Source organism: Hemitrygon akajei, chromosome 4, assembly GCF_048418815.1.
Source record: "Hemitrygon akajei chromosome 4, sHemAka1.3, whole genome shotgun sequence".
NCBI classification, from domain to species: domain Eukaryota; kingdom Metazoa; phylum Chordata; class Chondrichthyes; order Myliobatiformes; family Dasyatidae; genus Hemitrygon; species Hemitrygon akajei.
In genome coordinates, this window is record NC_133127.1 from 66,090,420 (window position 1) to 66,234,122 (window position 143,703).

Sequence of the window (143,703 nt, forward strand, 5' to 3'; positions counted from 1 at the left end):
CAATATTGTGTCATATCTTTGGTTGTGGAAATCCTAGGTGAACAATACGTACATCAAGATTAATGACGGTCTCTCAAACTTCCTTTACCTAACCCATGTTTTCAATCTCCAGATGTATGACAAGATCCCAGAAAAACACTCTGGAAGTTCCAGGAATAATAGTTTTAAGAAACAGAACAGCAAGTATTGATTTCAATCCCACCCAAATTCATCCCTCCAAGTCAATGTAAGCTGATGTGGAAGTGAGACTTAAGCTGATGTTCTTCGTATTAGATCAAGATCTTACTTCCCCTCCTGACAGTGATTCATGTTGAGTATGCTTCCCTCTCTACAACACCCAATTACTCACAACTTGGAAATGCAACTTTGAAGAACCAAAAAGGCACTCACCAATTATCAGAAGAATTTAGTTATTGATAAAATTGGTTTTAGGTGAATGTGCCAATCCACCATTTTATGGTCTTAAATACCACCGAGGTAACAGCAGGAGGGAACACATAAACAGGCTGGTCACATGCACCTAGACCTCTTCAGGAAATTTAATCCCCGATGTCTGTCAGGGCCTTTGTTAGCACGGAAACTCTGTCAAATAATATTAACAATAACGCAATGTTAGAGCTTAAGAAATTGAAGCCAAGGTTGGTCATTTGGCAGCTCAGCTTTCGCCACCATTCAACAAAATCATGTCTATTTCTCTATCTCAACACCATTTACCTTCCTTATCCCAAATATCCTCCAATTCATTCAATATCTAAACATTAATCAATCTCAGCTTTGAATGACATCAATAACTGAGTAAACTTGCTAAAGTTTTATTACCATTTAAATGGTTGTGAATGATGTTCCCTTATTTTGACAATATCTGATTGCTGTCTCAGTATAAGTTTCTAGCTAACTAAACAATGGTTCTTGTTTATATACAGAACACCTCGGTTTCTGAATGTACTACTACTGAATTTATAAATGTACTACTTAAAAGATCACTGTTCAATTTGCCTTTTTTTCTAAGGTCACCCAATATTCTGCAGCTTAACAACCTTTTCTGTACATGACTCGCACTCAGGAACTTCACCAGTGGCTGGTGGTGTGGATCCTGAGGCTCCTGTACCACTTTCAGCAGTGAGAAGAGAGTGTGGTGTGGGTGGGTGGAGCTCCTTGATGATGGATGCTGCTTCTTGTGACAATGCTTTATGTCGATGAGCTAACAGACTGGGCCATATCCACTACTTTTTGTAGGACTTTATGTTCTAGGGCATTGGTGTTTCCAAACCAGGCTGTGATGCAATCAGCTAACATACTCTCCACTACACATGCATAAAAGTTTATCTAAGTTCTAGATGTCATGCCAAATTCTCACAAACTTCAAAGGAAGTAGAGGCACTGCTGTGCTTTATTCATAATTGCACTTAAATGCTTGGACCAGGGCAGATCCTCTGGAATGATAACACCAAGGAATTTAAAGTTGCTGACCCTCTCCACCTCTGATTCCCCAGTGAGGACTGGCTCATGGACCTCCAGTTTCCTGCTCCTGAAGTCCATAATCAGTTCCTTGGTCTTCCTGACATTGAGTGAGATGTTGTTGTTGTGGCATCATCAGCCAAAGTTTCATTCTCCCTCCTATATGCTGATTTGTCACCATGTTTGATTTGGTCGTATTGTCAGCAAACTGGCATATAGCTTTGGAAAAATGCTTAGCCTCATAGTTGCAATTATAAAGCGAGTAGAGCAGGGGACAAAACACACAGTCTTGTGGTGCACTTGTGCTGGCGGGGACTGTGGAGGAGATGAGCTTGCCAATCTGAACTGACTGGAGTCTGCAAGTGAGGAAATCAAGGATCCAATTCCACAAAGAGGTATTGAGGCCAAAGTCTTGAGGCTTATTGATTAGTTTTGAGGGGATGATGACACTGAATGCCAAGCTGTAGTGGATAAAGAGCATCCTGATGTTTGCATCTTTGCTGTCCAGATGTTCCAGGGTTGAGTGAAGAGCCAATGAAGTAGTATGTGCTGAGCACCTATTGTGTCAGTGGGCAAATTGGAGTGGATCCAAGTTGGTTCTCAGGCAGGAGTTGGTATGTTTCATCATCAACCTCTCAAAGCACTTCATCACTGTGGATGTGAGTGCTACTGGATGATAGTCATTGAGGCAGGTGACCACATTCTTCTTGGACACCGGTATAATTGAAATTCGCTTGAAGTGGGTGGGTACCTCGGAATGCTAAAGTGAGAGGTTAAGGATATCAGTGAACTCTCCAGCCAGTTAATCAGCTCAGGTCTTCAGTACTAGACTAGGTACCCCATCTGGGCTGGATGCTTTCCTTGGGTTCATCCTCCTGAAGTATGCTCTCTTATTGGATGTGGAAGATCGTGAAGCTTCCTCCATGTTTTGACAATCAAAGTGAGCATAGAAGGTATTGAGATCATCTGAGAGCAAAGCCTTGTTGTCACCTATGTCGTTTGGTTTCACTTTGTAAGAGGTGATAACACTCAAGCCCTGCCACAGCTGTCGAGCGTCCTTCAGTGATTGAAGTTTGGTGCAGAATTGCCATTTTGCACTTGAGATGGCTTTCTGGAGATTGTACCTGGACCTCTTGTATCTTACTTGGATACCAGACCTGGGTGTTGTCAGCTTATCAGATACTATTTCAGTAAAGTTACAAGAATTCTTCTTTTAGTCGCAGAGACAGAAAATGACAGTGTGTTTTGGTCAGAATTTAAGGAAATGCCTGTTCACTTGGGAAATAAAACTTCCGCATTTTTTCCCAACACTACTTTCTTTATGAATGGTGACACATTATCTGAGCTAACATATGTTAAGTATTTTTCTTCCTTTAGATTCTGGTTGTATTTAAAAAGACACGTATCCAAGAAAAGTAACTCATTGGCACTAAATCACATGGAAAAGGCATTCACACCCATTAAAAAGCTGCCTGAAGGATTTGTCTTGTCCCCTCTAGTTGTCTGAATTTGTAATAGATATTGTTATATCAGAGCACCTCAGTAGATCTTTATTCCTTTGCGAATAGAGAGTAAGATAAATTTAAGTGGCTTTCTGGCAATAATTTTGAAGATATCCTCAAACATGGTAAGGAGGCACGGCTACAAATTTTTCACAAGTGTTTCTCGAGCTGGTCATTAGAAATAGCTAAGTGTATTACATATTAAATTTTGATATAGACTTCTCTTTCCAAACATTTAGTCAAAGGAGACAATTCGATATATCTCATCTGAACGGTCCACTGAATAGTGCAGAACCAGGACACCAATGATGATGCCATTTGTGATTTCCCTCAGCCCACAAGCTTTAGGTGCTGCTTCATGTACATGGTCTCAGATGCAAATGGAAAAGTCATGTGATTATCTGGAGCGAAGATTTTTTTAAAATTTCAAAATAAGCTTTATTTATAATAAAAAATTATAAGAATTAATGTGCAATGTCTTCATTCTTACACACATAGACACATTCCTACACACCAATAGCACTGCTGCCATACATGTGGCTGCTTGGGTGGTATACAACTACAATAATTGAGGGGCTGCCTCACTCATCCTAGTCCCTCCCTCTCCAGTAGCAGATCGCCACCGAATCCACGTGGTGACTGCGCTAAGCTTCAGAGCATCCCTCAGCACAAACTCCTGCAGCCTGAACGTGCCCGTTGGCACATCTCGATGTGCTGGCAGCTTCAGGAGCAAAGTTATGTTCTCTGGGAGTAGGGAGCATGGCTGGTTCACAGGGCGCAGTTCAGGGCCAATATTGTGGCCATGGTGATGGGTGAAGGAGAAGTCATTATTTCTTTTTTATTCTGGAAGATAATCCATTTTCAATTCCACATACTGAACATCTTTTAGGCCCCTGCATCGGGTCAATGTGGACCACAGTTGTTACATTTCTGACCAATCCATTCCGATTTGGAAAAGCAGGTTTAATTCAGAGTGAGATCCTTTGCATTAAAGGGTTTCAGTGAAGAGCAAACTGTGGAGATTTTTCTTCTGAATTACATAAAGTCCATAATTTTCTGACTGGGTCCTCCAAGACAATGCAGAAGGGTGCCCAGACACACAGTAGCATATATTCTACATGTCTGCAGGCCATTTTTGGAGTTTCTAACTTGAGAGATCCACTGGATACTTATGACAGGGCAAGCTTACATGTCACTGGAACTAAGGTGGTCCCAGGCTGCCAATGGGGAACTGCCTCAGGTATATTGTCTTTAATCTGTCTACTTCGTCTAGTCTTTTGATGCCTCCTCATCGCCACCCCCAGCTATGGCTCCTTACCCCTGCCTGCAATTCCACCTCCCAACTTTCAGTCCCAATGCACCACCATCCCCATCATTGACATTAGTCCTAATCTTTCCACAAATTGATTCTTATCACCTTTCTCCACCCTCACGGACAGCTGATGTTTTGGACCTGCTGCACTACCAAGTTTCTCAGTGAACAAGTCTTCGGACAGCATTCTTCTCACCTCCTCACAAGCCAGCTACAGGTATTAACAGGTGCTTTCAGTTCATCCTGCTGTGACTGAGGTTCTCACAAGGGAAAACCACCATGCTTTTCCATGTTATTGCTTACTGTACAAATAGCTGGAAGCCAGGGCCAGGACTTTCTCTCTGGAAACAGATATGGACCATACATGAATCTCACTCTCTGAGCCCTTAATGTCAGGAGGAAATTGTAGTGACACAGAGTTTCACCACACAGTGCTGTAGAATTAACTGCTAAGGTATGATAATATGGAGCAGGCACGGAGGGCAAGCAGTATGGTGGAATAGGAAATATGAGAGGTGATTTATTGAGGATATAATTCATTCTTTGTCATTTTTAACTTACTCTTAAAATCAATCTAACCATTCCCTCCTGCATAGCCCTCCATCATTCATGTTCCTGATTTTTACTGAGATTACTAAAAATCTCAGTAATTTTTATACTGGCCTAGAGTGTGGTAGTTTCAAGCTCCAGCTAGAAATAATCTCACATAATTTGGTTACTGTTATAAGAATTATCAAAAGAAATATAACATCTGCACTGCTTGTTAAATGTTCTGGTGAGGAGTTGAGAAGGAGCAAACAATTAATTCTTTCCTAAACTGACAATGGATAAAAAAGGCAAACTGATATTCTGAGACATAAGCTATTCTGCAGGAGCTGGAGATTCAGAGTAACACACAGAAATGCTGGAGGAACTCAGCAGGGAAATAAATATTTGATGTTTGGAGCTGAGATCTTTCATAAGTACAGCAAAGGAAGGGGGAAGCCTATTCATACATAATTTTAATAATATATATATCAAATGGGTATGTTTATATTGTCTGATTGCAATTGACTGCATGCAGTAGTATTGGCTCAGTGACATTACAGGTTGCACAATACTAACAAACTTTTTAAAAGTCTTATTTCACCATTTCCAGTGAATCCATAAATCATCTTCATTGCTGGGAATGTTCGTCATAGTGAGACACTTGGCATGTGAAATGGCTGATTACACAACTGCCCAGGCATGTCGAGGAGAACAACAGGTAGCAGAAGTCATCAGTGAGTGGGACAGCTGAGTTTTAATGGTTGATTGGCAGAGTCCATGAGGGATTTTGCAGAGGTGAATGATGTAGAGGCAGGTCACCACCGACTTGCCTGTCTGTTGATACAGGATCCTACGTTGTTACTGGTGAAGTGATGCACCAAGAGAAATCTACACTAGCACATATATTTTAGAATCATGTTAGTTTTATGCTACTGTTTGGAAAAAAAAAAATTTTTGTTTCTGCTCAGGCAGGTAGGTAGAGGGGGTAGGATGGCTCTGTTTGATGAAAACGGAAATTAAATCCTTCAAAAGAAATAACATGGGCTGTAGAATCCTTGTGAGTAGAATCCAGAAATTGCAAGGATAAAAAGACACTGATGGAATTATCTATAGGGCTCTGAACAGTGGCCAAGATATGGGGTACAAATTAGAAAGGGAGAAGGAAGAGGCATGAAAAAAGGAAAATGTTATAATAGCCAGGTAATTTCAATATGCAGGTAGAATGGAAAATCAGGATCCCGAGAGAGCGAATTTGTAGAATGCCTATAAGATGGCATTTCAGAGCAGTTTGTGGATGTGCCCACGAGGGAAAAGGCAATTCTTGATTGGTTGTTGTATAATCAACAAGATTTGATTAGGGAGCTCAAGATAAAGGAACCCTTAGAGGACAGTGATCATAATATGACAGGATTCACCTTACAATTTGAGAGGGAGAAGCTCAAATTAGGTGCATTAGTATTAGTCTGGAGTAAAGGGAAATACAGAGGCATGAGAAAGGGGTTGGTAAAAGTTGATCGGAAGAAACACTAGAGGGGTTGATGGCAGAACAGCAATGGTTGGAGTTTCTGGGAGCAATCTGGAAGGTGCAGGATAGATACTTCCCGAAGAAGTAGCATTCTAAAAGGATGATGACAAGTGAAGTCAAAGGCAGCATAAAAGCAAAAGAGAGAGCACACCATGTAGCAAAAACTAGTTGGGAGTACGAGGACAGTGAAGCCTTTAAAAACCAACAGAAGACAACTTAAAAGCTATAAAAAGAGCAAATATTAAATATAAAGACAAGAAAATCTGCAGATGCTGGAAATCCAAGCAATGCACACAAAATGCTGGAGGAACTCAGTAGGTCAAGCAGCATCTATGGAAAATAGTAAAAAGTTGACATTTTGGGCTGAGACCTTTTATCAAGACATCAATAAATATGAAGGATAGCTAGCCAATAATATAAAAGAGGATACCAAAGCAGTATACCAGAAATTTGAGTGTTAGAGAGCAGAAGTGTATGAGTTACTATTACTAAGGAGAAGGTGCTTGGAATGCTGAAGATTTAAAAGTAGATAAATCAACTGGACCACATGGACTACACACTAAGGTTCCAAAAGAGGTAGCTGAAGAGATTGTGGAGACATTAGTAATGATCTTTCAGGAATCACTAGATTCTGGAATGGTTCTAGAGGAACTAGAAAATTGCAAATATCACTCCACTCTTTAGGAAGGAGCGAGGCAGATGAAAAGAAATTATAGACTATTTAGCCTGACTTCATTGGTTTGCAAGAGGTTGGAGACTATTATTGAGGATGAGGTTTTGGGGTATTTGGAGGCATGATTAGAAAGGCCAAAGTCCACCTTCGGCCAGGGTCCAGAGGAGGTTCACGAGAATACTTCCAGGAACGAAAGGGTTAATGTAAGAGGCACATTTGATGGCCCTAGGCTTCTACTTACTGGAGTTTATAAGAATGAAGGGGGGAATTTATTGAATCCTTTTGGATAGTGAAAGGGATAGATAGAGTGGATGTGAAGAAGATGTTTTCTAGAGTGGGGGAAGTCAAGCACTAGAGGGTACAGCCTCAGAATAGAGGGATGTTCCTTTAGAACAGTGATGAGAAATTTCTTTAGCCAGAGGGTGAATCTGTGGAATTTATTGCCGCATAGGGCTGTCATTGGGTACATTTAAAACAGAGGTTGATAGGTTCTTGATTAGTAAGGCAGATTAGTTATGGAGAGAAGGCAGGAGAATGGGATTGAGAGGATTGATAAATCATGCATGATGGAATGGCAAAGACTCAATAGGCTGAATGGTCTAGGTCTGCTAAGTCTTGTTGTCTTATATTATGTGTGTCAATTTACCATCAAATTCCCTGTTAAAGGTCCATTTTACTTATGCTTTTCAAGAATGTTGTATTGCTATATTTCAGAGTGGGAAATTAATGTTGGCCCTTGATATAGTTCTGGAGCTTCGCAGCTTCAGGCCCTGCAACAACAATCAGAAATGAACTCTAACTTTTAGTATATCACACACAAAATGCAGGAGAAACTCAACAGTTCAGGCAGCATCTACGGAGAGGAATAGAGAGCTGACATTTAGGGCCGAGATCCTTCATCAGGAGTAAAATTTAATGTCAGCTTCAATGCTGCATTTAATTCTGTCCACTTAACTGCAAACCTGAAACATAATTGGCAAAAATGAAGGTAGGGGACTTTTCTTTTATCATACTTTCCTATTGAGCCCCATGGCTGTCTGATGTTGTCCAATAAAAATCTTAAAATATAGTAAATAATGGAATCCACTTTCAAATAATTTTGCTCTATCAAGTATTCCTTGAAAGGTAAAACATTAAAAGGTGGAAGTCACTTAGCTGATTTTCAGATGTATTTAGTCACCTTTAGATGGAGATTCAAATGCTCTACAAGTTATAAATCCCAAGTAACATCAGCTGCAATGTTCTTATCCCCGTGTGTATACCTACAGGTGCAAACAGGAAAGTTTCCCTAGTCCAATGGGAGATTTTAAACTGCCAATCACTCACTTCTTGCCAGAGAAATAGACAACAGCAGTAGGAAGTTACATGGACACTTTCAAGAAGTTCAAGGCCCACCTGTCTTGCAGCTGGGCCAATGAAATGTTCCCAACATGCCTGCCACAATAGGCAATTGACTGCCAACTTATGTAAATTTTGATTCAACTCTGTTTACTGGTATAAATTTCGGGTACAAATGAATGTGCCTCATCTTAAGTCTTTAAATGGATTCTTCATTGTCACTTTCAACAAAGTCCTCGAAGAAAGATTAATTGAGTGAGTTATCTGAGGACTGATGGTATGATTCAAACCATGGGCTTTTCGGAAAATAAGCAAAACACTGCAAATCACTTAAAGGGGTATCTTTTATGTGTTTTTTTCTGATGATCGGATGTAGAATATTTATTGGAATGTAATGTTAAGAGGTTTCATTGCGGTGAATATCTACATAATGGAGGATGTCAGGAAGGACAGGCAGAGCCAGCTTAATGAATGGAGAGGCTAGATCAGATATTCAGGTAACTGAAAACTACTGCATCAGGAAGTCAAGTTGGTAAGGTTGTGTAAGCTCCTGCCACATCAATTAATATAGTATAATTAACTTAGTTTTCATGATATTTTCACACTGCCTACAGTTCAGGAGAAAACTAAACTTATTCCCTTGATACATGACACAGGCATGACTTGTGATTAGGCCTGCCTGATATCCTTGCTATAAAAATCAAATGAGCTTAGGTGACTATCCATTTTATGAAAACGTAACTCCTAGATAACTGTGGTTTTCTGTTAATTAAGAACATTCATTTAAATCATGTTTTTTTTTAAAACAAGACTATACACAGTGGCCACATCTGTGCACCTGCTCAGTAATACAAATATCTAATCAGGCAATCATGTGGCAGCAACTCAATGCATTAATGCATGAAGACATGGCTAAGAAGATCAGTTGTTGTTCAGGCTAAACATCAGAATGGGGAGGAAATTTGATCTCAGTGACTTTGACCATGGGATGATTGTTGGTGCTAGATGGGGTGGCACACATATTCTTGAAAAGTGCCAGTGTTGATTGTCAGCAGGGAGATGTTATTTCTGATCTGCACTGACTGTGGTCTCCTGGTGAGGAAGCCAGTTGTAGAGCCCCAGGTTCTGAAGCTTGTTGACTAGAACGGAAGGTATGATTGTGTTGAACGCTGAACTGCAATCAAACAACAACCTGAAAAGGGTATTACTATTGTCCAGGTAGAATGGAAAGCCAGTGAAATTGTATTCACTCTAGACCTATTGTGGCAATAGGCAAATTGCAGCAGGCCCAGGTCCTTGCCTAGACTGGAGTTGATTCTAGTCATAATCAACCTCTCAAAGCACTTTGTCACAGCAGATGTGAGTTCCACCTGATGATAGTCATTGAGGCAGCTCACTCTGCTCTTCTTGGGCACTGGTATGAATGTTGCCCTTTTGAAGCAGGTGGGAACCTTCAGTTTCAGCCAGTGAGAGATTGAAGATGACCTTAAGCACTCCCACCAATTGGTTGGCACAGGTTTTCAGAGCCCCAACATGTACACCATCATGACCTGTTGCCTTGTGAGGGCTCACAGATGTTCTGACATCGGCTTCCGAGACAGAAACCGCAGGATCACCAGATTCTGCGGGGGTTTGCACAGGTGTGGTTTTACTCTCACTTTCAAACTGTAACTGATAATATGCCAGGTTTGTTTGCTTTATCAGAGTGAATGTTCTTCAAATGGTTAAGGAGCCTGGATTGTGTCATTTGAAAAATATTTTACAAACAGACACAGTGGCAGCTGTTGGTTGCTTGGCGCTGGTATAAATCCTGTTTCAGATACTCCACAATACTGTGTACACTTTCTTTTCATTTGGCCTGCTTCTATTTTCATTATGGATTAATGAACATGGTTAATTGCCTATTATTCAGTACAACCTCAAGCACGGTGATCAATAAAGGGGAAAGTTATGATGTAATCATAGCTCAGGCAGAACCTGACTGTCTGCCTGAAGGCACATAAAGTGGGTCAATCATATCATGGTCGAGCGGCGGGCTGGAGAAATGTCATCAAGACTATTCAAGAGGGCAATTACCCAATTGAATGCCCAAACTCTACAGGAATTGCACCACTGCATGATTAAAGTATGGGAATTGTGCTAGCTAAAAATGTACTACAGTAGTGAACGACAATAATGCATGGGCCAGATCTGAATTCTTGACTTCCTCACCGGGAGACACAGTGTGGATAGGAAATAACATCTACTCCTCACTGATGATCAACACTGGCGCACTTCAAGGATATGTGCTTAGCCAAGCACTCTAATGACTCTATGGCTTGGCACAGTTGAAACACCATCTATAAATTTGCCAATTGCACAACTATTGTTGACAGAATTTCAGATGGTGACAAAGAGGAATACATAAGTGAGATTGATCAGCTGGTTGTGTGGGTGCTATAACAACAACCTTGCACACAACACCAGTAAAACGAAGGAACTGATTATGGATTTCAGTAAGGGGAAATGGAGGGAACACACACTAGTCCTCATCGCAGTGGAAAGGGTGAGCAGTTTCAAGTTCCTGGATGTCAACATCTCTGAAGATTTCTCCTGGGCCCAACATATTGATGCAAGACAAAGAGGCTCTGCAGTGGCTGTATTTTATTAGAAGTTGGAGGTGAATTGGTATGTCATCAAAGACACTCACAAATTTCTACAGATACACCACAGAAAGCTTTCTAACTGTTTGCACCACCATCTGGGGTATGGAGGAGCCACTGCACAGGATTGGAAATAAACTGCAGAAAATGGGTACTAGCTTCCCCAGCATCGATAATACCTTTAAAAGGTGATGCCTCAATAAGGCAGCATCCATCATTAAGGACTCCCCATCACCAGGACATGCCCTGTTCTCATTGCTACCAACAAGGTAGTGGTACAGTAACCTGAAGACACAGACTCAACATTTCAAGAACAGCTTCTTCTCCTCCGTCATCAAATTTCTGAATTAACAATGAACCCCATGTACACTAACTCACCATTACTTTCTTCTATTTTGCACTATTTAGTTAATTATATATTTATAATTAAATACCACAAAACAACAACTTTTATAACATATGCCAGAGATAATAAACCTGATCCTGCAAACATTCTGAAACAGAAAACACTTCAAAACGTGTTTGCTAGCACTTCACAACAAAACAGTGATATCTTGTGTGCTTCATACAATATTTCATAGGTCTTTGCTAAATCTGGAAAGCCCCATACAATTGGAGAAGAACTGATTCTGCCAGCACTGAGGGAGGTTCTGAGTAGAATTTTGCATAAGTCACCAGACCAATTAATTAAAGTGATTCCACTCAACAACAATTCTGTTCAAAGATGAATAGATGAAATGTCTGAGAATTTGGAAGACATATTGTGCAACATAGTTGGGACAACAGAATTTGCTCTGCATTTTGGATGTGTCAACTTTGCCAGGCAACAAATCTTTGCTTCTCGGTTATGTTCATTGCATATAAGATGAAAGCATGGTTCAGAAGTTATTATTTGTAAGGGGACTAGAAACAGATATGGAGGAGGAGTCAATGTTTCAGGTTGTTGAGCAACTTTTCAGAAGAGGATATTCTGCACACCAACATTTTTGCTTGTGCAACAGATGGGATACCATCAATAAGAGAGTGCCACAATGGGGTTAACTTTATGGATAGAAACTAATGTGGGATTTATATCAAAAGTAATTCTTCCTTAAACTATTCTCCAGAAATGCAATTTCAGAGTTGGATCCAAGGTATTGGTTTTAACATAGCCAGATCTGCACTGCCCACCGATGCAGCTGGGAGAGTTCTCTACAGACTAATGGCGTCCATTTTGACAAATTGGTTAGCAAATAGGCTGGCACTTGAGTAGTTCATTCAACCAAAATGCAGATGGAATGAATAATTTACATTACCCACTCCCCTCCTACAATGACATTTGTATTAGATGGTACACATTTGATTCAATTTCAAGTTACCATTAATTCATCTATGTAATTATACAAAAGCAGACTTTATAGGTCTTGACTTTTTTTCTTGCTGGAATTACTTTTAGCTATGGTCAGAGAACAGATCAGAATAATGGTGTAGCGAGGGGATGTGGAACCTCTTTCAGTTCACCACTTAGCACTTACAATCTTCTGCTTTGAAATAATCTATCATTGCTCTGTATTGAATTTTGCCTCTTCCTTCTACTCATTCAGAGCCATTAAGTAGCATCAATTAAGTGCTAATGTAACCAATCAATAGTGTAATGTTACAGTATGTTGCTTGATGTTCACCTCTGTACTTGAAATACAATGGCAGATTGATTACATGTAAATCTATTATATATGCTTCATGTACAATACTATCAAAGTATATAAAAGATGGCTTTACATTAGATTGTGAGACTTCAAAATTACTTGGCCTTGAAATGTCTCAATGATCTATATGCTGGCAGATATACCTACATATAAAATAATTAATGCATTTCCTTAAAAGTACCAGAGTTAAATTTTAAATCTGTTTTCCAGAGAAAATGTCAGATTTACTTCAAAGCAGCTGTGCAGAGCATATTATTTCCTCAGCATTGATTTACAGACTTCATCCACAGAAAACAAAATTACTGGTTAAGGGAATCAAATGGAAACATGCTGTTTGAACTTAAATATCTAACCAGGTTGCTGTAGTATTTCTCTTTGAAAGGTTATTAGATTTATCTTGAGATGCTCTATCCAGAGCACATTAAATATTACAATGAAACAAGTTATATAAATTTGTCCTGTCCAACTAACAGAATAGCCATTGTAAAATTGTTTGAAGTCTGGCAACTTTTGGGTTCCAGGTAGCTAACAGCACCTGAAGTGGCCAGGCTTACTAGCATACAGAATCCTATCAGCAGTAAATTTCAGTTCCATGGCATTCAAAACCAGGGGCAAACAGGCATCAAAGCTAAATTTAGAATGATCCTTGTGCACCATCATAATTGCCATCGAATAACCCATGAATGTATTTGGCTCAGGTGTGATTTTGATGTGAAGGGAGGCCACACATTTACCTTTGATAAAAATTTAGTTTCCTTTACAGTTTTTAGGGTTCCCATAGGAGTAACAAACAAGATGCTGAGGGAATTCAGCAAGTCAGGCGGCACTTGGGGAGGAAAATGAAAAGTCTCAGCTTCTCATCGAGTCCAAATGAATGGTCTCGACCCAGAACACTGACATTCCATTTCCCCCAACACAGGCTGCTTAACCATTTGAGTTCCGCCAGAACCGTGCTTATCGCTCCACACGCCAGTAACTGCAGTCCTCATTTTCATAAGAACGGGTGGTTGTTTAAAGACTAGAAAGGTTCCAAATACTGTTGCCAGTTTTGAAAACAGAGCCGGAATAGGCACAGGAGCCAGAGTTCAATGAGATGAACTCCAAAGTGATATCAGAGAGCAGACACCAAAAAAAACATTGCATGATAATATGATAACACTGACTCTCAGCTCAGCTCGTCCCAGAACCTCCCTCTTTCTCTCTGCTTACTTCTATGTCTATGTTGCAGCAATTCTCTCTACCCTCAAGCTTAAACTTATCCTATATTTCAGTGTTTCCTCATTTCAAAGGACACTCTCCCTCTCTGCATTTGTTTCTTCTTCACTTTGCCCTGCCTTTTCAAATTATTGCTCCAGGATACAACTTGATGACGGCCAGGGGCAAGGGTCAAGGGTCTATCTACATTTAGAATTTTTATCTCCATTTTGTTTCCTCACCGATTTTCATACTTTCAAATTTTCAGTGATTAAACAATAAATTAGTTGTTTTTGCTATATGCCCAGGATCAATTTACCAACAATTAATCAGTCTACCTGAGTGCTTTAAACTGGCGTTTTGATTTTATTCTGTATATTGTTCCTATCATGTTAAAGGTCGAGCCAACATCCAAGAATTGTTTTAAAAACATGGGAAAGAAATCAATTTAAAATAGCAATTTCAGTTTGAAAAAAAAACAAGTCATATTAGAACAGGTCTCTAGTATAAAAATGAAAATTTCCAGGAATGGTTTCAGAAACATTAAAAGACACAGGTCAACATACAGTATAAAGTTACAAGGAATCACTGGTCACAAATGATTAATTAACAAAAACAATTCCTCTGGTTTAAAAAGCAGCATGAAGGAAAAGTGCAGGTGCTCCAATTTTCTATATATTATAAATTAAAGTTTTATGCCCAATGGCAACAAAACATGGGTTTAGGAGGGGAAAAATTCATCTTATAATTTACAATACAAGATACAGTACATGAGACAATTTTCTGAAACTACTGTACACATCAGTCTACATGGTTATAGAACATTACTTGATGTAATATGTTGAAGTAGCAGAAACCACCTTATCCTGAGATTGGAGCAATCTCAAAGTCATTTACTGACGTGATCTGCTTTCCCATCATTCTGACATTCTTAGCATTTGTAATCCTGGGCATCACCAGCCCAGCCCTCTCGAAGTATCTCACCAAAGCGGTCTCCGTCAGAAGGGAAGCCAGGAACTGCTCAAAGGTGATAGCCCAGTCTTTGTCTATGTTATTACTCCTGGCAAGAGGGTTATCATTGTTATTACGCACAAGTACTGTGTCCTCCGTGATGTCCTCACATTGTAGCTTCTCATCGTCATTAGAGCCAGCGCTTAGTACAGAGTACGAGGACATGGAAGTATCGTCTTTAGTTTCATCATCTGAAATTAACATTGCTGAAGAAATACCATTTTCTTTTGGTGAATTATCATCCAGTTTAATTTCTTGCATTTCACTGGAAGACACCTTTTCATCATCCATCCTCTCGAGGACAGCACAGAAAGAATCACCTTGTCCATAATGTTGGTTTTCCCTCCTCGGGTGTATTCTGCTTTTACTGTCTTGACTGCTGCCAGGTTCTGGAAGTGTCTGACCGATGAACTGCTTTCCTACTTCACCAATCTCCAGAAGTAAACTGGTTACAGCCGCAGTAGAATGGTATAACTCTTGCTCGTTCGCATCCTCACTGAACATGTTGTACAAAGTTCTACATAGCTCAATAAATTGCTCCTAAAAAGGATTAAAAATAAGGGTACTTAAAAGTTCAGTGTGTTACAAAGTTGCTAGTTACTAATTAGAGTATAGAAGGATTTAACCTACCTGATTCAGTTTAGGTAATTCTTTGATATTTTGCAACTTCGGCTCTCTTTCCTGCGCCCACATTCTGATATAATGTCGATAATCTCGTGGATTTTGTTGCTTCTCCACTATAAGAGAGCAAAAAAACAAGTTAACCAAACATCAACCGATTAGATTAAGTTTATGATACTAAATGCTATTGGAAAAGTTTAAGATAAAATTTTAAAATAGTACAATATTTCTTTAAAAATTATAGTAATTTAAAACTCTATGGAGAATTAGCTGCTGTACTTCATTCTTTACCTTTCTCATTCTTTAGGTTTACAGTGACAAAGCCATCTTCTGTTTCACTTTTTGTTCTTGACTGAATTTCTGTAACTGAGAAAAGAAAACGTTATTTATTATCAGTGTAAGATATTCACACAAATATGGGCAAAACTGCCATGTTATTTTTAAAGCAATACACACAAAATGCTGGAAGAATTCAGCTAGTAAGGCAGCATCGATGGAAGGGGATAAATAGCCAACAATTCAGGCTGAGACCCTTCATCAGATTGTTGATTCTTCTCCACCATTCCTGATTTGCCAAGTCCCTCCAGCATTTCGTATGTGTTGCTCATGATTTCCAGGACTTGCAGAATCTTGTGTTTATGGTATTTTAAAAAGTTTTGGGTTGAATTTAGCCGGAAAAATACTTATGATATGACAATCAAAGGTTATACCTTTATCTTTTCTAATATTTATTTTCTATTATTTATCTTTCTATCCCCCATTTTGCAAATTACTAACAAATTCATTTTCCTCCTGGCTGTTCCATTTCCTTCTCAATCTTAAAACATCATTGGTTAAGCTAATACATTGTTGGCCCTGTTATTAAGATCCCAAATACATCTCCCTCCCTCCCAAAAGCAAGTTACAGCACATTATTTTTGACCATCTGGTAAAAGGATTTTATGGACTGACATTATTTCACCTAACACATTGTAAAGCCTAAAGCTCAAGGAGTACTGTACTAAATAAAACAATTGTAATTTTTTTTTCAAACAAATGTGGAGAAGAGATTGAAAGCATAAACTGAGAACAGCTGAATATATTCAGCTGGGATTGTGCTGAGCAATTGAAGGGTGCCTTCTGGCTTGAAGGATAAACATGAAGCTGTGCTCCAAGCGCCTGACTAACATCCAATCAGCTTCACCACCTGTCACCAAACTTGCTGCATATCCTCAGAGCTCAGTACCTTGAGCAGCTGACACCTGTTCAAGCATGCTAGCACTGAATGGGGCCAGAGATGCACATCTTATGAAACTAGATACTTTATGGTTGCAAATACCATGGCAGAGCTTGAGTGAGAACAACAACCCTGATTTTCAGACGTAGCTCTGGAAGTCTTGGCTGGTGGAGTAGAGAACAAGCAGGAAACCTTACTAAATCCAAATTGTTGTGAATTAACAAAAGAGTTTGCAAACAAAGTAAATACCAGGAATAAAGCCCCAAGTACTTTGATGCCATTTTTCACTTCTACCATTACAGCCAAAATTCATCAGTACGCAAGATCCATTCCACAGCTTAGTCACTAGCCTTACACAATGCTTCATGCAAGAGTTTCCAAACAACCTCTAATAACCAGGAATCCTAACAAATACTCAGAACTTTCATTTACTTACCTTTGCTCCAAATATTACATCTATATCCTAGAACATCCGTGGACAATGCTAGCAAAGGTATCACTCATTCCTATTCTTCTCACATCCCCAAACCTCTGCTGAACCATATGTTACAGGTGATTTAGCCACAATCAACTAAGTTGTTTCAACTCCCACCATAATCCAACACATGCCCCTCTTCTTTCAGATTGCTAAAATACCTCTTCTTTTCAGGCAATGGTGAAAGATCATTGGAAGCCTCCCCCCCCCCCCCCCCCCATGTCACTCAATCCAAACTCCTCAGTCATCAAACCAAACACTTGTACATCATGCATTTCTGCAGCATAGATTACAGGAGGGCTCTGCACATAATCAGTCTTCAGAGATAAGAGAAGGCAGAGCAAAAGGAAGATGAGCTCAAGTGTGAGCTTCCCAGGAGATCAAGATTGCAGGAGTTCTGCTGCAAAAGGTGCAATTGACGACTTTCACTGGTTGATGGTCATGCACAAAAAGCTTGGTGCAATAACACAAATGGCCAAAACAAGCATATAAAAATGTTAAGGAACACAGAGGAGTCCAATCTTAACCTCATACATGGCTTTGTTCAGGGCCTTTTTAGCATGGCAATGGTGGCCAGCTCCGTGTTAACACTTACAACCTAACTGATATTTAGAATCTGAAGGGAAACATGTTTGAGCGGATTATGACATTCCAATGATTTGATCTCCAACACATAATATGTAATGCTTCTTTGAGGGAATGGCAGAGCCTCTATGAAGATCGTGTAAAGGATTATTGTGTTCACGATCTTGTAACCATCACAATGCTAGTGATCTAGCTGTTGACTTTCAGGTGTTAACATCAAATGGTGGCTATAATTCATGCCAAACTGATACAGTCAGAACACTTTCCACTTCTTACCATCACTCTTCCGCCAGTCATACTGCATTCACCGTGGGAGCAATGCAGAAGAACAACAGACAAAAGTGAGGGGAAGACTACTCCTAACTTTACGTACAGGCAAGAAGTGGAAACGTGGTTCAGAAAAATTTAATGTGACATTACTTTTATCAATTTTGGTCAAGATATTTTGATCATTCTAAAGGTTCAGTGGGAGCTGTGGTGGGCAATCAGTGCATTCAGAAAACTACTGATTTATTGGGCAACAACCTGTTATCACTTAAGGGGATCATCTCTTGGTTTCGGACATTATCAGTGTCAGAAATAAAGGCATTTCTTTCAGAACAAATGAAAAGATTCACATGTAAAGCAGTGTTGCATAGCTTGTTTGAAAAAATAATGTCTGTAGAAATCACCTCATTTCTTAATTATATAATTTTACTCAATAAATTGGATGCTTTGTGGTTTGTAATGATGATAATTACATTATCTGCAAAAAATACTGCTAAAGTACAGCTGTTTTCAAGGTAGCAAATCTTTACAAAAGTTTAGTTGTTGTGAAATTTCACAAAATTGACATGAAAAAGGTTCTCCTGCCTAAAACAAACTATTCTGTTTCATTCTCAGCAAAAGTGAAAACTGTCAAGGTGTATTGTTTTCTATAGTTCAGTTTATCAAATATAGGATTTAGTTATGTTTTCTATGTCTACTAATGCCTCTAACTTTGAATATTAATTCGGTTATAGAGCTGAAGCAGCTTCATACTGTACATTCATTAAAATATCTGAAAAATTCCAAAAACACCTGTGTTCATTTCCTTCTCCCCTTATGATCTCATTGCTCTGTGTGAGTCATTTTGCAATTCTAATTTAATAGCACGATGTAAAACAGAGCTTTTACATCCACTTCTAAGAATATAAAAAACTTAAAGTTCTTATGGGACATCTATCAATTATAGATACATATGAAGGACAAAATCTGAAATAGGACACTTTAGTTTGTGGAATTAATTCCACAAGTTTAATTTTCATGCACCCTATCCAATCTGAAGGGAAATAACCACTTCCTTAATGTCAACAAGACAAAGGAGATGGTTATCACTTCTGGAAAATTCTCACTACTCACACTCTCTCCCCCCCCACCACTTTGCATTGGCAGCACAGCAATGGAAACTGCAAGCAATTTCAAACTCCTGGGAGTGCATATCACACACAACCTCACATGGTGCCAGAAGACACACAATTGGGAGAGCTCACCAATGCCTCTACTTTCTGAGGAGGCTGAAGACAGCTGGACTATGCACATCAATACTTGTATCACTCTACAGATGCACAGTAGAAAGCATCACTGCATGGGACGGAAACTGCACCGTGGACAGGATGGTTTTACAACAGGTAGTCAAAACGCAGCACTGGCCTACCTGCCATCAAGGACATGTATACAGAAAGGTACCAGTAACATCATGAAGGATCCCACCCACGCAGCTCATGGGTGTTTGTCCCACTCCCATTAGGGAGGAGATGACGTAGCATTCACACCAGGACTACCAGTTTGAAAAACAGTTACTTTCCCCAAGCAACAAGACTGAAAAACATCTCCACCCACTAACTCCACCACCGCTTTATTACTTCCAGTCAGTCACCTATTGTACAACTTAGTGTCACTTCATAGTCATACAATTCATGTATACAAGCTATCTTATATATTTAAATTTATGGTGTTTTTTAATTATTATTGAGTTCCTTATCTTTTGTGTTTTTTTTGAGGGTTGCATCAGATCAGGAGTAACAATTACTTTTTTTCTCTTTTACACTTGTGTACTAGAAATCACATTAAACAATCTTGAATCTTGAAAATTTTCCAAACGCCCAACTAAGATACTGTTTGCATCCAGTAAAAATATTGTTTGCTCCCACATGATCAACTTGTATCTAATCTTTGCCCTTTTAGCAATGTTTTTATTGCACCGATGCTGTCATTTGCTCGTGCCTCAGTCAATGAAACCTATAACAATGCGAAGCCTCATCTTGCATTATGAATATCACTGTTAAAAATACAGACACTACCTTGTTCATAAAGCCTACCATGAACAGTTTCAGGCGTTACATCTTCAAAGAAATATTGTGTAGCTTCAAATGCTGAATCCGGATCCTCTTGTTCATTGAAAGATGGTTCTAAATACAATGAGAAGGAACAGCTTTATTCAGTTCCTAGGAAACCCTTCGGAACATGAATATTTTCTATGAAATAATTAAAGCGATGGTCTGATTTATGGGTTAACTCAATTTGAAAGATTTTCTCACTTAATGTAATGTGCAATGAAATGCTGACATCGGCCCCATATGCTGTACTAAAAACCACCAGTTCTGCAGGAAACTGCAGACATGTAGCCTTTAAATGAGCACAAGTTCCTGACTCATACACAAGCTTGTCCCAAGCAGAAGTTCCAAACATGAGCATTGCATTCCTCTCAGAGTCCAGCAGTAGTGAAGTGTGAATTTCTGCAGTTAGCTAGCCAAGAAATAATGGAAATCTGTCTGCTAGTCTTCTCTAATGATTCACTTACTAAAGGAACAACAAGCTCATGGTAAATGGAGAGATCAGTTATAAGATACATACATAAAGACATTTACTTTTATCCCACTATCTGTGTTAATTATTGTTATGTTTTGTAACTCTAAAACATAAATCCAATTGAAAGCAAAAACACAGAGCCAGGAATGCATGCCTTAGATTCGTTTCTACTTTAGTGAGATGCACAAGTATGACGTGGTGACATGACGACGAACGCTATTCATGTATTCGCACATACAACCTGTAATGAATTATTTAAATTGTTTAATTTAATTGCTTAAATTAAACCATTCTGTAAATTTATAGTATTACTCAAATATAACTGAAATATTAAATACACAACACTCCTCCCTGTTTAGCTATAAACTCCAACCCAAAATAGAATATAGAATGCATCCAAACTCACGTACACATGCATAATATATCTTGTGGCTGTGAAGCAATCTTAGCTCCCGGGGCCTCCTCTGTGATGGCTGTAGTTGACTGAGACTGCAGGCAGTGGTTCTGACAGCTCTGACCACCTTTCTTCTCAACAACTGACTTGGCTCTCCTCAACTGATCGATGTGTCATCTCCAGAAAATATTAGATGCAACCTCCTCTGTGTAGGAGGAGGGTGGTTCAGTTCTGTCCTTTATCTCTGTAGTCCCTCACCAGGACACCAGGATTGAAACATTGAACCTCCTTGTTTGAAGGGCCTTCAGTTTGTCTCAAATTGTCTCCTGCATACGCCTTCTGAGATCCAAGTGTAAACACAAGAGACAACTCAGGAACAGCATAGCTGGAGACTTGGTGGTTGTGGAGTGTGCTGCAATGTGAGGAGATTGGCGAGCTTCTGATTCAGTGTCAGTGTAGTGTTCTGCATTTTTAGACTCTGGACAAACCTTTACGCCAAGCCATTTGTAGCTGGGTGGTGCAGATGTAATATGCCTTGCTCTATTCATTTTCAGGATTGACTGAAACTGTTCCGCAAGAAACTGTAGCCCATCATCACTGACTAAGTGTTCTGGAACACCAGTCCTTGAAAAGAGGCTTTTCAGTACAGTTAGCAGTGTGAGAGGCTGTAGTGGGGGCTATTGGGAACACTTCTGGCTATTCTGTAGCTGCATCCACTGCTACCAAGAAATACGTGCCCATGAACGGTCTGGTAAAATCCCCATTTACCTCTGCCAGGGCAATGCAGTCCATTCTCAGGGATGGGGAGACACTGCTCTTGGCATCTTCTGGATGTGTTGGCACCCAAACAGTGCATGGCAAGCTGCTCGATCTGCTGATCTATCCCAGGCCACCAGACAAAACTTCAAGCCAAAGCTTTAATTTTGACCATGCCTAGATGACTAGCATGCACAGTAGTTCCTCCAGCACTTTAGCTCCCAGCCTGGATTGGACAACAACTCTCAGTCCCCACATAAGGCAACCCCCGTCAAGGGCAAGTTCATCCTGGTGCTGGTAAAAATGGGGGAACTGGAGTTTCTGCTGCACACTCCAGCCATTTTGGGTGCCCATGCAGATCTGAGAGAGTCCGGGGTCTTTTCTGGTTTCCCTTGAATCTCACTGTCATCTCTGTCGTGATAAGGAGAGTTCCAATTTCCATTAGGGAGAATATGTCAAGAGGAGTGTCCTCTTCTGTAAATTGTTCAGGCCAAGGGTAAACATGACAATCCAACAGCATTTCCATGACTTCAGTATTCCCCTTGAATTTGATTGGTTGGGCTCTGTTTCTTTGAGGACCCAAGTACAAGATCGAATTCAAGAGGACAACTAATCATGGAAATACTGATGGTTTGCCCCATTTACCCTTGGAAAAGGAGATACCTGAAACATTTACAAAAGAGGATATCCTCTCTTGATGTATTCTCCCTAATGCAAATTGAAAATCTCACTGTTACAGCAGTGATGATCCAAAGAGAAACCAGAAAAGAGCCTACACTGTTTTATATCCACATGGCCCCCAAAATGGCTGGAATGTGCAGTACAAGTTTCATTTCCCCCATTTTTATCAGTGCCAAGATGAACTGCCCCTTGACATGCTTGCCTTCTGTGGGAATTGACAGCTGTTGTACCTTCCAAGCTAAAAGCTACAATTTTGAAGGACCTACATGCCGATCATCTAGATTGTGGTCAAAACGGTAGCGTTGGCTCGAAGAGTTGCCTGGTGGCCATGGACAGATCAGCAGATTGAGCAGCTGCCACGCATTGTTCAGAATGCCAACATGTCCAGAAGAAAGATGTCCGGAGCTGTCAGAACCATTTCCTGCAATCCCAGAGTCAACTCCTACAACCACCACACAGGGAGCCCCAGAACCAGAGATTGCTTCACAGCCGCAAGTCTCATCTGCCAGGCAGAGTGATACCCACACCACCCCCCAGCCCCTTGTCAGGAAAGATGTTATCCCACAAAAGAAAGAAATCCTCCACAGTGATTAAATCTTTAGGCCTGAATGAGGCAATATAAAATTTATTATGCTCTGGATATCGATATAGTAGTTGTATTATACAGTATACTGTGTATATAAGATGGCTAGACAGCAATACATTACATATTTGAGTTGAGATCCATTATCTACTGAGTTGCAATTTATAACGAGGAGTGCAGTGTATTTCATATTTTAGTAATACTTGAGTAACATTGTAAATAATTTGCTCGATTAAGCATTGTTTGTTTTCATAATTCATTACGGGTTATAGGTAAAAAGTATGTGAATGGCAAATGTTATTAAGCCAACACGTCATATTTGAATGACTCACTGAAGTAAAACTAAGTAGCCACTTAACTCCCAGCTCCCATGTTTTTCTATTGATTAGTTTCTGGAATTACAAAACAAAACATTGTGGTTCACTGATAATAGCAAAATCTATTTAATCACAACTTACAATTTCATGGGTGGGAAAATGCCTCACTCTACCACTACAAATGAGCCAGGAAGTAACCTTGGTTCAATAAGCAACCCAGAGTGACAATCTCAGCTAAAAATGAGCTGCCAAACCAGCAATGTTACAGTGAATTGATCTTGAGTTAAAAAGCAAATGTGTCATACATTTTTAGCGATAAGAAATCAATTACCAAAGGATTTGACCAAAGCTATGTAGTCTTAACACATATAGACATTATTGGTAGTGGACACAAAGAAATAACAGAATTAGCAAGAGTATTCTGATTCAGTGCACAACTGCCAAGGATATGATAAAAGCACCTTTAACCTGAAGTGTCTACTGTATGGTCGACCTTAGTCGCCTCCTGTGGTTCCCAGCATTACTCTAGCCAGTCTTCATCCAATTCAATTCAGTCTTCTTGATATCAAAGAAATAGCTTAGAGCAGTGCATACTCCAAAGGTTCCTACACCAGATAATAAGGCTCTAGTATTGAAGACATAGTACAGAAGTAGCCATATCTCTAGCTGAATCATCCCAGTACTATTACAACTCTTACATCAACCAGACACTATAAAAAACTGCCCATGTATTCATAAATATGAGGACAATTGCCATCTGATCAATCTGTTCTCTGGTCATCAGCAATATGATGAAAGGTGTTATTTAAGGTAGTATCGTGCAGCACTAATCAATAAACTGCTCAACTAATGCAGAGTTTGGGTTTACCAAGACTACTCCAAACATTAGAGACTCAATTTGAAAAGATTATGGAAACTAGGAAATATGGTAAAACCTAGAAAGTGCTGGGAAAGAGTGTAACATCCACAGAGATGCAGGATCAAGCCCAGTTTTTAAAGCTGTGCTGATGTTTTTCAGGGCAAGACTCCAAGCCTAATCATCTTCAATGACCTTCCTTCAACTATGTGGGCAAAAAAGGAAATGTTCATGAAATCTATTTGAATGCACAGCACTTTCATTCAAATTCCCCAGTCACAGTCCTTTTGTGTTTCCCCATCCCATTAAAATTAATTTACACACAATTTCTCTTCTCTACCAGTGATGTCATCACTGCTGAGATGTGAATACTTATATAAAGAGTGCAGACTTGACAATTAAGTGCCATTTCTACTGCGGTAAAGGTAAATATCAATATTCTTACCAGGAAGCACATGTACTTTATACAGCAGTTTCAATTTTTCTACAAGATCTGCATGACACATTGTACCTATGAAAACAAATAATGGATACAATTATATTTAAAAACTCAGAAAAGACTATTTACTCATTTTATAGTCATTTTATAGATCATATAATCATAGTTGAGCTTTAATTTAAGTTTCTCTCCCTTTACCCCAGCTGCCATTTTCAAGTGAACCTTAGCTTTAATTCTTAATTAAACAATACTATGAAAAAAAATCACATAATAAATAGAACAGTATACAGTGGATTCTGGTTAATTAGGCTACATCAGGGTGAGTATATTTTGGCCCAATAAAGCGATTACCCCAAATAGCCTAAGTTACATTGAAATAGCTAAAAAGGTATGAAAAAATGAACTACTGTTTAACTAAGTAACAAATTATGTACTTAAATGAAAAGCAGAACAAATTAGAATACTATTCTAATCAATACTATTACAGTACTATAAAACTGAGTATTGATTCCGAATAGTTAGTGAAGGAGGAATTAATCCAGTGTATGCTACCATGTTCTTTTGACTGACTCTACATGAACAAAATCAGACCAGTGTAGATAATAGACTGCCTTCATACAATTGCATTTTCCAAATCCGCATTTTCATTGTAACATTCAAGATCATCGTCGATACCTTAAAAACTTTTCATCTTCACTCCCGCCCATTTCTGTCATCTCTAAGCTTGAATGCTTGAAACTACAGTGAGCAAAACAGTTCTGAATTGTCTTATTGCTAATTTCTCACCAACTATCATTGACAAAAATCACTGCTTTCGGAACACAAATACACACAACTGACGCTATTTTAAAACTGTTTGCTCTAAGCCCAATGTAGTGTCTAATTGTCACACAAGTGCATGTGAGTGACACAAGTTAGAAACTGTTCAACAGTCCCGTGTCCCAATTAAGTGGCATAGTGTCCCACTATAAAGGAATTCCATTTATTTCCTCAATTAGTTTTTGTTCTTTAAGAGTTGGCCCAAATAAACAGCTGCCCCAATTAACCAGTGAGTCAATTAATCAGAATCCACCGTAGTTACACTACTTTTGATGAATGAAATTACTTTCAAATTAAGTATAATTGTAGCAGGGGATTTGAGGAGTTCTCAGTTATTTGATCTAATCTGCAATATTAGCTTCATGCTAGAAAGACTACTAGTAAGCCCGCTCGATGAATATTCAGACTTATTCACCATCACAAGTGAATGACCATCCAGCAGTATCTGAATACAGACTTCGTTCTCTGTGAAGAGTCCAACATCAAATTATCACGCCATTTTACTGCATGTGCAACTATTCAACATTGTGCCTTTCTGCTTAAATTACTATAGAAATGTTAAAATTTCAAATTCTTATTTCTTCTGGACATTGCTTAATCTGTTTAAGTATCTTCATGTAAATACTCTATATAAACTTTTCAGTTTGCTTGTACTGACTAAGGCATGCACAATGGTGAATGGAAAATATTACTTACTTAATCCTGTGACAAATTCTTTGAAGTTTATTAAAGAGTCTCCATTCTCATCTAGAAGTCGAAATAAGCGCCTAGCTAATATATCAGAATGTGCACCAGATGACCAGGGGAAAAGTAGTACAAACAATCCTTTGAACTGTTCAAAGTCTATACGGTACTGTTCAAGATAAGGCAGACTAGGGTCATGGCGATCTGTGGCATTACTGTTTCCACCCCAATAACAACTTGTCAGATGCTCAGCCTAAATGTGAAAGTGATTAAAAAAGACCTTTAGGATAGTCAGAATTTAAGTGCAGAGCACAAATAATTCATTTTACCAAATGCTTTTATAGTACACATCACTCAATTTTGGAATTTAATGGACATGTTTAAAAGTTACATTAGTTTTCAGAAAAATGATCAGCTCTAATATTCAGAGATTGTTCCTTAAGCACATGAAGGGCAGAAAATGGAAGAAGCTCCTGAAGAACAAATGGAAAGGAGGCTTTACCAATCTATTCTATCACATTCGCTCCATTCACAGACATACCAAAGATTCTGTGAACAGAACCTTAAATAAACAGCCTTTACCCATCATCATTTAGCTTTTGAAAATAACATACAATCTTTCCTTTACTACTTGGCAAATCTCTGTCAAATGTTTAGAATTAACCTCAAACTGCTGAGTTCTCCCAAGTTGTTAAAAGAATACGTTTCCCAATTTCAATTGAATGCAGTACAGTAGTCAACTATCTCTGGAATATTGCAATAAATATTTTAAGTGAGAATGATATTCAAAAGGTAAATAGGTGGAAACTCCAATTCAAATCGTCATGATTCTCTATTATTTTAATGGAGCACAAATCCATTTCAAATAAAGAATCATGTACAATTAGTTTTGCCTCCATTGTTGCTCAAAGTTGCAGCAAATTGTTTTAAAGAAGAAATGATTTTTTTTGAACACTTTAAGTCATATGCAATTTATACAATTAATCTCAGTTAAATACGATTTTCAATAGCATTATATCTTTCATATTCCATATTACATATTTGAAAACAAATTTGCTTCCACAGAATAGGCAGTCAATAAGCAGTTAGCACTCAATAATAAGTGTAGCATTTTGGATACTGTTGTGGGGGTTTTGGATTCCCAGGTGACTGGCACTGAACATGGATCTGGGGTTCAGTAGGGAAAGAGGGAGAAGAGGGGAGCAGTACTGACAGGGGGCTCAGCAGTCAGGGGAACAGACAGGAGATTTTGTAGACGTGAATGGGACACCTGAATGGTCTGTTGCTCCCAGGTGCCAGGGTCAGGGACATTTTGAATCATGTCCTCAGCATTTTGGAGGGGGATGGAGAGCAGCTAGATGTGTTGGTACATATTGGTACCAATGACATAGGAAGGAAAAGCAAAGAGGTGCAGAAAAGAGAATTTGGAGAGCGAGGCAGAAAGCTGAGAAACAGGACCTCTAGGGTAGTAATTTCTGGCTGAGCTCAAAAAAACAGCAATGGTAAAAGTACCTTGATGGCAGTTATATACAGGCCTCCCAACAGTAGCCGTTTTCTTAATTAAACAATACTATGAAAAAAAATGCTGGAACCGCTTCTTTTCATATTGTAAATCAATGTTTTAGTTGATGGAATAGATGGCTTTGTTGCCAAGTTTGTAGATGAAACAAAAATTGGTGGAGGGGCAGGTAGTGTTGAGGAAACGGATAGGCTGCCGGAGGACTTAAGACAGATGAGGAGAGTGGGCAAGAACGTGGCAAATGAAATCCAATGTTGGAAAATCTATGGTCATACACTTTGGTAGTAGAAATAAATGTGCAGACCATTTTCTAAACAGGAAGAAAAATTTAAAAATCTGCAGTGCAAAGGGACTTGGAAGTTCTTGTACAGAATACCCTACACTAAATGTTAACTTGCAGGTAGAGTTGGTGGTGAGAAAGGCAAATGCAATGTTAGCATTCATTTCAAGAGGTCTAGAATACAAGATCAGGGATGTGATGCTGAGGCCTCACGTTGAGTATTGTGAACAGTTTTGGGCTCCTCATCTAATAAAAGATGTGCTGGCATTGGAGAGGGTTCAAAGGAAGTTCACAAGGATGATTCCAGAAACGAATTGGTTATCATACGAGAAACATTTGAAAGCTCTGGTCTGTACTCGCTGGAATTTAGAAGGATGTGGGGATTCTCATTGAAATCTTTCAACTGTTGGAAGGCCTAGACAGAGTAGACGCGGAAAGGATGTTTCCCATGGTGGGGGAGTCTAGGAAGAGAGGGTACAGCTGCAAGACAGAGGGGCATCCATTTAAAATAGAGATGCGGAGAAATTTCTTTAGCCAAAGAGTGATGAATTTGTGGAATTTGTTACCACAAGCAGCTGTGGAGGCCAGGTTGTTGGGCGTATTTAAGGCAGAGCTTGATAGGTTCTTCATTGGATATGGCATCAAAGGTTATGGGGAGAAGGCTGAGGAGTGGGGCTGAAGAGAGGGAAAAGGATCAGTCATGATTGAATGGTGGAGCAAACTCAATGAACCAAATGGCCTAATTCTGCTCCAATGTTTTATGGTCTTATGGAATAAAATGTGATACTAACCATCTTTCACCTTATACAATATAAAACAATATCAAGTCAAGTCACAGAATCTAGCATAGGCCTTTCAGGTTATGTCTGTGCCGACCATGATGACAGCCCAAGGTTTGTCTCCTTCATTCTCTGCCTAAATGCCTTAAATATTACTACTGTATGTGTTACCATTTTTTCATCCGGTAATGTGCACCAGGCACTTACTACTGAAATGTACAGAAATGTTGCCTCATGAATCTCCTTTAAACTTTCTCCCTCTTACCTTAAAGCTATGACTTTCATCGGTCACCCTTTAGCCTCTGATGCTCTATGACAATCCAAGTTTGTCCGTTCTGTAGGAGCCATGTATCTATTTTCCCTCTGTCTGTATTGCATTTTGTGTTTATTATGGCTAATTTGTCACGTGGTTTATTGCCGTGCTAGAAGCAAATCAGTATATTCCTGCTTTGTCTTTGCTAGTTCAGTTTAGTCCAGTTCAGAGGCAGTGAGCCATGGAGTAATTTTCTTTTGTTGATCGCTCTGTTATGTTTATGTCGCTTATTTCTAAAATTGCTGTAAGATTATTTGTCTTTGCTAGTTTTGTAATAAAGAATCAAATGCACTTTTTTCAACTTGGAACTCAGTTATTTTGAAGCATGTCATACAGTGTCAACTCCCGTACTCAGTCTCTCAGCGGATTTGGTTTGTTTCCAAGTAACCACTACACAGACTGGCCTCATAGCTAATACCCTCTAATTCATGCAACATTCTAGTTAACCTTTTCTGCACCCTCTCCAAAGCCTCCACACCTCTCCTGAAGTGTGCTAAGCAGAAATGCACACTATATTGCAAATGTGGCCTAGATAAATTTATACATGGCTGCAACATGACTTTCTGACCTTTATACTCAACACCCTAAGTAATGAAGGCTTACTTTACTACTCTCTCCACTTGTCTGGCTACTTTCAGGGAGCTTTTGACTTGTACCTCAATTTTTCTCCAATGCTCCCAAGGGTCCTGCCATTTACTGTATACTTTCTGTTTTTCATTTTACCTTCCAAACTGCAAAGCCTCATACTTGTCCAGATTAGCTCCATCTCCATGGGCACCATGGTAGCGTAGTGGTCAGCATGACACTGTAACAGCTCAGGGCTTTTTGGAGTTCAATTCCAGCACCATTCTGTAAGGAGTCTCTGTATGCCCTCCTCGTGGAATGCATGGGTTCTGTTCTCCACTCTGGTTCCCCTCTTACTTCTTTTCTTCTTACCTGTCTATCAACTCCCCCGGTGCCCCTCCTGCTTGTCTTTCTCATATGGTCCACTCTCCTCTCCTATCATTCTTTCTTCTCTAGCCCTTTATCTTTTCCACCCATCACCTTCCAGCTTCTAACTTCATCACCTCTCCCCCACCAGGCCACCTGGCTTCACCTCTCACCTTCTAACTTGTACTCCTTCCCCTCTCCCCACCTTCTTATTCTGACTTCATCTCCTTCCTTTTAAATCCTATTGAATGGTCTTGGCCTGAAATATCGAACATTCATTTTGATCTCCTCTTCTTCGGTTGTCCATCGGAATGTGATGACAACATCCACTCCTTTAATGGTGAGATCTTTGATGACTATACAGTCCTTTCCTGGACCCACAAGCTCTATTGCAGGTGGGACATGTATATGTGGTAGTAGTGGCAACCATGGCTGCATTTTTCTTGGCTCTCTTCTACTGTCTTCTAGTTGTTCTTTTCATCTCCAGAATACGAACCCCGTCCCTGCACAGCTGTCGCCAAGTGTTATTGTCAGCAGCAACATCCTCCAGGTCCTCGGGCTGATCTTGCACTTCCTTAAAGCATCCTTCATCTGATCCTTATAGCAAATCTTCGGCCCTCCAGCTGAGCGTCAACCATGATGTAGTTGGCCGTATAACACTCTGCGGGGTAGCCAACATGGGGGCATCCTTATCACATGCCCCAGCCACTGAAACTGAGGCTGGGTGATCATGGCCTCAATACTTCTGCAGTTGGTCTTTACAAGTATTTCAGTGTGAGGCACCCGCTCATGCCGGGTAATTCCCAGGATGCACTGAAGGCAGCTCATGTGGAAGCGCTCCAAGGACTTGATGTGACGGCTGTAGGTTACCCAAGCTTCACAGCTATAAAGGAGGGTGGTGACACAGACCGCTTGGTATACGGCGATCTTTGTGGAGGGATGAAGGCTCCTGTTCTGAAAGACTCTACGCTGGAGTCTCCCAAAGGCAGCTGATGCCTGTTTAATGCAGCTCTGGATGTCGTTGTCAATGCCGCTATCCTCAGAGAATGCTCCCCAGATATTTGAAAGATGGCACTACTGACAGCTTTTCATCACCAACAGTGAAGGCAGGTAGAGTGGGTGGGACACTGGTACTCCATTGGCAAACCACTTCTGTCTTGGTGGCTTTGACGGTCAGCCCCATCCTGCTGTACGCTCTCACCGCCACAGTAAGGACAGTCTGAAGATCCTCCGGAGTATGGGCCACAAGAGCACAGTCACCTGCATACTGCAGCTCCAGGTCCCGTTCTCTATGGAGTTTGGTGGTTATGCGGAGCCTCCTGATGTCAAAGAGGTTGCATCTAATCTGACATCCACAGCAACACCACTGCTATCCTCAGTCTTGTTGTGGAGAAGCTTGGTAACACACAGGAGGAAGATGTTAAAGAGCACTGGCGCTAGCACACACCCCTGCCATGGAATACCATGGAACAACAGTGGACCTATATCAGCTCTGCGCTCTATGAGGCAGCAGCCCAATCCATCGGCCATAAGAGCAGAAACCACCAAGATTGGTTTGACGATAACTCAGACATCATCCACAACTTGCTTAAGAACATGCACAAAGCACACTAGGCAACTTTAGATAACCCATCATCCATTAGCATCAGACAGCACTGGCAGGCAGCTCGGAGGAAAGCGCAAAAGGCAATACGGGCCATACAAAATGAGTGGTGGACTGAAAAGGCACATGAAATTCAGTCCTTTGCCGATAGGGATGTTTCAGGCAGAGACCCTTCTCCAGGACTGGAAAGGAAGGGGGAAGACGTCAGAGTAAAAAGGTGAGTTGGGGAAGGAGGACGATAGGTGAGACCAGCTGGGTAGGAAAGATAAAGGGCTGGAGAGCAAGGAGTCTGATGAGAGAGGAGAGTTGACCATAGGAGAAGAGGAAGGAGGAGGGGAACCAGGGGAGGTGATAGACAGGTGAGAAGAGGTAAGAGGCCTGATCAGGTAACAGAAGAGGGGAGGGAAAGGGATTTTTTTTTTAAACCAGAAGGAGCAATTGATGTTCATGCCATTAGATCCAAGGCCACCCAGATGGAATAGAAGGTGTTGCTCCTCCATGCTAAGGGTGGCCTCATCTTGGCACAAGAGGAAGCCATGGAACAATATGTCTGAACGGGGATGGGAATTGGAATTAAAATGTCTGGCCACCAGGAAGCTCTGCTTTTGGCAGATGGAACAGAGGTGCTCAACAAAGCGGTCCCTCAGTTTGTGATGGGTCTCACCGATGTAGAGGAGGCTGCTCTGGGAGCACTGGACACAATAGCCAACCCCAGTAGATTTGCAGGTGAGCTGTTGCCTCCCCTGGAAAGATTGTTTGGGCCCTGAATGGAGGTGAAGGAGGAGTTGAATGGGCTAGTGCAGCACTTGGTCTGTTTGCAGGAATAAGTGCTGGGATGAACGGACAAAGGAATCGCAGAGGCAGCGATCCCTGTAGAAAGCTGGGGGGGGGGGGGGGGTGAGGTAAAGATTTATTTTCTGGTAGGATCTTTTGGAGATGGCAGAAGTTGCGCAGGATGATGCGTTGGGTGGGGAAGCTCATGGGGTGGTGGGTAAGGACAAGAAGTACTCTATCACTGTTAAGGCAGCGGGAAGATGGGGTGAATGTGAATGCTCGGGATATGGGAAACATGGGTGAGGGCAACATCAATGGTGGAGGAAAGGAAACTATTTTACTTGGAGGAGGAGGATATCTGTGATGTCCTGGAAAGGAAAGTCACATCCTGGGTTCCATAGATATTTCCACAGATGCTGCCTGATCTGCTGAGTTCCTCCAGCATTTTGTGTGTGTGTTACTTTGGATTTCCAGCATCTGCAGAATGTTTTGTGTGTTGGAGATATCAGTGTCTAATTCCCTGTATGGAAAAGTCCTGAACTTACTGGCCTTTATGAAAATAACCAATAGCAATTTACTATGGAACTACTGGCATTTACCTGCTAAGTTTGGCCTATTCCATAAAGATAACATGATGAAATTAGAGTAAGACCGACAGGAGAACGTAGAAAGTTGAAGTTTTAAAGATTCTTCTTGTAAAGTGTTTTCAGATAGTTATCTGAACAGCATGCTACATTATTTCTGAAACATTGAACTATTAATTAGAACAATTAGTGCACAAGAAAATGGTTTAAAATTTGATTGACAAATTTTATTGATTGATAAAATTTGATTGATGCAGATTTAGCAGCAAGATGTATTAATGGCACAAACACATCAAATTTTTGCATACTTGACTGCACAAAGTGTTCAGAGTATTGTTCCATAAAATAAAATAATCGCTGCAAATTTCACCATCAATGTTGGCATAATGCAGCACGATTGGACTAGACACTTAGCACTTCCCTTTTAATTTGCAGCAGTTGATTACAATATGTATTCATATTACACCCTGGCCAAAGTTGACGATTCTACCCAAATACATTGCCTCAGTGTTAAACTATGAGGAAAACGTAGTTTTCCTATGCTTCCATGCTGTGAAATGAATAAGATTAATCAAGCTTATTAGTGAAATGTTACTTGTTGTTAGTAAAAGAAACAGATATTTTAAGTCATTACACCAATTTATATAAAGTATGTTAATTAAATCAGGCTAAATGTTGGGGCAAGGAATAAAAATTAAACAGCATAATTATATATGCACAACATGCTCTGTAACACAGGCTTTCTGATATGCACTAAAAAATTACAGACAATGTCAGATAGACAGTAACCACTAACTGACCTAAAAGGTAACAGCTTAGCATGTATTAATTTTAGTTTTGATGGAACTAAATAGAATCTTCTTAACAAATGGTATGCAGCATCTCTGTCAGTTTTATACTTCCGTATTTATAGCACAATAGTAGCTTTAACAATGCAATTTTGGAAAGGCATTTTGTTTACTTGGGAGTACGTTTCCATTTTAACTATGTTTTAATGACAAGTACACATTATTGGGAATGATGGACACTTACTACTGAAGTATTTCACATGCCAACCAGGCAAAAAATTACTTTCCCAGATAAACTGGCTTACCTTAAAAAGTACGTAGAGTTCCTCCAGTTCATCTATAGTGAATGCAGTGTCTGTCACAATGGCTCGAACCTGAACATTAAAATAAATTGAAACTACCTTTAGTTTAAAATGTAAATGGAGAGTAGGGTTTGCAAATACAAGCAAAACTAGTAAAATATGAATTACCGCACTCACTACGTTACGCTTTGTTGTATCTTCAAGTGTCTGAATGACTCTCAGTCTCTGCTTAAACCGCATTTGTTCGATCACATCTGCTCTAATACTGCCAAATTTCTGAAAAAAGTAAACATGCCTTAAATATATTTTCAATATACTGAATCTCATTAATACAATATCCTTATCCAAGCAGTTGAATCGAGCATTGTCCCATAAATTTTTCAAAACTTGTTTTACCAACTGAATAAAATCATTGACAATGTATTTGCTGCCCATCCCCATAACCTCCAGAGACTGGTGACAAACATACTTCCAGAACAATTATAACCTTCCTGGGGAGTAAGAAGTTCCCAAACTTAGACCCAGACAGAATGTTTCCAAGTATAGGACAGTGCACAGACTCTCAGGTGGTTATCTTTCCCATGCCCCCATTGTTCAGGTCTTTCACGATGGTAGCGATTAAAGGCTGTGAGCTCCTGTCCAAGTGGCCTTGGAGACCACTGCAGTGCATTGATAGATGAATATTGTAGATACAGTATGCTAGTGGCAGAAGGATTTAGTGGTTAGAATGCTGGAATCTGTAAAGTCAAGCGTGCTCCTATACTTTGGATAATGTCAAGCTTCGAATGTTTTTGAAGCTGTACTCACTTATAGTGACTGAAGTCTTTCATAACATCAAGTACCAATATGCTGATGGAAAGATTTGGGGGGGGGGGGGGGGGGAGTAGAAATCTGGATATTCAGCAGAAAATAATTGGGCTCTGACCACAACTGTGGAATAGTAGGTCCAGTTAAATTTCTGTTAGGTGGTAATCCCAAAGTAAAATGATAGTAATATATCAATGGACACTGCTTAGACAAGATCTTATAAATAATCAGAGGCTGCTACACAATCTGCCATGGTCAAGTTAATATTGTACACATCTTTATGCAAATGCAATCTGCAAATCACAAGAACACATGAAAGTAGGAGCAGGAACAGATCATTTGGGCATGTAATCATGCTAATCTGTCTGGGTTTCAATTCCTCTTCGTTGACAATTCACTGTTGCTCTCAAATGCACAAGTCAAATCACTTTTATTGTCATTTTGACCATAACTGCTGGTACAGTATATAGTAAAAATGAGACGTTTCTTCAGGACCATGATGACACAGTATAAAAACTAGACTGAACTACGTAAAAACACATAAAAACTACACAAGACTACAGACCTACCCAGGATTGCATAAAGTGCACAAAACAGTGCAGGCATTACAATAAATAATAAACAAGACAATAGGGCAGTAAGGTGTCAGTCCAGGCTCTGGGTATTGAGGAGTCTGATAGCTTGGGGGAAGAAACTATTACATAGTCTGGTCAAAACAATCATTCAAAACTGTACCTTTCTCTTCCTAAGTACTCCTTAGGTCTCCACAACCCTCCAGGATTGCTAAGTCCAGGTACTTACCAACATATACAAAAAGAAATTCTCATGGACTTCGTTTAAGTGAGGACATTCTTTTGCTGCAACTGACTCCCATCATTTGAAATTCTCCCACTAGAGGGAGCAACATTCCCCTTAGAATCCTATGCTTCATTAACATCGCTTAAAAACTCCAAAGAATACAGGCCCAACTTCTTCAGGTGCTCATAATAGAGTCCCAAGAAATTATTCATTGTGTGTATGGACTTCCTTGAATGATAGTATATCCTTGAGCCTCACCGTACCCTGAACATTTCTAACAAATTTCCATTTCTTAACTCTAACCCTACTTGCATGATGAATTGACCTGCAAACTTGTGGTTCAAGGACACCTATTTTCCATTGAGTTTCATTCATTTGCAGTTTCTCTTCATTTAGACAAGTCTTCCTCTAGATTCCTTTTACTGAAATGCACCACCTCACACTTTCCCCATATTAAACTTCATCTGCCAAACTTCTGCCCATTCACTCAACTGTTATTGAATCCAAATATCCTCATGGCAACAAGTATGCTCACCTACTTTGATATCATCAATCATCTTGTATTTTTCTCCCTTCTTCAAATCATTATTAAAACCCGAAAATAATTGAGGGCCATGAATTGATCCTGGAGGTCTACATTATATAAATCCACCATGAAAAAGACCCATTTATTCTGATTTTCTTCTATGTGCTAAGCAGTCTTCCAATTATGCTAAGACAATTGTCCAATTATGATGAACTCTCATCTTATGGAAAAGTAGCAAACGGTATTATAATCAAAAAGCCTGTATATCACATAATCAGAAATAATATAGAATCATTACTGAATTTTATATTTTTATTATTAAGGAAAGAAGATCATTGAAGAAGCTTATGAAGATACTTTCCAAAGTTGCCCTGGTAAAGAATTAATTTTAGCTACCCAACTCTGATTTTAAGTTCTGAAGATAGATTTGCACATACATTCCTATGGTGAGAGGGCAAACAGGATATATCACGCATATCAGTGTAAAGGCTTTGATATCCAGTTTCAGAACTTTTAATCAGATTACAGAGATGGTTTTCCAAAAATAAATCAGCATGGGAAGAATATAATGGAATTTAAATTCCTTTTAAAAGATGATTATCTCAATGGCGCTTCCTCATTAACAAAATGCAATGCTTCTTAACATGGTCCAGTATGAAAGCACAGCAGAAAAAAGTTCAGGGGGCACAGGGAAGATGGGTGGACAGACAACATACTGATCAGCCAGCCAGGCAAATTGGGTTAAAAACATAGTTCAGGTTAATATCCTCCATGACAACATCCTGATAAATTAAGTATGGGCCGCCTAATCAACTTAATATTCATCTAGAATACAACTGATAAAATAAATTCAACTATTTCAGAACATTCTGATGTGGATCATTGATTGGAAATGCAAACTCTTTTCTCTCACTACAGTTACTCTGACTGCTGATAAATTCTAGTTTTATCCAGTATCTACAGTGCTTTGCTTCAAGGAACTGCGATGTTTAAACTACAATCTTATAAGCAGCATTCATAGTGTTATGATACCAGCCCCCTCCTTCCTGAGAATCGCCAGATCGCTATTAATTCGGGCCTTGGACTCAGGAAATGAGAGACAATGCAACGGATTTTGACCATTGTTCTTAGAGACACCTGTGTGGATAGCGACTCTATACTACGTGCCAGCTATCATGGCTACATGTACACCCTCGGGCACTGTGGGGTGGGGATTGTATCACCCTACCTTGATTGACATCTACAACTCTGCAAGTCAAGATAAAAAGGGGACTGCAGGAGGCAGTACCCCAGCGACGCACCAGAAGGAGACACCATCGCTCATCGCTCCCGTGATGACGGGAAGCTATTCGGAAGCCACGTGTGATTCGGTTCCCCTAACCTGGGGAGCGAGTGGCTGATAACCCCGAAAAGGACTTCGAACTGACAACGGGGAACCCACGTTCCCGATTCAACAATTTCAGTCCAAAAGGCTGGCAAGTTTATTTTCTCACCAAAAATTCTCTCTCTCTCCAACACGTGAAACCCCAGCGGTCCGGAAAAGGCTAAAAGCCTGCATGAACTCCAGAGACTTTGATATTTCCATCGGACAATATTTTTACCCCTAGACAAACGATAGAGCTACTTCGTATTGTTGATTATTACTATACCCGCGCTTTAGGTTGAGTATTGATGACGTATATTATCTGAATGTTTGTATTAACCTTAACTTTTGTGCCCCTTTATAAATAAAAACGTTTAAAAATAGTACCATCAGACTTCAGTGGACCTCTCTATCTTTGCTGGTAAGTGACCCAGTTACGGGATTCGTAACAATAGGAAGAGTATCTCTCTTTTTTCTTTCCAGTATTTACAGGAATACCAATTCTGGGCCTGTAAGTCATTCAGCTTTCCACCAGGATGCCTGATGGTTTTTTTGTACTCCTGGTACATGGATGCACAAACCCTTTTCTCCACTTCGACTGGCCGTGCGCTTGAAATTCCCAACAATTTGGTTGGGGGGGGCGGGGTGCAACACTTTTCTCCTCATGGACACTTTGAGCAGGTCCTTGAATCTCTTTCTCTGACTACCTGGTAACCTATAAAAGAGCTCAGAAGTGGTCATTTCTGAAAATTGTCAGATTTGCAAATAACACAGCATGATTGAATGTCACTCCACTCTTCAAGAAGGGAGGGAGGCAGAAGAAAGGAAATTATAGTTAACCAGACCTCAGTGGTTGGGAAGATGTTGGAGTCTATTGTTACGGACAGGGTTTTGGGGGTACTTGGAGGCTCATGGTAAAATAGGCCAAAGTCAGCATGTCCTTATCGGACAAATCTGTTGGAATTCTTTGAGGAAATAACAAGCAGGGCAGACAAAGGAGAACCAGAGGATGTTGTGTACTTGTATTTTCAAAGGGCCCTTAACAAGGTGCCAAACATCAGGTTGCTTAGCTAGATAAAAGCTCACAGTATTACAGGAAAGAATCTAGCATGAATAGAGCATTGGCTGATTGGCAGGAAGCAAAGAGTGGGAATAAATGGAGCTTTTTCCTGATTGACTGCCAATGACTAGTGGTGTTCTGCAGGGGCTGATGGTGGAACTTCTTTTTATGTTGAATGTTGGCAAATGTATTGTCACACACTTTGATAGCAGGAATATAAATCATAGACTACTTTCTTAATGGGGAAAAAATTCAAAAATCCAAGGTCCAAAGGGACTTGGGAGTCTTCATGCAAGATTCTCTGAAGTTTAACTTGCAGGTTGAGGTAAGGGTCAGGGAGGCAAATGAAAGGACGTGCTGACCATTGGAGAGGATTCAAAGGAGGTTTACAAAAATGATTCCAGGATTGAAAGGCTTATCATATGAGGAGTGTTTGATGGTTCTGGGCCTGAACTCACTGGAATTCAGAAGGATGAGGAGAGATCTCATTGAAACCTATCAAATGTTCAAAGGCCTGTAACAGAGTGGATTTGGAGAAGTTGTTTCCCATAGTGGGGAGTCTTGGACCAGAGTGCACAGTTTCAGAATAGAGAATATACATTTAGAACGGAGATGAGGAGGAACTTCTTTAGCCAGAGGGTGGCAAGTCTGTGGAATTCATTGTCACAGGTGGCTATGGAGGCCAGGTCACTGAGCGTAATATTTAAAGTAGAAGTTGATAGAGTCTTGATATGTCAGGGCATGAAAGATTATGGGGAGAAGGCAGGAGAATGGGGTTGAGAAGGAACTGGGTCAGCACTGATGAAATGGTGAAGTGAACTTGATGGACTGAATGGCCCAATTCTGATCCAAGTTCTTATGGCTTCAGTGCTGGAGATGTTCATCTGGAACATGAACTTGAAGACATTTGCAGAGAGAACAGTAGTGGGAATCTTCCAATACCTAGGGGAGCCTGTTGTATGTCGTCCAGGTCTCAGACGCACATGGGAAGGTGGGTCAGGCTTGAGATCGGTGCATGTTAAATATTCTTTCTCTTGACTGATCAAAAGCCACATTGGGGCATTAAAGGCAACAGTGAACTTTATTTTTGATGTCTTCCTTTGTGGAGGAATGACTTGTGATACAAAAATGGTCCTTCTTTCTAGGCATCCTCACCACCTATTACTGGTAGTGTTATAAATAAGGGGCAGAAGAGCCCTTGCCTTGTGGAGGTTAAATGCAAGCCTCATCCTTGTGTATTTCAAAGCAAAAGTCAAAAATGACTTGAAACTTGACTTTTGAGCATGTGTGCACTGAATATTGTAGCCTGACTATTGAGGTTTGGGTGATCTTGGCTCTGGTGTCTAGATCCCTTGAGTTGAATAGTTTTGCATTAGCTCTATTTCTATGAGAAATATGTTGGAGGTGAGGTGCCATGCACAGCAAAAACAATGAAGATTGTTTTTGTTTTGATTTTCTGCAAGAGTGAAGATTCAGGCTTCAGGTGGGGGCAACTGAATCTGACTGAGATGAACAAGGGTTTATTGTGAAATGGAGGTGGATGAGATTGTGAAAAGAGACAAAAAAAAGATGGAGGGAAAAAAAACAAAAAACTCTCCAACCACCTCATGCAAATCAAATGAAAACAAACCGTGGCCACTTCTTAACCTGGATATCAGTGCGGCAAAGAGACCTTCACTTCAACACCTCAAAGCAGGAGGCTGGGAGCAGTGGATGATTGGTTTGATATGGGTGTGAAGTGATATAGCCTGGAGATGGTACTACACTATAAAATTTAATTTTATACAAAATGCTGATTCAAGGCTGTTCCTGTTGGCCCACAAGAGTAATGAATTTACCATTACGTTAACCATATCTAATTGACTCATGTTATTTTAAACATAAGCTTTCCAATTTTTTTCTGACAGATTATTCTTCCTTCGGGTAAACATGGATTATTGTGTAGTTATGGATAAAATCATCATTTACAAAGATCCTCAACCCATAAATTACCCAGCTGGGTATACTGGAATTCACTTGGACACTCACGTCATATGAACTCCTTATAAGCTTGAAGATATCAACCTCTGGGTAAGGGTCTCCATCATCACTGAGAAGAGAGTGAAGGTGAGGGATGGGTGGTAATGTACTGTCCTTGTTTGTCACACTATCCAAATACCTAGTAAACAAAAAAAAAGGAATTCATTTTAGAAATTTATCTCTTTAAACAAACAGAACTAAAGCTGATAGAATGATTAGTGTTCAGAGAAAAAGACCTCTGTATTCACAACAATTGATCATCACAGACCATGAGGGAATGAGAGTCCTTGCAATACCTGACATTTAAATTTCTTATATCTTGTTTTTACTTCCATTCTTCTGATGTTTAAAAATTATTTACATATTTTTTTTTGCTATTTTGCACTTCAATGTTTTTATTACTATAATAAAAGGCATATCCAAAATTCATCAACCCATCAAAGATATATTCTCATTAAAGGGGAAATGGTTATAAACAATGCTTAATGAAGTTTGTCTTTATGACCTTTAAGGATCTTAAATTCTTCTCAGGCTTCCGGCTGGGTATAGGCACTGATTATAACTGATGTTTTGGTGACAAACTCTGTCATCTTTCAAGAAGATGGCAGAGCTTGTCATCAAAATGTCGGTTATAATCGATATCGACACCCGGCTGTAAGCCCAAGAGTTTATTCGTCATACATGCCGTGAAAGCACTAGATGCTTTTCTACTTTAAAAATTTGTTTGGTGTAAATTATCTCTTGTGCCACCTTGAGCTACTTTTATTCACTCATAATTACAACATAATTTTTAAAAGAAACTAGTATGCAAAAAGAGCAACTAAAAAGAACTCACTTTCCAAGTATAGTCATGGCTTCTCCATCATCTTTACAATTCAAAAGCTTTTCAATATTAGCATCCAGCACAGCAAGAGCAAGTTGGAAAATTACTTTGATTCCTTCAAAGAAGAAGCAGTCCACAACTACAACAGCACTTTCAAAAGGCATTACACTGAGGAATAGAGTGAGGAACCAGGAGAGTGAGATCGTGGAGATAACACCCAAGTACTGCATACAGTCATAAAGCTGTGGTACATAATCCCTAGTAAGCTCCTCAAACACACCTTGGTCCACTAATGCACCTACAGAGAAGAACAGAAGGTAATTGTTAAAGCTTCAGAAAACTGTTCTGCATTCATATTACAAAACAGATTCTTTAAAATGCAATACATTCCAAATTTACTTTCCCCGTAAGTAAATCAAGTCTGGCCCATTGCCTCTCCCAAGAAATTTCAGGGCTGTGGGTGGGATAGCATGTGCAGACATTATGATGGGACAAGCTAGGTTACCCTTGCACATGCATCTTTTTTGTATGTAATGCAAAAGCAAACAAGAACCAGAAAACAATTTCTCATTACTCTTGAATATCAAATTTCATTAATGCTTTTGTTGAAATATCTTGGGAGGCCCAGCAGCCGTGTGATAGTCAATCATATGGAATTTGCACAATCAGCACATGGCAAAACATGGCACTATTTTTAAGTAACTTTATAAATATTAAGACAGAAATACATACACATGCTTGATGAAGCATCATATAACAATTAAAAATAATTTTGAAATATTTATGCAAAGACACATACAGAATGTTTGTAAAACTGGTTTTTATCTGGGTTACATTCTTTGCTCAGCAGTAATTATGGCTTACTATGCAATTAGAAGTCACTTAGACTAATGATATTTTTAGGATATATTACCATGAGAAGAACTTGGCAGTTGCTAAATTCATATCAATTCTAATGCAGCAGAAAAGCTTCAAATGGCATAGACTTTTGAGGCACACAGAATCATTGATAATAACTCTGGGATTGCTACTGTAATGACAAGGAGTGCAAACAGTTTTTGTGCCTCTATAATTGTAACATATGGGCCATTCTAAACACTGTTGCTGATCTTTGTAAGTGAAGTCAACCAGAATAATCATTTGCATGTTGTATTTACAGGGTTTAGAGAAATTAGATGATAACAAAATGAATTGGCACTAGTGATATTGCTACAAATGTTTCTCAACTGTTTTATAAATAAATAAATAAATAAAACGGCCTTCAGAGAGATTATTTGTTGTTCTAAGAGCCCACATCCAAGAATAAAAAGACCTCCAACATTGCCTGATACATTACATGAAACTTCTTTTGAAGGAGACCTGATAAATAATGCTGTTATGCAAAAATGGGACATATGCTTGGAATTACATATTTGATATGTAACACAAGGATTTTGTGTTACTGGTGGTGCTTGACTGTCTGTGACCCTCCCTAGCAGGATTACTGCAACTGACTGCAGTAACCTCATCATCATTTTGGGCTGAGATTAATTAATGCAGAGATAAACAAACTTGGATCATACTTGTTAGGTCTGGGTCAGTTCTACTAAGGGGATTTACGAGTTATGAATAAAGACCTGGTAAATAACTTGACAAAATAACTTATTACTAATTTTGTAAGAGTCCTTGTTAAGTCAGAGCCATAGGCATCAATTCAAACACAGTAACTATTGTAGATATGCCTTTGATTAAAGATGGCAATATACATGTTCAGTTCCAGCACCTGAAGAGGTTTTAAACAGTCACCTCCATCAGAGTTTTTCAGACAAATAAAAAAGAAATGTCAGAAACAAATATACTGGGGAAAATTATTTAACCTATATACAATTTCCTCAAGAGTAAACACAATATAAAATGTACTGATCACATCTTTTGCCGCTTAACAAGATCAGGGAAAAACTGGATATTCAGAAGTGTCCTTGAAATTGTCCTAATATTCCAAGTGACTACAAATCTATAATGTTGAATAATTAATTTTGACATTTTCACTAGTATTCATTAAGCTCCTTTCAAGCACTTAGGTGAAGATAATGCCATTGAACTTCAAGGACCTTTTCCCATGTTAAACTTAGTTTTATTTTTCAAGTTTAGTCATTCAACTGTATAGATGTATATTGTAAAACTAAATAATGTTGGGACTATTGACATCTATTTAGTATTGGGACTACATTTATTCCTGAAGTAAAATATAAAATTATGAGGTTGTAGTGATTACCGTAATCGGCCCGAATGTATTCAATGTCTCCTTATTTTCACAATTTGTGAAAGTTTAACATGAAAAATTGCATGCTTTACTATCAAGATTTAGCATGGGCTCTTTAGGCAAGTGCACAATACTTACCAACCACTCTGGTGTTATAGTAGTCAGGCAACATCCGTTCACAGAGTGCTACCAACAGCCAGAAGGCTTCCTCCTCTTTTGCATATAGTAGCAAAACTGAAGTGACAATGTTCATTGCCTGCACACACAGACATTATTTGGTAATAAGCACACAATCTATTTTACTTTAAAACCAATTTAAAATGCTAAAGGATGCTCAGCAATTTTTTTGAATTCTTAGAAACTTATTAAGACAAGTTTACCAATAATTAAAATCAGAATTTTACAAAGCAGCTAATTTTCTATGAAATACTATTCAGTTTGTACTGACTTTTCCTATTCTTAGTTTCTACCCAAATATTTATAGGATATTCTATATCTTTAACTGTATGCATGCAAAACATCTATAAATCTTTGTCCCTTATATGAAAATAATAAACATTTGACTTCTAGCATGAAATTACTGATGTAGGCAATGTAATTATTTTCATGACATTACATATATTAAGAGTAGATGTATTCAGCTCCTAATATTCTCTACTACATGAAATGAACAATTCCTCACAATCTTCTTTACACTCACTTTTTTCATCTCTGATACTGGGCTAGCTGGCTAGTGTCAGTCATTGTTCTAAACATCAACAATTTTTAAGCAAGAAAATCACAGATTTATTAAAGAACAGATGGTGACCAATAGATCCTATAGATGGAAACTGTCTTTCTTTAGCCAGTGTATCTTTGAAATAGTTTATTAATAACCTTTATATTGCTGTTGCGATGCCTTCTAGGATTAGGGAGTTGTTGAGGTACAGAAAGATCAGAGCACCATGTGATTTGGACAAAAGGGCCAGAAAGCCCTTCCTATTGTTAGATATGGATGGATTGGAATGTGGAAATGGAAAGACTGATTGTTATTCAGTGGGGGAGAAAGAAGTGTGCCTCCAGACACTGAACATTCAACAAAATGACAATTATATCTTCCTTAGTAGTGTTGCCTCGTAAAAGCTCCTCAAATACCCACATAACTGAAAATCATTCTTGCTATGTCCAACCATAAGAATTGCAGCAACATTTTAAGATCACCTAATTTATATTAGATGAATGTTTCTTCACATTGAAAATCCTAATTCAAAATTTTCTTTACCCTCTGTTATGGGTGCAATCATGGATGTACATGCAGTTATATATTATGCCTTCCCAGGTTGGCTCTTGAAGCTGACACATTGAAAAACTGTAAAGCTAATAAAAACTGCTGATATTGAAGTTCTGCAAATGCAGGGAAGTGGTCACCAAACCAAAATATTCACTCTCGCTAGATTCAGAATGGGAAGTCGAATTAAATGGCCCCTGGGAGATTCTGCTAATTCCTGTTTTCCCTCTGGATTGGTTTCCCTCCTCCTCTTCCTCCTCCTCATTCTTTCATAATCCACTGTCTTCCATTAGATTCCTCCTTCCACCCTTTAGGGCTTCCACCAATCCTCTTTCAGCCTCTCATCTACCACCTGCCAACTTACATTCCCCCCTCACCCAACTTCTTACTCTGTCACCTGCCCCCTTCACTTCCAGTCCTGATGAAAGGTCTCAGCTCAAAACACGATGTTTATTCCCCTCCATAGATGTTGCCTGACTTGCTGAGTTCTCTAGTGTTTTGTGTGTGTTTTACTCAAGATTTCCAACATCTGCAGAATCTCGTGTTTAAGAAGGTGGCAGGGACTGGGAATTGACAGGTGGAAACAAAAAAAAAGGTTGCAGATTATGGCATCTGTTATTAAAGAAAAAAGAGGAAAAAAATGTGCACTAGATCATTCACATATTCCTACTACTGGCTCCTATTTCCCCCTCCCCTCCCCATTGTACCTTCCTTATACACTTTCTTTTCAGAAGACACATCCCTTAGGTCTTCTTGTCAGTTCTTGCCCCACCACTCCCCCTTACCTCCTGTTCTCAATACTTCACCACTCCTTACAAAGCCTCAGCATTACATTTTTGTTTTTATATTCTAGTCCTCACAAAATCAATGCTAACATCGCAATTCCCTTCCTCACCACCGACTCAAGCTGCAAGTTAACCTTTAGGAAATCCTACATGAGGACTCCCAAGTCCCTCTGCACCTCAGACTTTTGAATTTTCCCAAGTTTAGAAAATAGTCTATACTTCCGTTCCTTCTACCAAAGTGCATGACCATACATTTCCCGACACTGTATTCTATCTTCTACTTAGAGATTCTCCTAATCTCTCCAAGTCCTTCTGCAGCCTTCCTGTTTCTTTAACACAACCTGCCCCTCTACCCATCTTGTATGATCTGCAAACCTGGCCATGAAGCCATCAATTCTGACATCAAAAATCACTGATAAACAAGTGAAAAAACCCTGCAGAACACCATTAATCACCAGCAGACAATCAGAAAAGGCTCCATTTATTCCCACTCTTTGCCTCCTGCAAATCAGCCACTGCTCTATCCATGCAAGCATCTGTCCTGCAATACCATGGACTCCTAACATGCTAAGCAACCTGACATGCAGCACCTTGACAAAGTCCTACTGAAAAACCAAATACGCAACTTCCATCAATTCACCTTGGACTATCCTGTGTTCTTTCCTCAAAGAATTCCAACAGATTTCCTTTAGGAAACCTTGCTGAATTTGGCCTACTTTATTTTGTGCCTCCAAGTACCCTGAAACCTCATTCTTAACAATTGACTCTTGACTCTTAACATCTTTCCAACCAATGAAGTCAGGCTAACTGGCCTATAATTCCCTTTCTTCTGCTTCCCTCCTTTCTCAAAGAGTAGAATGTATTTACACACCAGCATTTTGAGCAAATTAAACAGCACTGATTTTGTTACTAATTTTACAAGTTCAAATACTACAATAATATTTACCTGGCAATATCCAATATTGGGATTTCGGAAAGCATAGGCAGTGAGTACTCTCCGCAAAGCACCGATTCCCATTTCATTCTGAAATGCTGGATGCTCAGGAAGAGAGCGGTGTAAATCCCGCTCTATTTCTTCTGTGGCTAGGTTATATTTTCCAATGGATTTCTCCACCAAATCAGAGTAATATCCAGGATGTGTGGCCATCTCATTAATGGCACCTGTGACAAGGATGATATTCTAAGTTATATCAAATAAACAAATGTTATTTTTCTCCCAGGATGCTATTAACCAAGCCTCTATTCCTCAAATTATGCCTTTTAAGCTGGACAAAGAACTATAGGAATGGTGGAGAGGTAAAGAAAGATGGGCAGAATTCAAAACTCTGCATATTGCCAATTAGGAAATTGAAACTCAAATCATAGTCAGAATGATATTTGCTAGTTGGCTTGATATTAAAACTGCAACTAAGTACTTGGGGATGGGATTTTGGTTATTATCCTTAGCAGTATATGGGCATTTCTAGTTACTAAAAACTTGGGCAAATAGCAATAATGATAATAATCACCATTTTACTTTCCCCCATTTCATGGATTAATGTACAGCATTATCCCCAGACATATATGATTCATGGGTAGTTTACACTGGGTCTGTATTTTGATGGCTGCCATGACAAAATGTATTTCCAGAGAGTTTTATTGGTGTACTTAACAGAAATAAAATGAAGTGTTCTGGGGTGTTTTACTAATTATTGCTAAAAGCTAAAATTCAAACCTCATATACAATATTATTTAATATTAGAATATCCGGCGATTTTCTGGGTTCCGTTTTTATAGAAGTCCATAGGTCAATTTTGTTCAAAAGTCATAAGATATACAGAGAAGACACCCAATATGGTAACCATACCTCTATGGTACGTAGTGAATAACACCAAAAACATATGACTGATAAGAAGAAACAATTATGAGGGGAGGTGAAGAACCAGTGAGTTCTGTTGACTGTATGAACAATCGTGTTTTCATATGTCCGACTTTATTAACATGGAAGTTTGTTCACATGTAAGGGGTGTCATAAGTCAGACATTCAGAATTCAGGGATTTCTTATTCTCAAAATGAGCAACAGTTCAAAAACTCTACAGCAATAAACTCAACTAGTCCCTAATACATTTGCTTCTGCTTAAATTATGACAATTTTGATAGTTTGCAACACGACAAGTTCCTTGTAGAAGCAAGCTTCTGTCTTTACACACCTGAGAACAATAGCCAAAGTTCTCCTCTCATGCTTTCTGGAATGCCCTTCAGTACAAGTTCCTGTGTCTTCTCTGTGCGATACATACACACTCCACGTCCGTATTCAGCAAAATGATTTTTCCAACTCTGTTCTTTCATTAGTTCCTTTGCCTAATTATTGACAAGCATAGCATAATCATCAATAATCAAATTTCTGAGTGCTGCGCATATAAAATAATGCATTATTTTCAAATAATATTCTATCAATATATAAAAGCCACAAATTAGCACTGGCTATTTTTAATAGTACAGTGCATTCCAGTAAATTGGGACACATCAGGACCTGTACATTTTGGCTCAATTAAGTGGATGCCCCAATTAGCCGAAGTTTCATGGAAATAGTTAAAAATGTATTAAAAAAAGAAATACAGAGCCTATTAGAACACTACCAATACTACTAGTGGCTGCTCACTGCATCGGACAATTACAGGAAACTGGTAATGGTCAGCTTTTAAAGTGGGAAAAGCCGTTGCACTGGAGCACCACCACTCTCTCAACCTCAGGTGTCCAGGTCCAGTGGAATGAGCAGATGTCACAACTGCGATCTTCCCCAGTTGCAGTGGATGGCCATGGCTTCTTCTGTGCCTCGTCATGCCCTTCGCTCTCCACACAGCTTTGCAGAACCACCCTCCAGGCCGTTGGATCTTGGTGCAGATCTCAACCGCTCAGTCCGCTGGAGCCGATAGGCACGTCCCTATCTCAGTACGAGATCCACCAGCTACCCTCACCTGGTTTAACCCACCTGTTGAACTGGTGTACTGGTGTGTGGCCACTGTCACGTGCAACCATAGGCGAGAGCCGACTGTCCAGTGGGGACCAAAGGTAACATTCAAAATGATTGCTGATACCTTCAAATTCTTCGTTCCAAATAGTTCCTAACTTGAAGTAATGAGATTATTTCATTCTCACTCCCAGCCATTACTGGCATTTCCAAGTCTGAATGCTGGATGCCACAGTGAGCAAAACATGTCTTCATTTGCTAAATTAACATTAATAATACTGCAGGAAATACAATTTTAACAAGATGCTCACCTTTTAAAGTGCTAGTTGATAATAGGTCCAAAGTCCCTTAAAATATTGTTATGCATTTCCTAACATACCAAGGGTCAGAAGTAAGCCCCATCTATAAAAATAGCCTCAAAACTGGAACATAATTTCTTTTCACTTCTATGAAGTAATGATCAGAATACACAGTGAAGGTGAATTACGTCTGCACAGGTGCATGTTTTGGTGGAGAGGGGTGAGGTTATTTTTAATTTATAAGCACGCTGCTTTTAAATGAGCACAACAATTGTTTCTGTGACACTTCTGGCCAGAACATGGTTGCTCTAAATTTAACTGCTCAAAGTGTTTGAGTTGGAAAAGCCTTAAAAAATGAATGAGAAAAACTTTTATGCACAAATAAAAACTTCTTCAACCAGATCTTGCCTTGCATGTAACACTATTAAGAGTTTGAATTATTTTTAAACCACTTATTTCCATGGATTAAAATGAATAAACTAAACTAAATAAATAAATTCAGATTAACTCAAAGCAGTATTTAATAACAGGGATACATTAATAACAGCTTGTACCACTTTAGGATTGAACTCCTCAGGCGATTTTCGACGATACATTGTCATTAGTGTCTGTGTTGCTATTGGTGTACTGTTCCCATTCAGAATGAATTGCCGTTCTTCATTTGTATCTGAGGTGAAGCTGAGACTTCTCTGTGGGCTACTTGAAACAATACTGCTTTGTCTTGAAAATACCTGCAAAGCAAACAGTCATATTCTGGTGGTAAATCATGCTGGTCAAATAAACCCTGATTGTTTCCAGAAAGTGTTGCCAATCATTAAAAAGTATTTTAAAAACTCTTTTGAATAAACTAGTGATCTAATGTTACACTGCATAAAAAATCTCAGTAAAAATTTATGTTCTGGCCTTTCACCTCTGCCTAAATAAAATATCAACTTCAATTATCAAGATCCAAGTAGCAAATCATCTAACATGTCTAAAAGTACGCAGGTAACCATGGTATTAGTTCTACGATTTTGAAAGCCACTTGCAGAAAACTACACATCCAATAAAATTGACGAGTTTGATTTATGCTTTGATCAAACACAGTGCAGTGGTATAAAATTCAATTTGATTTCCTTTCCAGATGCCCACAAGTATTTACTATTTCCTGGAATGAGAATTCCAGTCTAGATCAGTTTATGAAACTGTATGCCAAGATTCATTTCATTTAAATCCTTTATTAGTCCTCGAAGAGAAATGAACAGTGAATTTCTCATCTTAAAGTTAAAATGGATCTCAACAAAGGAATTAGACTGAAAGTAAACTATAAATATACATCTCAGAATAAGCTGCCCACTAGATAAGAATGTGCAAAGGGTCTCATGACAGCTTGAACATTCATTTCTCTAACCAGGTAATTCCTACCCACTCCCCCTTCTCTTTTTCATCATTTTCCATTCTGAATCCCTTCATACTCCTTCCCTTCCCCTCACCTCCCTCTGGCGTCCCTCTTCCTCTCCTCCTTCTAAGGTCCACTTTCCTCTCCTTTCAGATGCCTTCTTCTTCAGCTCTCTACCGCTTCCCCTCATCACCTCCCAGTTCTTCACTTCATTCCCCCCGCCCCCCCCATGTTCCCCTTCACCTGGTTTCTACTGTGGTTTGCCAGCTTGTATTCCTTCCCCCTCCCCCGTCCCACTTTATTCGGGCTTCTTTTCCCCTTCCTTTCCAGTCCTGGTGAAGAGTCTCAGTCACCTGCAATCATCTGGTCCAGCTGCAACGTGCCAAACTCACTAGCACTTCACACACTCCAGATGAGTAGCAAGACCTCAGGGTGACTGGTCCCAGGTAGCATTATGTTAGGCCTAAGTTTGGAATACACCTGACAGACTTTAAAAGAAGGAAAGAGCTTGTCTTTTGTTAAGCACAATGTGAATTTAATTTTTTGTCGTTACATGCACATGCAGGTCAACTCTTTGAGTGATTATGCAGAAATTTTGAAGTTAATAACTCATCTCCTTCTGCCTTAGGCCACGAACTTATCAATCACCCCGATGAGTGATTAACTTCAAACTTTCTACATAATCACTCAAAGAGTTGACCTGCATGTGCATGTAATGAGAGCTGTATAACTCATCTTCTTTTACCTTAGGCCGCAAACTTATCAATCACCCCTGCTGTGGACACTTTCTGGAGGCCAAGATCCGTATGCTCCACACCCGCTGGACTAAGTGTGTAAATGTAGGAGGGGACTATGTTGAAAAATAAATGTGCTAGGTTTTCTAAAATTGACTCCTTCTACCTTAGGCCACAAACTTATCAATCACCCCTCATATTACAATTGAAGTCAAATTCAACATTTTTAAAAAGCTAGTCAAAACACATTTAAAAAATGTAGAAATAACTAAAATTAAAGCATGCCTTCACCTTTGTCTCCAGTTCCAGCCAACAAGGTTTATCCCATTCAAACAAATCAGAAAATTTTATTTCATACATAGATTGACAGACTATAGCTATTCAATAGTTTTATGTTATCATATACATGGCTATAATTTTGATCACAAAATCCTAAAAGATTAAAGTTCTGAATATTTTGAAATGGTGTATCGTCAAGGACTGATTTCAAAATATCTTCCCTTTAAAATAATCTGTAAATACTCTCCTACATCCCTTTAACCATTTGAGACAGTTAAGAAATTTTAGTCTGCCTGAGTTTATCAGTTTCTTAGACTAGCTCAGATTTCATTCTGCATACCTCTTCATCAGAGTTGAGACTTCCTGTCATTTCTTTGTCAGAATATATTTTTGATGTTGTTTGCTGCAGGAAGTCAGAAATTCTTTGAACCAGGAAATCTCGATCTTTGAGATTGGCAAAAAAGAAAGTCATCCTGTTCTTTGTGCTGATAGATAATGGACTTGGAAGTACACTTGAGCTGTCCGCTTTTTCCACAATTGTGACCTGGGGGGGGGGGGGGGGGGGGGGGATAAACATATTCTTTAAGGTGTATCACATTCAAGTGAATAGCTGAAAACCAGCAGTTCATCACTAACATTTAACACTAATCAAATTAGCTTTTCTTCAGCAAGTTTGTGTACTAAGAATTTTAGTTCTATGGAGGTCTAAGTTCAGATGAATTACCTTTCAGATCTTTTGCTATTTAAATTTGCATTGTGCCAACACACATCCAAGGATGCAATTAAATATTTAATTGTATTGTTTCATTGCAAAGAAGTGCAGTTCAGAATTAAGGCAAATTTATTGGTGGATGGATTTTCTAAACAGAGGTCACAGCAATTATTGCTATTGTTCAGAGATTAATTGACATAAGGGCATATCAAACAGATTACAGTGGCACTCATGTTAAATTCTTGCAATTCTGTGAGGTATTTTGCATCGGACACAAAATTAAGTTCAGAAGTCTAATAAACTGTAACTTCAGTGATACCTTTCTTAATACTCTTCTGTACCCTAGTTTATAACAGAACTGGAAAAGTCACCATGCTCTGCAACATTGCCAAAGCTCTGCACCACATATCTAGTTTTAACAAGCACAGATCATCTTCATTGATCTATAATGCTAACAGTTACAAGAATACTGAACAGGAGCTTTGAATTGTCCACATTTCTTTTCATTGTGGGAAAAGTTTAGAACCTAGAACATAATTTTATCCCACATGAACAATAAAATCAATGGGAATAATAATCTAACCTGATGATTTAAACATGTCAACATTTCTAACTCTGGGAGGACATTTCACATATCACAGTCTTCCATCAACATTTTCTGTTTTACAGCTGCAAGATATATTGCAGTAGGGGCAACACTCCATCCCTGCTTTTATTCAAGGCTGTAGTGAACAAATGAAGCTCATCTGTCCACTGCAGAATCTATTATTACATGAAAGCTATCAAATGATTTTGCCTGGCATTTCCTTTAATTTCCCTGTTTACATTGAAGAATTATTGAAATATACAATTACTCAAAATAAAGCACAATTAATGATAACATGTGCACTTAAATGGAAATACAAGAAACCGAAGCTAAAATTGTGAAGAAATTAATGGAAAAAAATAAATAGCGATGTTGCTTTGCGGGGTGGCATTGTAGCCTAGCAATCAGTGCCACACTCTTACAATGTCCACAACCCGGCTTCACTTGGTGCCACTGTCTGTAAGGAGTTTATATATTCTCCCCGTGACCACGTGGAATACCCCTAGTGCTCCAGTTTCCTCCTACATTACAAAGATGTATGGGTTGGTTAATAAGCTAATTGGTCATATGGGGTGTAAATGGACAGAGCAGACTTGATGGGCCAGAAGGCCATCACCATGCTATATTTATAAGTAAAATAAAAATAAAAATACCCAACTAACCATTTCCTGACAGAATAGCACAGTAAATGACTGTTAAACTTAAGGAAAACAATGTCCAGTTCTTGCTGCAATTTTACATACTGCAAATGTGAATATACCAGTGTGAGGACAGGCCTGAGCCATATCCAATTAGTTTCCTGATTTGAAAATTTATAAATGATTCTAACATAAATAAGAACAGAGTGTTTGTAGGAAAAACAAAATCTAGTTAGAATCTTGCAGAATATTACATTATATGCATTAATGTTAACATCTTTAGTTCATACACACCTCTCTGAGAGGAATGATAAGACTGCACAGGTTTTCCTCTTTACTGGTGAAGCAGATGTAATTATTAGAAACAAACATCTGGCCCACAACATGCATTTTACTGAATGGTGTCCAAAGGGTGCAGTCTGTGTGCCCATCCAGACGCTCGTCTTTAGGAAGCCGGAATAGAGCCCTGTACCGCTCACTTTTTGCCCTGGCATCAAGATCCCTTTAATTGAATATTAAAATAGATTCATTAGAGTTCCTAACTTTAAAAATGTAGCATACAATATTAAATAAAATAACCATTAATATAAAAACAAGTTATCATAGATAATACTCAATTAATGTTCAATTTTGTATTTAATATGAACTTCCATATTAAATTTCCAAGCTACTAACCGTTTTAAAACAGAAACTTTTTGAGGAGACTTCTTCTTTAGTTTTGGAAGTGATCTATCTTCTTCAAAGCCTTCATTATCAAGAAGCTGCCTCATAGCAATGTTGGCTAGTTGCTCCATCAGTTTAAAGGTTTCACCGATATTGAGGAAGACAGTGAAAATGTGCTCACTACATCTTGTGCTCACTTTGATCATTTCAGGAAAGAGCAGTGTGGCATTCTTCTCCAGCTGGATAACGTCTGCCCATCGGATCACTAACTTGGCTAGAAGAAGGTGAGACACTCAGATCATTTTCATTGTTCCAAACCAGAACTACAAGGAGACTATAAAACAAATTCTATTTCCCAAATACCTTCACGTTTTATGAACAGGAAGAAATAATCACATTTATAGTTCATTACTTTTCTGTCACAAACTGTGTGGAAATTCATTCTCTGTCACTTGATTGACTGCACATAAAAGCAGCATGAAATTCCCAAAATATCAGTTCTTCGGAGTCGAAAGAACAAAACATCGTGAGTGAACATTATGTAAAGTTCCACCATTCAGGGCCTTTGTCACAATACAAGTAGTGTAACAATATATTTAATTTTCTAGTTAACCTTCTTGTGCAATAGAAATAGCAAAAAAATACAGTTGATTTAACAGCAAAACAAGTACAGTGGATTCCAGTTAATCAGGGCAGCTGCTTATTCATGACAACTCTTAACGAACAAAAGCAAATTGCAAAAATAGCTGGAATTTCCATCGCTTATTTTGGATAATAAGCCACTTAATTGGGACAGGTGACTGTTGCTGAACATCTTCTAATGAGCGTAAGTCGTGTGCATGTCATATAGCTATTAGGCACTACACCATGCTTAGAGCAAACTGTTTTTAAATAGCGTCACTTGCGGTGTGTTTGCGTTCAGAAAGCAGTGTTTTTTGTCACTGAAAGTTGGCAAGAGAAAAAGCCGCAAGACAAGTCAGAACTGTTTTGCTTACTTCAGTTTATTGTGGCAGCTGCTTAACTGGGCCAATTAACTGGAATCCATTGTATTTTCTAGTATATGTTCCAAGAAAAATTTTCAAATGTAAAATGATTCACTTTATGACTTCTTGCCTTGACATTGATCATATTATCACAATTCATCCAAATACTGTATATCTTTATCTATTCTTGTCCTAAGTTGTCTGTAGTCGATCATTCTACTTAGGAAACATTGACCTTTGACACATTAAAAAAATTAAAGCTTTTCCATTAGTCCTGCTTTACAAACTTAAATAACTGCACTGACTGATTTCATATCATTTTGTAAATTTAAGAGATATGATTAAAGTTTAAGAATGGGGAAAACATTCAGCTGAACAGATACTCTGCAAGAAAAGCAATTAATCACAATATAGTCCTTAATCCAGATCACAAAACCTTATTTTAATTTTTAAATTCAGATCATGTTTTTATTTACATGTGCAAATTAAATTGATGTTTCAATTCAAGCATTACACAACTTCTTGAATAATCCAAGCCTCGTAAGATTCACCAGCATTCTATAAGTGGATGGATTGTTAGGAATGAGGTGAAGAAAGCAAGATTTATATTTATATTAAAACTGTTAAAAGTACGACACCCAATAATATGAATTATAACCTGAGCCCATCCACACTCCCTAAATTGAAGATAAACTGCCGAAGAATACTATACCTTCTTTGCCCAGCAAAAATGAGTAAAAGCAGAGATGATTGATACTCAGATACATCCATCCCTGCCGTGGAACCCGACCTTTCCAATAACTGCAAGAATAGTAGTTAACCAGCTTTTCCTCCTCTGGCATCCCAAAGAGCTTACGAAACTTCAAAATAGCTTCCTTAAATTTATCTGTGTCGTCATCCTCCTTTACATCATTATTTTTATTATATTCTGCAATTATACCCTAAAATCAAAAGGAAAATGAACAGCAAGCTCAGTAAATAATGTTATATTAGAAATATTTTACAAATTAATTCAGTTGTTTATCTTTTCACACTGAATTGATATATACAAGTGATTGTTTCAAATACTTTCAAAGGGCATTTTATTCCTGGAGCTGTAGTTAAAATGCGTATATCTACTCTTATTTAAATATAGCAGCATAAATCCTCAATTTCATTACTATTCAATTACTTATTATTTATATGCTCTCATATTTTGTTTTAATATTGTTTTAAATCACTAACCTGTATTTTACCCTTAACAAATGTAGTGATGTCATTTTCATTCTCAAAGATTGAAAGTGTCTGTAATAGATTATGTTCCATCCATTCCCAATGTTCAGTTATTTCCTTCCTTGAACTACCTATGTATAAAGAAATTGCAGACACCTACATCAAATTTCTACTCAAATATATCAAAATAAACAAGGTACAGAAATGAATAAACTATTGCTAAATATTTCAAGATAGAAAATATGGAACAAAATTTTGATCTTAAACAAAAGGGCTGTACTGCCTGAAGTCAAGTCTCCTTAATTTTATGTGCTTCAATTAAGAGCTTCCTGTTCCAAAGAAAATAATCTGAGTAAACCCAATCTTTGTAACTACAGTATTCCAGTTTTAGTCATATCTGTAAAGTGTGCAGAGGAGATCTACCTGGTACAATCATATCTTTCCTCTATTTCAGTGACCAGACAATACTTATACCAAGACATAACCCAGTCAATAACCCCACACAATTATTCACCAGTTTCCTATATAGGCTGTCTCCCCACTTTTATGCTGTGCCACATATGGTTAAGACAGTACCCTGCATGCCTTTTCAATTTAACTTTAAACCTGTCCTGCTGGCTTTAGAAGTTTTTGGCCATTACTCACTGCAGTTAATTCTACTGGCCATCTTTCAGCCCAAATGACTAAACCACCTATTTAATTCTGTATTCTTAACCCTTCCTCCAAAGTTAAGCATGTAAAATCAATCCACTCTCCTTTGGCTTTTATTTTTTCCCACCCTGCTATACAAGTAAAGCCTTACTCAGTTCATGTAGAGTACATCAAACATCTTGCTCTCACTGATTCTCTTCATACCTTCCTAATCAAGTTAGTTATGCATGAAACTCCCAAAAAATCTCTTCCCTCAAAAACACAATTTTCCAACACTTTCTCATACTTCCCATTGTGCCACAATCCCATTGAACATCAGAAAATCTTTCTTCTGTAGCTTTCAGTCTTATAGTTTGGCAATTCCACACTGCCTACTTCTTCCTCAAGATCCATAGCAGGGCCATCTTCCTAGACTCACTGATTTAGCATGCTCTTGTCACACAAAATTTACTTAATTCCATTTTAACCCTCTTCTTTTGCCCCTTGTCTAGTCACTTCCCATTTACAGATATATACCCTTGGGATTTCCCTTGGGATCAATAAAGTCTGTCTGTCTGTATACCTTTGATAATTTCTGCTGTTTTGGCATAGTCCAGCTCGTCATTACAAATGACATCTAAACTCTCTGCAACTACATCCTACACCTGCTTGAATTCTTAACACTTCATTTCCTTCTAAAACAGAGGTCAAACCAGTCCCTTTTCTACCATCACTCTACATGGTCTGGATTAACTCCTTCAACTCCATTCACTTTCTTCAAGACCAAGTGTAGCTAGGGGAACAATCGTGGCCCTAACAATCATGATGATCTCTTGGCCTGATAGATGGAATGATGTTTTTCTGATCAACTCTCAACAATCTCAATGCCACCTCCTCTCTCACTACATCTTTTAAGGACTCCATTCCAATCTCTTCAGTGTTCCTGTTCTGTTGCACTTGTTCTTCTGAAGAAATTCCACCAGTACTCTCAAAATGTCTGCCCTTTTCCTCAACCATGGCTTTCCCTCTACTAGTAGACAGGGTTCTTAATAGTCTCTCTATTTCTTAGCATTTCTGTTCTCATCACAGCATAAGGTTCCCCTTGTCTTCTTCACCTTCCATCCCAACAGCCTCCATAGCCAAAGTAGCGGTCTCCATAACTTCTGCCTCCTCTTAACATGAGTCCACTAACAGGCACAGCATTCTTTCCCATTTCATTTCAGAGTTCAAATAAGACCATTCTTTCCACTATTTCATCTCTACCAACTTCTTCACTTTCCCATGCAAGAAGTGTAACACCTGCACTTTTAAATCTTCCCTTTCTACCATCCAGGGACCCATAAAAGCTTCCAAGTGAACCAGCAATTCACCTGCACCTCTTCTAATTTAGTGTACTGCACTTGATGCTTAAAATGTGGTTTGTTTTTCTACTGGAGAAACCAGTAGAAAAACCTTGCAGAAAACTTTATTCAATACACAAGAGTGATTTTGAGCTTCCAGGCTCCTGTCACTTTAATTCTTCACTCCACTCCCACCAGTCTTTGACCTTTGACAGTGCTCCTACGATTCTGAACATATACTTGATTGTCAGCAATTCATCTTCTGTCTGTTATCAGGGTTAATGTAACCATACATCAGGGTTAATGTAACCATACATTTAAGCTCTTTATTTCTCCCTTATCCAAGGATATGCCTTTCCTGTTTCTGTCCATTTTATTTTTCATTTCCATATCCAACTGACTTTTATTTTAAACCCTTGTTACTTTTATATATGCCAACCCATGTTTTCTTCAGCCCTCTGCAATTTTAAACACAATTATCTTGTTATTTAAGCTCAAATAAATCCAATCTGAATTATTCGTGCTGGTTCTCTCCCCACTGACACTGCCAAATGTTTCCAGCACTTTCTTTTGTTGGTTTTGGATTTCCAGCATCTGCAAGTTTTTGCTCCAATTCAATATATTGCAGTCGATCTCCTCAATTTCTTCAAAGGTGGCGATGAAGCGTCCTGATAGGTACAGCTGCCAACTCAAAACAATTAATTTCTACTTTGTTTTGTGGTCATCAAACCCCCATCTTCTGTGTCCTAATGTTGCACAACATTTAGCACTGTACCTTAAAATTCAAATTCAAGGACATTCACTGATTCTCCCTATCCATCCTGTCAACCAAAAACTCAAAACAATAATAAACTAATCAAATATAATTTCTGTTCCACAAACTACATATCTGAGTCAAATTATGATTCATTAAGTGCACCATTATCATTTCCATTACAACATGTCAAACTATTTAATGTATTTTACCAGCTTTTTCTTTCTCCAAACTTTTAACTTCTTATTTGTTATTAAGCTAGATGTCTTTGAACCTATTTCATACTTTGTAACAGTGCTATTAAGGCCACTGGCAAACTGCAAAGACCATGATGTTACTTCTGTTTCATCAAACTAAATCTCCTCTGCTTTAGGAATAGTTGTCCATAATGCTCTCATCGAATCCCATCAATGTTCAGTTCCAAAAGATTCATAATTTTTGTGAGAAGGAATTTCTCCTCTCAGTTCTAAATAGAAAAGCCCTTGGTTTGAAATTTTCCAGCAGCAGGAGAAAATAGATCTTGCTATCTACCCAGCCAATCTTTCTCAATTTTTTTTCTATGCCTCAGTATTGTTTCTATTCCTCTACCTTCCAGTGAAAATAGACAACTTTATTTGATGTCCCTTCAAATAACGAGCCAATATCCGAGATATTAATCTTCTAAATCGATGTATACTGCACCAACTCCAAGACCATTGCACTCTTCAGTTATGGAAACCAAAGCAGCACACTACTTCAAATGAGTACTCATCAAAGCATGTTAAATCTCAGGAAAACTTCCCTATTCTAGTAATCTAACCCACCTTGAATAAATGTTGATATTCTATTTGCTCTTCTAAACACTTGTGCTTTCCTGCACTTTTACCATGTATCTGAATAGCCTGTACACCAGGATCCCCCTGCACTTCCCGGATGCTCGCCACATTATATTCTATCGCATCCTTCTTACCCACATGCTCGCTTACAGTCATTGTTCATATTCCCCAGTTCACTTTCTCACAACAGATGTTCGTCACACAATTTTGAATACTTGCTTCTTTTCTCAAAAAAATCTTTATTTCTTACTGTACTGAACTTAGAGTCCTGAAGAGGTATGCATTTGATGTTACTGCATTATAATGTTCATTACAGATTATCTATAGCAAATGACTAAGCCTCGTAAGAGATGATTTGATCAAAAATATTTTCCCACTCTGCATTCAGATCTTATTACAAACTATATATTTCAGTTAGAATTGCTAAATTACATAAGAATGTACTTATTATTTGAAAACTCACCACATGCAATTGTCCAATATACTAGGGATTCAGGAGTCTGATAAAGGATTCTATATGGTGCAACGCGAGCACTGGAGTCTAATACGACATCAAGTGTCCCCACAAGCAAACCTACAGTTGAAATTTCAAAGCAAGATTACAATTAGCTGACTTGAAACACAATTTCTGTAACAACCATAATAACATGCATTCATTTCTCAGCATATCACAAAATCTAGATCACTTGAATTTTACAAGTTATGTTCTAAACGCAAAAATGAAATTCTATCATTTAGAAGTGATCCAAAACTGCAAAATCTCAAAAACAATTGAGATGTTCTGAGAAAAACTTGATTATTTGTTTTAATGTTTTCATACATGAAATGCAAAAAGGGAATTGCACAGAAGTGGAAATAAAACATCCTTAATGTTTTCCCACAACGTTGTTAGACAAGAAGCTCACACTGAAATCTAAAAACGGATTTAGTACCATTTAGGTGTATCATGGCTCAAATAGTTTTTCTTAAAATCCATAATTCATAAATATTGATTTAAGAATCATAGAAAATAACTTTACAAGCATTTTCCATTTTTAAGATTATATGCCCCCAGATAGTACTGTTATGTACCCAAAAGGAAAAAAATCCTGTAGATCTTACTACTTCTTTTTACAAAGTTTCCAAAAATTTATATAACAATACTGCTTCACAAAACTAGAGGCAACCAGATTCCTCAGCATCGAGACAATCTAGTTTCTCTCCTGACGCAGCCAATCTACACTTTAAGAGTGCAAAATATTTGCCTTGAATTCAAAAACCTAGTCCTAATTAAAAATTGTTTTTGATATTTGGTTTCCTATATAATTGTAAAGACAACAAATTAGTTTGTAATAATTTGGAATAGAAACCATTTCATTCATTTTCAACCTTTTCTCTAAAAGGACAGCAGATATAATCTCAACAAATTCTAATTAGGTCTAAATTCTGACATAAAACTTTCCTATTCACTTTCAAATTTGTGTTTTCTCATATGCTCTTGTTTACATCTTTATCTGCCGACTTGCTTGCACCAACAGCTGCAGATTAAGGTTCTCTGCTTCTTTTATTACTAAAGCTGCAGTAATTAACATCATTTTTAAATGACTGACCATACTAGCAGTAGCAGTGCAATCATTCAAGACGAGTATGATGTTCCCTATTGGAGGTTGTCTACTGGTGGTCCTCAAGTGACTCTAGAGGCTGATCAGGGATCCACAGATTCTGATACAGTGTGGACATGATTAAGTGGTGGCTGTGGTTAGTGGTTGCGTGCTTTTGTTGTTCACTATTTAATATATAAGCGTGTCTGGTGGACACACGTTCCTTTCCCTTCACATGCTGATTTTTTTCCTACATAGTAGTAAGAGGATAGGAAAACATTTTCAACTTTCAACATACGTACTTAATAACATAGCACCCATGACCATCGAGAGTAACAAAGTTTTAAAGATTCACAATTGTCAAATTAAATGTAGCCTCGTCTTAATCTTAAGTGATAGATCCCTTATCCGGAGATTATACCTAATTTCTAGACTCCCACTCGAGGAAAATTAACTTACTGCACCTTTCTACCCATAATCTCCACCTACCAAGCCTTCTTTGAACCTTGCACTTTTTATGAGATCATTCTCACCTCTATAGCACCATTCTGCTTAATTTTTCTTCAAGGAATAGCCTCCTCATCCCAGGGTTCAGCCTAGTGAACTTTACTGCATTACATTCAAGAAAATACATACTTTCTTTGAGATCAAATTGTACAGTTTTCCAGATGTAATTTCAGAGCCTACATGATAGTGAAGCAAAGCTCTACATTAAATATACCAATGAAACATTCTATTTCCCTTGCCCAGTCAATGTTTATGTCTCACTTGCACTTACTCCTATCTTTACTCATCTAAATCTATCAGTGTAATCCTTTTCTTCCTTCCCCCTCATATACTTGTCCAGGTTTCACTTTTATATACCTATACCGTTCGCTTCAGTCACTTCTGTGGTAATAAATTCTACATTCTCATGATCCTGGGTTAAAAAAGTTTTTTTACAATTCTCTACAGGATTTTTTGGGGACTACCCTATACTAATAGGATCTAGTTACACTAGGCTCCACAAATGAATACATTTTTCTATACCCACTCAACCAAAACCCTCTATAATTTTAAAGTTTTTAATTGATCATCCCAGTCTTTTTATTAGTCAAGAGGAAAGAGCCCCATTCTGTCAGCCTTTCCCATTATGCATAGTTCCAATGTTATTTTCTAAATCTTTTCTGCACCCTTTCCAGGGTCTCTAGATTCTCTCTATAATTAAAAACAACCAGAACCATACGCAATAATCTTGAGATTGGTATTCAGTCTTCTGTGGTATGTTTCCAAATTCCCTTTGTTCATCCACTTTCATCCTGAAAAATACTAATGCAACTATAAGTTGACTCTGCTTCAACAAATACTTTGATATCACTTACTTATTAATAGATACTATCATTTTCCTTGTAATTCATTTTAGGCTAAGTAATCTGTTGTTCTTATTTTTTCATACATAATGATGTTTCATTTGCTGTTCCAACTCCAAATCAGCAAAAGTCCCTCTCTTGTTTATCATTGCTATGACTTCTTTGCCACAATAATAAAATCTAACATATTAAGCATCAAAAACAGTCAAAGTTACATGGAAACATCAAATAACTACCATGGTACATTCCCTTTGTGCCTGCCTCCAGGGACTCTGTGTGAGATGAGGACAAATTTCCTCACTGTTGAACCCATGGCATTCTCTACAACAAAAGATGATGGAGCCCAATAACTGTATTATGATACAAGAAATCATTTTAGCAGAGGGCCAAACAATCATTTCCAAAACATCTGGCTTCAGACTGCACCAGCTCAACAGTAATTGAGGATAGTTAACTAAAAATCAACAGAATGCCACTGGCTGAGTGACAATGGGAGGATGGCAGCAAATGCTGTCATCCTCAAGGTACAACTAATTCATTCTGCATCAGGCTACTGCCCCACATCAGTGCACTATAAATCTGAAGAATAGATTTTATAGCTTTTCTGAGCCACTGAAAGCCTCTTTGCACCATAACAGCAGGAAACAGCTTTCACTAAAGCCTCAGTGATGTCTGCTCCTGTTGCAGAAGAGCTGATGCGCAAGGTCTGCAAATAAGCCACTAGATTTGCATTCCATTTCTGTAATCAATGGACAAAATGTGGAAATAAAGATTTTCTGCTCAAGGGGGCAATGGAGGCTCAGTAACTCAGACAGAGATAGGTTCTGGTGTGAGCTAGGATGAAAGGCTGGTCAGTCTTGAGATAAATAATGTTTGGGTAAGTGAATGAGCTAGGAGCAGAGTACAGACAGGTGATAGTAGATGAGTCATATGATAAAGCAAATGTGACCAGAATATTCTGGTTTAGCTTTAGATAGTGAGAGATGGGATTTAGGAGTTAGGATGAAGTCCGTAGTGACAACACAATGCAAGCAGTTTTAGTTTTTACAACATTTAGTTGGAGGAAGAAATTTCTACTCATCGATACTCCTTAAGCAATTGGTTCCTTGCTTTTCTCACTTGCAAACATCAGTCATTTTGCATTGACAACAACATCTCCTGCACAATCTCCATCAGCACAGGTGTACCACAGGCTAACTGCGTAATCCCCATCCTACTCACTTTACACTAATGACAGTGTGGCTATGTACAGCTCCAATGCTATATCTAAACTTACTGATGGCTCCACTGACATTGGCCAAAGTTGGTGAAGTATTAGCATGTAGGAAGGAGATTGAAAATCTGGCTGAGTGGCGTCACAACTACAACCTCTCACTCAATGTCAGCTGATTATTGACTTCAGGGGGAGGAAACCAGAGGTCCATGAGCTAGTCCTCACTGGGGAACCAGAGGTGGAAAGTGTCAGCAACTTTAAATTCCTCAGGACCTGTCCACACAAGGGCAATTACAAAGAAAGCATGGCAGCACCTCTACTTCCTAAGACGTTTACAAAGACTTGGCATGACATCTAAAACTTTGACAAACTTCTATGGATGTGTGGTGGAGAGTATATTGACTGGGTTGCATCATGGCCTGGTATAGAAACACTAATGCCCTTGAATGAAAAATCCCACAAAATGTGGAGTTACAGCCTAGTTCACCATGTCAAAAGCCCTCCCACCATTGAGCACTCTACACAGAACCCTGTTGCAGGAAAGCAGCATCCATTATCAGGGACCCCCACCATCCAGGTCATGCTCTCTTCTCACTGCTGCCATCAGAAAGTACAAGAGCCTCAGGACTCACACCACCAGGTTCAGGAACAATTATTACCCCTCAAACATCAGGCTTCGATCTCTCGAATCAGAGAGGATAACTTCATTCAATTTCACTTGCCCCATCACTGAACTGTTCCCACAACCTATGAATTCACTTTCAAGGAGTCTTCATTCATGTTCTCCATACATATTAACTAATTTATCTTTTTCTCGCATTTGCACAGGTTGTTGTCTTTTACACAAGTTGCATGTTCGTCCTGTTGGGTCCATCTTTCATTGATTCTATTATGACTCTTGGATTTACTGAATGTGCCCACAAGAAATCAAATCTCAGGGTTGTATATGGTGACATAGATCTATTTGATAATAAATTTACTTTGAACAATTGGAAAATGGACAAGCAGCATGGCAAAGCAGAAAGAAAATAGATTGTAAAAATGCTACAAAGCAGAATGGGGTACAACTAGTGCACATTTACAACCTTCCTCACACAATGTTCAATTGGTGATGTCCAGGGCCAGAAAATAGAATCATTCATGGGCCCTTTCCTCCAAGGACTCCAGAATTGAGAGCAGGAACGGGAAGAGAAGCCACTGCAGATAATCTCTATTGTGACCAATTTAAAAAGAACAGTCCCAGCTGGTGAATACATGAAAGATATTGGAATACAATGTAATGATGACCTTGTCAAAGGAAATACAACGGTCAAAAAGGTTAAGAAATCATTTATCATATAATGTAATTGCGATAATTTGATTACTTTGTCTGATTAAGTGGTGTCACAGCAGCAATCTTGCACTCAATCAAGGAACTGATTGAGTACATCAGGAAGGGGAAGGAGAATATGCAGAGGCTTCACTGAGAGGCCAACTGTGCAAAGGGTGAGTTCCTTAAAGTTTACGAATGTCAACATCTAGGAGGATCTGTTCTGGGTGAAAAACACATTGTTGCATTCAGGAAGAAGGCATACCTGTGACTCTACTTCCTTAGGAGCTTATGGAGATTTGGTATGTCCTATGCATGTGTGGTGGAGAGCATTCTATCTGGTTGCATCACAGCTTGGTATGAAGGCTCCAAGGGTTGTAAACTGAGCCATCTCCATCACGGGCACAACCTTCCCTGTCATCAAGAACATCTTCAAGAAGTGGTGACTCAAGAAGGCAGCATCCACGTTAAAGAACCCTTGCCATCTAGATAATGCCCTCTTATTGTTACTACCTTAGCGGAGGAGGTACGGGAACCTGAAGACCCACGTTCAATGATTCAGGAACAGCCTTAATCTCACGGGCAGTCGCATGAGCCTGAGATATGCCTGCCTGTTTGTTGGCTTTATGGAACAATCCATGTACCAAAGCCTACACTGGGAACAGTTCCCTACATCAATGAGTGTATTGGTGTTGCTTCCTGCACCCATACTGAGCTCGTCAATTTCATCAACTTTACCTGCAGCCTCCATCCTGCCCCAATTTACATGGTCCATCTCAGACACCACTCTCCCTTCTTAGTCTCTGTCTCCATCTCTGGAGAATGACTGTCTTCTGATATATTTTATAACCCTACTTACTCTCACAGTTATCTTGACTGTACCTCTTTCCACCCTGTCAATTATAAAAGGCTATTCCCTTCTGTCAGTTCCTCCATCTCCATTCGTGATATGAGACTTTCCATTCCAGAACTTGTGAGATATCCATCTTCTTCAAAGAATGGTGTCTTCCTTCCTCTACCATCGATGCTACCCTCACCCACATCTCTTCTAGTTCCCCATCACTGAGAGGCCAACTGTGCAAAGGGTGAGTTCCTTAAAGTTTACGAATGTCAACATCTAGGAGGATCCATAGTGGGGTGTGTCAGGAATGGACAGGAGGAGGAGTATAGGAAACTGATACAGGACTTTGTGATATGGTGCAACTCAAACTACCTGCGTCTCAATGTCACCAAGACCAAGGAGATGGTGGTGGACTTTAGGAGATCTAGGCCTCATATGGAGCCAGTGATCATTAATGGAGAATGTGTGGAGCAGGTTAAGACCTACAAGTATCTGGGAGTACAGTTGGACGAGAAGCTAGACTGGACTGCCAACACAGATGCCTTGTGCAGGAAGGCACAGAGTCGACTGTACTTCCTTAGAAGGTTGGCGTCATTCAATGTCTGCAGTGAGATGCTGAAGATGTTCTATAGGTCAGTTGTTGAGAGCGCCCTCTTCTTTGTGGTGGCGTGTTGGGGAGGAAGCATTAAGAAGAAGGACGCCTCACGTCTTAATAAGCTGATAAGGAAGGCGGGCTCTGTCGTGGGCAAAGTACTGGAGAGTTTAACATCGGTAGCTGAGCGAAGGGCGCTGAGTAGGCTACGGTCAATTATGGAAAACCCTGAACATCCTCTACATAGCACCATCCAGAGACAGAGAAGCAGTTTCAGCGACAGGTTACTGTCGATGCAATGCTCCTCAGACAGGATGAAGAGGTCAATACTCCCCAATGCCATTAGGCTTTACAATTCAACTGCCAGGACTTAAGAACTTTTTTAAAGCTATTATTAATGCTTTTGAGTTAGTGATTTAGATGCATATCATATTATTACTGAGTTAAGTATTGTATGTAATGAGTTTTTGCTACAACAAGTGTATGGGACATTGGAAAAATGTTGAATTTCCCAATGGGGATGAATAAAGTATCTATCTATCTATCTATCTATCTCCCGGCCACAACAGCGATCGAGTTCCCCTTGTCCTTAGCCACCATCTCACAAGCTTTCAATCCAGCACACCATCTTCAATGGGATCCTACCACTAAACACATCTCCCCTTCCCCCCACGTCCTGCTTCATTCAAAGATCTCTCTTCATGACTTCTTTGTCTTCTTGTTCCTCCCCCAACTGATCTCACTCTTTGCACTTACCCCTGCAAGCAGGACAAATGCTACACCTGAACCTACATCTCCTCCTTCACCACTACTCAGTGCTCCAAATAGTCCTTGCTGGTAAAGTGACACTTCAACTGCAAGCCTATCAGGGTCATCTATTGTACCTGGTGCTCCCGATGCAGTCTTCTTTGCATCAGTGAGACCCAAGGTAGATTGAGAGACCATTTCATTGAACACCTTCACTCCATCGACTACAAAAGGCAGGATTTCCCAGTAGCCAACTATTTTAATTCTACTTCCCACTCCCATTCCAACATCTTAGTCCACGGCCTCTTTACTGCCACTATGAGGGCACTCTACGGTTGGAGGAGCAACATTTCATATTCTATCTAACAAGCTTCCAACTTGACAACATGAACACCAATTTCTCTAACTTCCAGTAATTTATCCACCTCCCCTTTATTGGAGTATAAAAGTATAAATTTTAATCTTGCTATTTGCTAGTAGGAGAATGAAATCCTAAAAATGTAGAAGACAATGGTGTGTTAATGAGAGGTAGCCAAGAGATGTAGATTAGAACATGATTAAGTCACGAAATCTTAAGAATGTAGAAGACAATGGTGTGTTAATAAGAGGTAGCTAAGAGATGTAGATTAGAACATGATTAAGTCAATGGGTAGAAACAATAGTGGCAGGATGTACTTGTGATATGCAACTATAGACTATAGATATGCTAATGCAACTGGACCAGGAGATTGCTATAAAAAATACTGTGTCCAAAGGATCGGTGGGCAATCAGCGACTAGCTCAATGACTGTCTCAGCTTTGATTTGCAAATTAAAGTTTAACCCTTCTTGAAGAATCTTCTGCGTCTCTTGGTCATTTGTGGGGCACGAGAAACCACGACACCTTCTCCCTTTTTCCTTTCCTCATTCTGGCTTTCCTCTTACCCCTTCCCTTCTCTTCATCTGCCCATCAACTCCGTCTGCTGCCCCTCCTCCCATAGTCCACTCTCCTCTCCTTATTGGATTCTTCTTCTTCAGCCCTATACCTCCCAGCTTCTCACTTTGTCCTCCACCCTTTCCCACCCACCCAAGTTTCCCCTCACCTGGTTTCATCTATCACTTGCCCGCTTGTTCTTCTTCCCCTCCTCCAATCCTCTTATTCTCACTTCTTTTTCCTTCTTTTCTAGTTCAGATGAAGGGTCTCAGCCCATAACACTTGCTGTTCATTCCTCTGTGTAGATACTGCGTGATCTGTTATGTTCTTCCAGCACTTTTTGTTACAGCTCTTCTCCTCTGTTATCAGATTTCTAAATGGTACATAAACACTACCTCATTATTCCTTTTTCTTGCACTATTTTGTAATTTATGTTAATTATATCTTTGCACTATACTGTTACTGCAAAACAGTGATAATAAACCTGATTCTGATGCAAGTCATCAAACAAAAATGTCAACCTTGTTATTTCCTTCACATTTCCTGCTTGATCTGCTAAGAACTTACATTTCAAAATGTTATCTTGATTAATCTGTAAAACGTGGTGTGCAAATAGCAGTCTTAAATTTTTGCGTAATTATATTTCTTAACTTATATTGAACAAGTTATTTCACTATAGTGATACATTCCAAAGGTACGTATCAAAAAGTAAGAATATCTCTTCATGGAAAATAAACACTCAAGTAGGGAAATGGGCAATGAAAAGCTTATTCCAAAGGCTGTGACAGCAAATGGTTTATAACGTTTTTCTAGAAAGGAAATCTAAATTAAGAAATGCAATTGAGCCAGGCAGACATTCAAACCAATATTCAGTTTTGCATGTATCCATTCTCAAATTGAGAAAGAGGGACCCCTCTCATGTTCAAATTAAAATACATTTGGATAAGTTATCCAATCCATGAGCACTGCTATTAGAGCTCCGTCATCTGGATTTGCAGCAAGGTCACACAACTATGGGAAATTCATTATGGGTGACTGGTTGAGCACTGACAGTCTCATAGGAAAACCACCAGCTACAAAGCTGCAATGCTGTATCACTGGTCCATGCTAGCCAAGATGTCCATTGAAGCCAACTCCATTTGCCTACGTTTGACCCAAATCCCTCCAAACCATTCCTATCCAAATGCCCTTTAAATGTTACCATTGTACCTTCCTCGACCTCTTCCTCTGGCAGTCTGTTCCATATATGCACCAACTTCAGTAATATGCATCTCAAAGTAGCTTTCATACCAGCCCAAATTTTACTGAGAAGGAATCAAAGCTGATCATGTTCAACGACCTATGCAGAATGGACTCTGCTGGACTAACATACAGGGATAATGAATAACTTTATTTACAAACTCTGCCATCAGCAAATGATCACAAAATTATTCTTTTATGTTTGTGACCAATTTTTCAAGCAACTCAAACTGACCCCTGCTCATGGTTCATGTAAAACTACCAAGGTTAGATTCTTGTAAATGTGAAAAGAACCTCTCTATAATTTGGGTGAGATTAATTAATTGTAGGGATATCCTGACTTGGAACTTATCCCACTCCAACTAAAATGTCTCCTCTCAGAACTCATACTATTCAGTTAGTATTTCCTAATTTCACAGCAAATAAAGAGGAAATGTAAGGAAAATCAAAAATCTTGACACAAGTGACTGCAGATGCTAAAGTATGGAGCAAAAACAAACTCCTTACCTTTCATTCAATCAACTTCCACATACGACATATCATCTTTTGACATTTCTGCGAGGTGTAACATGATCACACCACATCTATCCCTCTCTGCCTTTTTCTGCTTTCTGCAGGGACTTCAATGTGTCTCCCTTGTTCTCTCATCCCAACCCACCCATCTCTCTTTGTTCTCCCGCATATTTGCCTGCAACCGTATAAGGGGAATACTTGTCCCTCCACTTCCTCCCTCAACACAATTCAAGGCTTAAACAACTCATCCAGGTCAGGCAGAGATTCACAAGTACCTCCTCAATATCACTGACTGCACTCAGTGCTCCCAATGTGGCTGCTACATCAGTGAGACCAAGTACTGACTAGGTGGCACCTGTGCTCTGTCTACAATAGTCATCATGAGCTCGTGGTTACACACCTTTTCACCTCCCCTTCTCCCATCAAGCCGTCTCATTAGTCTTCTCCACAGCCAGGTAAGGTCAAATACAAACTAGAAAACAGACACCCCAAATTCCAGTTGGGTTGTCTATCTAATGGCATGAAAAATCAATTTTTCAATTTCAGGTATCCTGCAGTATGTGTTTCTTTCTCTCTCCTCTTCTGAATCACCTGGTGTTCCTATCCATAACCTAGTTCCATCTGCCTATCATCTGCATTCTCTACCTCCTCCCACAAACATGCATCATCCCTCCCTTAAATGGTTCCACTTATTACCATTCTTCCTTATCAAATTCCAGCATATTTTGTCTCCATTAACATTTCAGGCACAGTCTCTACCTCCATCCTCCCCTACTCCCACCAGCTCCTGCCTCAATTTGCCATTTTTTAAAATCCAAATCTCTCCCAATCTGTTTGCACCAATCACACACCAAGCACCAGCTCATAACACTGCACTTCCTGCTCCTCCTCGTGGCTTCATCTGCCAATCACTGCCCTCTTCACCTGGTTCCACCTATCTCCCTTCCTTCTCACCTTCAATACTAGCTTCCTCCCCTCTAAACTCAGCCCTGATGCAGGTCTAAACCCTAAACCTGAAATGTCAGCAACCCTTTTCTTCTAGTAGTTCATATTTTGAAATCAGAAACAGAAACCTCACTCTCAATTGTTTCAAAATCCATTCACATTTCATGCATCGAAGTTCCTTTTAAAATTAACTAGTTATGCATCCTGAACATATCTTAAACATGGTCATTAGAATAAGTTGAACTTGTGGTCACACTTCACAGGTATCTGGATAAAGTATATGAAAATATTTGAGCTAAAGCCCTATTATCTTTGGTAAGGTATGATTTTAATGCATGAACTATTCATGCTTTTTATAAAGTTATTGTCTATGCATGGTGGCGTAGTGGCATCAGCGCTGGACTTCCGGGCGAGAGGTTCTGAGTTCGAATCCAGCCAGCTCCCATTAAGAGCTGGGGATCTCTTAACGGCAGAAGGCAATGGCAAACTACTGCTGTATCTTGCCTGTCTAGTACGCGATTTTCCAATATATCAGAGCGGCGTGCAAGGAAATCGTCCGCTACCTAGAAATAATTCTGGATGCAACATATATATATAAGGAAAATTGCCTCTGTGAGTATCACACTAACTCCTGCTTACCACTGGTGATGAAAGTACAGAGCCTCAGTTTTGCTAAATGACTGTAAGAAACAGCAAATTCCAAGTTGTGTATGCTTGAGCAGCATCACCTCAAGAATGAATTACAATTCCATGCCCAGCTCCAGTTAACCTTGCTTCATTAGCTGTTTTTACCTGAAACCTACATTTGGGTTTCTTCCAAACTTTATCCAAATGACCTACATTTAAACACATTGTTATAAAAGAAACTACCTAAGAAGTGTGTCCCTCTGTCTTTAGCTGGCACTGAGCTAATTATATAATCAAACTGCGAATTAGAAGTACATTCATTACAATTGCATAACAAATATATTTATAAAAATAATCTACCATACTCCTAGCTCTGCAAATTGTAAATTTGAATCTGAAAAATAAGTCAGCTGACCAACAAAATCTGCTAAGCCCATTTAAATTCCTGTACCTACATCATCTCTCTCTCTTCCTATATTTCAGATAATTACCAGTGGTTTAGAGTACAATGCTCTTGCATCAAAGGTAAGCAAATTATTTGGACTAGGAAGTTCTACCTAAAAAGGAAGGGTCACATAGAAAGTGTTAATAGTGTTAATAACACATCATAATTTTAAGATTTATGAACAACGCAAGCAGGAAACACACATAATTGTCCGAATACCCAGAGGCAGATTTTCAACAAAAAAAAACTTCAATCTGCCAGAAAATATAAATAGTAGAAATAAATGTTTCTGTGCTTCTTGAGTTGGATGTTTTCCCATTGAAATACTTAATGTCAATGAGATAGCCCAGTGAGAGAAAGACACAAGTTTTATTTGAAAACAAAAAGATATGTTACAAATTATTACATTGCTAAATAACTCAAATATACTGTACAAGAACATTAAATTATATAGCACCATGCTGTAAATGGCACTATCTTATGAGATTGTTCACTTTATAGGCCACTTTCAGTTTCTTACAGATATCTTAGTGATGAAACCATCAGAAATGTGGCACGAAGCACCTCCACTGATTTTCAATGGATCTGTTGTTTAGCAGCCTCCAGCTGATCTGGGGGGGGGGGGGGGGGGGGGGGGTGTGTGTGTGTGTGTGTGTGTGTGTGTGTGTGTGTGTGTGTGTGTGTGTGTGTGTGTGTTTGTTTATTTATTTCCAGGGCAAGGTAAATATTATATTTATAAAAAGTTCGGATACAATTGTAATTGTTTCTCTTATTTAAAACAATCACTGGGGAAAAGTAGTGAGGATTTTGTATCTGGCTATACGATCATTGCACTGGCTTTCATTGAAGGAGATACAAAATATCTGAAATAGAATAGTTCTAATTACTAATTACCAACAAGCACTTTCCCTTCTCTGAGCAAATCTCCACAAAAACATTCTTACTTTATGATTATTTATGTGGTGAGATGGCAGACTTCATTTTGCATGGAGCTGTGCAGTATATATTGAGATTGATAATGGGTGGTTTATTTATGTATTTAGTGATACAGCACGGAATTGGTCCCTCCAGCCATGCTACCCCAGCAACTCCCGACAAACCCAATCAACCTTAACCCAATAACCTAATCACAGAACAATAGAGCGTCCAGCAGAAACCCACACATCCCACATGGAGAACATACAGACTCCTTACAGAACGGCACCGGGATTGAACTCCGAACTCAGGAACGCTAACCGCTATGCTACTGTGGTACCCGTTAACTAACAGGAAACAAAATTGGTTAAAAACGATCATTTCCAATTGATTAGTGCGCTACCACAGAATCATTGAATTCAATTGACTTTATTACTTACATGGCTGGAGTCTCAAATATTTATCATCTATTTTGACAACTTGGATGAAGGGGTCGTATGCTCCATAACCATACTTACACGGATTATACAAAAACAGATGGCTCACCAACAGCATGCAATCAGATATAGATATATTAATAAAGCACACAACAGAATGAATATAACGTGGGACAGAATAAGGCAATCCACTTTTTAAGGAAGAATGAAATTGCAAATTATTTAAATGGAATTAAGACTACAAAATGGTGCAAATGGAGTTGGGTGTCATAAAACAAGAACATATAGGTACAAGTAATTAGAAAAGGTAATGGAATGTGGGCCTTTATTCCAAATAGTTCCAAGGAAGTCATTCCATGGAGAGTAAATGTAGGACCTTAGAGTGTTGGAGACACTCAACCTACATACCAAATTTAGTTTTTGGTATTTTTTTTTCTATTTGCTTTGATTATGAAGCTTTTCATACTGGCAATATATTCCTTCCTTCTGAATTCCTACCAATTTTAACAAAGCTCTTAATCTTCACTAGAGAGAAAAATTATTTTAAAAACTGTATATCCTGTAAATGCTCCAGCACCCACAGTATGCCCTTTTCTCACTGTCACCATCAGGTAGGAGATACAGAAGCCTGAAGGCACACACTCAGCGATTCAGGAAGCTTCTTCCCCTCTGCCATCCGATTCCTAAATGGACATTGATCCCTTGGACACTACCTCACTTTTTAAATAAATATATCTGATTTCTGCACAATTTTAATCTATTCAATATATGTACAGTGTAACTGATTTACTTTTTTTTCTCTTCTATATTTTGTATTGCATTGCACCGCTACCGCAAAGTTAAAAAAAATCATGACAAATGCTGGAGATAATAAACCTGATTCTGATCTAAAATAAAAACATAAAATCCTAGTAAGAGTCCACAAAGGGTATATCTACACAAAGTTTATAATTCATTAAAATAACAAATATTCTCGAAGTTACAGTGTAGTGGAACCAAGACACCTTCAAACCATGTAAAGAGAACACAGGATATTTTAACAAACGTATTGGTTAGACCTCATTTCCAATGGACTGAATTCAACTAATGGAATTAAATACTATAGCGGAAAACCACAAATCAATTTTTTTAACTCTACTGAAGCTCATGTATTTTTCACACTTAAATGTCAGAGTAAAATTCAAAATATAAACGTTACAATTTTTCACAGCAGGAACGACACAAATAGGATACGCTGTGATTAAATAACGTAATTGATACGTTGCATCCCAAGGACTAAACAAATCTTGTGCCACTTGGAGTAAAATGATCTCAAATAAAAGATGCTGAACTGGCAGATTTTGGACAAATCTACTGAACCAGATCTACATGCTATGCAAATGATTAATATACACCTCCGATTACTCTAATTTTTCCACTTAAATCGGGTTTTTGCATTTATATAGAATTAATACAATTCACATAAACAGGATGCGGAATCTGGAGATTACATACAGAATCCTTACACTGCGGCCAAAGTCACAAAAATGCTTGTCAGCACAGCTCTCTAAAGCACAATTACCGGAGGCGCCGCTCGCCTGAGACACGTTAGCATTCCTGCTTGGCCAAGACACAGCGGCAGTGTCCACCGGCGCACTTACCAGCCAGCCCTCCTCCCCCTTCTCCGTGCCCTTTCCTCCTCTGCAGCACGAAGTACGGATTAGCTCTCTCCGTCACCCACAGCGCGTTGGCCAGCACGACTTCTTCAGGTTTGACCCACATCGCCGGCAGCCGCAGGAGCAGAAGGCAAACGCGGAGAAGTGGTAGTAGGATGCGCGCAGGGTAAATCTCAGCGACCGCGGACGGGCGACCTAGCCGAGCCGGGAGAACCGCAGCATCATCGGGAGCCGTGCGGGGCTTCACACCAGCAGGCGGGGCGTCACTCCCTCGGCTCCCGGTCCCTCACTCACTCATTCAAATCTCCAGATATGCCTTAGAAAAATAGAGAGGCCGTTTTTCGATGATAGACGTCAGCAGCCCGGTATTTGAAAAAAAATCACCGAGCCCGATTCAGAGCGACGGCTGCGTCCCTACCCGGTGTGTTTGATACGTCATAACGCCGACTAACGCGTCGGGAAACTGAAAGCGGCGCGGTTGTTTACTGCGAGGGCCGCCAGCCGGGCGACCGTCCTGTCGTCGTAAGCTCAGTGGGGCGGGCGGGCGGGCGATCTCACGTCCGACTGTGGTCACCGTCACCCAACGTGGGCAGTGCTCCCTCACATCACCTACCGGTGCTAGTGCTCCGAAGTTCCTGCTCAAAATGCAGTGTGTGTTTTCAACCTTCCTAAAGAAAGAAGACATGATGATTCTGGAATTACCCGCAATTTGTCCAGATTGGAAACGAATTATAAGCGCAATGAACAACGAGATGGAGAAAAAAAAACACCTAGGTTAGAGCACCTAGCTCGACATGAGTATGGATGTACTGGATAAGTTACAGGGACATTTCCTCGTGGCAGATACATTGCTAGAGCCTAGTGTATATATATAGTGTAGCATATATAAAATGCAAAGTACATGTCTATCAGAGTGCATATATATCACCATATACAACCTTGAGGTTCATTTTCTTGTGGGGATACTCATCAAGTCGAATCAGTGAAAGACTCCACAAAGCATTGGCAAACAACCAATTTGCAAAAGTCAACAAACTGCAAAGAAAGAAAAAATAAACAAACAAGCAATTAATATAGTGAACATGGGATGAAGAGACCTTGAACGTGAGTCCATCAGTTGTGGGAACATTTCTGTGATGGGGTGAATTAAGTTATCCCCACTGGTTTAAGAACTTGATGTTTGAGAGCTAATAACTGTTCCTGAACCTGATGGTGTGGGCCCTGAGACTCCTGTACCTTCTTTTTGATGGCAGCAGCTAGAAGAAAGCATGTCCTGGGTGTGGGGGGTCCTTGATGATGGATGCTGCTTTCCTGAGGCAGTGCTCCCAGTAGATGTGCTAAATAGAGGGGGAGGGCTGTAGCCATGATGCACTTGGCAATATCTACTACTTTTTGTAGGATTTTCCATTCAAGGGCATTGAAGTTGTCTCCTTCTCTACCAGGCTGTGAAGCAACCAGTCAATATACTCTCCACTACACCTCTATAGAACTTAGTCAAAGTTTTAGCTGTCATGCTGAATCTTTGCAAACTTCTCAGGAAGTAGATGCACTGCCTTGTTTTCTTTATAATTGCACTAACATGCTGGGCCCAGGAAAAATATATATAATATATATGTATGTGTGTGTGTAGAGAGAGAGATAGGTCCATTTTTTTTAAAAGAACAATAGTCTTCAGCAAATCTCACCTTTTATGTTTGGTTCACATTTTAGGGAAGATTTGAGAATAACCAGTAAACAATGATTTTCAAGTTTCAAGTGTATTGTCAGGCATACAGACCTAAGATACAAATACTGTGCAAATTTGTATTTGCACCAGCAGCACTATACAATACAATGTTGTTTGACAATAACCAACTTCTGCATTCCTTAAAGATTAAAAATATGATATGTCAGATGATAGCTCTTTTTTCTGTTCATATAACCAATCATCTTCTCACTTGATATTATAAATGATCAAATTATGGAGGGCAATTGTTTCTTATTTCTTGGAGCTGTCTGTTGAAATTTATTTTCTGAAGAGATGTTGGTGTGAATTTTCCTGGGTAAAATCATCAGTTTTTTGACAGTGTAGCAATTACATTGGATAAAAAATATGAGCTGATCTCTGCATCATAAAAGATCCTGTCAAAATCATCTTCTGGAAAACCCACTTTCATTAATATAGCCTGCCCATTGCATTTAAATGCCAACAAGGTTTACTTAATATTCTTTTTCTTGATTCACACTCTAATAATCATATAACCATATAACAATCACAGCACGGAAACAGGCCATTCCGGCCCTCCTAGTCCATGCCGAACTCTTAATCTCACCTAGTCCCACCTACCCGCACTCAGCCCATAACCCTCCACTCCTTTCCTGTCCATATACCTATCCAATTTTACCTTAAATGACACAACTGAACTGGCCTCTACTACTTCTACAGGAAGCTCATTCCACACAGCTATTTCTACTACTTCTACAGGAAGCTCATTCCACACAGCTATCTCTACTACTTCTACAGGAAGCTCATTCCACACAGCTATCATTCTCTGAGTAAAGAAATACCCCCTCGTGTTTCCCTTAAACTTTTGCCCCCTAACTCTCAAATCATGTCCTCTCGTTTGAATCTCCCCTACTCTCAATGGAAACAGCCTATTCACGTCAACTCTATCTATCCCTCTCAAAATTTTAAATACCTCGATCAAATCCCCCCTCAACCTTCTACGCTCCAATGAATAGAGACCTAACTTGTTCAACCTTTCTCTGTAACTTAAGTGCTGAAACCCAGGTAACATCCTAGTAAATCGTCTCTGCACTCTCTCTAATTTATTGATATCTTTCCTGTAATTCGGTGACCAGAACTGTACACAATATTCCAAATTTGGCCTTACCAATGCCTTGTACAATTTTAACATTACATCCCAACTTCTGTACTCAATGCTCTGATTTATAAAGGCCAGCGTTCCAAAAGCCTTCTTCACCACCCTATCTACATGAGGCTCCACCTTCAGGGAACTATGCACTGTTATTCCTAGATCTCTCTGTTCCACTGCACTCCTCAATGCCCTACCATTGACCCTATATGTTCTATTTGGATTATTCCTGCCAAAATGTAGAACCTCACACTTCTCAGCATTAAACTCCATCTGCCAACGTTCAGCCCATTCTTCTAACCGGCATAAATCTCCCTGCAAGCTTTGAAAACCCACCTCATTATCCACAACACCTCCTACCTTAGTATCATCGGCATACTTACTAATCCAATTTACCACCCCATCATCCAGATCATTTATGTATATTACAAACAACATTGGGCCCAAAACAGATCCCTGAGGCACCCCGCTAGTCACCGGCCTCCATCCCGATAAACAATTATCCACCACTACTCTCTGGCATCTCCCATCTAGCCACTGTTGAATCCATTTTATTACTCCAGCATTAATACCTAACGACTGAACCTTCTTAACTAACCTTCCATGTGAAACTTTGTCAAAGGCCTTGCTGAAGTCCATATAGACTACATCCACTGCCTTACCCTCGTCAACATTCCTCGTAACTTCTTCAAAAAATTCAATAAGGTTTGTCAAACATGACCTTCCATGCACAAATCCATGCTGGCTACTCCTAATCAGAGACTGTCTATCCAGATAATTATAAATACTATCTCTAAGAATACTTTCCATTAATTTACCCACCACTGATGTCAAACTGACAGGTCTATAATTGCCAGGCTTACTTCTAGAACCCTTTTTAAACAATGGAACCACATGAGCAATACACCAATCCTCCGGCACAATCCCCGTTTCTAATGACATCTGAAAGATCTCCGTCAGAGCTCCTGCTATCTCTACACAAACTTCCCTCAAGGTCCTGGGGAATATCCTGTCAGGACCCAGAGATTTATCCACTTTTAAATTTCTTAAAAGCGCCAGTACTTCTACCTCTTTAATTGTCATAGGTTCCATAACTTCCTTACTTGTTTCCCCACCTTACCCAATTCAATATCCTTCTCCTTAGTGAATACCGAAGAGAAGAAATCGTTCAAAATCTCTCCCATCTCCCTCGGCTCCACACATAGCTGACCACCCTGATTCTCTAAGGGACCAATTTTATCCCTCACTATCCTCTTGCTTTTTATATAACTGTAGAAACCTTTCGGATTTACTTCCATCTTATTTGCCAAACCAAACTTGTATCTTCTTTTAGCTTTTCTAATCTCTTTCTTAAGATTCCTTTTACATTCTTTATATTCCTCGAGCAATTCCTTTACTCCATGCTGCCTATATCTATGTAGACATCCCTCTTTTTCCGAACCAAGTTTCTAATATCCCTTGAAAACCATGGCGCTTTCAAACCTTTAACCTTTCCTTTCAACCTAACAGGAACATAAAGATTCTGTACCCTCATAATTTCACCCTTAAATGACCTCCATTTCTCTATTACATCCTTCCCATAAAACAACTTGACCCAATCCACTCTCTCTAAATCCCTGCGCATCTCCTCAAAGTTAGCCTTTCTCCAATCAAAAATCTCAACTCTAGGTCCAGTCCTGTCCTTCTCCATAATTATATTGAAGCTAATGCTATTGTGATCACTGGACCCGAAGTGCTCCCCAACACATACATCTGTCAGCTGACCTATCGCATTCCCTAACAGGAGATCCAACATTGCCCCATCTCTAGTCGGTCCTTCTATATATTGTTGCAAAAAACTATCCTGCACACATTTCACAAACTCTAAACCATCCAGCCCTTTTACAGAATGAGCTTCCCAATCTATGTGTGGAAAATTAAAATCTCCCACAATCACCACCTTGTGTTTACTACAAATATCTGCTATCTCCTTACACATTTGCTCTTCCAACTCACGCTCCCCATTAGGTGGCCTATAATATACTCCTAACAGTGTTACTACACCTTTCTCATTCCTCAATTCCACCCAAATAGTCTCCCTAGAGGAGCTCTCTAATCTATCCTTCCAAAGCACCGCCATAAGATTTTCTCGGACAAGCAATGCAACACCTCCTCCTCTGGCCCCTCCTACTCTATCACACCTGAAGCAACCTAATCCAGGAATATTTAGTTGCCAATCACACCCTTCCTGCAACCATGTTTCACTAATAGCTACAACATCATAATTCCAGGTATCAATCCACGCTTTAAGCTCATCCACCTTTCTTACAATGCTCCTAGCATTAAAATAGATACATTTAAGATACTCTCCACCTCCTCCTCTCTTTTCATCCCTAACAATGCATTCAAACTTATTATCCTTTTCTTTCTTCTCCCCTACATCTTCGGGCTGAGCGCATCCCTTCTCCATCACCTGCCTTTCCTCCCTCACACACTGTCTACTTACTTGCTCTACTGGTGAACTAACCTCCTCTCCCATAGTTTCCTCAAATTGATTTTTGCCCCCCCCCCCATCTTACTAGTTTAAAGTCTGCCCTGTAGCCCTAGCAAACCTCCCCGCTAGGATATTGGTCCCCCCAGGATTCAAATGTAACCCGTCCTTCTTGAACAGGTCACACCTGCCCCAGAAGAGGTCCCAATGATCCAGAAACTTGAATCCCTGCCGCCTGCTCCAATCCCTCTAATAGAATGCAGCACCATAGCAAAGTTGCAACCTTTCAAAATAATTTATTTTTCATAGGTTTAAAAGGTTTGCCTGAGGTGATTCAGTTATGAAACGTTCAAAGTAAATTTATTATCAAAGCACATACCGTAAACGTCACCACAAACTACCCTGAGATCCATTTTCTTGTGAGCATTCACTGTAAATATAAAGAAACACAACAGGATCAATGAAAAACAAACACAGCAAAGATGGACAGAAACCTATGTGCAAAAGACAGCAATCTACAACTATGAAAAGAGTATAATAATAACTAACCAAATAAATAAATAAGCAAACAAATAATAAATATTGAGAACGTGATTTGCAGAGTCCTTGAAAGTAAGTCCATTGGTTGTGGACTCAGTTCAGTGTTGGGGTGAGTGAAGTAATCCCAGCTGGTTCAGGAGCCCGATGGCTGAGGGGTAGTGACTGTTCCTGAACCTGGCTGTGTGGGTGATGAGGCTCCTGTAGCTCCTTCCTAATAGCAGCAATGAAGAGAGCATGGCCTGGATGATGGAGTCCTTGATGATGGATGCTGCTTTCCTGCTACAGTGCTCTTTGTAGATGTGCTCAGTGGTGGGAAAGGCTTTACTGGAGATGAGCTGGGCTGTATCCACTACTTTTTGTAAGCTTTTCCATTCAATTGCATTGGTGTTTTCATATCAGACTGTGATGCAACTAGTCAGTGTATATAGAATTTTGTCAAAGTGTTAAATGACATGCTAAGTTTTCACAAACCTCTAAGAAAGTAGAGACTCTGCCATGGCTTCATTGCAAAGGCATTTTCTTGATTCACCCAGGACAGGTCCTCTGAAATGATGATACTGAGCTTTTTAAAGCTGCTGACCCTCACCGTCTCTGTTCCCCTGGTGATGACCGGCTCATGGACCTTGGGCTTCCTCCTCCTGTATTCAAAAATCATCTCTTTGGTTTTGCTAGCATTGAGTGAGAGGTTGTTATCGTGGCACCACTCAGTCAGATTTTCAATCTTCCTCTGGTATGCTAATTCGTCACCACCTTTGATTCGGCCAACAACAGCGGTGTCATCAGCAAACTTAAAAATGGAATTGGAACGGTACTTAGCCTCACAGCCATAATTATAATGCGAGTAGATCAGGGGCTAAACACACAGCCTTGTGATGCATCTATGGTGATGGTGGTTGTTGTGACATTTCCCAAATAAAAGTCAATTTATTAGCTCTGTTGGGTATATCCAGGAAAACACTAGCAGCTTTGTTTTCATAAACTAATTTGAACTATGTTTCAACAAGAGAAGCTTTTACATAATAAAGCATTACATCAAAGTTTGGGGAGAGAAAGCCAGGGAGTGGGGCTAAGGAGGAAAAATAAAAGGATCAGCCATGATTATCAGACTCAATGGCCTAATTCAGTTCCTATGTCTTATGGTCTTTAAAAACCCAGTCCAGTAGCAGAAAGGCTGTGATTGGCAGAGAATGCTCAAAGGCAGGATACAGAATGATATCATCTTTATGAATTTATTATTCCCCTGGATGAGTATGTGTTCTTTTATTTATGTATGGGTAGGTATTGCAGAAGTCTTGCATCATTATCGATATTATCCATTGGAATAAATCTGTATATGGGCAAAGCAGTGCTGCTTTGATCTGACTGTGAATTTGCAACCCAACATATCTGGGATGACTCTGGCATCAGCTTTTATGAAATGCATTAGCTAATTTGTATAGAAATGAGGAAATTGTGATATTTTTTTATTTTCCTTGCCTTGCTTTAATGTATTCTAGCACCAAAGTGGACTGGAAAAATCTGTATGTTACTACCCGGGACTAGCAGGGAGGCTGCTGTGTTCAGCTTGGACCATAGAACCTGTTTCGTGCTGTGGTACTGTATGACTTTGTAACGATTATCTATGATGAAATGCCATGAAACTGACTGTTGATTATTCTTCAAGCAGACATTGGAGCCAGTGAAATACCTCTGAGGTATTTTCAGGTATCCATAATGGAGTCAATATATATGAGGGAAGTTGCTATTTAGTAGTGGAACACTTTCCATTTTAGGTGTCTGCTGTTTTTGCACCGAGCCTTCCAAGATTTAGCACTGCCAAATGTCTCAACAATGTGCCCCAATCCAAAATGCAGAACTTAAACTCAATTATTGTGCAATATCTATATTTCTTTATGACCATACAGGCCATCAAGTCTGTCTGGCTCCTAGAGCAATCCTATTCCCATACTACCATGCAACCTAGTTCCCCCCATTTCCATCAACCAAGGCTTACACTTGTGGCCAGTTAACCTCCCAGCTCACATATCTTTGGTATCACCCATCACTTCAGACACTGGTCCCTAATGAGATTACTGATTCAAAGTTCACATAGATTACCACATCATGCCATGTGAACTAGCTGGAATATCATTGTTGCTGAATCGTCCTTAGGTGCATGACTGTAGCACCAACCACAATTCTAAGGCGGTATCACAAAACATTTATTAGTTAAGTTAAAAAAAATCTTTAAAAACTCAGTATGAATAAAGAAAATGTAGCTTTAATTCAATGACAAAGGGATTTCTACACATTTTTAATCACTAAGTGAGAGCAGCGTAACATGCTGGGTCAGTCCAGTACTACCAGCGGTACGTATATAAAAGGAGCACTTGGATCATTGAAATACATGTTGTGTTAGCATGGTTGTAGTATATTTTCATGATTTTCTATTGGAATATGAAGGTTTTCATTTATTTTCCTGATGCTGAACCTTAAAGTTGTGAGGTCCAGCATGGGGATCACCCTGAGTGGTTGAAGGAGGAGGTTCGCAGAAGCAGCAATAGATTTGAAAGTCTCAAGAAGATAGTGCTCTGAGTAGATTTCACATGCAGAGCCCAGCTTGAAGGCATTAGTACCATGTCCGTGGGATGCAGAAGGAATTAACATCAGTATTACCAGGCAAAAGAATTTTGAGTTTATGGTCACAAGATTTATTGTCTTTTCAGGATGGCCTGTGTTTTTCTTTTAGTCATCAGTTCCTGCATACTTTGATTGCTGGCGTGGAATTCAGAACCATGAGCAAAGATTTCCTCTTTATTCAGTTGAGTCCTATTGTAAAATTTTGAAGAGTTGATGAGTTGTTTCTGTTATACCTGTTGCGTGCAGTATAACATGCCTAGATTATGTATTTTATTGCCACAGAATGCAACACAACTGAGCCTAATAAATGTAGTTAAGATTAAATAATTTCTTTAACCTCACTAGTAATAAATTAAGTGGTGATATATCTAAACAGGCAACCTCCATTGATGGAAAGTGTATACATACTTCAAAACTGATGGCCTTTAACTTCCGTAAAGGCTAGCTTTAATTGATCTCTGGATTCCTAGCCCATAGGCACATAGAGTAATTGACCATAATATTACTTTTCATTGCATATTACAACGCTTGTTGGGAATGCATACGTACAGCCCTCTGATGAAAAGATAGTAGGAATAGAGATACCCCCATGATAAAAGTACCAAATTGTTCTTATTTACAGTAACATAAAGTTTATTGGATGATATATGAGTGAATTACTGTCATCTATAGAACTCAGTAACCATATCAGAACAACAATGGTAGAGGAAAATCAAAGATATAATTTTAGAAAGATTAGAGAAGAAAAACATATCCTAAATACTTGTACTCCAAGTAGTGTCAAGGAAGACTTTGAGGTGGACCTAATGATTGAATTTCTATTAAAGCAGAACTGCTTCTAATTTAATGAAGTTTATGTAGTTCCTCCAGCACTTTGTGTATTGCTCCAGTCACCAGGGTGGTACGTAGGTGTGATGAGGAAATGGTTGAGGTGTAATAACAACTTTAAAAGACAGTTACACAAGTAGGACAGATTTAGAAGGTTCTGGGCCAAAGGGTTGAATGGACATCTTCTAAACAATTATAAATTTTTCATTGTCCCTGTGAAAACAGGTACCAGTGCCTTCGACAATTTGACTTTGACTTTGATATCTTTGTTAGCATAGACTGATTAGACCAAAGGCCCTGTTTCTATGTTGTATGAACCCATGACACTGTTCAGGATCCTTGTTTAGTGATTTCTAGATTAGGCCAGATTATGCATCTCCAATAGCCATGGAATGCTCCCCTTTAAAGAGAAAGTGAAAATACCTTTCAAACTTTTGGGAGTGTTCCAGTTTTGGGATGAAGAGTTTGAATGACTTTATGTAATAAGAGACATATCTTTCTTTGTTAAGTTTATTAGGTAATTCTTGTGCAAATTAAACACCTTTTAAAAGTAACTGGGAATTTAAGGATGGAATGCTATTTGCGTGAATCCAATGACCAGCAGATTCTGAAAGTTATTTTAATTCAATGAATTTGCAAATTCAACATTGCATTGACAAGTGCATGCTTTGTCAACATCAGTTTTAAGCAAGATCAGACTAATTTTTAAATGTTGTAGTAAGGTTAACCACAGTTGTGAAGATATCTTCACTTTGCTTAGTCTGATCATGTACATTTGTTGCAGTTAACAAACCAGAGAGAGTTGAGGCTCCAAAAAGCCAATTAGGTGGCTAAAATGAGTTGCTGGTGGTTTAGACTTTCCCTCTGGTGGTCACTTAGAGTGAAACGTGTTTGTCTCCATTATGCAGAAAGGAAATTTAGTTACTAAGGTCAAAAACCAGAAGAGCACAGCACTCTCGCCTATCTGTAACCTCAATACAGTCAGCAATGTAATCTGCACTTGGTAATTTAATTCAGCTACTACATGGTACATAGGGAAGGAAATTGATATTGAGATAATGTAAACAAGCCTATTTTGAGATACAACAATGCTGTTTTACTTTTTTCCAACCATCTATTATTGATAAATGTCACTATTATTTGTAAGCGTTTTTAAGTGTCTATAGAATACCTCCAGAAATTATTAAGACATGACCTTTAGAAAGTGCCTGATACCACTGATGATAATGATACTGCTTCTTTTTTCATTTGACTAATCTCCTTATCGATGTTGTGGCTGCAACTAAGACAGAGAAGTAGAAATCCCAATTATGACTTCTAAAAATGAACTTACAGTTTTTGTTAAAGCAATGAGACATTTAGCAATACAGACTTGAGAACTGACTACATGAGTTAGGCTCAGGGCAAGTCCCCAGTATGAAACAATTATTGTTACATTTGTCTGACACTCATGTTGTAGCTCATAGCAAGTTGATGCAGTCCAAAGGTAGGCCATTTAGACCTGGGATTTGTTTTAAGTTGTCTGTCAAGGCCATCTGCAGCCTCCTCAGTTACACAGGAGAAGCTATCCATCAAGTTGGCTGCAGCTATTGACAGAGCCCCACAATGAAATAGTGAGGGTTGACAATCTCCAATGGTTTGGCATCTGGTTCGCAGGGTAATGTTTGTTGCTTTCCTTTTCCACTCACTGGAGATCTGGTTCTCATGCTTCATTTCAACTCACCAGGAGCCCAATTCCTACACTTCCCTTTACTGGAAATTGTATGTAACATCTAAATAAATGGAATTGAAAGTATTGAGGTAGTAATAGAAATAGCATCAAATATTCTGGATGGTCTGCTGGTCCAAACACATCGGATTATTGGAATTGGATGGTATTGCATTGCTTTGGTGCTGATTAGATCGATACCATTGGTGGGCATGTTGGCTTACTTGTTTTCTCATGATGTGTGATCAAGCTGGTCATCAGCAACAGGGATATTTGAGCATGAGAATTGTTCATGAACTCAAGAAATAGAATTTACTCAGTGACTGAGTAGCCCTAGCCCTCTGAAGTACAGAATTACAAAGCTCTCTGCAAATGAGTTATCTCCAATTCCAGTCCAAAATAGGGGCTCCATATCCTGAGACAATGCCCACCACATTTTTGGAGTAGTTTCAATGCCAGTATGGAGTCCAAGGGTCCTCTTCATCCAGAATCGCTAATGAGTGAATGGCTCCATAGGCTAGCATGTGATGATCACCTAAAATTCCTATTGTCAGTGCTAAGGATTCAGATTCATTTATTTATCACATGTATTTTGAAGCATACAGTTAACAACCAACACAACCTAGGGATGTGCTGGGAGCGGCCCACGAATGTTGCCACACATTCTGGGCACCAACATAGCATGCCCACAGTGTTCAGCAGAACAGCACAAATAACAACAACTACAACAGAAAAACAAACTTCTTTCCTCCTTCCTGGGATGCGGGTGGGGGTTCACCAGCCTTCATGCCTTCTACCCACATGGACTTCTGACTCCAATACCTGCTAACCTGGATCGGCGGGGGGGGGGGGGGGGGGAGTGGGGAACATCAGCCTTCGTCCATGGGCCCAACAAACTTGGTCATTGACCAATGGGATCACTAGAATTCGTCCTTTATTTCTACCTGTTGTAATGCTAAAGGTGAAACAATAGACAGGTATTTCTAAACCAATGACAGCTTGAAAATTGTGATATACACTCAGTGACCGTTTTATTAGGTACATCTGTACCCCTGCTCACTAATGCAAATATCTAATCAGCTAATCATGTAGCAGCATTGAATTGCATAGAAGCATGCACACATGGTCAAGAGGTTCAATTGTTGTTCGGACCAAACATCAGAATGGGGAAGAAATGTGACCTAAGTAATTTTGAATGTGGAATGATTGTTGGTGCCAGAGAGGGTGGTTTCAGTTTCTCAGAAACTACTGACCGAGAGATTTCACACACAATAGTTCTAGAGTTTACACAAAATGGTGCAAAATACAAATAAGCATCAAGTAGGTGAAAATGCCTTGTTAATGAGAAAGGACAGAGGAGGATGGTTCAAGCTGACAGCAAGTTAACATTAGTTCAAATAACCAATGGTGTGCAGGAGACCATCTCTGAGTGCACAACGCATTGAACCTTGAACTGGCTAGACTACGGCAGTAGAGGACCACACTGGGTTCCACTCTTGTACCTAATAAAATGGCCACTGAGTGTATAATTCAAGTTTAGGCTGTCGTATGAATTATAAGCCACTACATTATTCCAGTATCCAAATAAAAAGCAGTGGTTGAGCACCTCACTGCAGAAAACTTGTTCTTCCAATCATATTGACATTTACTGGCTGTTCCAAGTCATTTTCAAATTCATGATGGTCTTTGGATATTGATTGTATCGAGAAAAAAGAAGCACTAAATTCTGACAATCTGAAATATACCCAGAAAATATTGGAAAAACTCAACAGGTCAGACAGCATCTGTGGAAACAAAATTAACATTTCAGTTCTGGGACACCTCGTCAGAACTAATTGATAGTGGGAGACTGATTTTAATGGCATTAGTAGAAATGGTAGACGACCGCTGGAGATTGTTATCACTGATTACTGATGTGCCATGATGGCTACTGACCACATCAGCCCAAATCAAGATTCATTGCATGCAGATAAAAACAGCCTCCGACTCCATGGGTGAATTCTGAGGTAAATCATGGGGTGATTAGATGCACACTAGTAATATTTCTCCACTATTCCTGCTTTTTACTTCCTCCTCCTCTTCTTATAACTCTTGCAGTGTAGAGGACAAAGCTGTGATTTCAGTATGTGGCATTTACAACATGTTCCATGTTAATGCAGCATGGCAGCTGAAATACAAGTCAGAGTCCCACATCATTACAAAAGTGCCTTGAAAATACCCACACTAACAAATGTTCCCACATAAACTGTGGTAGTTCAAGAAGATAGCTTATTACAAAGAAGTTAAGAAGTTTTAGATATAATTCCAAATCTTTGTAAACTCCTAAGGAAGTAGAGGCACTGCCGTCCTTTCTTCATAATTGCATTTAAGTGCTGGGCCTAGGATAAGTCCTCCGAAATAATAACACCGAGGAATTTAAGGTTTCTGACCCTCTCTACCTCTGATTCTCCGATGTGGATTGGCTTGTAGATCTCTGGTTTCCTCTTCCTGAAGTCAATATTCAGCTCCTTGGTCTTGCTGCATTGAGTGAGAGGTTGTTGTTCAATCTCCCTCCTATATGCTGATTTGTCACCACTGATTCTGCCTATGACAGTGATGTCATCAGCAAACTTGAATATGGCATTGGAGCGGTGCTTAGCCACACAGTCATTTGTGTAAAGTGAGTAGAGCAGGGGGCTAAGCACCTGGTCTCGTGGTGAACTTGTGCTGATGGAGATCAGGGAGGTGATGCTGTTGCCAATCCAAACTGACTGGGGTCTGCAAGTGAGGATTTGCACAAGGAGGTATTGAAGCCAAGGTCTTGAAGCTTATTGATTAGATTTGAGGGGTTCCAGGCCAGCTTGAAGAAGTGTCTGAACAACTACCACCAACATATCACCATCAAGAATGCTTAGTGTGCCATCCCAGGCCCACACTTCGGAAAGTCCAATCACCTGTTTTAATTCTACTCCCAATGTACAGACAAAGACTGAAGACTGCAGTATCAGTGGTGAGGACCAAGAAGGTATGGTCAAGGGAGGTGGAGGAATGCTTCAGGACTTGTTGAGTCAGAGGACTGGACAATATTCAGGGGTTCATCTTTGAGTCTGAATGAATACACCAGAGTTATCAATGACTTAATTTTGACCTGTGTGGATGAGTGTGTGCCTTTCAGAACATACCAGACATTCCCAAACCAAAAGCTGTGGATGAACTAGGAACTTTGTAGTCTGCTGAGGGCTAGACCTAGTAATATAAAAGAAGTCCAGGTACAACCTATGGAAAGCTATTTTAAGGACAAAAGAACAACTTTGATTGAGGTTAGAGACAGAATTGGATGCATGGTTTGTAGGTAATTGCTACAAAGCAAAACCTGAAATCATTAATGGCAGTGATGCTTCACACCCAACTGAGCTCAAAATCTTTAATGCACGTTTTGAAAGGGAGAATAAAACTACACCTGAGCGAATCCATGCAGCATCTGGTGACCCTGTGATTTCTGTCTCAGTGGCCGATATCGAAATGACTTTCAAAAGGGTGAATAATCGCAGGCATCTGCCCTGATGGTGTGCCTGATTGGGCTCTGAAAAAGGTGACAATCAAGAAAGCATGGTGATCTGCCTCAATGACTATCACCCAGTGGCACTCACATCTGTAATGAATTGATTTGGAAAGTTGGTCACGGCCAGAATCATTTCCTTCCTAAGCAAGGATCCAGACCCACTGCTATTTGCCTATCATTATAATACGTCTACAGTGAATGCAATCTCACGGACTCTTCACTCAGCCTTGAATCACTATGACTATAGCAAAGCCTACATCAGGTTGCTGTTGATCAATTGCAGCTCAGTATTCAACACAATCATACCGTCAGGTCCAATCAAGAAACTCCAAAACCTGGACCTCTGTGCCTCCCTCTGCAAGTGGATCTATGACTTCCTCACCGGGAGACCAGTCTATGCTCCTCCCTGCTGGCAATTAACACAGGCGTACCTCAAGGATGCATACTAAGCCCACTTCTCTACTTTCTCTACACTCAAGGCTCTGTGGCTTGGCACAACTCAAAACACTATTAATAAATTTGCTGACAACGTAATTATTGAAGTCAGAATTTCAGGTGGTGATGAAAAGGCACCAGGAGCAAGATAGATCAGCTGGTTGAGTGGGGTCACAGCAAAATCCTTGCACTCAATGTCAATAAGACCAAAGAATTAATTGTGAACTTCAGGAAGGGGAAGTCGAGGGAACACCAGTCCTCATCGAAGGATCAGCAGTGGAAAGGCTGAGCAGTTTCAAGTTTCTGGGTGTCAACATCTCTGACGGTTTATCCTGGGCCCAACATATTGATGCAATTACAAAGAAAGGACAACAGTGGCTGTATTTCATTAGGAGTTTGAGGAAAATTGGTATGTTACCAAAGACACTTGCAAATTTCTACAGATATAACCATGGAGAGCATTCTAACTGTACTGTGGTTGCATAACCATTTGGTATGGAGGAGTCACCTGCAACCCACCATTCCTGTTAACTGCCCCATAAATCTTGGTACACTTCCTTCCTGGCAAATAGGTATTTTCTCAGATAAGGAGACCAGACTATATCCGTTACTCCAAGTCTCACCAAGGCCATACATACAGTAATTGCCGATATATATCCCTGCTCCTGTTACATATCTACTTAACGTACTATTTGCTCTCTTAATCACTGGCCGTACCTACATGCTGGCATTTAGCAACCTGTGTAGAGGAATACTTGGGACCCTTGGAACATTTTAAGAGGAAATATCAAATTCTCTTGTAAATCCTTCTTAGACATTCCACCATCACAACTTCTGATAGTCTATTCTAGATCTTAAAACACTTGGACATCTTTGAATTATGTAAAATCCTCTTGCTTTAGAGTTCTACCATGCAGAATTATAAGGAACAACCCTTGAGCAAGAAATCATAAAGTACTGATGATACACAAGTGTGAAGATAAAGTGTGAAAATAAAACCACCTAACTATTGTATGCTTTTTAAGAATAGAAAGAAATTTTATGGGGTTGTTTTGTCAGAGCAAGTGAGATTATGGTGCAACCTACAAATTGTGTATTTCTAATCAAAATTTTAATTAAAATTCAGCTCCTGCTTGATAATAAATGAAGAATTTAACCTGATGGCATTAACTGAGCTGATGATGGTAAATACATAAAATAAAAGAGTGAAATTACATGTTGGATCACATTTCAACAAAATGGAATTCAACAATTATGGAATGAAGGATAAGGATATTGTCTTGGGGTGAAGCATTTACCTTGATATGGTGTGGATCAGTAGTAGGCAAAAGATAGATAGATAGATAGATACTTTATTCATCCCCATGGGGAAATTCAACTTTTTTTCCAATGTCCCATACACTTGTTGTAGCAAAACTAATTACATACAATACTTAACTCAGTAAAAAATATGATATGCATCTAAATCACTATCTCAAAAAGCATTAATAATAGCTTTTAAAAAGTTCTTAAGTCCTGGCGGTTGAATTGTAAAGCCTAATGGCATTGGGGAGTATTGACCTCTTCATCCTGTCTGAGGAGCATTTACAAGAAATTTACTTCCATTGTTCTTGCCAAATAAACCTTAGTCTGCCTGCTCCTGACAGCTGGAGAATGGATGCAAGTAGACCTTGACTGAGAGCAACAGAGAATATTTTCACTGGAAAGTAGACATGTAACATCCTGCCTGGGGCTGCCCTTGAGATATGGTTCTGACTGTATTAACAGAAATGGCAGTACAGGTGTCCATAATGCCTGCTTTAAATATTTATAAACAAAGGAATAGATCTTGCTTCAAAATCCTTGCAGTAAATTGTTGTGCAATATAGAAACATTGAAACATAGAAAACCTACAGCACAATACAGGCCCTTCGGCCCACAATGCTGAGCCGAACATGTACTTACTTTAGAAATTACCTACGGTTACCCATAGCACTCTATTTTTCTAACCTTCATGCACCTATCCAGGAGTCTTTTAGACAGACAGACAGACATACTTTATTGATCCTGAGGGAAACTGGGTTTCGTTACAGCCGGACCAACCAAGAATAGTGAAGAAATATAGTAATATAAAACCATAAATAATTAAATAAAAATAAGTTAATCATGCCAAGTGGAAATAAGTCCAGGACCAGCCTATTGGCTCAGGGTGTCTGACACTCTGAGGGAGGAGTTGTAAAGTTTGATGGCCACAGGTAGGAATGACTTCCTATGACGCTCAGTGTTACATCTCGGTGGAATGAGTCTCTGGCTGAATGTACTCCTGTGCCTAACCAGTACATTATGGAGTGGATGGGAGTCATTGTCCAAGATGGCACGCAACTTGGACAGCATCCTCTTTTCAGACATCACCGTCAGAGAGTCCAGTTCCACCCCCACAACATCACTGGCCTTACGAATGAGATTGTTGATTCTGTTGGTGTCTGCTACCCTCAGCCTGCTGCTCCAGCACACAACAGCAAACATGATAGCACTGGCCACCACAGCCTTGTGGAACTTCCTCAGCATCGTCCGGCAGATGTTAAAGGACCTCAGTCTCCTCAGGAAATAGAGACGGCTCTGACCCTTCTTGTAGACAGAGACGTCTCTGACCCTTCTTGTAGAAAAGACCTTATCCTATCCGTCTCCACCACCATCGCCGGCAGCCCGTTGCACACACTCACCACTCTCTGCATAAAAAACTTACTCCTGACATCCCCTCTGTACCTACTTCCAAGCACCTTAAACCTGTGTCCTCTTGTGGCAGCCATTTCAGCCCTGGGAAAAAGCCTCTGATTATCCACACAATCAATGCCTCTCATCTTATATACCAGTTTACAATATCTGGGCAGGCTCCAGGTCTGTTCTGTACAGATTCAGATTTATTTATCATCTGTACATCAAAGCATGCACAACAATCAACACACCCAAGGAAGTGCTGGAGGCACCTGCTACATTGGTGTCAACACAAGCAGCAGCAACAACAACAAAACAAAGAAAACAATAACAGAAAAACAACCCCCTTTCCCGCCCTCCAACCCCTCACACACACAGGCTTCCAACCCCAGGACAGGCCACCTCCAGGCCTTGGCCCTAGACTCTCAAACTCACGGAGGAAGGAAAGGGAATGGTGGAGTCTGGGAACAGAATGGTGATTTTGAATGACAATCCTGATCAGGAAGGCTAAACAGTGCCATTGATGAACAAGGGCAATTGGGCAGGGTATAATGCTAATGTTTATAAACTGCTTGTATTCCTTCATCACCCAGTCAAACATTCTCTCATTTGAATGAATTCCCAACCAGCTTTTCCTCTTTTCCCTGTAAATTATTCAAATAGACAACTTCCTTTCCTTCTCATAGGACAAATATTTCACCCCCAATCTATTCCAGGGACTTGCCACCCACTGCGAGAAAATATTCCTAAGAATCTCAATTTTAAATACCCTTGTTTGTGTCCTCCCCTTTTAAGAGTCTCCCACTAGTGAGAACATAAAATATCATTCAATAGAGCACCGTTTGGCCAATGTTGTTGTGCCGACCTTGATGTGAATTTATACTAAATGTCCAACTCCTGTGAATGGGGATCTCATTCTTCCGTGGCAATGGAGACGCAGGAGAGATTGCAGATTCTGGAAATCTGGAACAACACACAAAGTGCTGGAGGAAGTCTTAGTCAGGAAGGCTCTGTGGAAGGAAAAGGACAATTGGCCTTTCATGTCGAGACTTCAGTCTTGATGAAGAGTCTCCAACTGAAGCACAAGCTGTCCATCCCACCAAACTCTTCTGATCTACTGAGTTTCTCCAGTATTTTGCGTGTTATTCACAGGCAATGTGTAGTTTTTGAGAAAGAACTGAAAAAAAACATGAGGGGAAATAGAGTTGTTAATAGGAAGATCATAAATCAAATAGACTGAATGATCTGCTTAAGCTGTAGTTGTTCTGGTCTTGGGCAATCATTTTCCCGTTCCTCTTTCTCAGTCCAACTGTAAATGGTCCTGTGACTGCTCATTGTACAGTTCATCCAATAACAAAGGTGACTGAATAGCAACGGAGAGCGTTGGACAGTAGGGAGCCTGGAAATGGTAATGCAATTAGTTTCAGGCAGGTTCAATTGGCTCTGGAATTGAACCCCACAGGGCTTTGGTTCCAGATTCAGCATCTAGATTAGAGAGCACCTCTTATGAGGAATGTCTTATGGGCGTGCCTTACAACATACCAAAGTAGTAACCAGTCTAACATTATTTATTTATTGAGATACACCTGTTACGCCTGTGGCCCCCTCCTTTTTGAGAATCGCAAGATCGCTATTAAGTCAGGTCAGTAGACCCCAGAAATGAGAGAGAGACGTTTGGGAATGTCCTAGCCCCGGCGATACAAAGCCACGGAACAGGTCATTGTCTCTTGGAGACGGAATTGTGTATTGCGTACTGTACGATTCATCGAAGCCCCCAGGCAATGAACAAAGGGAGTTGGTGGAGGGATTGCATCATCCCACCCTGATTGACATCTGAGACCCTGTGAGTCAAAATAAAAGAGGGTCTGGGGAACAGCCCCTCGACACACACGCACCAGGAGAAACGCTAGCAGTTCCGTGACGGCGTTTAACAGCAATAGCCGGTGGAGGGTCCACGTGTGTCCTTTCCCGTTGTCCCGGGATTGAGGCCCTACCACGGAAGGCGGCTTAGCTAAGGAAGAGATCACCACCGACGCCATTTCGAAGGATCGACATCATAAAACAGAAAATCAGGCAAGTTCTAAGCCTTCGTCTCTCTCTCCAACCCAAAGCTGCAGCTTGACTGAACTAAAGTGACTTTTATATTTCCATCGGACAATACATTATCCCGTAGACAACAGTAGAGCTATCTCTTATTGATTATTATTATACCCGCGCATTTAGATTTAGTATTGATGACATATATTATCTGTATGTTTGCATTGATATTATTTTTGTGTATTTTTATCAATAAATACCGGAAAAATAGTACCATCAGACTTCAACGGACCTCTCTATCTTTGCTGGTAAGTGACCCAGTTACGGGGTACGTAACAATTGGGGGCTCGTCCAGGATTTGACACCAAATTGGGAGGCCAGTGAATCGGGCTTGTAAGTCCAAACTTGGATCTGGTCACGCGGGTAGCCAGACGGGAAACCAGCAAAGATGGACGTGGGTGAATTTATAGAAAATCCGACTCTGGAAGCGCTAGAGGTGGCCACCAAATCAGACTTGATAAATTTGGCGAAGGGGTTAAACCTCACAGAGGTGAGGTTGTCAATGAAAAAGTGGGAGTTGCGAAGGGCAATAACTCAGTATTATATTGGGAAGAATGTGTTTGCAGCTGAGGTATTGGAAAATATCCCTGAAAAGGTACCAGCTAGTGGGACGGCTCAGTTAGAGTTGGAGAAATTAAGGTTGGAACATGCAATTAAGTTAAAGCAGCTGGAAGCAGCTGAGAAGGAGAAAAAAAGAGCTGAGAAAGAGAAGGAAAGGGCTGAGAAGGAGAGGGAGGCAGAGAAACAGAGGAAACATGACTTGGAGATGGAGAAGTTAAGGCAAGAGCAACGAGTTCAGGGGCCAGACCGAGAGGAGCAGTTTAATGTTAGTTGGGAGTTGAGGTTAGAACCTCCGTTCGAGGAGACAGATGTTGATAGTTATTTCTTGCTTTTTGAAAAGGTGGCAGTGAATCAGAAGTGGCCCAGAGATCAGTGGGTGGCGTTGTTACAAAGTGTGTTAAAAGGGAAGGCACAGCAGGCATATACGGCGTTGTCCATGGAGGAGGAAGAGGAGGAGAGTTATGACAAAGTAAAGGCGGCCATTCTCCGGAGTTATGAGTTAGTACCTGAAGCGTATAGACAAAAGTTCAGAAATTTAAAGAAAGGGTGGAATCCGACGTATACCGAGTTTGCCTATGAGAAGGGTGTGCTCTTGGACCGTTGGTGCACAGCAGAGATAGTGGAAGAGGATTTTTGGCATCTCAGGGAGTTAATAGTGATTGAGGAATTTAAAGGTTGTGTTTTGGAGGATATCCGGATGTATTTGAATGAGAAGCCGAATAAGTTCATCTCAGAATTTGCTAGGTTCACAGATGCATATGCCCTAACCCATAAGTCAAAGATTTCCTCGAATAAAAGTTACCCGAGAGACCGTGGGAATGGTAAAGAAAGCCCGCCGGCTAAGGGAGAAACTCAGCCGGGAGCTAGCAGTAAAATTGAGGAGGAGAGGCCAGAAGCCAGGAGATTTCCGGGCTTGACCTGTTTTAATTGTGGAAAGGGGGGACATATTGCATCTAGGTGCTTTGCTCCGAGGAAGGAGACAGGAAAAGGGAAAGCAGCCGTCCCTATTGGATGTGCCGTGGTGATCAGTAAATCGACAAGAGAGCCCCGGGTAGACAGAGTACGAGAAGGGTCTGAGACTTGTATGTCAAACGGAACCGTGTCTGTGAGGGAGGGAGACACACCAGTTCCAGTATGGATCTGGAGAGACACGGGGGCTGAACTATCATTGATTAGCAGTAAGGTACTGGATTTTGGTCGCAAGACGGGAATGGTAGCTGTGAAAGGAATAGGAAAAGGGACGGAAATGGTGCCCCTGCATAGGATCATTCTGGATTGTGAGCTGATATCTGGACCAGTTGAAATGGGGGTGCGATCAGAATTCCCGAGAACTGACGCAGACGTCCTTCTGGGTAATGATTTAGCCAGTGGTAAGGTTTGGGCAGCAATGACGCTGACAAAACAGCCTGTGAGTGTTGCAGCTCCGCCCCTAGATTCCAAGATCTATCCCGCATGTGCGGTCACTCGCAGCATGTCAAGAAAGGCAGCTGAGACAGAGAGCAGTTTAAATCAGGCCAGTATCGATTTGGCCGAGACGTTTTTACCGACCCTGTACCAGGAGGGTGGGAAAACGGAGAATAGGAAAGTGAAAGAGAGTAAGGGAGAGGAGGTAGATTTTCCCTTAGCAAGGAGAGAATTTCTAGAGGCACGAAATAAAGATGAGAAACAGAAAAAGCTGTTAAAAGGTCCAGAGTTGGACATGGATGATCTGTCTGGTTTGGCAGAACTGTTTGAAGAAGTTGAAAATTCTAAAGGTGTTCCCGATAATGAAATGAGGGCAGTCCTAGATGAAAAGGATGCCATTACCTTGAAGAAGTCTGCTGGGTTGGCAGATGAGGTTGTTTCAGCCCGCAGGGTTGAGTTTACTCCGGAAGGGAGTTGCCCTGAGAGTAGCTGGGAGAATCAGGGGAATTTAGAATTTGGACTGGGTACAGGTATTGAGAGCCTGGAAGAGGCAAATGTCCCGTTTGAGTGTGTTCAAGATGTGGATGCATGTGGTACTGAACCTAGTAATGGAGCTCAGAAAAAGACTGAGGTATTTGATTCAGCTGAAAAGGAATGCAGTCCTTGTGGGTCAGATAGACATGGTTCAGTGAAGAAAGGGTTAACCTTGGTAATAGTGGGAAGTGAGAGTTTCCAGGTGTTTGTGCTCGACGGTGTTTTAAAGTTAGTGGGGAGATGAATATTATTATTGAAGGAGAAGGGAAATGTGTAGTTCCCAAATTGAATGAAGAAAATTTAAAGGCTGGACTGATATCAGAAGCCGCAACCAGGCTACAGAGACAATGGCGTGGTTCCACAAAGCCTGTAAATCAATTACAGGTTGAGTTGGAAGGTGTGGGGGCCCCACACGCTATTGTTATTCCAGAGTGTGGTGTGAAAAGGCAGAATTTGGAATGCTGTTTGAACAAAGAGTTTGAACTGAAAACTAATAGCCTGAAGGGTCCTGAAGAGAAAACTAGCAGCTTGCGTAAAATTAGAGAATTGGGTGGAAATTCAGAAGATGGTCTAAGTTTGGAACACATTGCTGATAAAATAACTACTATGGGGGGAGCAGGCGACAGCCTATCTTGCCAGCGTGCACAAGCACCCCACGTGGAAATTAACCGGAAAAGAGGCGAGGGTTAATGGGGACGCCATTTTAAATAGCGAAAGCCGGTTTTAAGGGATTTCGACAAAGCATGTGAATAATAAAGACAACCCCCTGGAAGCCTGCCTGTTAAGTTTGAAAGCAACATAAAGATTAGTATTTGTGTGAACTTTTGTAGTATACCCGTAAGCTAAGATCACAACTCTTTAGTTTTTGTTTGCTAAAGAAAAAAAAATAAGATCTACAACTAGGTGGTTATTAAATTGGAGTCTGATGCTACATGACTTTAGTAAGGTACAAGATGTTAAGATATTAACGGAAGTGACAATGTAATCGGTAACTATCTAGATGCTGAATTGAATGTATAACTGCATTACTCTGTAGTGGAAAAAAAACTTTTGTATTGTGTTAGATTCTAGAATCCTGTAAGACTCTGTATTACTTCGTTTTTACCAATAGTAAAAACGCGTTGAAGAAAGGGGGTGTTACGCCTATGTCCCCTCCTTTTTGAGAATCGCAAGATCGCTATTAAGTCAGGTCAGTAGACCCCAGAAATGAGAGAGAGATGTTTGGGAATGTCCTAGCCCCGGCGATACAAAACCACGGAACAGGTCATTGTCTCTTGGAGACGGAATTGTGTATTGCGTACTGTACGATTCATCGAAGCCCCCTGGCAATGAACAAAGGGAGTTGGTGGAGAGATTGCATCATCCCACCCTGATTGACATCTGAGACCCTGTGAGTCAGGATAAAAGAGGGTCTGGGGAACAGCCCCTCGACACACACGCACCAGGAGAAACGCTAGCAGTTCCGTGACGGCGTTTAACAGCAATAGCCGGTGGAGGGTCCACGTGTGTCCTTTCCTGCTGCCCCGGGATTGAGGCCCTACCACGGAAGGCGGCTTAGCTAAGGAAGAGATCACCACCGACGTCATTTCGAAGGATCGACATCATAAAACAGAAAATCGGGCAAGTTCTAAGCCTCCGTCTCTCTCTCCAACCAAAAGCTGCAGCTTGAATGAACTAAAGTGACTTTTATATTTCCATCGGACAATACATTATCCCCTAGACAACAGTACAGCTATTTCTTATTGATTATTATTATACCCGCGCGTTTAGATTTAGTATTGACGACGTATATTATCTGTATGTTTGCATTGATATTATTTTTGTGTATCTTTATCAATAAATACCGGAAAAATAGTACCATCAGACTTCAACAGACCTCTCTATCTTTGCTGGTAAGTGACCCAGTTACGGGGTACGTTTCACACCACAGACTAGGCCCTTCTGACCCTTCGAGCCATGTTCCCCAGCAACCCCTGATTTAACCCGAGCTAATCAGGGGACAATTTACCAAGTAACCCACTAACTAATACGTCTTTGGATTGTGGGAGGAAACTGGAGCACCTGGAGAAATTGCGGGCGTTCCACAGGGAGGACATATAGACTCCTTACAGATAACATCAGAATTCAACTCTGAACTCCGACACCCTGATCTGTAATAGTGTTGCGCTAACCACTGTTACATTGGCGCAGTGCTACAAAGGCAATGTCCTCACTACCATCGACGTTATTCCTAAGTGAAATGTAACACAGAAGCTGCTAATTTATCAGTTGAGAGGAAGGCTTTGTGTGAGATTTTATGGGAAATTCCCATTGTCACTCTGAATAAACCTCTGGGGGTGTGGTGAACTACATATACCTGTCTGGACACGCCCCCCTGCTGACTGCTCCTGTGGCTCCTCCCACGGACCCCGGTATAAAGGCGATTGGAGCCTGAGCCCTGGCCTCAGTCTCCAGGATGTAGTGTGGTGGTCAATTGCTGCTTGTTCTTTCTTCCAGCCAATAAAAGCCTATATCTCGCCTCAAGTCTCGGAGAGTTATTGATGGTGCATCAGGGGGTCTATAGGAAGGACATATCCAGGGATGGCAATGGAGGAGTTCAGGATGTTGGTGAAAAGATATGACTATATCAGAGTGTTTGTAACTGCCCTTTCAGAAATGCCTCAGGATCCTCGATGTTAGGAGCGCTGGGAATTATTTGATTTTAACCATGCTAATTTAAAAGCAGTCTTCTCTAAATTCTGTCAGCATATTGACTTTACTACCAGAGGTGAGAACACATTAGACCTGGATTATACCAACATCAATAGTGTTTACGAGGCTGCTCCCTGCCCCCACTATGGATACTCAGCTATTATGCTCATTCCTGTATATAGTCCACTGATTAAATTATTCAAACCAGTTCTAAGGGAGATAAAGACCAGGCCTGAAGGAGCATCCTCAGCATTACCCGGCTGTTTTGCAAACATTGACTGGAACATGTTCAGGGAGGAAGCTGCCTACGACCATGACATTGACATTGATAAATATGCAGGATCTGCGACTGGCTACATAGAGAATGGCACTGAAGGGAAATAAAAAGCTGTGGCTGACACCAGAAGTCAGGGCACTACTGAGAGATCAGGATGCTGCCTTCAGTTCGGGGGAGAAGATAACTCTCAGATCAGCAAGAGCTGTGTTTTCCTGTGCCATCAGGAAGGCAAAACAATATTATTCACAGAGAATTAACAGCCCTTTCTGTGACAGCAGAGACACAAGAAGCACTGGGAGGGCATTCAGACCATAACAGACTACACGTCCATCTTGCGCGTCAAAGACAGTGATGCCTCTCTTCACGATAGGCTGAATGATGTGCCAGCAAGGATGGACTCCCCCACTTCCCCCAAGGAGCAGGCACTCTGTCTGACCACAGCTGATGTGAAGAAGACCCTAGCCATGGGTCAACCCATGTAAAGCTCCGGGACCTTTTAACATTGCTGGTTGGGTGCTGAGAGTCTGTGCAGCCCTGATGATTGAGATTCTAATAGACATCTTCAACATCTCACCGTCCCCTGTCCCCTCAGGCTTCAAACAGCTGCTGTTGCATGGATGAAGTCATCGGATAAAATTACTGGTAGATACAAAGCAGCTTCTTTATTCAACAAAACGAGGTAAAGCTGGCATCATACGGAGATGCTTTTGGTGGAAAGGTCTGCTAGCTCAACACGGGGTTTGATATTTTATGTGCCCAACATCTAAGGACAACAATGTATGGACAATGCTTTCTTCAAAACCACACACAACCTTCACACCTCCTGATTCACATCCACACCACAGACACTGGCAGGACTGGGATTCGTAGCTTTTAGGAACCCTTTGTTCAGAGCTGCACTCCAAATTAAATCCACAATACATTTTCAGATGTGAAGACTGGTACCCAAGTCAATTGCTAAACGTATATGTCCTAAACCCAAAAATCACTCTAACAACAGCCACCATCATCCCGGCACTCAAGAGTGCAGTGCTAACCTGCCTTAACAACAACCATCCTGTGGCACTGATCACAACGATAATGAAGTTCTTTGAGCGGCTGGTTATGAACCACAGTAAATCCCATATTCCTGCTACACTAGACCCTTTCCAGTTTTTTTAATCACTCAGTTGGTCCACTGATGATGCCATAGCCTCTGACCTCAACTCTGTCCTCTCCCATCTGGAAAATGGAGCCTCTTACCTCACAATGCTGTTTATCGACTTCAGCTTGCTGGTTAATATGATCATCCCTCAGAAGCTAGTGGGTAAACTGTCCTCACTGGGCCTCAACACGTCTCTCTGTAATTGTATTTTGGACTTCCTGACACAAAGACTACAGTCAGTCTGTATTGGCAGCAACATCTCTAGCTCCATCATGCTGAGCACCAGCGACCCCTCCACACCCCCCCCCCCGCCCCCAGGGTTGCGTGCTCAACCTATTTGACTGTACTGCTAGATCCAGATCAAAATGAATCATGAAGTTGGCCTCATCAACAACAATGATGAAATGGCATACAGAGAAGAGGTCGAGTACCTTATAGAAAGCTGTGAGCACCAGCAACTTGAGTCTCAGTGTGCACAAGGCTAAGGAAATGTCTGTGGACTTTAGCAAGGTGCAGGCTGAACACTCCTCACTGTACATAAATGGCTCCTCTCTGGAGAGAGTCAGGAACATCACGTTTCTGGGAGTGCACATAACGGACAATCTCACATGATTCCTCAACACCACCTCTTTAGTTGAGAAAGCACTGCAGCGCCTCCACTTCCTGAGGAAATTTAGGTGAGCGAGACTCCCTTCCCACCTCCCCTACATTCTAACTAATTTTTACAGGACCAACAGTGAGTGTCCTGCCCAGCTGCGTCACCGTCTGGTGCGGAATCGCAAGGCATCTGACCATAAGTCCCTACAGAGGATAGCGGAGTCTGCTGAGAGGATCTTTGGGGTCTCTCTTCCATCCATCCCAGATATTTGTCAAGAGCACTGCATATGCAGGCCCCTTAACATTGTCAAGGATCCCTCCCGCCCATCCCACAATCTCCTTGGCCCCTACCATTAGGTAGGAGGTACCATAGCATTAGGACAAGGACTGTTAGAATGAGAAACAACTTCTTCCCCTAGGCTGTGAGACAACTGAGCACCCTGCCACCACCCAATTCTCAGAACTTAAGAAGCAGATACTGTTTACTTTCTGACTCGTCTCATAAGTGCACCTTATGCTAAATGTCAATCTTCTGTAATATATTTTATTATCTGTTAATTTATTGGTGATAATATTACTTAATGTGTGATTTATATGTTCTGTGTTGTGTATCTTGCCTGGAAGAACAGTGTTTTGTTTGGTGGCGTATGTGCGTACGGCTGAATGACGGTACAGTTGAACTGAAACTTATTCTGGAGTTACAAAATTATGGATATTAGTTGTTAATTAAAATGAGAACCAGTCTGTAGGAAATAAAACCTTTTAACAACTTAATTTAATGCATTAATGTTATCAGAACCAATTATTGGGTCTGGGACATTCTGATTTTCTACCATTGAAACTACGCAGGGGAACACAATAGAAGGGAGGTCATTGATAACAGGATGAGATCAGGGAAGGTGTTAAAGTGGCTTTTTTTGCATTAACACATTGTTAATGGCATATCCCTACCACTTAATGTACAGTACGGGAAAGATCTGTTTGTTATTTAATATTCTGGCAGGTTGTGTATTTAGGTAGCCATCCCTCAACACAGTAAAAGTTTGCACTCAGAGATTTTGAACCAGCCACCAGTATTGAATATTCTAAGGGTTCTTCTGGTTGTGATGTGCTATCAATGTAAATATGCAATTCACCCAAGTTACATATCTACATTAAATATGTTAATCTTAATTAGGTCTATTCTTTATTGTTGTTTTTGTGTTCAAAAAGTACAAAACATTGTGTTGTGAGAAGAGAAAACTAGATTCTCCACAGAGGAGCTTTTGTGTTTCATAAAGAATTTTAATATCTCCCAGCTGCAGCTTCTGTGTGGCTCAGTTCAGTAGTCACTACAAGATAGTCTTTGATATATTTATTCAGCATTATCATGCCCAATATATAGATCAATGCTGAGTGGACCTTCTGGTTTTATTTTCATTATTGGCTTTCATATTGATTTCAAAACAATTCTATCACTAGATCAGGCCTGGAATCATATGTGTTGTACATCAGCCAGAATACATAATGAAATCTAATTGGTTTATTTTGTCACAAGCTTCAAGGAGCAGTGAAAAGCTTTGTTTTGCACGTCATCCAAACAGGTGATTGCATTCTAACAATTTCATTCAGGTAGTACAAAAGATAAAAATAGCAGCATGTAAAATAAAGTGACCTCCATGGCCACCCAAGGTTCCCTTACCTTACCATCCTTGACTTTACTCCTCACTGGAACACGCCAATCCTGAACTTTCCTTCTCTTTGATTTATTTATTTATTTACTGATATGCAGCGTGGAATAGGTCCTTCCAGCCCTTTGAGCTGTGCCACCCAGCAAACCCCCAATTTAACCCTCGTCTAATCACTAAGGTCGGGGCTTAGGCTAGGGTTAAATCAGGGGTTTGCTGGCCAACGCAGCTCGACAGGCCAGAAAGGCCTATCCTTAGGCAAGAGGGTGCCTAAGGAGAAGGTAGGTCCATTTGTTGGATTCTGATCCAAGATTCTTTCTTAAATCAGGAAAGAGGCTCAAGGAGAAAATCCAAAAACCTGAGATGCAGAGGGGCTTGGGAGTCCTTGTGCAGAACACCTAAAGGTTAACTTGCAGTTTGAGTTGTTAGTGCGTAAGGCAAATGCCATGTTAGCATTCATTTCAAGTAGTCTAGAATACAAGAGCAAGGATGTAATGCTGAGGGTTTATAAGGCACTGGTGAGGCCTCACCAGTGAACAGTTTTGGGCTCATCGAAGAAAAGATGTGCTGGCATTGGGGAGGAGTTCAAAGGACATTCACAAGGATGATTCCAGGAATGAAAAGGTTATCATATGAGGAGCATTTAATAGCTCTGGGTCTGTACTCGCTGGAACTTAGAAGGATGAGGGGGGATCTCATTGAAAACTTTCGAATGTTGAAAGGCCTAGACAGAGTAGATATGAAAAGGATGTTTCCCATGGTGGGAGAGTTTAGGACAGGAGGGCACAGCCTCAGGATAGAGGGACGACCTTTCAAAACAGAGATGCGGAGAAATTCCTTTAGCCAGAGGGTGGTGAATTTGTGGAATTTGTTACCACAGATATCTGTGGTAGCCAGGTTGGTGGGTATATTTAAGGCAGAGAGTGATAGGTTCTTGATTGGACATGGCATCAAAGGTTATGGGGAGAAGGCAAGGGAGTGGGGCTAAAGAGGGGAAAAAAGGATCAGCCTTGATTGAATGACAGAGCTGAATCAATGGGGCAAATGTCCTAATTCTGATTCTATGCCGTATGGCCTTAAAACTTGTTGCTTCACTATAGTTTTATTAAGCGTGATAGAAGAAAGGAAGCAGTAGTAGCAGAAGGGTTAAAGTCAAAGAAACTAAGACAATAAGATTAAGAAGTTAGCACTGCTTTCTGTTTAGTTATTTTATACGCATAGATAAAGAAAAAAATCAATTCAAATCCATAGATAAGAATGAACTGCTTAGAGTCATAATTCAAATAACGCAGCACAAAGAAGCTTCCAGAGCTTTCCAGAATTATACTTTGTATAACCACTAGGGGCATATTAAATTTGCATAAAATACAAGCAGATCTACAAAGAAAATAACAATTAAACAGACTGATCTAAGTATTAAATAGTCAGATCCAGCACATTCAAGGATAGAGATGGGAGTCAGAGCAAGTAGCTGAGGTAGTAAATGAGTACTTGTGTTGGTATTTACCGAGTAGAACAATTTCAATGATAGTGAGGCAAGCGAATGCGCTGGGATATTTGAGATTAAGGAAGACACAGCGCTGGGTTTTCTGAAAAGCATTAAAGTGGATAAGTCCTCAGTGGATAATGCCCTACAATATATTGCAGAATCTTGAAAGAAGCAAGTGAAGAGATTGGTGGAACTTTGTCAAAGATCATTGTGCCCATGATAGTAAAAAGCAAGGCAGCAGAGGTCTGAAGAGTAGCAAATGTTGTGCCTTTGTTCATTAAAATAATAGGGAGAAATTCCAGAGCCTCTCATCAATGGTGGTGAAGCTACTGGAGAGGGTATTGAAGGATAGGAAAGGTGTAGTGTTCTCGCTCAGGTGTAAGAGAACACTGAACTAAACACCGAGGTAAACCGTAGTCAATGAAGACAGGATCGCAGTAAGATTAACCGTTTACTGTTCACTCTTCCACATTAACGTATGGTGAAAAGGCGTTGCTTCACTGATGTTTCTAGTGCGTAGAAAGAAACTTTTCTTGTGCTGATCCTGCACATGTAAGCCCCCTCCTTCCCATTTCTCCAAACCGGTATTTTCCCACAAGACACGGCGAAACCGGGTGTGATGTCATCGCATGCCGTGATATATCACAGACAACGAATTTACTTTAAACAATCTTAACTTTAACTAAAAAATGCTAACAAACGAATTACTAAAGTGAAAATGTTATAAACTAAACAAATGCCATAAAGGCAACACAAAAGGTATAGCCTGCCTAAGGACAGCCAGTATGCAGGTCATTACAAACTTAATCTATCAGGACTGCACAGTCAGAACCCTTCCAGTCTCCACCCAGCTAACAAGAGTCGCCTGCCATTTGTTTCCAAATCAGCAGCAGCACATTTAAACCCAGCTCTAACTCTTAGTCCTCGTTCACCCAGCCAGCCTCCACCAGTTGTCCCTAGACTTCAGTTGCCTTGTTGTCTTGTGTGAAATATTTTCTCTCTCGTGTTTTGTGTCTCCTCATGGCTAGTTATTTTGCAGTTTACTATTAAAGTGCAATAATTAAAAGCCATGATCTTTTCTCATTGCTGCCAAGTGTCTCAGGACTCAGACCATCAGGTTCAAAACAGTTACTACCCCTTAACCATCAGGCTTTTAAACGAAAGGGGATAGCTACACTCACTTAAGGACTCTGTTAAATTGTTAATTCCTGCTTGTTATATGTTGTTATTTATTTATAACTTCATTTGCATAATTGTTTACAGTTAATAGTTCCTGATGTTTACAGTTTATTGTTCTATAAATCTGTTAAATATGCCCACTGAGAAAGAATCTCAGTGTTGTATGTGGTGACATGCACACACTCTGATAATCACTTTTATTGTGGACTTTAAAGTTATCGCTCTGCGTTTGGTTTGGGTCAAGCCTCCTCAACCCTTCCTGACAGGATGAGCGAACCAACAATTGACCCAGCAGAGTAGGTGTGCCTAAAGGAAGTCAGTTGTTGACAGAAACACACAATCCCAAAGGAACAGGAAGCCATTGATCATCTGCCCATCACTTTCAACCAATTCTGTCTTGATACAGCAACCCTGTGCGTGTCAGCCTCCTCCCTCTGAGCCCCGTATTCCGGAGCCTGAATGCTTTGGATTCCCAAGCTGATGCTGCAAATTCCCATCCTGGTGCATCTTGTCCTTCTCTGTTTCTTACAGACTGAGACAAAACTGCCTTCATCATTTCTCTCTTGACTGGGCCACTGCACCACTTGCAATATATAAGAAAGTTTTACTGTCAAGATGCACTGGGTTGTTGGCCATCTGGGTACCACGGATTGGATACTTGCTTCAATGCTCACGGTCGGTCCTGGATTTCACTGTGGAATCAGGGCCCTCGCGGCAGTGTGGCTGGAATGCTGAAGTGCTGCTGGTCCAATACCAACATGGCCTCTCTGAGTGCATAAAAGCTGAGCTATCTACATGAGAGATGTCCACGGACCTCAAAAGCCTCAACACTCTGGCCCTTCAAATTGACAAGCATCTTAAGGATCAATCCTCCCAGATCATCAGCCAAAACCCCAGTTCTCTTCTCAGAACTATTTCAGCCATTGCGGGAACCTCATCACAAATACCTCCAGAACTTAGGCAGTTAGGAAGAGCTTCCCTAGTCCCCTGCCTCTCCAACCCACACCCCCCCCCCCCACCCAACCAGGACTGGAATATAAAAGCAAGTATGTAATGCTGAGGCTAGTTTAGGCATTGATCAGATCACTAAACATGGTAAAGCTACTGGACCTGATGAAATGTCAGTGGAAGTGATATAAGCCCTAGAAGATCTGGGCACAGATATTCTTTTTGAACTGTTTAATGGCATCTATGAGTCTGGTGTATTGCCTGACGTTCTCTTGAAATCAGTATTTATAACTCCGCCAAAAATTCCAGGAACTATTGACTGCGAAAATTATAGAACAATCGGTCTTATGACTCACATAATAAAGATTTTGTTAAGATTTGTTCTGAGTCAAATTAAAAACAAGTTAAGAAACTTCTAAACTGCAATATGGGTTTATTGAGGATAGAGGAACTAGAAATGCAATTTTCATACTATGAATGCTTTCAGAAAGGGCAATTGAATATCAAAATGACGTCTTTTTATATTTTATTGATTTCACTAAAGCATTCAACAAAGTGCAATATGAAAAATTATTTCAAATTCTTGCTAAACTAAACATTGACAGAAGGGACCAAAAACTGCTTCAAAATTTATATTGGAATCAAACAGTGGCGGTAGAAATTGATGATAATATAAGCAGTTGGATTAAAATTCAGAAGGAGTTAGACAGGGATGTGTTGCCTCACCGGAATTATTTAATATCTATAGTGAAATGACTCTCAGAGAAATAGAAGACCTAGATGGGATAAAAACTGGAGGTGTTAACATCAACAATATAAGATATGCAGACGATACCACCCTAATAACAGGTGCTGCAGAAGACATACAAATCCTCCTAGATGAAGTAGTACAAACAAGTGCAGATTTTGGTCTAACCATCAACTGTAAAAAAAACAAATATATGGTAATATCAAAACAGCAGGATGCTCCCAACTGCCAATTGTACATTGGTAACCAAGAAATTGAACAAAAGACCAGCTTTAATTACCTTGGTAGTTTTATATCACAAGATGCTAGAAGTAAAGTAGAAATAAAAAGAAGAATTGCCATTGTCAAAACCAACTTTTGAAGAATGAAACCTATTTTACCAACAGACACATTTCTATGACAACAAGGCTTAGGCTACTAAAATGTTACATCTGGTCAATCTTGCTGTATGCTTCCGAAACATGGACTATAACACTAGAACTCCAAAGAAATTTAGAAGGAACAGAAGTGTGGTTTCTTAGAAGAATGCTGAAAATATCATACAGAGATAGGGTAACTAATGAGATAGTACTACAACATGCCCATACAAAAAGATCTTTAATGAGAACATTAAATGAGAGGAAACTTAATTTCCTGGGCCATGCCATCAGAAAGGGAGAAATAGAATACCTTACATTACAAGGCACTATGCCTGGGAAACACGGAAGAGAAAGGCAAAGAAGAAAATATGTGGACACTGTGAAAGAACTAACAAATCTAACTGTGAGAGATATCATTGATGCTGTGAGGGCTCGTTTGATGTGGGGAGCCATGATCGCCCAAGTGTGTAATGTGCAAGGCACATGAAAAAGAAGATCAGATCACACTAAGAGGATTCTGAGCAGTATTTTCCCCTTATCTGAGAAAAGGTGTACTAGCACTGGCGATGGGTACAGAGGAGGTTCAAAAGAATCATTTTGGGAATGAAAGGGTTAACATATAATTTGTGTTTGATGGCTCAGGGCCTATACTTGCTGGAGTTTAGAAGAATGAAGAGGGATCTCATTGAAACCTTTAAAGATATTGTAAGGCCTAAATAGAGTGGATGTGGAGAGGATGTTTCCTATAGTGGGGGAGTCTAGAAGCAGAAGGCAGAGCCTCTGAATAGAGGGCTATCCCTTTAGAACAGTGTTGCAGAGGAATTTCTTGAGCCAGTTGGTGGTGAATTTGTGGAATTCATTGCTGCAGATGGCTGTGGAGAAAAAATTATTATGTATATTTAAAGCAGAGGTTGATAGGGTTTTGATTAATAAGTGGTGTCAAAGGTTACAGGGAGATTCTGTGGATGAAAATGACACCCAGCTTCTGAGGTGCCAGGATCAGGGATATCTCAGATCAGGTCCAGGGCATTATAAAGGGAGCGAGTAAGAAGCCGGTAATTAAGGTACATTTTGGCACCAATGACAGGAATAGGGAGGAGGTCCTGAAGAGAGATTATCGGGAGTTAGGCAGAAAGCTGAAAAGCAAGATTTCCAGGATAGTAATCTCTGGGTTGCTGCCTGTGCCATGTCCCATTGAGGGTAAGAATAGGTTGATTTTGCAGATGAACGTGTGGGTAAGGAATTGGTGAAGGAGGAAGGGTTTCTGATTTATGTATCATTGGGATCTCTTCAAGGGAAGGTATGACCAGTACAAAAAGGGCATATTACACCTAAACCAAAGGGGGACCAATATCACGTGAGCCGGTTTGCTAGAGCTGTTGAAGAGGGTTAAAATTAATCTGGTAGCAGAGTGGGAACTGGAGTGATAGCACTGAAGATGGGACAGTTAGTATAAAAGTAGATGCTGTGCATAGTGAGAATGTGAGAAAGCACAGGTAGATGACAGGGCAAAATTGCAGTGAGTGGATGAATTGAATTGTAACATTGGGGCAAATTCTAAAAGGTGATGAATAAAGGATTGAAGATATTATATTTGAATGCACACAATATATGGAATAAGGTAAGTGATCTTGTGGCACAGTTAGATATTGATAGGTATGAAGTTGGAGACATCATTGAGTTGTGGCTGAAAGAAGATCATAGTTGGAAGCTTAACGTCCAAGTACACACATTGTATTGAAAGGACAGGCAGGTAGGCAGAAGGGATGGCGTGGCTCTGTTGATAATAAATGAAATCAAATCCTTAGAATGAAGAACCAGAAGATCAGAATATGTAGAATCATTGTAGGTAGAGTTTAAAAAATCTGCAAGGGTAAAAAGACCCCAATGGGAATTTTATACAGGCCTCAGAACAGTAGTCAGGATGTGGGAATACAAATTACAATGGGAGATAGAAAAAAAAAGGTCAATGTTACAATAGTCATGAGGGATTTCAATATGCAGGTAGATTGGGAAAATCACGTTGGTACTGGATCCCAAGAGAGAGAATTTGTAGAGTGCCTATGCAATGGCTTTTTAGAGCAGCTTACAAGGTGAAAGATAGTTCCAGACTGTGTGCTGAGTAATAAACCAGGTTTGATTAGGAAGCTTGTGAAAAAGGCACCCATTGGAGGCAGTGATGATGATATGATAGAATTCACCCTGCAGCTTGAGAGGGAGAAGATAAAGTCAGATGTTTCAGTATTACAGTAAAAAAAATTACAGAGGCTTGAGCGAGCAGCTGGCCAAAGTTGATTGGAAGGGGAAACTAACAGAAATAACAGTAGAAGAGCAATGGCTGGAGTTTGTGGGGGCAATTCAAAAGGTGCAGGATAGATAGTATTCTAAAGGGAGGATGATGCAACCATGGTCGATAAGAAGTCAAAAACACCATAAAAGAAGAAGAGAGGGCAAATAATATAGCAAAGATCAATGGGAAGTTTGAGTATTGGAAAGCTTTTAAAAATTTACAGAAAGCAACTTAAAAAAAGCCATAAAGAGAGAAATGATGAAATATGAAGGTAAGCTAGCCAATAATATAAGAGTATGCTGAAGGTTTTTCAGCTACATAAAGAATAAAAGAGGTGAAAGTGGATATCAGACCACTGGAAAATGACGGTGAGACAGTAATGGGGGACAAAGAAATGAGAGATGAACTTTGAATATTTTGCAGCAGTCTTCACTGTGGAAGACACTAACAAGTATGCCTGAAATTTGAGAGTGACAAGGCAGAAGTGAGTGTAGTTGCTTTTACTAGGGAAAAGGTGCTTGGGAAGCTGAAAGGACTGAAGGCAGGTATGTCACCTTGGATCAGATAGACTACATGCCAGGATTCTGAAAGAGGTAGCTGAAGAGACTGTGGAGGCATTAGTAATGATTTTTCAACAATCAATAGATTGTGGAATGGTTCCAGAGGACTGGAAAATTGCAAATACTGCTCCACTTTTTAAGAAGGGAGGGAGGTAAAGGAAAGCAAATTATAGGCCAGTTAGCTGACATCTGTGGTTGGGAAGATATTGGAGTCTATTATTAAGGATGAGGTTTCGGGGTACTTGGAGTAGCATGATAAAATAAGCCAAAAATAGCTTGGTTTCCTTCAGTGGAAATCTTGCCTGCCAAGTCCATTGAAATTCTTTGAGGGAAGAACAGGCACGATAGACTAAGGAGAGTCAGTGGATGTTGTTTGCATGGACTTTCATAAGGCCTTTGATGAGGTGTTGCAGGTTAGACTGTTTAACAAGTTAATACCCCATGGTAATACAGGAAAGATACTCGAATGGATAGAAGATTGGCTGACTGGTAGGAGGTAAAGAATAGGAATGGAGGGGGCTTTTCTAAGAACAGATGTGCTAGGACTGGCAATGGTCCTGAGGAGGTTAATGAGCGCTGGAGTTTAGAAGATTGGGGGTTGGGGGGGAGGATCTCATTGAAATCTATTGAATATTGAAAGGCCTGGATAGAGTGGATGTGGAGAAGATGTTTCTCATAGTGGGTGATTTTAGGACAAGAGGGCACAGTCTTAGAATAGAGGGACATCTATTTAGAACAGAGATGAGGAGGAATTTCTATAGACAGCGGGTGGTGAATCTATAGAATTCTTTGCCATAGACAGCAGTGGAGGCCAAGTCGTTGGGCATATTTAAAGTGGATCATAACAGATTCTTGATTAGTCAAGGCGTCAAAGGTTACAGAGAGAAGGCAGGAGATTGTGGTTGAGAGGATATTGAATCAGCAAGGCCCAGAATGGCAGAACAGACCTGATGAGCCAAATAGACTAATTCTGCTCCAACAGTATGTATTACGGTCTATTGCATGCAGTCCTGGTCCCCCATTATAGGAAGAATGTGGAGAGGATGCAAAAGCAGTTTACCTGAATGCCACCTTGATTAGCAGGCATGAGCTATAAGTAAAGGATGGATAAAACGTTGGTTGTTCTCCCTAGAGCACTGAAGGTTGTGGCGGTACTTGATAGAGGTCTTTAAAATTATGAGAAATATTGATAAAATGAAAAACCCCAAGTTTTTGACCTGGGGTAAAAACATCATATACCAGAGGACCTACTTTTAACAGGGGGGAAGGGTTTAAAGGTGCTATGAGGTAATTTTTTTTACACCAGGAATGGTAGGTGCCTAAAATAAGTTAACACTGGTAGTAATTGAAGAGGCAGTTTAGTGGAATTTTATATTCTTTTAGATGAATATGTGAATATGAAGAGATGTGGATGACACACAGGAAGTTTAAATTGCCATCAAGATTGGCACAACATCAGGAATGAAATGCCTTTCCTGTGCCATACTGTTCTATGTTGTATATTCTGTGCTCAGATTTCCTACACTATAGGTTACTTGTTAACCAGAATGAAATATGACAACCAAGCTGTCAGCTGATCTTATGATTGATACTTCTTTTTCAGATTTAGTTAATTAATGTTCATTAAATTTCCAATGATGGTATTTGATTCGTATCTCTGGATTATTTGTTCAGCTTTGTACCATAACTATTCTGTTGCTGTACCTGCAGTTCTCAGAGTTTAAGGAATATTGATTGCATAAATATTTCAGATTCTGTTTCATATATGTAGAGGATAACAAAATAAATCTACTTCCTTGTTTTCAATAGTTCACTCTGCATGGATCTAATGCTCCACAATATTATTTATGAGCTATTGATTGTCCTAGATAAGATTATGCCTAGATAGTCCATCAGCAAATGTGTTTCATTCTGTATTCTTATAATGTCCTCCTCAAATTTTTGAAATATCTAATGGGAGATACAAATTAACAAGAGTTGCCTTCAATTTAACCAAATAAGATTGCAAAATATAGTGTAAAGAACTAAAAATCGAAATACTTGATGTAGACTGCACTCTATCCTGCAGGCTTTCAGCAGTGAAACAACAGGAGTAATACAGAATACAGATAAATATTTCATTAATTAGTAATTGCACTAAGAGCTGAAGGTGATGAAATGCTTCCTATTCTGGTATTAAGTTTCTGATTATTTAAATAGATTACTATTGTATAAATTTTAATGGTATTAGAGTTTCATCTTTTTGGAGGCTGTCTTTAATCAAATATTCCATTTACTATTTTATACTTGTTCATCATATGAAAACAAATACTACAATAATACAGACTTTGGTACATAAAAATAATAAGATCCTATATGACTAAACATCCATTGCATGAACATACCACATATGTGCAGTTTTTATTATCAGTGTATTAAAGTTACACACTTTCATAGGACAACATATAAAATAATTGTCACATTTTTGAAACTATTTTATATATTTGGGAGTATTATTCATATACAGTAGGGCTAAAGTCATTTTTTGGCTATGGAGCCAAATTGAATAGAGTTTAGGCGATACTTGTTACCTAATGTAGTTTATAGGATTGATGGAAGTGATCAAGTCATTCCAGACTTCTTCATTATGGAACTTAATGGCATTGATAGATCTTATCAACATTAAAGGAGCCCAAACGTAATTCTACAAGGCTATGTAAGCAATTCTGCTCTCGTTGGTTTATTAAACACTTAATAGTTGATGATAACTGCTTAGTTGCAAGCATTTTTCACCTTAGTGTATGTCTGCTGTAAATTAATGAATTGAAATTCAGGGTAACGTAAAACAGTTTAATGATTTAGCCGTCTCCGGGATCTACCTGGGTAGCACTGAAGATTCAAAAAACTTCTGCATTGCTGCATTATTCTTTTGGTCCAAAATAGAATGAGTGATTCTGACAATCAAACCCCAAAGAGATTACTGCCATTCCAAAATAAAACAGGACACTTGATTGACATCCAGTCTGACACCCTAAGCATTAAGTTTCCCCCACTTGTAATGGCTGTCACCAGCAGATTGTACTGCAGTGACCAGCAACAAAATGATAAAGTTGTGTTTCCAGGATCTTATCATTAACAAGGTTACATAGCTTTTCCGCATTAACTATGGAATTGGAAATCTGTAGAAAAACAAGTGTTTATGGTCACTGCATAAATCTATCCTTTACCTCTGGCATTAGCTGGCAATGAAGCACTCCTGTTGAAAGGCCCATAGTCTACGCGGATCAGAAATAACATCTCCTCCTTGCAAACAGTCATTACTGGCGCACCACAGGGATGCATGCATAGCCCAATATTGAATTCCCTCTACAACCATGACTATGGCTAGGCTCAGCTCGAACACTTTCTGTAAGTTTACTGACAACACAACTATTGTAGGCAGAATTTCAGAAGGTGATGAGGAGGCGTACAGGAGCAAGATAGCTCAGCTGGTTGCGTAGTGTCATAGTGTCCCCCATAATCCAGGACGTGCCCTCTTCTCCTGGCTACCATCAAGCCTCACACTCAATGTTTCAGGAACAGCTTCTTCCCCTCCACCATCGGACTTCTGAATGGACAATGAACCCATGAGCACTACCTCAGTGATTCCTCTCCTCTCATTTTGCACTACCTATTTAATTTATTCTTTTTATTTGTACTTTTTAGTGTAATTCATATTTTTACTACCACATATTGCAATGTACTGCTGCCACACAACAACAAATTTCATGTGAATTGTCAATGATATTAAACCTGGTTCTGGTCTTGTCTCCCAAGATCAGAATCAGACTTTAATCGCCAAGTACCTATGCACATACAAGGAATTTACTTCCGGCAGATGTCTCTCTGCTCATAACAATAATAATGATAAATATAAATGAAAATATAGATTATACATACAGGTAGTGCAATCCAAGTAATAGCTAGCCAACAGTTAACCGGCAGTTAACTGTTCAGCAAAGTGACCGCAGTAGGAAAAAAACTTCTCCAATGCCTATTAGTCTTAGTCTGGAGGGATCTGAAGCACCTACCAGACGGAAGCAGATCAAACAGTCCGTGCGCAGGATGGGAGGAGTCCTTTATGATGTTCCCCGCCCTCTTCTTCAGCCTGGAAGAGTACAGGTCCACAATAGAGGGCAGGGAGGCTCCAATGATGCGCTCGGCAGTCCTCACTGTGCGCTGTAGTCTGGTTCTATCCTGCTTGGTGGCGGCTCCAAACCACACAATGATGGAGGTGCACAGGACAGACTCAATGACTGCAGTGTAGAATTGCAGTAGCAATTCCTGAGGCAGACCATATTTCCTCAAGAGCCGTAGGAAATACATCCGCTACTGGGCCTTCTTCAGGATGGAGCTGATGTTCTGCTCCCACTTCAGATCCTGAGAGATGGTGGTTCCCAGGAACCTGAAGTTCTCCACGGTGGACACAGGGCTGCTGAGGGCTGTGAGGGGAGACATAGCGGAGGGATGTCTCCTGAAATCCACTATCATCTCCTTTGGCTTGAGCGTGTTCAGCTCCAGATTGTTCCGACTGCACCAGAGCGCCAGTTGGTCCACCTGCTGTCGAAATGCAGACTCATCACTATTCTGGATGAGTCCGATGACGGTAGTGTCGTCTGCAAACTTCAAAAGCTTCACATAGGGTTTGGAGGAGGTGCAGTCATTGGTGTAGAGGGAGAACAGCAGTGGAGAGAGGATACACCCCTGGGAGGCGCCGGTGTTGGTGATTCGAATATCCGAGGTGACCTGTCCCATCCTTACCTGCTGACTTCTGTTGGTCAGGAAGCTGTAAATCCAATCGCAGAGGTCAAGTGGCACAGTAAGGTGAGACAATTTGGAGCAGAGGATATGAGGGACAATGGTGTTAAACGCCGAACTGAAATCCACAAACAGCATCCGAGCATAGGTCCCAGGACGATCCAGATGTTGCAGGATATAGTGCAGTCCCAGGTTGACTGCATCGTCTACTGACCTATTTGCCCGGTAGGCAAACTGCAGGGGGTCCAGCAGGCTGCTGGTGAGGGTCTTCAGGTGGTTCAACACCAAGCGTTCAAAGCATTTCATGACTACAGATGTCAGTGCGACAGGTCTGTAGTCATTCAGTCCTGTGATGGTGGGTTTCTTGGGGACCGGGATGATGGTAGAGCACTTGAAGCAAGTCGGAACCTCACTCAGCTCCAGAGATCTGTTAAAGAGCTGAGTGAAGATGGGAGCCAGCTGATCAGCACAGGCTCGTAGACAGGAGGAGGAGACCCCATCTGGGCCTGGAGATTTTCGGGTCTTAAGTCGCTGGAACAGTCGACATACTTCTCCTTCGCTGATTCTAAGATGCTGAGCTATTTAGAAATTCCATCTTTCCTTTTATGCTTTGTGTTTCCATTAGCTTTATTCCTGTATCTTTTTCCATTTATCAGAATCATGAACAGTATTCGCTCCACAACCAATATGTCAGTCATCCATTAACTGTCCTTCTGCAGTTTATTAGATCCAATTAGCTGCCTCTCTGACGGTGATGCAGAAGGACTAACACGTATAATTGTCTCTCAGGATTTCAAGACAGCAGCTCAGTTCCCATCCTCTCAATTAATAAATAATCACAGCGCCACAAACCAGCTGGGTAAGGCATCCACGGCAACAGATTTGCAAAGAGGCATTCCACTGTCTCAGGAGTCACCTTGTAAAAAGTGCTAGCCTTACATTGGTTCTGCTGAAGCAACTGGAGAATTCTAAAGGCAGTGGTAGTTAGTAATATTTTTCTTAAGTAAAATGCAACATTCAACATTTAAAACATAGAACAGTACAACACAGGGACAGTCCTTTTGATCCATGATGTTGTGCCAGACCAGTAAAGTTAGTAATCAAATTACTAACTAAACTGATCGTTTCTGCCTACACAATTGTCCATATTTTCCATTTTCCTCTCATTAATGTGTTTATCTAAATGTCTCTTAAAAGTCTCTAATGTTTTTGCCTCCACCACTACCCCCAGCAGCTCATTCCAGGCACTCAAAACTCTGTGTAAAAATACTTGCCCCTCACATCTCCTTTGAAATTACCCCTCCCATCTAAAATGCACGCCCTCTGGTATTAGACATCAGAACCCAGGGAAAAAGATACTGCCTGTCCACTCTATCTATGCCTCTCATAATCTTATAAACCTCCATCAGATAGCCCCTTAGCCTCCACTGCTTCAGAGAAAACAACAAAAGTTTTTTCCAATCTCTTGTTATTGAGTATGCCCTCTGGCTGGACAACATTCCGGTAAACCTCTTCTGCACCCTCTCTAAAGGCTCAACATCCTTCCTTTAACTGGGTGACCATAACTGTACGCAATACTCCAGATGCAGCCTAACTTGAGTTTTATAAAGCTGCAACATAACTTCCTGACTGAACTCAGTGCCTCGACTAATCAAGACAAACATGCCCTATGTCTTCTTAACCACTCTATCAACCTGTTTAACTACGTTCAGAGAACTCTAAACCCAGGATCCCTCTGCTCATCAACACCTTTAAAAACCTTGCCCTTAACAGCGTACTGTCCGTTTGCATTTGACCTACCAAGGTGCAACACCTCACGTTTGATGGGGTTCGCTCCATCTGCCATTTCAAGTCAGCTTACAGAGAGGAGGTGTAGCGGCAAACAGACTGGTGCAGAGCCAACAACCTGTCTCTTAATGTGAACAAAACAAAAGAGATGGTTGTTGACTTCAGGAGGGCACGGAACGACCACTCCCCGCTGAACATCGACGGCTCCTCGATAGAGATCATAAAGAGCACCAAATTTCTTGGTGTTCACCTGACGGAGAATCTCACCTGGTCCCTCAACACCAGCTCCATAGCAAAGAAAGCCCAGCAGCGTCTCTATTTTTTGCGAAGGCTGAGGAAAGTCCATCTCCCACCCCCCATCCTCATCACATTCTACAGGGGTTGTATTGCAAGCATCCTGAGCAGCTGCATCACTGCCTGGTTCGGAAATTGCACCATCTCGGATCGCAAGACCCTGCAGTGGATAGTGAGGTCAGCTGAGAAGATCATTGGGGTCTCTCTTCCTGCCATCATGGACATTTGCACTACACACTGCATCCGCAAAGCCAACAGCATTATGAAGGATCCCATGTGCCCCTCATACAATCTCTTCTCCCTCCTGCCATCTGGGAAAAGGCTCCGAAGCATTCGGGCTCTCACGACCAGACTATGTAACAGTTTCTTCCCCCAAGCTATCAGACTCTTCAATATCCGAAGCCTGGACTGACACCTTGTCCTACTGTCCTGTTTCTTATTTATTGTAATGCCTGCAATGTTTTTGTGCACTTTATGCAGTCCAGTGTAGGTCTGTAGTCTAGTGTAGCTTTCTCTGTGTTTTTTTTTAATACATAGTTCAGTCTGGTTTTTTGTACTGTGTCATGTAACACCATGGTCCTGAAAAACGTTGTCTCATTTTTACTGTGTTACTGTGTACTGTACCAGCAGTTATGGTCGAAATGACAATAAAAGTTCACTTGACTTAACTTGACTTGACTAAATCTGCAACTGATCCGTATCCTGTTGTTTTCTTTGCCAGTCTTCCATGCTCCCTACAACACCACTAATCTTGGTATCATCTCAAACTTACTAGAGCATCCATCTACGTTTTCATCCAGGTCATTTCTGTACATCATAAACTGCAGAAGTCCTGGTACAGATCTCCCTCTTGAATAAGCCCCTTTGGCCACTACCCTCTGTCTACTATAGGCTAGCCATTTCTGAATGCAAATGGCCAATTCAACATGGACCCCATGCACCTAAATCTTCTGGATGAGCCTCTAATGAGGGACCTTGTCAGAGCCTTTCTAAAATCTATGTGTGCAACATTTGCACCTCTACCTTCATCAATCACCCTCACCATTTCATCAAAAAAATCAGTCATTAATAAGATACGATTGCCCCACACAAAGCTATGCTGGCTCTCCTTAATTAGGCCATGATATTCCAAATGCTCATAAATCCTCTTCCTAAGAACTTCCCTACCACTGATGTGAGACTCACCGGTCCATAATTTCCAGGATTATCCCTGGTCCCTTGAATAATAGAACAACACTATCTATTTGCCAGTCCTCTGGGACCTCACCTGTGGCTAGAAAGGACATGAAGATATTGGTCAAGACCCCAGCAATCTCTTGCCTCTCAAAATAACCTGTGGTATATCCCATCAAGCTCTGAGGACTTGTCCACCTTAACTCTCTTTAAGAGACCCAACACTCTCTCCTCCTTTACCTCAAAATGCTGTAGCATTTGAACATTCTTAGCCCTGGTCTCCTCATCCTCCTCATCCTTCTCAGTGAGTACTGATGTGAAGTATTCATTAAGATGCTCATCCAAACAAATGCTTTCTCTCTTTCTCCTTGAGTGGTCAAAGTTCAAAGTAAATTTATTATCGAAGTGCATATGCTGTATGTCACCATATACAAACGTGAGATTCATTTTCTTCCACACATACTCAATAAATCTATAATAGAATAATAACCATAATAGGATCAATGAAAAATCACACAAACTGGGCATTTAATCAGTGTGCAAAAGACAACAAACTATGCAAATACAATGAATTAATAATAATAAATAAGCAACAAATATTGAGAACATGAGATGTAGAGTCCTTGATAGTGAGTCCATAGGTTGTGGGAAGATTTCAGTGATGGGACAAGTGATGTTGAGTGAAGTTATCCTCTTCTGGTTCAAGAGTCTGATGGTTGAGGGGTACTAACTGTACCAGAGCCTAAGGCTCCAATGCCTTCTTCCTGATGGCAGCAACAAGAAGAGAGTATGACCTAGATGGTGAGTGTCCCTGATGATGGAAGCTGCTTTCCTGTGACAATGCTCCATGTAGATGTACTCAGTAGTGGAGAAGGCTTTACCCATGATGGACTGGGCTGCATCCACTACTATTTTTAGGAATTTCCATTCAAGGGCATTGGTGTTTCCACACCAGGCTGTGATGCTCTCCACCACACATCTATAAAAGTTTGTTAAAGTTTTAAGTGTCATGCCAAATTTTTGCAAACTCCTAAGGGAGTAGAGGCTCTGCCGTGCTCTCTTTGTAATTGCACTTATGTGCTGGGCTCAGGACATGTCCTCTGAAATGATAACATTAACAAATTTAAAGTTACTGAGGCTCAGTACGTCTGATCCTCCAATGAGGATTGCCTCATGGACGTCTGGTAATGAGGTATCTGGTCATGCTGATATTGAGTGAGAGGTTGTTGTTGTGGTACCACTCAGCCAGATTTCCAATCTCCCTCCTATATGCTGATTCATCACCACCTTTACAACAGTGGTGTTGTCTACAAACTCGTATAAGGCATTGCAGCTGTGCTTCACCACACGGTCATAAATGTAAAGTGAGAAGAGCTGGGAACGAAGCACACAGCCTTGTGGTGCACCTGAGCTGATGAAGATTGTGGAGGAGATGTTGCCAGTGCAAACTAACTGGAGTTTGCAAGTGAGGAAATCAAAGATCCGATGCACAAGGAGGTATTGAGGCCAAAGTCTTGGAGCTTATCGATTAGTTTTGAGGAGATGAAAGTACTGAATGCTGAACTGTAGTCGATAAAGAGCATTGCTGTCTAGATGGTCCAGGGTTGAGTGAAGGGCCAATGAGATGGCATCTGCTATGGACCCGTTGTGCCTGTAGGCAAATTGGAGTGGATTCAAGTTGCTTCTCATGCAGGAGTTGACATAGAACATAGAACATAGAATAGTACAGCACATTACAGGCCCTTCGGCCCACAATGTTGTGCCGACCCTCAAACCCTGCCTCCCATATAACCCCCTACCTCAAATTCCTCCATATACCTGTCTAGTAGTTTCTTAAACTTCACTAGTGTATCTGCCTTCACCACTGACTCAGGCAGTGCATTCCACGCACCAACCACTCTCTGAGTGAAAAACACTCCCCTAATATCCCCCTTGAACCTCCCTCCCCTTACCTTAAAGCCATGTCCTCTTGTACTCAGTAGTGCCCTGGGGAAGAGGTGCTGGCTGTCCATTCTGTCTATTCCTCTTAATATCTTGTACACCTCTATCATGTCTCCTCTCATCCTCCTCCTCTCCAAAGAGTAAAGCCCTAGCTCCCTTATCTCTGATCATAATCCATACTCTCTAAACCAGGCAGCATCTTGGTAAATCTCCTCTGTACCCTTTCCAATGCTTCCACATCCTTCCTATACTGAGGCGACCAGAACTGGACACAGTACTCCAAGTGTGGCCTAACTAGAGTTTTATAGAGTTGCATCATTACATCACATCTCTTAAACTCTATCTCTCGACTTATGAAAGCTAACACCCCATAAGCTTTCTTAACTACCCTATCTACCTGTGAGGCAACTTTCAGGGATCTGTGGACATGTACCCCCAGATTCTTCTGCTCCTCCACACTACCAAGTATCCTGCCATTTACTTTGTACTCTGCCTTGGAGTTTGTCCTTCCAAAGTGTACCACCTCACACTTCCTACCTCACATGTCCTACCCTCTCCTCTTGCTCTTGATGTATGTATAGAATGCCTTGGGATTCTCTTTAATCTTACTTGCCAAAAACTTATCGTGATCCTTCCTTCCTTTCTTGAGTTCTTTTCTGGCTTCTTTATATTCCTCAAGGGCTCTGTTTGATTCTTGCTTTCTAAGCTTTACATACTTTTCCTTTTTCTTCTTGACTAAACTCATCACCTCTCTTGACATTCAAGTTTATCTGTCCTTCTTTCTGAATACCTGTCCTGCGATTTATGCAGCTGGTCTTTAAACACCCTTCATATGTCAGGTGTGGACACCCAAAACTAGGCATTCCCAATCAACTCCTCCCAGTTCCTCCCTAATGCTCTCATAATTTGCCCTGCTCCAATTAATACTCTCCCACAAGGTGCATGCTTATCCTTATCTGCTGTTAAGGACTTGTGGTCACTGCTTCCTAACTGCTCTCCCTCTGAAAGTTTGGTCACCTGTCCAAGCTCATTACCCAGCATCAGATCCAGTACAGACCCTGATTTCACTAAGTACATATTGATTTAAGAAGCTCTCCTTGCTCTAAGTTCATCACCGTTACCCATAATGCTCCTCGCATTAAAATACACACACTTCAAACTACTGTATCCGTCCCATCGTATCTATTGCCTTGCTTTTGCCTGTTTTTATTGGTCCTGACATCTCTATCCGTTCACTTTCTGACCTGGTGCTCTTTTTCCCATCCCCCTTTCAAACTAGTTTAAAACCTCCCGAGTCACACTAGTGAACCTCCCAGCCAGGATATTGGTTCCCCTGCAGTGTAGGTACAACCTGAAACTCTGCCCACTGCTCCAATTCATCAGCCACTCATTCATCTGAACTATCATCCTATTCCTGCCCTGGCTAGCACGCGGCACTGGGAGTAATCTGGAGATTACTACCTTAGAGGACCTGCTCTTCAGCCCCCTCCCTAACTGCACGGAACCTCTTCCCCCTTTCTACCCATGTCATTTGTGCTACCGTGCACTATGACCGCTGCTGCTCAACCTGCAGTTTCTGCAGCTGCTCTGGGACATTCTGGACTCTAACACCTGACACACAATCCTGCCATTTCACCTACGGCCACAGATTCTCCTGTCCGACCCACTAACTATCAAGTCTCCTATCACTATCACCCAGACTGACTTTATGCTTTCCTGCTGAGTCTCAGAGCCTGCCACAGTGCCACTGGCCTAGTTGCTGCTGTTGTGCCCTGACTGATCATCACCCCACCAGCAGTATCCGAATGTGTACACTTGTTGCTGACAATATGATTCACTGATATTCATAAATTAAATCATAACCTGTATGGTCTCCATTAATTAATTTAATTACAGCTTGTCAGTCTGCATTATTGGTGTGTTGTTGATGTAGCAATCAGATTATTTTGGTGTTTTTTATCGCACAATCAAAAGGATTGTGAATGAGTAGCATATATTGTGAACACATGTAGTCATCTTTTCTGGTTGAAATGTGGTTCTTTCCACTATCACAGACTTCCGTTTCTAGTGATCTTGTTGCTATCTGATCAGAATTATCTGATTGCTCAAAATATTGAAGCCAACAATCCTACTGCCTTCTTCTAAAGAGTCAGATTGCACCGAGTCCCAGGTTGACAAAGGAACATGGAACTTCACATCAGGAATATGATATTCCTGTGGCCTGGTCATTCTCTTTGTATCTCTGCCGCACACATATCCTGCAATTTTAGGGTACTGTAAACCACATGTCAAGGACATAACTTGCCCCCAAGCAGCCATGCTCTGAAAAGGTGAAGATGAATGGCTGGCTATTAGGGAATGGCAACAGTACATGAAATAGTCTCAGGTTTGATAAGGAGCCAAAACCCATCTGCGGACAGAAGCTTTGGACCCATCCCTCAATGTTCTGAAATACCTTTGGAGATAAATCTGCTGTTCTCTAGACATGAGGGATGTTGTGATTTACTGCAAATAATGGATTTTCCTCACCTTCTCATTCTGGTTATAAGGATCCATTGGGAGAGTGCGTAGTGCATATCACTGGAATACATGTTATTGTTGCTTTGCTGGATGATTGCATTCACTGATGTTGAAGGTGATGCATTAAGGTACTTACTACCTTAATGCATTACTCCTCAGAGAAAGGAACTCACTCTGTGAATGTGACAGGGTGTATGAGGACTATGAGGACTATGAGGAAGGCGGGCTCTGTCGTGGGCAAAGTACTGGAGAATTTAACATCGGTAGCTGAGCGAAGGGCGCTGAGTAGGCTACGGTCAATTATGGAAAACTCTGAACATCCTCTACATAGCACCATCCAGAGACAGAGAAGCAGTTTCAGCGACAGGTAACTATCGATGCAATGCTCCTCAGACAGGATGAAGAGGTCAATACTCCCCAATGCCATTAGGCTTTACAATTCAACCGCCAGGACTTAAGAACCTTTTAAAAGCTATTATTAATGCTTTTTGAGATAGTGATTTAGATGCATATCATATTTTTTTTACTGAGTTAAGTATTGTATGTAATTAGTTTTGCTACAACAAGTGTATGGGACATTGGAAAAAAAGTTGAATTTCCCCATGGGGATGAATAAAGTATCTATCTATCTATCTATCTATCTATCAACTCCTTTTACAAACTTGACTGTTACTTGTGGTGTTGCTTTTTTCATATATTCTTATTCAAATTTGTTTGCCAAGCAAAGGAAACCTTCATAAACTGTGAACAAGATCAACGTTTATTGAGCCAATGGGGCAGGGTCAATTTTGATATTTTCCTTTGAGAGGGGGAGTGGGTATAGGTGGAGATGCAAACCTAGGAATTCTGGAGAGAACCACAAAAGGAAAAGGAAAGTTGTTTATTTTTGCTTCACATTTAATGTGGTCAAAAATATGCAGAATAATTTGTTGAATTTGGGGGCTGGCTGAGTGAAAATACCTGTCTTTGCTAAGGTGGGGTGGGTAGTGAGTGCACAAGAAGCCACAGTTAATGTAAATGGAAAATGTCTTGGAATCACTGCTATCGAAGGTATTGCCAGAAGAAGAAACAGGACAAAGCTGGAAATTTTGGGAGATTAAATTGGAATCATAAAGGGAGGAGGTGCAGTCAAGATGCCTGTGGGAGACTGTGACCTTGAATGGAATCAAGTCTCATCTACATTGGAGAATCCAAGGGGGAGAATTAGGGTCCACAAAACCCTAAGCCTCCTGATGAAAGGTCTCGGCCTGAAACATCAGCCTTTCATTTCCATAGCTGCTGCCTGACCTGCTGAGTTTGCCCAGCATTTTTGAGTGTGTTGCTTTGGATTTCCAGCATCTGCAGAATCTCTTACGTTTGCCCTAAGCTTCCTGTCACCCATCATTTCATTTCTCTGACCAACATCTGACCTCTCTGTCTTTGGCCCTTTATGCTGTTCCAATGAAGCCCAATGTATTCTTGGGGATTATCACCTCATCTTCCACCAGACACATTGCAGGCCTTGGGATTCAATGTCAAATTCGACGATTTCAGGTAACTTTGAATAATTGGTGCCCGATTCTGAGGAAGAGATATCAATCTGTAACATTCATCCAGTCTATAGTATCTCTCCCTACACATGCGTCCTATTTGAAGTGTGCTGCTTTTTCTAGAGCTTTCTGAGAAGAGTTGGAGCATAATCTATCGCACTACTGATCTGTGCCTTGGAAACGGTAGCAAGACTGTCATTAGCTGAGTCACTTCTCACATAATTTCCACTCATTGAGCTGCTTCCATCACTACAACATTGCTGTGGCTGGTCCAGCTGAGTTATTAGTGGGAACTCTCAAAACATTAATGTTCAGGTTCTATTTTTAAAGATAGCACACCTACAGATGTGCTAGAAATAACAGTTACGGCGTGCTTAAAATCAATTGTTAATACCAATGGTTGGTGAAGTGTGAAACCACATTGGAAGAATAATGTCTGGTGTTGAGAATGGAAAGCTAAAATGTGGGTTGGATTCTATTGGGTCCAATGGAAAACAATGTTTCTGGCCAAAGGTTAAGTATAACATAATGCGCTTTTCTTCTGAAATGCAGGTACTTAAAACAATGAAAATATAATCTAAGGATAGCTAAATTAATCTCTGTTGCTTGGTCAATTCCATCGGTCTGCTGCCCCTCATTATATCTCTGTTTTCCTAACAAAAGAATTAAAGTGAGTTGGTAGCCAGATTGGACAGATAATGTCAACATGTGATTCAAAAGCTAAGATTAAAAAAACAATAATATCAGTAGAAACTAATGGAGCATCTATCATACTTATACAAAGGGCAAAAATTATCAGTGGGGACCAATGATCAAATAAATTTTGATATTTACTTGATCCTAATACTTCTAAATTGACTACTTTTACAACACTAAAATTTATAAGGATAGCATAACCTTCTTCAATGTCACCTTGAAAAAGAGCAAGTTTGGGCTATTGTTGAAGAATGCGGTTGCATGGATCACTGAACTGATTAAATGGATTTTTTACTAGGTGTGTCAACATTTTTCATTTTAGCCTTTCAAATCATGTTTTGAAAAGCTCTGACGAAGTTAACCAAGCTGTCAGTTGTTAATTTGTCTTGTAAACAAGACATTCATTCTTGCATTAATTTTGACCGACTTGTTGCTTTTATCTTTAGGAAAGGCGTCTTTGAAAATAAAAAGAATCACACAAACTTTAAGTGCTCAGGCCTACTGTGTAGATCTAAACTCAGATTTTTGGTTAATCATAGACTGATATACAAAAGATTTTAGCTACAATGTAAGGTCACCAGACCTGAAATGTTAGTGCTTTTATATCTTCATGGATGCTGCCCACAGACCTGTTGAACTTTTTTAATCGCTTTCTGTTTTCAGACTTAAAGCATCTGCAGCATTTGACTTTTGTTTGTTATATTGATCTCTAATTGATTAAATTAGATGCTTGATAAAGCAGATGAGAAAACAAGCTTGGATATGGCCTCTAACATAAAATAGGTGATCTACTGGCCTGGTTTGACAAGATGGAGTTCTTTCCAGCCATATTTCCTGGCCTGTTGCATGTTCCCTATTTTCACTCTTCAGCTGCAGCTGCTGTATGCTCTGTCCACTAAATTCTCACAAATATTGACAAGCTCCCATGGACACCATAAAAGGCTCTGCTAACAGTTTCAGTTCACAAGACCCATCTCATTAAAATTTGTTCAAGTGTTTTTACTTCCAAAGAAAGATGTCTACAACCAGGTAACTACCTTCCTAAGGAACAGGTTGGTCAAAAGTGAGGCAAGAAAACATGCTTCTGACAAAAATGCTTTAACTTGGTTTGCCTTTGTAAAAATTTGTTTTGTCAGGTTTTGGGATCGCTAAAATTAGTAGCTTACCAATCTTATAAAAATCTTGTGTAACCAGTCCCGTGACTCATTACAGTTGCGGACTCTGAGAATGGGACGTGCACTGACAACATCAGCGTGACAGACACACCCCTCATTTCTCGTGAATGTTGCTTGCTGCCTATATGATGCTTTGTGCCTGTGGTGCTGGACAGTTTAGACATGGATTCTCTAAAGGTTAGCTTGCAGGTTGAGTCAGTAGTAAGGAAAGGCACATGCAATCGTGGCATTCATTTCAAGAGGACTAGAATATAAAAATAAGGAGGCTTTATAAGGCACTGGTCAGACCATTCTTGGAGCGTTGGGAGCAGTTTGGGGCTCCTTATCTAGGAAAGGATGTGCAAGCATTGGAGATAGTCTAAAGGAGATTCATGAAAATTATCATGGGAATGAAAGGGTTAATGTATGAAGAGCATTTGATGGCTCTTGGCCTGTACTCACAGGAGTTTAGAAGAATAAGGAGGCAACTAATTGAACTCTATCGAATATTAAAAGGCTTAGATAGAATGGATGTGGAAAGGATGTTTCCAATAGTGGAGGAGTCTAGTACCAGATGGTTCGGCCTCAGAATAGAAGGACACTGCTTTAGAACTTGAGAGATGAGGAGGAAGTTACTTAGCTAGAGGGTGGTGAATCTCTGGAATTCACTGTCATAGACGACTGTGGAGGCCAGGTCATTTGTATAATTAAAGCAGAGCAAACACAATGGGCCAAATGACCTAATTCTGCTCTTATATCAATAGACAATAGACAATAGGTGCAGAAGTAGACCATTCGACTCTTCGAGCCTGTACCACCATTTTGAGATCATGGCTGATCATCTACTATCAATACCCGATTCCTGCCTTGTCCCCATATCCCTTGATTCCCCTATTCATAAGATACCTATCTAGCTCCTTCTTGAAAGCATCCAGAGAATTGGATTCCACTGCCTTCCGAGGCAGTGCATTCCAGACCCCCACAACTCTCTGGGAGAAGAAGTTTTTCCTTAACTCTGTCCTAAATGACCTACCCCTTATTCTCAAACCATGCCCTCTGGTACTGGACTCTCCCAGCATCTGGAACATATTTCCTGCCTCTATCTTGTCCAATCCCTTAATAATCTTATATGTTGCCATCAGATCCCCTCTCAATCTCCTTAATTCCAGCGTGTACAAGCCCAGTCTCTCTAACTTCTCTGCGTAAGACAGTCCTGACATCCCAGGAATTAACCTTGTGAATCTACGCTGCACTTCCTCTACAGCCAGGATGTCCTTCCTTAACCCTGGAGACCAAAACTGTACACAATACTCCAGGTGTGGTCTCACCAGGGCCCTGTACAAATGCAAGAGGATTTCCTTGCTCTTGTACTCAATTCCCTTTGTAATAAAGGCCAACATTCCATTAGCCTTCTTCACTGCCTGCTGCACTTGCTCATTCACCTTCAGTGACTGATGAACAAGGACTCCTAGATCTCTTTGTATTTCTCCCTTACCTAACTCTACACCGTTCAGATAATAATCTGCCTTCCTGTTCTTACTCCCAAAGTGGATAACCTCACACTTGTTCACATTAAACGCCATCTGCCAAGTATCTGCCCACTCACCCAGCCTATCCAAGTCACCCTGAATTCTCCTAACATCCTCATCACATGTCACACTGCCACCCAGCTTAGTATCATCAGCAAACTTGCTGATGTTATTCTCAATGCCTTCATCTAAATCATTGATGAAAATCGTAAACAGCTGTGGTCCCAATACCAAGCCCTGTGGCACCCCACTAGTCACCACCCGCCATTCCGAGAAACACCCATTCACCGCTACCCTTTGCTTTCTATCTGCCAGCCAGTTTTCTATCCATGTCAATGTCTTCCCCCCAATGCCATGAGCTTTGATTTTACCCACCAATCTCCTATGTGGGACCTTATCAAATGCCTTCTGAAAATCGAGGTACACTACATCCACTGGATCTCCCTTGTCTAACTTCCTGGTTACATCCTCGAAAAACTCCAATAGATTAGTCAAGCATGAATTACCCTTGGTAAATCCATGCTGGCTCGGCCCAATCCTATCACGACTATCTAGATATTCCACTATTTCATCTTTAATAATGGACTCTAGGATCTTCCCCACCACTGATGTTAGGCTGACAGGTTGATAGTTCTCTGTTTTCTCACTCCCTCCTTTCTTAAAAAGTGGGATAACATTAGCCATTCTCCAATCCTCAGGAACTGATCCTGAATCTAAGGAACAGCACCGGCTGTGATTGCACAGGTGCCGGTGGTGATTGCACCGGAGACGGAGGTTGTGTTGGTTCCGGCCTAACTGGGGGTGTCAGCCCACTAGGCGTCAGTGATCCCTCATGCGTGTGCGAGGCGCCTGGTATATGCGCGTACGAGTCGCCCGGTATAGGAGTGTCGTGAGGAGTCTGTGTAGGGCTCGGTGTGCGCGGTGTCACCTTGGGTACAGGGTTCATAGTTACCATGGAGTGTTCGGGGTAGTGGTCTGCTGCTCCTGCGGGCGCCAGGTCGCGGACGGAGACCGTGTCCTCTCGCCCATCAGGTAAGACCACGTAGGCATACTGGGGGTTCGCATGTAGAAGGTGAACCCTCTCGACCAGCGGGGAGTATTTATTGCTCCTCACATGTTTCCGGAGCAGCACTGGCCCTGGGGATGTCAGCCACGTTGGTAGGGTGGTCTCAGTGGCAGACTTCCTGGGAAAAGAGAATAGGCACTTGTGAGGGGTGGCATTGGTGGACGTACATAACAGGGAGCAGATAGAGTGGAGTGCCTCGGGGAGGACCTCCTGCCATCGAGAGACTGGCAACCCCTTTGACGTAAGGGCTAAAAGTGTGGTCTTCCACACTGTGCCATTCTCCCTCTCCACCTGTCCATTTCCCCGGGGATTATAACTCGTGGTCCGACTAGTAGCAATGCCCCTAGCCAGCAGGTACTGGCGCAGCTCGTTACTCATAAAGAAGGACCCTCTATCACTGTGGATATAGCAGGGATATCTGAACAGAGTGAAGAGCTGGCGCAGGGCTTTTATGACGGACGTGGTAGTGGTGTCGGGGCAGGGGATGGCAAAGGGGAACCGCGAGTACTCGTCAATAATATTGAGAAAGTAGACATTGCGGTCGGTGGAGGGAAGGGGGCCCTTAAAGTCAACACTCAGTCGCTCAAAGGGGCGGGTGGCCTTGATAAGTTGTGCCTTTTCAGGACGGTAGAAGTGCAGTTTGCACTCAGCGCAGACTTGGCAGTCCCTGGTCATCGTCCTGATGTCCTCAAGGGAGTAAGGCAGGTTCCGGGCTTTCACGAAATGGTAAAATCTGGTGACCCCCGGATGGCAAAGATCTGCATGGAGGGCGTATAGCTGGTCGAGCTGCACGCTGGCACACGCTCCCCGGGATAGGGCATCAGGGGGCTCATTGAGCCTTCCAGGCCGGTACAGGATATCATAGTTGTAGGTGGAGAGTTCTATTCTCCACCGCAAAATTTTATCATTTTTGATTTTGCCCTGCTGTTGGTTGCTGAACCTGAATGCAACTGAGCGCTGGTTGGTCAGCAAGGTGAACCTTTTGCCGGCGAGATAGTGCCTCCAGTGCCTAATAGCTTCCACTATGGCCTGGGCTTCTTTCTCCACCACGGAGTGCCGAATTTCAGGGCCTTGAAGGGTATGAGAAAAGAATGCTACTGGCCTGCCTTCCTGATTGAGGGTAGCAGCAAGCGCGAAATCGGAGGCGTCACTCTCTACTTGGAAGGGAATGGTCTTGTCCACCACATGCATCGTTGCTTTGGCAATGTCCCCTTTAATGCATCTGAAGGCCGCGCGGGCCTTGGCAGAGAGGGGAAATGTGGTGGACTTGACCAGGGGGCGGGCCTTGTCTGCGTAATGGGGGACCCATTGGGCGTAATAGAAAAAGAAGCCCAGGCACGGTCTGAGGGCTCTGAGGGTGGTGGGGAGTTCTAACAGGGGGTGCATACGGTCAGGATCAGGGCCAATGACCCCGTTCTCAATGACATACCCAAGGATAGCGAGTCGGGTGGTTCCGAGCACACACTTGTCCCTGTTATAAGTAAGGTTCAGGGCTTTGGCCACTTGGAAAAATCGTTGGAGGTTGGCTTTGTGATCCAGCCAGTCGTGACCACAGATGGTGATGTTATCCAGATAGGGAAATGTGGCCTTCAGTTGGCACTGGTCCACCATCCGGTCCATTTCCCTCTGGAAGACCGAGACACTATTTGTGACACCGAATGGGATGCACAGGAAGTGATAGAGCCTGCCGCCCGCCTTGAAGGCGGTGTAGGGGCGGTCCTCTGGGCGGATGGGGAGCTGGTGATAAGCGGATTTCAGATCTATTGTCGAGTACACCTTGTACTGAGCTATCTGGTTGACCATATCCGCGATGCAGGGTAGGGGGTACGCGTCAAGCTGCGTGAACCTATTGATGGTCTGGCTATAGTCCACAACCATCCTATTTTTCTGCCCGGTCCGAACAACAACCACCTGGGCCCTCCAAGGGCTTGTGCTAGGCTCAATGATCCCCTCCCTGAGCAGCCGCTGCACCTCTGACTGAATGAAGGCCCTGTCCCCCGTGCTGTACCTCCTGCTTTTAGTTGCCACAGGTTTTAAGTCGGGGGTCAGGTTGGCGAACAGCAGTGGGGGAGGGATCTTGAGGGTGGAGAGGATGCAAGTGGTGTCAGTAGCGCAGCTGTCGGCATGGTGCTGGGTGGGATGTGTGGGTCGGTGTGTGTGTGTGGTCAGTAGCGGGGTATATGGCGAAGTCCCACTAAACTGAGGATTCCTGACAGTGAGTGGTGGGAGGGGCCCGTCATATGCCATAGTCACACTTTCGAGGTGGCTCTGGAAGTCCAGCCCCAATAGCACAGGTGCGCACAGTTGAGGCATGACCAGTAGCACAAAGTTCCGATATTCTGTGCCCTGCACCACCAATGTCGCTACACAACCCATCCGGATGTCTGTGGAATAAGACCCAGAAGCCAAGGTGACCCTCTGGCTTACCGGCCGTGTCACGAGTCGGCAGCGTTGCACTGTGTCCGGGTCAATAAAACTCTCAGTGCTGCCCGTGTCAAACAGGCAGCTAGTCCTGTGCCCCTCCACCAGGATGTCCATCATTGACCTTGCATGCTGGTGTGGGGCGCTTTGGTCGAGGGTTACGGTGGCCAGAGTTGAACTGCCGTCTTGGTGCTCGGTAAGCACCGGTGGGTAGGGGGCAGGGCGAGGTGGCACCGACAAAGATGGCCGCCCCCATCCGGGCAGACAAGATGGTGGCCCCCATGCCTCACACGAGGCGGGCAGGCAAGATGGTGGCCCCCATGCCTCACACGCAGCGCTGCCCGACCCCGCTCGTGGTTCAGACTTACAGACCTTGGCGAAATGGCCCTTCTTCCCGCAGCTGGATCAGGTCACTTCTCGGGCCGGGCAGCATTTTCGGGGGTGCTTTTCGAGTCCGCAGAAGAAACACTGCGCGTGCTTGCGACTGGGAGCAGCTGTGGTCGGGTTCGGGGAGTTCGTGGAATCGCGACTGGCAGCGGCGTTGGTGAATTCGCTCGCGGGAACCAGCGGCGGCGGGGTCTGAGATGTCCACGGAACCGGCGGGGAATCACGCAGCTGGACAGCGTCAGCGTTGTGCAGCGCAGCCTCCAGCGTGTCGGCCGTCTCGATCGCCGAGCGTAAGGTAAGATCGGCATTTTCCAGCAGCCGCTGGCGTACGTATTTTGACCTGATTCCTGTAACAAAGGCGTCTCGTACGAGGGGCTCCGCATGCTGTTCCGCCGTGAGTGTTTTGCAGTTGCAAGTCCGCACGAGTGTCTGTAGGGCTCAGAGAAACTCGGCGCTCGATTCTCCAGGCCACTGTCGTCGCATAGCTAAGCGATGTCTTGCGTAGACGGTGTTCACCGGCCGCAGGTACTGTCTTTTGAGGGCGTCCAGTGCCCCTTCGTAGGTCGGCAGGCCTCTGATAAGTGAGTAAACTTTCGGGGTGACCCTTGAGAGGAGAATTCGGTGCATAACAGCGGGTTCAGTTGCACTAACCTCCTCCAAGTATGATTGGAAGCATGCAAGCCAGAGTTCAAAGGTAAGAGCTGCTTCAGGGTCTTGGGGGTCCAATTCCAATCTTTCCAGACGTAAAACGTTTTCCATGTTTTAAAACTTCCAGTCAATAAAATTGATGCACCATCAATAACTCTCTCTGAGACGTGAAGTCGAGATATCGGCTTTTATTGACTGGAAGAAAGAACAAGCAGTAGTTGACCACCATACTACATCCTGGAGAATGAGACCGGGCTCAGGCCTCAATCGCCTTTATACCGGGGTCTGTGGGAGGAGCCACAGGAGCATTCAGCAGGGGGCGTGTCCAGACAGGTATATGTAGTTCACCACAAGTCCCATCAGTCTACTCAACACCGTTTCCTTCCTAATGTCAATCTGTTTCATTTCCTCTGTTACCCTGTCCTTGGCCCATCCATACATCTGGGAGATTGCTTGTGTCTTCCTTAGTGAAGACAGATCTAAAGTACTTATTAAATTATACTTATATCCTGTGGCCTTATGGTGTCTCAGAATTAATCACCTGAATGTCACCCTTGGAAAAATCACTTCTCAGTCTGCTCTCATTGTTGCAATGTCATGTTAATTTATGAAGCAGATGCTGACTCCATGCTGTGTTTCAGTAAGGCCTATGTTCCATGGTCACCTGGTCTTCAGGGAGACTTTGCATTGGAAGTCAGACCCGATGTATTCATATCCTCTCTGTACAGTGTTTTATGACAGTGAGCTCTGAATTTGCACTCTGACAAACATGGAAAGCCGCGTGATAACATCAGAAAGAATTTCATTTTCTGGTTTGCTTTCCTTAATTCCTTTATTCCTTGGGGTAATTCAATGAAAATCATGGTTGGTTGGGGGTCCGAGAAATTAGTCTCCTGGAAAATAAGCAAGCAAATCTAGGAGGTTGCCAGGACGGGCAAGAGAGGTTGAAACAAACAAATAACTGTTTATGTTCATATTGTACGTCCTTTGTTGTTAGAGCATCTTCCACCTAAATTATTGATTCTATTATCTTTCCTCAGAAGCTACCTGACCTTCAGAATATTTCCAGCATTTTCTATGTTTATTTTAGACTTTCAGTATCTTCAGTTTTTTTTAAAATTGTTGACAGGTGCAGTAAGAAAATCAATGTCTTGATGCAAGCAGCCAAGATTTGTACCGGGACAAATGTTCTCCTCTGCACTGGACCCCATCTCTGAAATCAGACCAGTGAAGGATAAACGTAAGTTCTGGTATGACAGTGTTCTGGAACATATGCACCACAAAGTTCATGTGCAGCTAGTTGCCTCTGCATCAGGAAGCCTAACTCACTCCATTGACAGCCGCAGGCACACAGACCTGATCTGCAGGCGGAGTGCATGTACTGGCAAGGACAATCGAAATCACACTTTAGCGTCCCAGCCTTCAGCCATGTGCTGCACCACATCCTGGGGCACTGGCTGTCTTGTTATTACTCGTGTATAAACTGAGTCACATGGAAGGTGTAACTGGGAAATATAAAGAAGTTCTGAAGGCAGAATACAGGGTTAATAGCAGGATTCTTAGCAGTGTGGAAGAACAGTGGGATCTTGGGATCTACTTCCATAGATCTCTCAAAGTTGCCGCGCAAGTTGATAAGACAGATGGCGTGTTGACCATTAGTTGGGGGAGTGAGTTCAAGAGCAGCAAGGTAATGTTGCAGCTCTATAAAACACTGGTTAGACCACATTTGTGATCAGTTGTGTTTTCCTCATTGTAGAAGAGATGTGGAAGTTTAATAGAGGGTGTAGAGGAGATTTACCTGGACGTCACCTGGGTAAGAGGGCATATCTTATGAAGATAGGTTGAATAGGATAGGGCTTTTCTCTTTGGAGTGAAGGAGGAAGAGAAGTGACTTGATCGAGGTGTATAAGATGATAAGAGATACAGATAACAAACAGGAGAAAATCTGAAGATGCTGGAAATCCAAGCAACACACACAGACCTGCCGAAATGTCAACAGTACTTTATTCCGTCGATGCTGCCCAGCCTGCTGAGTTCCCCAGCATTTTGTGTGTCATGCATAGATATAGATAAAGTGGATTCCCGGAGACCTTTAACCAGAGCAGAAATGACTAATACAAGAGGGCGTATTTTAAAGGATTTTGTAGGAAAGTATGGGGGGGGGGGGGGGGAGAAGATGTTTAAAGGTAATTTCTTTACACAGAGAGTGGTGGGTGCATGGAAAGACCTGCCAGGGGTGGTGGTATAGGTAGACACATGAGGGGCATTTAAGAAACTCTTAGATAGGCACACAGATGACAGAGAAATGCAGTTCTATATAGAAGAGAAGAGTTAGATTGAACTTAGAGTTGGTTAAAAGTAGGTTAGAGTTGGTCCTCTGGCACAACAACATGGGCTAAAAGACCTGTACTGTGCAGTAATGTTCTTTATTTACACAGCAGACCTTCAGTTGAGAATCTTAAGAGACTGGTACTCTTCTGGCAGAATGTTTTATACTTTTGACCCACAAGTATAATGATGAATGGTTAATTACGATGTCAATGACTACAATCATCTATTTATCCTTAACATTTAATCAGGTAACTGCAGAATTTACAACGGTAGCACCTTCCAACTGCAGAACCCCTCTGAATATATGATTCTGGTGTCTGATCCAAAAGTCTCTGAGCCCAAACTTCAGATAACCAAAATGCACCCCTTTTCTTACGTGATAAAACAGACCCTTCTTGAACATTAAGTGGTAGGGATACACCTTTTATAATGTGCTAATACAGGGGCTGGGCACACAGCTCCTTTCCTGATCTCATTCAGAGGTTTTCAATGGCGACAATTAACGTGAAAATTTATCCCAAACTCAAAAAAATCTGCAGATGCTGGAAATTCAAGCAACAAATACAAAACGCTGGAGGAACTCAGCAGACCAGGCAGCAGCTATGGAAAAGAGTAAACAGTTGACATTTCGGGCAAAGACCCTTCAACAGGACTCATAATTCTTCAGGCCCTCATAATTCATCTATTGTCTACCACTGCCTAGTTTCAATGGAACAGAATCAGAATGCCATACAAATATCAGTGAAGTTAAAATGTGAACACCTTTTGCTTCTTAGATAGATAGATAGATAGATACTTTATTCATCCCCATGGGGAAATTCAACATTTTTTCCAATGTCCCATACACTTGTTGTAGCAAAAACTCATTACATACAATACTTAACTCAGTAATAATATGATATGCATCTAAATCACTAACTCAAAAAGCATTAATAATAGCTTTAAAAAAAAAGTTCTTAGGTCCTGGCAGTTGAATTGTAAATTAAATTGTAAAGGTCTTGGAGATCGGTTCCTGTTTTAATTAATCCATTATTATACCGTTTATAATTTCATAACACCAAAGAAATCCTAACATTGTCTACCAGTGCGCCAGGTCAGCTCACACTGTGGATCCCTATAAAAGGAGGAGGTCCACGAGCAGATGAGGTAGCCTGCACATTAGATCTCTTACTGTTGTGGGTTTTCCCTATGGGTTCAACATGTTACACATGGATGCCTCATGGGTGTGCAAAACATGATCTGTGTGCAACATGGCCATGAGCATCAGAATCAGACTGACTCTATTACTCTTTCCACAGAAGCTACCTGACCTTCAGAGTATTTCCAGCAAAATAGTGAGCAAAAAGGAGAGTGCAAAATAGTGAGGAAGTATTCATGGGCCCTTCAGAAATCTCCACCATAGCTTTTACATATAAATGTAATGATGCAGCAGAACTATTTACACCTAACATTAAAGGTTATGCAACAAAGATCCCTTGGACTGTGCATTATTACAACATACATTTGTTGGTCTACAAACACAATCACTTTCAATGTTGAAATTGAAGATATTGACTGGTGGTGGGAACCATAAATAAAGAAGGTCTATAAAAGTGCACCTCTATCCCATTCTATGGTGATTACAACCAAATGCAGCAGCTACCAATGTCCACTTAAGCCAGTCAGGTCCCTGTCAGTCTTGCACCCTCCATTCTCCCTTTGAGAATCCCATTAGGGACCAGTAATGATTTCCTTGGCAATAGCCAGCTCTGCACAGTGCTTTACTGGCAGAACAAGGATTACAAATTTCTGGATTACGCAACAAACCATAGTGAAGGGAAGCCTGGATGTCCCATTAGAGTCATCTAGGTATTGAAAGGAAGCCCTCTCCATAACTGCCCTGACAGGTACACCAGGAATTTGTGCCTTTCCTGGGCAGCACAGTTACAGGTGTCAAGGACCATGTCGTCAGGACTATGTCTTGTTGTTAAGGATCCAACCTGAATTTTATCATCCTGGTCACGTGCCTAGCTGCTTGCCCGTATGTTCTGTGTTTAGTCATTTCTAAATTATGGGCATTTTGGTGGGGGATTTTTGTGTATCGTATATGTTTATTTTAGCAGAATCACAAACACTAGAAAATCTGCAGATGCTGGAAATTCAAGGCAGCACACACAAAATGCTGGAGGAGCTCAGCAGGTCATGACCCCTATGGATCTGGGCCTGAAACGTAGACTGTTTATTCATTTCCATAGATGCTGACTGGCCTGCTGAGTTCCTCTAGTGTTTTGTGTGTGTTTATTTTAGTATCTCGTTTGCCCAAATAACATCAGCAGCTACATCACCAACTTTACTTCTGGTGAGATTTTCAACCACTTTAGTCCGAGTCATGCCTGGTGCTATTCATCAGCTTTTAGCTAGGTTGCAGATTCGAGCTGACCATTTTCCAAAGGATCGGACAAGATTTTCCTGCAATTATAATTGGAATGCTGCCTCCCCTTTGCCAAACAAACCTGAAGTAGATTGACTCAAGTTGTGGTCTCAGTCACCAGGTTTTCTTCAGAATTAAGTAGCCAGGAATGCCAGAAGAAATCCTGCAAAAACGGTTCCATGTTCTGCATGTCGGAAATGAATGAAGTTGATAAAACACTTGGATGTTGATGCTCAAAACAGGCTTTAGAGCTTTTGTAAATAAACTACAAGTCTGAGACAACCAATACTTCTGCATGTGCACAGAAACACCAAGGGCTAGAGTTTGTTTGCCACCTTCAAAGTTGTGTGCAAAGGGACTGCGTGACTTTATGGGGCCGCTCTTCATAAATTTGGTTAATGCACAGGGATTAATTCCAAAGCTGGGCTGAATGATGACAGGAAAGGGAGGTCCAAAGTGTGACGGGAGACCTAGGCGAGGATGGTTGGGACCCAAGTGCCGGAGTGTCAAAGACTAGAATCGAGGCAAGATACAAGACTGAAACGAGGACGGTCATAAACGAGATGATAGACGAGAATTCAAAGTAGAGCTAACAACTGAGCACTAAACCTCAGTGCTCAAGTAAAATCCTTGGGCCAAAACTTGCACGCCAATAAGCGTGGCAGGTGTAAGTCTTTAAAGGGGCTGTGCCAGTTATCCATATTCCAGGCAGCCAGAGTGTCTAAACCTCAGAAACTGGCGCAGTCAGGTGCATATCGTGACAGGACCCTGCTCCCCTATGGTCAACTCCTGATGGCCCTGGCTGCTCGGAGAGCCGATGATAGTAGTCACGGATGAGAGCCAAATCCAAGATGTCCCTTTCAGGAATGCAACACTGTTCCTCAGATCTGAATCCTTCCCAGTACCATGTGGAACTACCAAACACCCAGAATAGTTTGTGAACCCAAACTTCTTTTTATGGTGAAGACCTGTCCCTATCGGTGGTGGTGGGGCTAAAGAACTGGTGCTTACAGGTTGTAATTTGGAAATGTGGCAAGTGGGATTGATCTCGAGGGCCTTTTGGGGAGCTGAAAGGTGTAAGCCACCAGGTTAACTTTCTTGAGAACCTTGAAGGGGTCAATGAACTTGGGCATTAATTTCTGAAACCACCTGGAGAGGCAAATCCTGAGTCATCAGCCAGACCTGTTGCCCAGGCTGCAAAGCTGGTCCCTGTCTTCTCTTGTGACTAGCCTTTACTTCAGCCTTCTGGGTTGAGGCCAACAAAATTTCCCTTGTCCTAGTCCATTTTTCTTTGCTGCGTTAGACAAGATCTTTAGCTACAGAAACCTCAACCTCAGCCTCCTTCTCCAGGGTAGAGTGGCAGAGAATACCCAAACTGACATTTGAATGGGGCCATCCCATGTGCAAAATGTTGTAAAGTGTTGGGCCCACATCAAATGGTCTGTTTTTTGTCAGGCCAGGCATCTCAGGGTTTATTTCCATACCTTGGCTCACCTGCTCCATCTGGCCACTTCTCGCTGTAGCTCCAGTCAGTGTACAGTATGCTCTCCAAAAACGTGACGCGAACCGTGGACCCTGATCGGACACAGCGTCCATCTCAGCCGTCTCCGCCACTGATGGTAGTTTGTCCAATGCAATGAACTTGCAGGCCTTAGAAAAGCAACCTACAATTACCATGATGTTGGTCTTCCCCTTGAAAGGTGGAAGACACGTGACAAAGTCCATGGAGATGTGTGCCCATGGTCTGTCTAGAACAGGGAGAGGATGAAGAAGCCATTGAAGTTGCGCACAGGTCTCCTTGTTCCTGGCGAACACTTTGCATGCCTGCACGTATTGTCTGATCTCTTTAGCCATCCCAGGCTACCAGTATCTTCTCTTGATGAACTTGAGGGTCCTGGCAACTCCTGGGTGAGCGGCCATTCTAGATCCATGTCCCCATTGAGGTACCTTAAACCTGATAGAACTCAGGATGAACAGACAACAATAAGGACTGTTCTTGGGAATCTCCTCTTGCGAACATGTGCATCAATTTCCCAACAGATGGGTGCTATCACCTTATCTTGGGTCTAGGTGATGGTAGGCTGCTCCTCTCTTTCAGATTCATTGAAATGACGAGATCAAGGCATTCGTTTTTTGACTCCTTGACCCCAGTCAGTAGGTCAGAGCAAAATTGAACCGGTTAAAGAAAAGGACCCACCTGTCCTGCCTGGAATTCATTCTTTTGGCCTCCTGAGTACAAGCCGTCCAGTGCCAACTTGACCGTGAGCAGCTCTCTATTTCCGATGTCATAGTTCACCTCTGCTGGGGTTAGCCACCTGGAGAAGAATGCACACGGTGCAGTTTATTGTCCAAAGGAGTCCATTGCGACATCATTGCACCCACCCCCATGATGAAGGGAAGTACAGGCTAGGTGTAAGGTGCATGTCGTGAACTGCTGTTTGAGTTTGCAAAAGCAGCTTTCACTTTGGTAGTCCAAACAAAAAGACCCATGGATCTCTTAGTTAGTGCTGTCAGCAGAACCATCACTGAGGTGAAGTTCCTGATGAACTTACTGTAAATGTTGTCAAATCCCAGGAATGGCTGGAGTTGCTTCACATTGGATGGCCAATCTCTGACTGCCTCTGTCTTAGTAGGGTCTATCTTGAGATTGCTACCAGAGATGATAAAACCCAAAAATGAAATGGTGGTTACATGAAATTCAGCTTTCTCCAGCTTGACATGAAGTCCATGGTCTAGACACCTCTAAAGTATCTCTGATGTGAGCAATGTGATCCTCCATGAACTTCAAGAAAATTTGGGTGTTATCCAAGTAGACTTTGTTTATAAAGGGCTGGAAAACTGCTGGTGCTTCGCAAGGCCGAAGGGCATAATCAGGTACTCATTGTGCCCTGTCAATACGTTGAATATCACTTTCCTTTATGCGGACCAGATTGTATGCACTCCGCAAGACTAGCTTTGAGAATACTCTTGCCCCTTGGAGAAGCTCAAAAGCAGAGTTCATGAGTGGCAGAGGGTAATGATTCTTGGCCATTATGTGATTCGGCCCTCTGTTATCAATGCAGGTTCCCATCGCTTTTCTGTACAAAGAAGTTGGTGAGGTGAAGAACTGAATGAATCCTGCAGCAAGAGCCACCTTTAGGTCCTCCTCCATAGTGCTTCTCCCCAGGCCTGAGAGCATGTAGAATCGACCTCATGGAGGACAAGTACCAGGCGGTAGGTCTACACGCTCGAACCAGAAGACATGGATGACCGCAGAGCTGTGTGCGCTGCTGAGGACCCATGACTCTGCCTTCAGAGCAGGCAACAAGGCAGCCCTAACAACAGTGAGGTCCAAATTGTCCCGGGCCATCAGAGGGGCAAAGCGTGCACACGCCCAGCGAATCCACAGCCACTTCCAGGACAGCAGCGACACACGGCGCATGTGGAAGGGCATTCAGGACGTCACCAACTACAGGACAACATCACCTGCCTGTGCTGGTGATACCTCCCTCCCAAATGCATTGAACAACTTCTACGGTCGTTTTGAGGTGGAAAATGAAATGGTGGCAGGGAAGACCATTCCTCCTCCAAATGACCAGGTGCTGTATCTTACTGTGGCCGATGTGAGAAAAACTCTATGCAGGGTCAACCCATGGAAGGCTACTGGACCAGACAATATTCCTGGCAGAGTGCTCAGAGGATGTGCAGATCAACTGGCAGATGTTCTCACTGACATCTTCAACATCTCCCTGAGCAGCACTACCATTTCAACGTGCTTCAAGGCCGCCACCATTGTCCCCGTACCGAAGAAGTCTTCAGTGTCCTGCCTCGTTGCACTCACATTCATCATCATGAAGGGTTTCGAGAGGCTCGTCATGAGGCACATAAAGACCCTGCTGCCCCTCTCACTGGAACCCCTGCAGTTTGCGTACCATCCCAACCACTCAACAGACGATGCCATTGCCATCACCCTCCACCTGGCCCTAACCCATCTGGACAAAAAAGACACATACGTTCGGATGCTGTTCACAGAGTTCAGTTCAGCATTCAACACAATCATCCCTCAGAAACTGATTGGAAAGCTGAGCCTACTGGGCCTGAACACCTCCCTCTGCAACTGGATCCTAGACTTCCTGATTGGGAGACGTCAGTCAGGCTGGATTGAAAGCAGCATCTCCAACACTATCACACTGAGCATGGGGGCTCCCCAGGGTTGCGTGCTCAGTCCACTGCTGTTCACTCTGCTGACCCACGACTGTGCTGCAACACACAGCTCGAACCACATCATAAAGTTCGCCGATGACACGACTGCGGTGGGTCTCATCAGCAAAAATGACGAGTCAGCTTACAGAGAGGAGGTGCAGTGGCTAACAGACTGGTGCAGAGCCAACAACCTGTCTCTGAATGTGAACAAGACAAAAGAGATGGTTGTTGACTTCAGGAGAACATGGAGCGACCACTCTTGGCTGAACATTGACAGCTCCTCCATTGAGATCATTAAGAGCACCAAATTTCTTGGTGTTCACCTGGCGAAGAATCTCACCTGGTCCCTCAACACCAGCTCCATAGCAAAGAAAGCCCAGCAGCATCTCTACTTTCTGCGAAGGCTGAGAAAAGCCCCTCTCCCACCCCCTATCCTCACCACATTCTACAGGGGTTGTATCGAGAGCATCCTGAGCAGTTGCATCTCTATCTGGTTTGGAAATTGCACCATCTCGGATCGCAAGACCCTGCAGCGGATAGTGAGGTCAGCTGAGAAGATCATCGGGGTCTCTCTTCCCACTATTACAGACATTTACACCACACGCTGCACCCGCAAAGCTAACAGTATTGTGAAGGACCCCACACACCCCTCACACAAACTCTTCTCCCTCCTGCCATCTGGGAAAAGGTACTGAAGCATTCGGTGCAACAGTTTCTTCCCCCAAGCCATCAGACTCCTCAATACTCAGAGTCTAGACTGGTATTGTAATTTGTCCTCTACTGTGCCTATTGTCTTGTTTATTAATTATTGTACTGCCCTGCACTGTTTTGTGCACCTTATGTAGTCCTGTGCAGGTCTGTAGTCTAGTGCAGTTTTTATGTTATTTATGTAGTCTAGTGTAGCCTTGTGCTGTCTCACATAGTCTAGTGTGGTTTTGTGTTGTTTCATGTAGCACCAGGGTCCTGGAGGAACGTTGTTTCATTTTTACTGTGTTCTGTACCAGTAATTTATAGTCAAAATGACAATAAAAGCAACTTGAACTTGAACTTGAACTTGCACAGTGGTAGGGTGAGTGCGGTGGAAGAGTTGGGGTCTTTCACTTGTAGACCTGTTACAAATGCTTGTAGATGAAAGGGACTTCAACTGGCTTGAGTGTTGTATCTACTCCTGAACATCCCTCCAAGGATGACTCCTGAGGCTCCTCAGGTAATAGGGGTGATTAGGCAGACCTCAGAGTCTCTTTCATAGGCGTTCTAGGGTCTTTTAGAAACATAGACACATAGAAAACCTACAGCACAATACAGGACCTTCGGCCCACAAAGTTGTACCGAACCTGTCCCTACCTTAGAAATTACTAGGCTTACCCATAGCCCTCTATTTTACTAAGTTCCATGTACCCATCTACATGTCTCTTAAAAGACCCTATCATATCCACCTCCACCACCGTTGCCGGCAGCCCATTCCACGCACTCACCACTCTCTGAGTAAAAAACTTACCCCTGATATCTCCTCTGTACCTACTCCCCACCTTAAACTTGTAACCTATTCTCATAGGGCAGGCTCCCCAATCCAGGCAACATCCTTGTAAATTTCCTCTGCACCTTTTCTATGGCTTCCACATCCTTCCTATAGTGAGGCGACCAG

General features: G+C 41.0%; 1 protein-coding gene across 6 annotated transcripts; it reads right to left on the reverse strand.

Moving 5' to 3' along the window:
* Positions 1-10,962: 10,962 nt before the first annotated feature.
* Positions 10,963-75,518, reverse strand: tbc1d9 (TBC1 domain family, member 9 (with GRAM domain)). 6 transcript variants are annotated; one of them, XM_073042746.1, is made up of 21 exons: positions 74,964-75,518; positions 60,123-60,233; positions 56,133-56,251; positions 55,621-55,849; positions 53,938-54,199; positions 53,557-53,764; positions 51,667-51,870; positions 49,490-49,666; positions 47,876-48,026; positions 46,632-46,846; positions 43,772-43,889; positions 41,404-41,689; positions 40,578-40,707; positions 34,176-34,271; positions 33,999-34,067; positions 26,136-26,376; positions 24,627-24,692; positions 20,105-20,194; positions 15,781-15,855; positions 15,499-15,605; positions 10,963-15,408 (listed from the first exon to the last, which is right to left on the reverse strand). In XM_073042746.1, exons 1-21 carry the CDS (start codon positions 75,082-75,084, stop codon positions 14,719-14,721), a joined length of 3,765 nt encoding a protein of 1,254 aa, XP_072898847.1. In that variant the 5' UTR covers positions 75,085-75,518; the 3' UTR covers positions 10,963-14,718. The 6 variants fall into 6 exon arrangements, with proteins under 6 accessions (XP_072898847.1, XP_072898846.1, XP_072898844.1 ...); XM_073042745.1 differs by having other exon boundaries at positions 34,173-34,271; XM_073042743.1 differs by having other exon boundaries at positions 34,164-34,271.
* Positions 75,519-143,703: the final 68,185 nt, after the last annotated feature.

What these genes read in the sequence shown, in the direction of transcription:
- tbc1d9 (XM_073042743.1), bottom strand. Translation starts at nt 75,084, where the DNA reads ATGTGGGTCAAACCTGAAGAAGTCGTGCTGGCCAACGCGCTGTGGGTG. An exon ending in AGGAGTTCAATCCTAAAGTG is followed by an intron (nt 48,027 to 49,489) that starts GTACAAGCTGTT and finishes GTCAATAATTAG; the next exon opens with GCAAAGGAACTAATGAAAGA. An exon ending in AACTCTACGTACTTTTTAAG is followed by an intron (nt 26,377 to 33,998) that starts GTAAGCCAGTTT and finishes TTTCACATTTAG; the next exon opens with GCTGAGCATCTGACAAGTTG.